General features: G+C 45.7%; 3 protein-coding genes and 1 non-coding gene across 15 annotated transcripts; 3 read left to right on the top strand and 1 right to left on the bottom strand.

The window, feature by feature from the left end:
* The first annotated feature begins 982 nt into the window (after window positions 1–982).
* Window positions 983–56,506, top strand: RHBDL3 (rhomboid like 3). 2 transcript variants are annotated; one of them, XM_070772701.1, is made up of 9 exons: window positions 983–1,393; window positions 2,975–2,998; window positions 21,543–21,701; window positions 25,808–26,032; window positions 29,792–29,940; window positions 31,767–31,879; window positions 37,917–38,017; window positions 48,846–48,906; window positions 52,652–56,506. In XM_070772701.1, exons 1-9 carry the CDS (start codon window positions 1,289–1,291, stop codon window positions 52,921–52,923), a joined length of 1,209 nt encoding a protein of 402 aa, XP_070628802.1. In that variant the 5' UTR covers window positions 983–1,288; the 3' UTR covers window positions 52,924–56,506. The 2 variants fall into 2 exon arrangements, with proteins under 2 accessions (XP_070628802.1, XP_070628803.1); XM_070772702.1 differs by lacking the exon at window positions 2,975–2,998.
* Window positions 56,507–58,722: 2,216 nt separating this feature from the next.
* Window positions 58,723–71,449, bottom strand: C19H17orf75 (chromosome 19 C17orf75 homolog). The gene is made up of 10 exons (XM_070772700.1): window positions 71,035–71,449; window positions 70,128–70,208; window positions 67,840–67,965; window positions 66,764–66,907; window positions 66,318–66,375; window positions 64,731–64,850; window positions 63,895–63,959; window positions 63,608–63,744; window positions 62,688–62,791; window positions 58,723–61,062 (listed from the first exon to the last, which is right to left on the bottom strand). Exons 1-10 carry the CDS (start codon window positions 71,172–71,174, stop codon window positions 60,847–60,849), a joined length of 1,191 nt encoding a protein of 396 aa, XP_070628801.1. The 5' UTR covers window positions 71,175–71,449; the 3' UTR covers window positions 58,723–60,846.
* TRNAQ-UUG (transfer RNA glutamine (anticodon UUG)) lies at window positions 64,373–64,444 on the top strand. Its single transcript has one exon. It is a non-coding gene; the product is annotated as a tRNA-Gln (tRNA).
* Window positions 71,450–74,421: 2,972 nt separating the features above from the next.
* On the top strand, window positions 74,422–99,392 carry ZNF207 (zinc finger protein 207). Of its 11 annotated transcripts, none has more exons than XR_011561929.1 (14): window positions 74,422–74,610; window positions 76,005–76,131; window positions 80,396–80,534; window positions 81,485–81,655; window positions 81,779–81,854; window positions 82,367–82,414; window positions 83,512–83,582; window positions 85,210–85,367; window positions 86,500–86,592; window positions 87,583–87,825; window positions 88,439–88,598; window positions 88,729–88,912; window positions 91,930–91,984; window positions 95,641–99,392. XR_011561929.1 is itself a non-coding variant. In XM_070772699.1 (13 exons), the coding sequence occupies exons 1-12, from the start codon at window positions 74,570–74,572 to the stop codon at window positions 88,887–88,889; spliced, it is 1,488 nt and encodes a 495-aa protein (XP_070628800.1). In that variant the 5' UTR covers window positions 74,422–74,569; the 3' UTR covers window positions 88,890–88,912; window positions 91,930–99,392. The 11 variants fall into 11 exon arrangements, 8 of the variants coding, with proteins under 8 accessions (XP_070628800.1, XP_070628799.1, XP_019836489.1 ...); XR_011561928.1 differs by having other exon boundaries at window positions 95,638–99,392; XR_011561927.1 differs by adding an exon at window positions 89,132–89,214 and having other exon boundaries at window positions 91,930–99,392.
* Window positions 99,393–101,413: the final 2,021 nt, after the last annotated feature.

The following is a 101,413-nucleotide window of genomic DNA, read 5'->3' as shown; positions in this document are numbered from 1 at the left end:
AAAAGAGCATCCACTTCTGAGAGGGAGAGAGAGGAGCAAAGGCCAGTGGGTGAGTGGGTGGTGGTAAGAGGAGTGGAAGGAGGCACCTTTAGTGTGGGCTGGGGGCTGACTGGGGAACATCACCAGAAATGAATCCCTGAGAGGGCACCTGTCCCAGCCAGCCATTGGCACCCTTGCCAGGCAGAGCCTCTGCTTAAGGGAGACTGCCTCTCCTGGGAGGTCTTTCCTGCAAGCAAACAGCACCAATTTTTTTTCTTTAGAAGATCCCCTACTCCTCTGTCTCTAACTCGATTCCTACTTGCTGTAGTTTCTTTACCTCCCATCTTGCCTGGTCCTACCTTTGTCAGCCTGGTTCCGTGAAGCCAGGACACTGTCCCATAGCTCTGGGTGTGCGGAGGGCAAGGTTTCAGGGTTTGGGGTCCGGGACTCCCCTGATTTCTCCCTACCTGAGCCTACCTGGACCTCCCAGGATCTGGGACCGAAGTGAGGGAAGGGTGGCGGTGGGGGCGGGGATCCTGTCTTCCTAGCGTCCTGCTCCCATTTCACTCCCAGTTAACCCCGACATTGCCAACTTAGTGAGAACCTCGCCCCTGCCACCTTCACGCGTCTGCTGCCTCCAAGTCATGTTAGCCCGGTGGGTCTCGGCAAGTAGACACTGCACCCCGCCATCCCTCACCCCACCCGGTCCCGCACGGAGAGACAAACCTGGGCCGGGGTGGAGGCAGGTGGTGATGGGGCCCGGGCCCGCGCAGCCCCACCCCCGCCAGGGCCATGCAGCCACTTCCCCGCCAAGCCCGCCGCAGCCCTCCTCCTCCCCGGGCCGCGGCGCTCTGACCGACTTGGCCCGGGCGGTGGCGCCCGGGGGTGGCGGGTGGGGGGCGGCGGTCCCGGGAGCAGCCCCGCCCCCGCCTGCGCACCGCCCCCGAGGAGTCCGCGGGGAGGAGGAGACTCGGGCGCAGAGCGGGGGCCGCGGGAAGCGAGGAGGGAGCGCGCGGGTAGCCGCGGGGCCGGGGCCGGCCCAAGGGCGCCCTCGCCTCGGAGCCGGGCGTTGGGGCCGGGGCGGAGGCGGAGGCCGGCGGGGCCGCGGGCGCCGAGAAGTTTGCGGCGGAGGGCCTGGCGTCCCGGGGTCGCGAGGCTGCGGCGCGGGGGCCGGGACCATGGGGGCGGAGGCGGAGGCGGCGCGGCGCGCACAGGCAGCCCAGAGCGGCGGGGCCGCTGCGGCGCAAAGTTAGCCAGGCGCCCCGGGACGAGCCCCGCAGCCGCGCCGGGCCCCGGACGCCGCCCCGGCATGGGCGAACACCCCAGCCCGGGCCCCGCGGTGGCCGCTTGCGCCGAGGCGGAGCGCATCGAGGAGCTGGAACCCGAGGCCGAGGAGCGGCCGCCGGCGGAGGACGTGAGTGCCCCCTCCCCAGCCCCGGCAAACTTTCTGGGGGGTGGGGGCCGCGGTGGGGACCGCTGCCCCCGACTTGCCCCCCGCGGGGTAACTGGGAGGTTTCAAGGTGACGCGGGAGAGCCCCGGATTGGCCGGGTCCCCGCGGGCTGGAGGGGGCGGAGGGAACCGGTCTCCCCGAAACGCGCGCGCGCCATCCCCTGCTCGGGCTCCCGGGGCTTCCCGGCGGAGCGCAGCGCCCGCCGCTGCGCCGGGGACCCGCCGGCCACCAAGCCCCCTCCCCGCGGCTGGTGCAGTGCCCGGGACACGGCGTTTTCCCGCAGAGGCGGCCGCGTCACAGCAGTGGCTCCCCTCCCCTCCCACTCGCGACCTGCGGGCTCTCGGAGCCGGGGAAGGAGCGGGCGCCGCAGAGTCCCCGGAAGCCGGCGGCGCAGACCGCCCTGGCGACCCCTTCTCCGCTCGCTGATGAGCCCCGGCCCGGCACCTGCCCTGTACAAGACCCTGATCGAAATTCTAGCTGGCCCCTGGCCCCGAGCCCGGCTGGAGGACCCACAGGAGGAGTGCCAGGGAGCTTTCGCTCCCAGAGGGGGGCTTAGGAGTCCCAGACCGCGTCGGAGCCAGCGACGATCCCCTGGGTGAGGATAGGGAGGGGCTGCCCCACAGGGCTTCCCTGCCATCTGCTGCTGGAGTCTCCCCACCTCCCTCCGGTCCTGGGAGCCATGGGCAAAGCCGGCACCGGGGAGTCCTGGGAACTGGAGTTTCTTAAGCTTCTCCCTCCCCAGGTTAACCTGCTCCGCAGAGGTGAAAAACTGGGCAGACGCTCTGCCCTGCCCCTGACCTCTCAGTGTGGGGACCGGGAAGTGAAGCCCGCCCCACCCCACCTCCCCCCACCAGCCCCGCCGGTCTACCCAGCCTCCGCGGGGAAGTCTGAATAGGGTTGTTTCCCCTCTGGCTCTTGTGCTTAAACCCCTTCTGTTGCTTCTGGTCCCATCGCTTTGGCTGACTCTTAGGGGCTCCTCACTTAGGCTCAGCCTGCAAAGAGACAGGGGTGGGTTTCAGAGCATGCGGGAATCCCCTCCTCCCAAAGTAGAGGCCAAACCTTAATGTTTATGCCCGGATGTGTTTTCCGGATAGGGGGTCTTTGACCCCCAGCAGGTGGAGACTGCTGCAGCGGGTCTGATGGAATTGCAGGAGATGCATCCGGGCATGCATTCCCAGGCCTGGGAGTAGACACCGAGATAGCTAAGCAGCAGAAGTTATTAGAGGCCCTTGGACAGAATGGCACACTTTTTTCTTTTTTTTTTAAGGAATGTTGAGAATCACCCTTGCTCTGCTCATGTCCCCTCCTGCGTGTCCCAGAATGAGGGATGCTCTCCCTCCCCATTCTGAGTTCTCCCACCTTTGCTAGGTGTAGACTCATTTGGGAAACTCTTCCCAGGGATCCCTGGCCTCGGGTCCCTGAGCCTGGGCCCGCAGCGGGAGGCTAGGTCAGAAACAGCAGGGGGCTGCAGAGGCCTTGGTGATAAGTGTGTTTCTTTCTTTCTCTCCTCTTCCTCCTCTCCTGCATGGCTCCTTCTCTACCAGCACTGGAAAGTCCTGTTTGATCAGGTAGGTGAGCAGTTAAATGCCCCCTCCCTTCCTGCCAGCCCTCCCCGCAGTCTCCCTGCCTGCGTGGGCTTCCCCAGCTCCGCACTCCTGAGACGGTGACGTGGGGGTGGGGGTGTGGCCTAAGGCAGCTCTGGGTCTGAATGGTACTGCTCTCCAGGTTTCAGGAGGAGGTTGGGGGGGCTCCCTTAAGAGATCCTTACCTGCCTCCTCCCAACGCCACTTCACGGGAACCAGCTTTATACCAGGGAGAAATCCGATAATACGCATTGAAAGCCCTGGATGTATGTTCTCTGTGTGCCAAGGAATTGGCCGTTTAGGCTGAGGAGGTGGGGGAAGGGCTTAGGTGAACATCCCCCCCCCCCCCCGCCCTTTTTTTTTTTCTCCCTCCACCGTCACAGATCCACGGCCATCTCTGAGGTCAGATCTCTGCCATCCTTGGTGGGTGACTCAAATATGAGCCCTATTTGAAAGCTGACCACTCTTGATTTTGCCTCAGGGATGGGGGAGCTATAGGGGGAAAACAGGATGTGACTGCAACACCTCAAGTCGAAGTGTGGGCGGTGGAGTTGTAAGTGCCCCATTGGCTTTGGAACAGGGAGACCAACTCTTGGCCTTCAGCAGGGAAATGGTCTTCTTTGCTGGGAACTGCTTTTGCGTGCTGTTGTCTGTTTCCTTCTCCCTCCCTGTTTCACAAGCTGCCCGGGTGTGGGGGAACAGTGAGCATGGTGCCCTGGGCTGAAGATGATTATGCCAGGAAGTGTGTGCGACTTTAAGACACCAGTCTGGTTGGGTCAGAGGGAAGGTGTTGGGTTCCAGAGGCAGATAAAGCTGAAAAAGTAGCCTGCACCAGACCTCATCCTGTTGAATGCAGGGGAAGCCTTTCAAAGTATTTTTGGCAAGTTTGTTACAAGATCCAGGGGTTACCTTGGGAAGATGCTGTGTGAGAGTTGGGTGGAGATGAGAAGCTGGCTAGGAGCCCGCAGCAGTGCATGGGGACAAGCACCGTGACTTGGAAAAGTGGGAAGAGAAAGGAAGAAGGACATGGTGATGGGCGAATTGGAAGATCTTATTAGACTGGAATAGACGAGGTGAACCCCATCTGTTACTTTGAGATTCTAAATGAAGATTTGGGACTTCCCTGGCGGTCCAGTGGCTAGGACTGTGCACTTCCGGTGGAGGGGGCCTGGGTTTGATCCCTGGTTTGGAAATTAGGTCCCACATGCCACAGCTAAGAGGTCCGTGCTGCAACTCAAGATGCTGCAGCTGCAGTGAAGATCGGAGACAGATCCGAATAGATGAGGCAGACCGCGTGTACAACATCGAGCTTCCGAACCTGATAGGAGAAGGAAATGTAAGGGTTCATAAAACTGACAACTTTGATTTCAGACCAGTTCAGTTTGAGTCAGCTAAATGCAGATGCCGAGTGGGACTGAAAACAGAATTCAGGGGACTTCCCTGGCGGGCCAGTGGTTAAGACTTCACCTTCCAGTGTTTGGGGGGAGTGGGTTCTATTCCTGATGAGGGAGCGAAGATCCCACATGCCTCTGGGCCCCCAAAAAATCAAAACATGAAACAGAAGCAACATTGTAACCAATTCAATAAAGACTTTAAAAATGGTCTGCATCAAAAAAATCTTAAAAGAAAAAACATGGAATTCAGCTTGAAAGACAGGGTGGGCCTGGAGTGGAGATTTGCGGGTGTCATCATCTTAACACAAGGCCTGACTGTGATGTGGGGAGCTTCCCACCGCTCCAGTCCCGCTGGGGTAGACCGACTCCCCCTCGGGCTCCTAAGAGCACAGCAGCTGCTGGCCTGATGCCCTGAGGCAGGAGGGAGCCGCCTGCTGCCACCGATGCCACGACCAGCAAGCTGCCAACCCTTCACACCTCCTGCCAGATTTAGAATCGAAACCTAGAACAAAGTGTATCGTTCGTTTTTCCCCTCTGTCTGTGTCTTTCTCATTTGATTAATTTCCTTCCCCAGTCCCTGCCTGTGTGTTTACACTGTGAAACGAACGATTTGGAGGGATGGAGGGAAATTTTTGGGAGGAAGGATTTGGAACTTGAGGGAGCAGAGAAAATGCATGGCACTGGAGAGCAGTGGGTGGTCCACGAAATCCAGTTTTTCCCACTGGAGGGAGATCCCGAGTGTCACAGAGTGCATCCCCCTGCTTCTGGGAAGGCCCACCCAGAAACCATTCTGGACAGACACACTTCTAGGAAAGAAACTCTCCAAGCTTACTCTGGACAGTTTTTTTTCTCTCACTATAAGTTCTGCCTTATGTTTGCTCCCCAGCCCTCATACGGCTTTAGGAGCCCGTTTCTGTTGTCTTCCTTCCTATCAGTGCTTTGTGTTTGAGGAGAGCTGCTTGTGAGCAGGGGGCCCAACCTCTGGCAGATACCCATCCCCCTGCACCTGCTCCCCTCCTTTGTGCAGCTCCCCTTGGACCATCCCCTATAGGGCTGAATGCAGAGCAGGTGTGAGGCTCCATAAATGGTCGTACAACTTCAGAAGGGCCCCAGGAGAGCTGGGGGGGTCTTATCCTCTCTGACTCTTCCTCTGGGCCTACTTGAAGGCAGGATTTGGTGATGGTGAACTTGTTGCACTCAGGAAGGAATATTTGTCTGGGGGTTACAGGCAGCCTCCCTACAATTTCTTACAGGAATAGACCTGATGGATCGACCTGTGCTGAATGGAGTAGGATTCTCCTGACACTTGTCAGAATCCCTGCTGGCTAATGTGGCCCTGGAATTCACCTTTCTGAGGTCATGGGATGGGGAGGCTGGCCCCAGTCAGTCCGCCTTCCTTTCCTGGGTCAAGGGGATACCAGCGATCACCTGGTTTCAAACTGGGATCTGCTGCGACCTTTTCCAGTGTTAGGGGTGGTTTTGGAGCAGTCTCTCTGTGCTCTCTGGTTCTTCAGCGTGTAGAGTGGCTTTGACCCAACATGATGCTGATTGGAGCCAAGGGCTAGAAACCATGACCTTGGCCTTTTGATCCTATATGGACACCCCCTCACCAGAATGCCTTCTGGGTAGTTGGAGGTGAAGAAAACAGGTGACTCCAGCCCCATGGAAATTCACCCAGCTGGTCCCCACTGGCATCCTGGGTGTTCGTCTGGTCTGTTCAAGCAGGAGTGCAACACGCCACCCAGCCTCATCCCTTCCCCTATATTTCCCTGTGGATCCCAGAAGTTATAACGGGTAGGAAGCCTGAAGATCATCACTTCAGCCCCCAGATATTCCAGGTGTTTGTTTCCTGTTTGAACTTCTCACTGAGGAAATGATCTTTTCATTGCCTTGGAATCAGAGTGGTTTTCCTAAATACTGGATCTTAAAGTTTAAATATTAACCTGTTGTTATGGTGTAAAATAATGGTAAAAATGTCTTCTTTTTCTGCAGTTCAGTCTATTGGGCTTTTCCTTCATGATTCCTTATGTTGCTTCAGAGCTGAGACACTTTCCATCCCTCTTCAGATCTCATAAATTGCTTTTGTTGTTCAGTTGCTCAGTTGTGTCTGACTCTTTGCAACTCCATGGACTGCAGCACACCAGGCTCCCCTGTCCTTCACTATCTCCTGGAGATTGCTCAAACTCACATCCGTTGAGTTGGTGATGCCATCCAACCATCTCATCTTCTGTTACCTCCTTCTCTTCCTGCCCTCAATCTTTCCTAGCATCAGGGTCTTTTCCAGTGAGTTGGCTCTTTACATCAGGTGGCCAAAATATTGGAGCTTTACCTTCAGCATCAGTCCTTCCAATGAATATTCAGGGTTGATTTCCTTAAGGATGACTGGTTTGATCTCCTTGCTCTCCAAGGGACTCTCAGAGTTTTCTCCAACACCACATTTTTTTTTTAAATTTATTTATTTATTTTAATTGGAGGCTAATTACTTTACAGTATTGTAGTGGTTTTTGCCATACATTGACATGAATCAGCCATGGGTATACATGTGTTCTTCATCCTGAACCCCCTCCCTCCCCATCCCATCCCTCAGGGTCATCCCAGTGCACCGGCCCTGAGCACCCTGTCTCACGCATCAAACCTGGACTGGCGATCTGTTTCACATATGATAATATACATGTTTTAATGCTATTCTCTCAAATCATCCCACCCTCGCCTTCTCCCACAGAGTCCAAAAGTCTGTTCCTTATATCTCTGTCTCTTTTGCTGTCTCACATATAGGGTCATCATTACTATCTTTCTAAATTTCGTATATATACGTCAATATACTGTATTGGTGTTTTTCTTTCTGACTTACTTCACTCTGTATAATAGGCTCCAGTTTCATCCACCTCATTAGAACTGATTCAAATAACACCACAGTTTGAAAGCATCATTTCTTTGGCACTCAGCCTTCATTATGGTTTAGCTTTCACATCCATACATGACTACTGGAAAAACCATAGCTTTGACTATATGGACCTTTGTCGGCAAAGTGACGTCTCTGCTTTTTAATATGCTGTCTAGGTTTGTCATAGCTTTTCTTCCATGGAGGAAGTGTCTTTTAATTTCATGGCTGCAGTCACCATCTGCAGTGATTTTGGAGCCCAAGAAAATAAAGTCTGTCACTGTTTCCATTTTTCCCCATCTATTTGCCATGGAGTGATGGGCTTGGATACTATGATCTTAGTTTTTTGAATGTTGAGTTTTAAGATAGCTTTTTCACTCTCCTCTTTCACCTTCATTAAGAGGCTCTTTAGTTCCTCTTTGCTTTCTGCCATTCAGTTCAGTTCAATTCAGTCGCTCATTCATGTCCGACTCTTTGCAACCCCATGAATTGCAGCACACCAGGCCTCCCTGTCCATCACCAACTCCCGGAGTTCACTCAAACTCACGTCCATCGAGTCGGTGATATCATCCAGCCATCTCATCCTCTGTTGTCCCCCTCTCCTCCTGCCCCATTAGGATCTCATAATAGGTGCTTCTATTTCCTACTTCTTTTTCTCTGATTAAAAAAAATCCTCTAACCCTTTACTCCCTCCAGATCTAATTCCTATCCAATTATACCAGCATCACTTATTAAGAAAGCCTTCCTTTACATAGTGAGAAATTTTATCATTTGGTAAGTTTTTATTAATATACGTGGTGAGGTTTATTTTTTATTTCTGATCTATTCCCCTGATATTTACAATTTTGTCCAGTTACCCTTTAGTTATTGCTTTACATTTCTTCCATAGGTTTCCTCCAAGCTTCTCTTTTTCAGGTTATGCTTTGATAGTCTCCCAGTCCTTCCTGGACTCCAGGGAGGTACCCTCAAGGACCTAAGGTCAAACAGCAGGTTGTGGCAGACATAGGACTGGAGTCTGCTAACTCATAAAAGGCTTTGGGGTTGGAAAACCATTGCCACATTCACACATCCAAGTGCCTCCAAGATCTCCAAATGTTTAATGAGCAAAACGGTTTGGAGCAGAGTTCTGTTAAGTCAACAGAGCACAATTGCTTTCCAAGCTCAAGCATGTGAGAAGGAAAAGGGAGAAATAGAAGGAAATTGATCATGTTTCCCGTTTTTCCCCTTCCCACTGGGAGCATGCATTTTTCAGTCTCCAAGAAGAGACCCCTAACTTTGCCAATCTCCCAGAAGGGAAGCAGGCAAATCTTGACTCTCCCTCCAAAATTATAAACATGTTACAACCACAGCAGGAGGCTGCTTGGGTGGGCTGCTGGAGAAAACCCTATATGTGGGGCAAATAGTCCTGGGTTCAAGCCCTACTGACTCTGTGATTGGGGTCAAGTGACCTTAGCTCTCTGAGCCTCAATTTCTTTATCTCTAAAATGGACAGGATAATCTTTAAGTCTAGGGATGATTGTGGGAGTTAAATGGAAGTGGAAACTCTCTTAATAATGTCTGATACCCAGTGGATATTGGTTGGTGTTTTTGTTTGTTTGGGTTTTCCTGTTTTGTTTTTGGCTATGCTGAGTAGCATGGGTGATCTTAGTTCCCGGACCAGCGATTGAATCCACGCCCCCTGCAGTGGAAGCATGAAGTCTTAAGCTGTAGTATACCTTTGACAGCTGTTTTTTGATGGGGAATCAGAATTTGCTAGAATAAGCCCAGAGTCATTTCTGAGATCCATTCCTCCATAGGGAAGGTCTCTGCCTCTAGACAACCTCCTTCCCAGCCCCAACTCCTGGAGACAGAGCCACTTGTATGCTCAGAGGAGTTTTCTGCTTGCTTTCCCCAAGTATCTCCTCTACTCAGTCCCCTTGCCCCCAGCCTGGGGTCCTTCCTGAGCCTGACCCTAAAGCCTACCTCATTTACTCTCCTGCTGGCTGGCTTAAGACGATTCTGGGAGCTGAAAAGAGGTACAGATGAGACTGCTGTATGGATTAGTGAGGAGCCGCAGAGAAAACACGTGCCCCAGACTCGGGGGCCTTGGCGGCGCCCCTGGGGACACAGGATTAACCAGCAGAGAGGGGTTGCCTTGCCTGGGCTCTGTGCCTCCAGCCCCTTATCAGGTGGTGTCCAGGTCCCTAGAGTCTGTGGACTCTCCTCCACCACAAAGGCCACTCCCCTCCCCTGCCCCCAGGGACCCCAGCAGTCATGCTGCATTAACACTTTTATGCCTGACTCCCAGAAAGGCACTGGGTAGCAGCTGAGCAGTGAGGCTGAGGGAGCTGAGGTGGTGTGCTGCCCGGCTGCCTGCCTGACACGGAACAGGCACACACATGTGGAAGCGAACAGGTCCAGCTACATCCCTGCCCACGCCGTCTCTGGCTCTGATGTCCTCTCCAGGCGCTGGCCCTGGCTGTGGGCCACCTTGCCCCGGTCGGCCCCTCTGGGGCTGCGGCCACCTCGAGGACCTCGGCTTATCAGGAGGTCGATGGAAGCAGCTTGTCCAGTCTGCTCATTTTGCAAATGAGGAAACAGAAGTCTGTGACCTTAGGAGGTCACTTGGTGCTGGAGTATCAGACTGAGACAAGAGCCCAGCTCTGCTTTCTCTCTGACCTGTGTTTCTGCCGCCGGGCCACGCAGACTTCTGGCCGCTTCCTCAGCACCCCGAGTGACTAAGGGACAGGCGAGGACACGGAGTCTGGCTTGAGTCCCAGTTCTGTTTCTCCTTGCTTGCTACGTGACAAGGGGCCAGCTGGGTGATGTCTCCAAGCCTCAGTTTTCTCATCTGTCAGCTGCCTGCCCTCAGGGCTCTTTCGGGGCCTGATGAGATGCTGGGTGCACAGCATGAGGTGGTGTGTAGTGAGCCCCTGGTAAACACACGTGGTTGTTACTGTGTTACTGGAATTTGAAGAAATTGACACCATTTTCAAAATTACCTCTGGGTAATAGTTCTAGGTCTTGAATCAAAGTGTCCAGATCCCCATGCTGGGGTTCCTTCCAGCTTATCAAGCTGATTTCTTCAGGGCAAGAGCTGGAAAACCATGTTCCCTCTGAACTTTGCACAGAGAGGAGAGAAGTTTTTGGATAGAGACTGCCGGGGGTAGGGGCCGGGGGGATGGACGTCCAAGCGTTTTTCCGTCCTCTCACTGGCTGTGGGAAAGTCTGTGGCGAGAACAAGGCTTCAGGCACCAGGTGATCAGAGCCCAGGGCAGGCCTCCTCTACCCAGGGTTCCCATTTGACAGTTCCTGGTGAGCCTGGGCACAGGGCCCTGGTTTGTGTTACGGAAATGAGCTGATGAGCGTCTCGAGCTGTGGACAACTTGGCCAGCCTTGTTCCACCGGCTTTTTAAATTTATTTTGAAAATGTATTTATTTATGGCTGCACTGGGTCTTCGTTGCTGTGCGCGGGCTTCTCACTGCAGTAGATTCTCTGGTTGCAGAACACGGACTCCAGAGCGGTCTCAGTAGTCGTGGCACATGGGCTTAGTTGCATCTCGGCATGTGGAATCTTCTCAGACCAGGGATCCAATCCATGTCCCCTGTGTTGGCAGGTGGATTCTCAGCCCCTGGACCACCAGGGAAGTCCTCCGCCAGCTTTTTAAGTTTATTTATATCTTCTATTATTTTTTGGCCACGCCACATGGCAGGCAAAATCTTAGTTCCCCAATCAGGGATCAAACCTGAGTGCCCTGCAGTGGAAGCCTGGTCTTAACCCCTGGAGCACCAGGGAAGTTTCCCATCACCTTTTTTAAAAGGACGGTACAGGTTTGAGTTGGAAAGTATTCCTCTGAGAGAGCAAACACTGAGCATCTGCTGTGTGCACACAGGTCATCTCATTTTGCTCTCTTAATAACCCTGGGAGGTGAGTGGTGCAATCCCCTCTTTACAGAGGAGGAAACTGAGGCCTGGGGGTGGGGCCCCAAACAAAAAGCAAATGAGGACCCTCTGCAGAGGGGTTTGTGTGAGTGCACAAGGCTCCTGGGTGGCTTCAGCATCGGGGCTGAGGGCCACAGGAGACGAAGGAGCCTGGTGACCCTGCATCCTGCCCACCCTGCTCCTGGTCAGAGGTCTGCATCCCACTTCCCTCCTCCCTGCATCCAGCGGGACCCGTTGGTAGTTTCCAAGAGAAACAGCAGGAGGAAATGGGTTTAGGCTGAAGCAGGTGGGGTGGGGAAGATGTAAGACCCCCTCCCCACTCGAACCCACTCCCACCTCTCCCTGCCAGCGGCCGCCCTGCCTTTACAGCTGTGACTTGGCCTCAGTCCCCCAGGAGCCGTGACGGCCGGGCCTGGATGAGTCAGCACAGGCGTTCCATCTGCCTCTGGGACCCAAGGGGCCAGCCTGAGTCCCAGCCCCCAGCTGCCCCTCAGGGCCTGTGCACCTCCAAGGCCTTCTTTGGGGAGGGGACTCCTGAAGGGGAGAAGCGGGGTCCTCCAGGAGGCTCTCTTTCAGAGTGGAGATGGGCAGGGCCTGGAGGGAAGAGGTGGCCCCTATGCCTGGGCACCCACCTGACCCCCGTTTCTGCACCCCGGAGGGGGAGTCTGGGAGTTCGTCTTCCCCTCACGGCCCAGGTATTGAGAGAGAGGGCCGGATGGTTTTCTGGAAATAGACCAGCTGCCCAGCAGCTCAGCCTGGATCCAGGCCAAGACATCCCCGGCTTCTCTGCTTGAGGGAATGTGTTCCAGCCTCTTAATCAGCCTGCCAGCCTCAGATCCGGGGGATCAGCTCTTCGACTAATGGGGAGTGATGTTCAGGAGTCTGGCCTAGAGCTTCTGGGAGAAGCCCCTTGGGAGGGATGGAGCCCTGGGCTGGCAGCTGGAAGGACAGAAATAATAAAACTGGGAATTCTAGAATTGTGGAAGGTTCACTCGCCGTCAGATGCCTGGCCAGACCTCAGGGGAGCTGAGCGCCCCTCATGCCTCCAGGTGGGGAGACTGGAGGGCAGAAGAGGTCGGAACCAGGCTTTTAAAAACTGGTCTCTCCTTCCCAGGGAGACTTGAGGTCTTCATAAATCCACTCCTAGCTTCAGCTGCTTTAAAGCAGGCCAGAGAGGTACCCTGTTCTACTCACTGAAGTGCCTCTGGGCAGATCATTCATCTTGGCGTGCCTCAGTTTCCATATCTGTTAAATGGGACTAATCACACTTATACTCTAGGATTGATGTGAGAATAAAAGTGGTCAGAGGAATTCCCTGATTAGGAATGGTTAGTGTGGTTAGGACTTCTCTTTCACTGCCTAGGGCCCAGGTTCAGTCCCTAGTCGGGGAACTAAAATCCCACAAGCTGTGTGGGGCAGCCAGGAAAAAAACAAAACTGTGAAATTATTGTGAAAATATGTATTTCAGGTCTGGGGGAAAAGACAGAGCGGATGGTGTGAGGTGGTTTTCTCTATGGGGCGAATTAGCATCCTCATTTGCAAGGCAGAAGTGCTAGGGAAAGCTGCTACTCCCATAACCTCACCTCCTGACCTCGGCAGCTGCAGGCCTGGACCTAATTTATGGGGCTGTAAATATCCATGAATGGACCAGAGTTCCCTGGTGGGCTGTAGCTGCTGAGTGGGGACAACTCTGCTGAGCCCGAAACCCTAGGGCAGCCTCATTAATTCTGCTTAGCCCAGAAGCCGGGTAATGGTGCAAGGAGCCAGCAGAGGAGCTGTGATAACCCCCTGAGTGGGGAGGGGTGGCTGTCTGCACCTTCCCCTGCCCCAGCATTCACACTATGTGGTCCTTTCCCAGGGATCTTTTTGTCTTGGTAAACAGGGGACAGTGGGGCCGAGATGGAAGCCTTCCTTAGACTCTAGGTCCTAACCTTCTGGGTCTGAGAGGTCTGTACCAGGATGGCTCTCTAGGTGGGGCTTCCTGGGTAATGCTAGTGGTAAAGAACCCTCCTGCCAGTGCAAGAGACATGAGAGATACCTGGGTCAGGAAGATTCCCTGGAGGAGGGCATGGCAACCGTCTCTGGCATTCTTGCCTGGAGAATCCCATGGACAGAGGAGCCTGGATCACACATATAAATGAGCCATCCAGTAGGCGTGTTCCTTCCTCTTTCTCCTGTGCCTTGCTGCTGCTGAAGCTTGGCTGGGCTCTCGGGCCTGCGGCAGGGAGGGAAGTGGCGCCGCTGTCCTGGGTGCTGAGCAGGCAGATCTCAGCTCAGCAGCTCATTAGGCCCATCACTTCCTCCTCTTTCTCTCCCAGGGTTTGGTACCCTCCTCAGCCCTCTGCCTGGGGCCAGGATCTGGGAGATTTCTAACTTTGCTGGAGGACACCGGACAACTGCCTCAAGGGCCTGCCATTCATGAGGTGGGGGTCAAAGGCTGGTTTGAAACCACGGACAAAGGGGCCTGGTTTCAAAGAAGGGAAAAGCACCTCTATTATGGATTCATGCATTTCCCCCAAAATTTGTTGCATGGAGTGTTGCTGTGAAAAAATATTATGATCAAAGATCCAATAAGTTTAGAAAATGCTGGGCTGAACAATTCAGACAGGTTTCTCCACTTTATAAGACCTTGAAGAACTGTTTATATGGTTTTATGCATCATGCCCTTCCAAAAGGGTTTCCCATAATTTTTTAATTTTATTTTTTGGCCACCTTGCCTGGCATGTGGCCTCTTCGTTCCCTGTGTGTGTGCGTGCCAAGTGGCTTCAGTCGTGTCCGACTCTTTACGACACTATGGACCGTAGCCTGCTAGGCTCCTCTGTCCATGGGATTCTCCAGGCAAGAATACTGGAGTGGGGTGCTGTGCCCTCCTCCAGGGATCTTCCCAACCCAGGAATCAGCCTGCGTCTCTTCCATCTCCTGCCTTGGCAGGCAAGTTCTTTACCACTAGCGCCACCTGGGAAGCCCCTTAGTTCCCTTACTGGAGCAAACCTGTGCCCCCCACCTTGAAAGCATGGACCATTGGACCATTAACCATTGGACTGCCAGGGAAGTCCCAAGCGTTTCCCAAATTTGCAGGACCACAACACCCTTATTACATGCACCACCTTGGGCCTGGTGCTTCATGAAACACACACTGGGAAGCACTGAGTCAGTTATATTTCAAATGCCAGAACAGGGCAGAGAAAAACAAGGAAGAGCAAAGCTGCACCAGCTAGCCCCCATGGAGGAACACTGAACTATTTCCATTTTGATCACTGACTTGCTCTGTGACCTTGAACTAGTTCCTTTTGCCCTCTGCACCTGTTTCCCTGTCCGTAATACAAGCATGATACCCGACACATAGTTGATCCTTGGCAAGTACTTGTTGAATGAATGGATGAGAAGACTGAGTTGGGGTCTCTCAAACCCTTCAGGATGCCACAGCATCTGAAACTGGGAGACTGTAGGCTCTGGCCCCTCCACCTGGATGTGAGTCCACCTGCCCAGTTACCAGCTCTTCAAACCTGGGCAGCTCTGTGCTGGATGCCTCGTCTTTCTCCCGTATAAAATAGCACCTCCCTCATAGGACTGTTGTAAGGTTTAAATGGGGGGATCATTTAGTGTCCACCCTGGGACTGTTTTGAGAGTGAAAGGGGGCACTGTTAATAAACATGCTGAGGGACTTCCCTGGGGGTCCAGTGGTTAAGAATCCACCTGCCAATGCAGGGGATGCAGGTTTGATCACTGGCCATGGAACTAAGATCCCACAGGCCTTGGGGCAACTAAGCCGGTGTGCAGCCCTACAACTGGGGAGCCAGCAGACAGCAGTGAGGTTCCCACGTGCCACAACGAAGATGGGACGCAGCCAGATGAATAAGCTGGAATAAACAAATAAATCATCCTGTCATCTCCAGTTCCTGCTCACCCAGTTCCTTCTGAAACATGCTGAGACGATAGGTGTAAACCAGGACTGTCACAGACAAACCAGGACGTAGGGTGACCTGAGGTTTCCACGAGGTAGCGCCTGATGCTTGGCTGCTAAGTTGCTTCAGTTGTGTCCGACTCTGTGTGACCCCATAGATGACAGCCCACCAGGCTCCCCCGTCCCTGGGATTCTCCAGGCAAGAACACTGAAGCGGGTTTCCATTTCCTTCTCCAGAGCATGCAAGTGAAAAGTGAAAGTGAAGTTGCTCAGTCCTGTCTTGACTCTGAGCGACCCCATGGACTGCAACCTACCAGGCTCCTCCGTCCATGGGATTTTCCAGGCAAGAGTACTGGAGTGGGGTGCCATCGCCTTCTCCTGATACTTGGCAGGCACTGCATATGCAGCTACTATTGCATCTCTGTTCAATCAGGGAGCCCTCAGGAGACCAACAGAGAAAACAACTCAGGAACGTCCCTGGTGGTCCAGTAGTGAAGACTCCAAGTTCCCGAGGCAGAGGGCATGGGTTTGATCCCTGGCTGGGGAACTAAGATCCCTCAAGCTGCACAGTGCAACTAATAAAAAGAAACAAAAAACTGGAAACAAACAAACTCAGATGGGACCTCTCTGGCTGAGGAGGCAGAGGGGGCTGTTCAGCAAACCCTTCCCCACCTCTCTGGGCCTCAGAGGTCCCCCCAACTCCTAGAACTCTGCAGAGCAGCTTGAAAACCACTGAGGTTCCTTTTCAGCTCCCGTGGACCGTGAGATAACAATCTCCTGATCTGCTGCCTGTCTCCCCAGTGTCACCAGGTCCCTCGTGCAACACAGACCTCAAGCCCCACCCCTCCACCCCTGCCCCTACCATGTAGCTGCCTCATCCTGAGTCCAAATTTCCCATCAGCCCTTTGACCGAGCAAGGATGCAGAACTGAAGATCAGCCGCTCCACGCACTGTATGGGTCGTGAATTTCTCTTTCCCCGGCCATCATCTGCATACGATGTGTTTATGTGTGCAGGGCTGGGGACAGACCCCCTTACTTCCATCCAAGAGGGGAGAGTTCCTCCCACATGATGGATAGAGAAATCCAGGCAGTGTGGCTAATGCTCTGCCCAAGATGGCACAGCAGCTAAGGGTGGGGTTCTTTCCAGAACTCTTCCCCAGCTCCTCGCCCCAGAGGAGGGGAGGAGCCCTCAGAGAGAATGTGGTGGGTCCTTTCCACAGTCGGCTTCCACAGTGGCTGAGATGATAAAGAATCGGCCCACAATGTGGGAGACGCAGGTTCAATCCTGGGTCAGGAAGATCCCCTATGGCAACCCACTCCAGTATTCTTGCCTGGAAAATTCCATGGACAGAGGAACCTGGAGGGCTACAGCCCATGGGGTCGCAAAGAGTCGGACAGGACTGAACTGCTAACACTTTGCACAGCTGAGGTTGTAAGTAAGCCAGGAGGGGGCCCAGGGCGGGAGACAGGGATATATATGTACAAACGGCCGAGCATGCGTGGGGCCCCAGGCAGGGGAGAAACCGGCAACCCAGAGGATTAAGGGGCCAGGGGGCTGGGCATTCTGGGATTAAGCGCCCACCACCCCAGTCTCGCAGCTCTTTTCAAGGTCCAGGCAGGTGGGCGGGGGCTGCTGGAGGATCACTCCTCATTCTGTGTTTTCCTCTCTTTCTGCCCCAGCAGCCCCCACACAGGCTGAATGTGGGTTTGGCTTCCCCTTCACCCACCTCCACAGTCGGGCCTATCCAGGAGGCAGCTGCGAGGGTGCTCCTGGCTTCTGACTCCCAGGGGGCCCTCTGCCTGGGGCCTGTTCACAGCCCCGCCACCCTCAGACCAGCCCCAGTCAGGCTGTCTCCAACCCACCCAGCCTGGACCTCACCCTGAGAGCGCCCCACCCAAAGTGGATGAATCTGGGCTTGGAGCACCCAGGACCTGCAGTTTCGGGGCCTTCGGTACATTGCGTGTGTGCTCAGTCACTCTGTCGTGTCTGACTCTTTCGTGACCGCATGGACCGTAGCCCCTCACGCTCCTCTGTCCATGGGATTTCCCAGAATTTGAATGAGGCAAGAATACTGGAGTGGGTTGCCATTTCCTCCTCCAGGGGATCTTCCCAACCCCCGGTTTGAACCTGCCTCTCCTGCATTGGCAGGCTGATTCTTTACCACTGAGCCACCAGGGAGCCCCATTCGGTACATTATTGATGAGGAAATGAAATTGCATTCGTTTGTTGGGGTGTTTGTTTTTGGCCATGCGTTCTGTGGGCTCTTAGTTTCCCGTTCAGGAATCCCCGCCCCTTGCATTGGCTGCGCGGAGTCATATTCACTGGACCACCGAGGAAGTCCCAGAAACTACATGTATAGGGTTTGTCTCTCCCAAAGCTCCAAACCACTGTGCTCGTATGATCCTGTCCCCATCGCTGCCCTTGAGGAGGCCCAGGGTGGGAGTCGTGTCCAGGAGGGTCGGCCAAGCCTCCGTAACACGGCTGCTCTCCCTTCCTTTGAATGAGGCAAGTGGAACTGGACACTGAGTCCGGACGACCCTGGACCCTGGAGAGCCCAGCCCTGCGTTTGCTTCAGCCCACTGCACCCTGCGGAGAGGCTCGCTCTGCTTGATAAGTGAGGCCGAGGCAATTATGGGTCGAGATCATTACCCGAAATTACACAAACTGCTCCATGGCCGAGGCAAGAATGGGATTCTGCCTTGTTCGTTGCAGCCTTCTTTAGAAGCTCTCAGCATCCTCCCGGGCAGTGGTGCCTACCTCTCTCCACCTTCTGCATGAGTCCTCTCTCTGTGTGTGTTTCTGTCTCCCCCTCCCTCGCTCCCTTTGTTCCCTGGCTCCCCCTGCCCCATCCATGCCCTCTGTCAGCCTGTGCTCTTGCCCTCTTCCGAGGTGTCAGGGGTGGTGGTTGGAAGGTGTCCTGTGTCCATTCCTGTGGGGCTCAGGCAGCTGGCCCCCTCCCTTCCTCTGCCTCCCCCCAGTCACCCTCCTTCATCCCTGAGGCCTCATTATTAGGGTAGCCATGACCTCGCATTGTCTGGCCTGTCTGGCCCTGGCATGAAAGGTAGAGTTTTGGCAGAGAAGGGGAAGCTCGGCCAGCTTCCAGCTCCTTCTCTGTAACATGCTGGGGGCAGACACGGCGGGGCGGGGTTGGGAGCTGGGGCAGGAGCCCCAGGGCAGCCCCTGTCACTAGGGCAACAGCAGGGAGCCCTGGGTTGTGGGGGGGGGGGGGGGAGGAGACCAGGGGAGCAGGTGGTTCTTTGTCTGGAGCCGGAATGAAGGAGAGGGGCCCTTGCCTGATCCCAGCCCCTTCACCCCATCCCTCGGGAGAGCCTTGGATGGGCCCCCCGGGGAGGGATTATCTTCCCCCCACCCCAGGCTGATGCAGGAGACGCTCCCTGTGGTGCTCACCAGGGGAGGGGCGGGGAAGGGTGAATGTTTCCAGGATTCAGGGCTGCTTCTGAACACCCCCTACTTGGAACCCACCCCCCCCCCGCCCCCCGCCCAACCCCCATCAGCCCACCCAGGACGAGGGTCACAGGGAACCAGGCAGGGCCAGGCTGGTGAGTCCCTGTTGCCGGAGGGGTAGGGGCCCAGGCAGAGCGGGAGACCCCCACCCAGCTGCTGCCGCTGCCACTTGGTCACCACAGGCATCATTTCCCGTCTGAGCTGTAAGGAGATCAGAGCTGTTGCTGTGTGAGCGCTTTCCTGCTTTAAAAATCTGTTTAGAGTGGACCCTGGAGGCTCCTGGAGCCCCTCCTTTCCGGGCTTTGCGCTCACCTCTTTGATGCTTACATTTGGCTTCTGAGCAGCAGAGCAGGCTCTGAAGGCTGACGGGCAGCGGCAGCCGGTGGTGATGGTAGGGCCGGGCTGTTCGGGCCTGGAATTCTGGGGTCTTTGGCTCCGTGGCTCGCAGGCCTGTCACTTAACCTCTCTGCGCTCATCTTCCTGAGTCTTCACTTCCTCATCTGTGAGACTGAAACCATGTAACTCGGACTGGGACTCGAACCCATGTCCCAGGACTTGAACCCACGTCCCTGGACTCAAACCGACCCAGGCTTTTAACTGAGATCGCACACCTGGTTTCAGGACTTAATGAAGCTCAGGCTCTTGATGTCTCATCACAGAAAGAATTCAGTGAGAGACCAGCTGATAGGTAAGAAGTGGATTTATTTAGAGAAAAACACAGTCCACAGAGTGTGGGCCATCTCAGAAGGCGAGAGTGGCATCGAAATGGGGTGGGGTTACTTTTTATGGGCTAGCTAATTTCACAGGCTAATGCGTGGGAGGATTAGTCCAGCTATTTGGGGGAAGGGGTGGAGATTTCCAGGAACTGGGCCACTGTCCGCTTTTCAGTCTTTGATAGTCAGCCTTGGAGCTGTCATGGTGCCTGTGGGTGTGTGACTTAGCTTGCTGATGTGTTACAGTGAGTATATACTGAGGCCCAAGGTCTAGTGGACGTCGACTCATCGGCCACCTCGCGGTCATTTAGTTCTAATAAGTTTATGTCATGTCGTTTGGCTATGTCGTTTGGCTATGTCGTTCTCTTAAAGGCTGTGCCCTGCCCCCTTCCCTCTGGTTTCAATATGAAGATAATTATATGACATACTCGTAAGGTTGTGGTAGGAGGTTAAATAAGTCATATATATGAGGTGCTTGGAATGGTATTTAGCCCCATAAAAACACTCAGCAAATAGTAGGTGTTTTTGCTCCTAGAGGTCTTTCTGGAGCAGGGTGGAGGTGAATTTCCTGCAATACTCCTTGTTGGGACCCAAAGAAGTGTCATTCCTGAAATCTGTTTTTTTGGGTGGAGGGTGGGGAACAAGTGCAGACTTTTCAATAGGCCTCCTTCGAGATGTCCCCTCTCACTGAGTTCTGGGGAGGATTGAAGGAGTCATATCTCCTGGGCTGTCTTAGAGAGGCTGCACACAGAATCAACCTTTCCAAAAATAGTCTTCACTGACCTTATCCAGGAAAGGCAGAAAAGTGGGCTTGATTTTCCCGGCTCCCTGTCGTGCACATGCAGATGTCCGAAATGTCTGTTCGCTCATTTTTTAAATGCCTTTTTAAAAAATATATATATTTTATTTATTTGGCTCTGCTGGGTCTAAGTTGCATTCTGTGGGTTCTTTAGTTGCAGCCTGTAGCATCTAGTTCCCTGGTCAGGGATTGAACCTGGGGCCCCCTGTATTGGGAGCACAGTCTTAGCCACTGGACCAGCAGTGAAGTTCCTATTTGCCTGTTAAAATCGAAGCAGCCCGCAGAAGCATCTCCAAGTGCAGTGAGTTCATGTGGGGAGGCAGTTTGTGATCAGGAACTGCTCTGGGTGTCTGTAAAGCCAGTTAGTGTGCGCTGACTGGGGACACTGGGTGCGTTCTGTGGGGAAAGAGATGGGGCAGTGAAAGGGGGACCTGAAGGTCACGGGCCTCTTTGGGGGAAATGAATAAGCCCCTTTTCTTTTCCTTTTCTTCTCTTTTGGCCACTCTGAGTGGCACGCGGGATATTAGTTCCCCTACCAGGGATTGAAGCTGCAACCCCTGCAGTGTAAGCACAGAGTCTTAAACCACTGGTCTGCCAGGGAGGTCCCAGTCCCTTTTCTAATGGAACCCCTGAGCCGTTCCTTGGAAAATGACTGCCCATCTTTTCACCCAAACATCCACTTATTCACCCAACAGATCTTCAGTGGGTGTCAAACTATGCCAGCCTCTGTGCTGAGCCCCAGGGATAAGTTGTGATGCCAACCTTCAAGGAACCAGTGTCCAGAGAGGAGTTGAAAATAGATAGTGGGGTGGAGGCTGGAGGGCTGTTGGAGATTCCAGGGAAGCAGATCGTGTGTTGGGGGAAGGCTGGCTGGACATGGGACATCTGAGGAGTTGGAAGGGTGAATCCGAGTCTCCCAGGGAGATGAGGGGCCAAAGGGCAGCAACCAGACGTTCAGAGCACGGGGTCTTTGGGGAGCCTTGTGTGTAGGGTGTGGGGTGCATGTGGCCTGGGCATGGGAGAGGGGCTGGCAGGCTGTGTTCCCCACTGCCCGGGGCCTCTTGCCTTCACCCACTCAGCCCCTCCAGCCCAGGGTCCAGATTTCTTCCTCCACTCATCACCTTTTCATTCCCACTTCCCACTTGTCCTGGGTCAGAAGTAGGGCAGAGAGTCACCTCTCTGAGCCTCCATTCCCCTTTTCTGTGCACCAGCTGGTTGGATTGGGCGATCTCAGAGGTCTCCAGGGCCTTCTAGGGTTGTTCATGGTTGTCTGCCCTATTTGGATGTTTCCCCTGGGGGCCTTGGGAGCAGTCCAGATGCCGTCTGGTCCTCTGTCAGCAGAGGGCTGAGGATGAAAGCCACAAGTGGTGGCAGTGATGGAGCGCCTGGGGCCTGCAGGTGGAGGGACGGAGCCCCACTGACCCCGCTGCTGTGTGTGCTTCTCCCTCAGTTTGACCCTGGAAACACAGGCTTCATCAGTACAGGCAAGTTCCGGAGCCTCCTGGACAGCCACAGTTCCAAGCTGGACCCGCACAAGAGGGAGGTACTCCTGGCTCTCGCCGACAGCCATGCCAACGGGCAGATATGCTATCAGGATTTTGTCAACCTGGTGAGCACTCTGGGTCCCTCACCACTGGGAGTGGCCTGTTTGGGGGCGTGGCTTAGAGGGCCCTTTTGGATAATTAATTACTGGGATTGGTGCGTCTTCATCATTGAAAAACTCCAGGACTATGGCAGCAGCAAAGTGGCTGCAGCTGTTCCAGCCCTCACACCCTCAGACCTCACCCCAAAGGAGAGGAGCTCTTTTTATGGGAGCTCCCACCTGAGGCCTGGGATTTCCTTCCTTCCATTGGCCTAGATTGGGTCAGTGGGATGTGCTGATTGACTCAAACTGATCAGTGCCCACCCTGGGGGCTCAGAGGAGAGTCACTTCCATAGAAATGAAGGGCCGGAAGTGGGAAGTCATGGTTGGCAGGAGAAGAGCTGGGGAGTGGATGTTGGGAGGATCGGGCCAGGCCTTTCAGGAGCAATGGGGCATGTGGGTGAAGGCTGAAGCTCTTCAGACCTGCTGGCAGTGGTCCTGGGTGATCGGAGGGGCTGGAGACAGGAGGCCCACGCATCCTGCTCGGTGGTCTGGTGTCTTGGAGTCAGGACATCCTCCTTACTGGGTACTGCTGTGATGTTTCGGGGCTACAGTGGCAGGACTGGAATGGGGTTCAGTGGGGTTGAGCAGGAAGCAACCCACCGTGGGTGAATGGGATGTGAGCAGAAGCCGCATGAACTAGCGGGATGAACACAAGGCTGGGAGATTCCACGCGGTTCCCTCTTGGTGGAATGGAAGAGTCGCCTCTCTTCTCGTCGCCCATTAACTAAATGACTGGTGTGAACAGTCAGTTCTTGAACATCCAGGCTCCTGGAATTCACAGGCGTCAGTGATGGGGGAGCCAGGACTTGCCATCGTGCCAAGTCCGTTCTCTGATGCGAAGGCTTTGGTGGTGTTTTAATTGCCTCTTAACTGAGGACCTGCCTTCATCCAGAGATTAACAGATGGCAGTGAGCAGCTGTGAGGCTTTTAGGGATGAAGTAATCTGCTGTTCAGATTGGACCCAGGGAGCAGACCTTTTAGAGGGTGGGAGGCAGAGCTCAATTAAGCAGGGAAGTTGGGATTCACGGGATGGGTCATGGAGGTGAGTTGTGTGGCTGGGAACCCAGCAGCGCCAGCAAAGATCAGGCCACAGGTTCGAGCTCGTGGCTCCTCCACAGCCCCAGCACTAGCATGTTTGACGCGTGCTCTGCTCAGCCCGGGGCAGAGCGAGGGCATGGCAGAGCCAGTGAGTGGCTTCTGTCCAGCTGGGGGTTCAGGAAATCTGCGTGAATTCGCAACAGCAGGTTGCTTGTTGCCATCAAGATTTCTCTGTTCAAGTTCTGAGCTGGAGTGGCCAACCAGAGCCTGGATTCCTGTGAACAAGGCTGCCCTGGAGGGCGGGACTAAGAAGGGGCTCACGGGGAGGGAGGATCTGGGAAGGGCAGAGAGCTCGGGGGCTGGAGTCAGGCGGACCTGGGTCCTGCTTAATGCGCTGCCTTTGCCACTCAGTGGGAAAGATTCTCTGAGCCCATGTGTAAAATGAAGCCAAAGTACACCTTCTTCAGAGTGGTGGTGGTGTTTAGTCACTAAGTCACGTCCGACTCTTTGCGACTTCATGGACTGTAGCCCGCCAGGCTTCTCTGTCCATGGGATTCCCCAGGCAAGAATACTGGAGTGGGTTGCCATTTCCTTCTCTGGTTGATCTTCTTGACTCAGGGGTCAAACCTGTATCTCCTGCATTGGCAGGCACGCTCTTTACCACCGAGCCACCTGGGAAGCCTCTTCAGGATGGTGGCAAGGATTAAATAAGATGAAATGTTTGAAAGTTTTTGTTGCCTCTTAATGTTCTTCCAGGTTAACTCCTCGGCATCTTTTGTGAGCCTTTTCCCACGCCCACCCAGGCAGAATGAACTAACCTTATCCTGAGCCCTCCAGTGCTTTGCGCAAGCCTCTCTTCTAACACAGACCACATTGCATTACAGCTGAGTGGTCAGGGTTGTCATGTATGGGTCTACAGGTTGTGGACTGTATAAGGATGCCAGGCAGAGAGACGAATGACTGAAATCTGCCCTGGGCTTTGTTCAGCAAGGCCTGGAAAGGGTGCATCCACCTGGAAGAAGAGGCTTCCTTATCTAACTGGCATGAAAGCACCATATGGGCCAGCATAGGCCCCAGAGTCAGGCAGATCTGAATCTGAATCCTGACTCCATGATTTACTAACTATGGGTCCTTGAGAAAATTACTTTCCAAGGAAAATTACTCTCCAAGCTCCCATCTCCACCTTTATATCACGGGGATAACACAGTGCACCAGGTAACAAAGGAGACATCATCTTTTGCTGCTGATTACACCTCTGTCTCTCCTATAAGCTCCGTGAGGCTGGAGACCATGGCCGCTGCTGTGCCTAGCACAGTTCTAGGCACATCAGGGCAAAGGTCAATGGTGAGTGTGTGTGTGCGCACACGCACTGCTTCTCCCATACTCATGCTGAGCGCCTCCCCCCATGAGTCTTGCAACTGTGTGTTTGTGAGTGCATGTACACACCTCGAGATTGGGGGAGAGGATGGCTATACACTAATCGGATCACATGATCTTGTCTTGGGCTTGCAGCGAATGCAGAGCCCTAAGCCCTGCCTAAATTTATAGAGCTGCCAAGCCACTGAGAACCAGGCCCAAGCTTTGCAGGCATGGAGGGGATGGGAATAAGGAATCATTGGAAGGGGTTCATCCGGGAAGGCCTGCTAGAGGGGGAAGGCTTCAGCCAGATTTTGCAGGTGTGTGCAGAACCCAGGAGAGGGGATGGGAACTGCTGATGGAGACTCATTCGTCCTGGCCTGGTCTGAACCCAGATCTTCCCCAGCTCTCTGCCCCCAACAGGGCTTCAAACCCCTATGCCTTTATCCGGCTGGCTCCCCTTTGCATCCCTGTCTGGACTCCTGCCTTCGGGTTTAGCCTGATGTCCACTTCTGGGCCCGCAGTCCCAGAAATGCATTGATAATCCTTACTCAGTGACCGTGGGGCAGCCCCTGGGCAGCACTGTGGACTCTGGTTGGGAGAGCTGTGTCTCTAGAATATTTCCCTGTATGGAGGGTCTAGAGTGTGGTCGGGGAGAGTGTGTGGGAGGTAGCAGAGGCCTCTGGAGGCTGAAAATCAGCAGGTCTGCCTCTGGGAGTCAGGTTGCCAGAGCTCTGTGGGGGAGAGGCCCAGCCTGGGGTCCTCGAGTATCACAGTTCCCTTGGGGTCCTTCAGGACTGATGACCTTCCACAAGCACAGCTTTGGGTTCTGGCTCTAGGGGCCAGGGATGCAGACTCCTACTTGTCCTGTAGTTCTCACTCATGCCACCTCCTCCCAGGAAGTCCTCCATGACCACCTTGGGACCAGGTTGGGTCTCCCTCCTGTGTGCTTCCCACAGCAGGCTTCACTGTGAACCATGATTGCTGGTTACTTAGGTGGCTCAGACAGTAAAGAATCTGCCTGCAGTGCAGGAGATCTGGGTTCCATCCCTGGTTGGGAAGATCCCCTGGAGAAGGGAATGGCTACCTACTCCAGTATTTTTGCCTGGAGAATTCCATGGACAGAGGAACCTGGTGGGTTCCAGTTCATGCAGTCCCAAAAAGTTGGACACGACTGAGTGACTAACACCTTCACACTTTCTTCACTTTCACTTATCGGCCTTCGACACCTCTGTATTCCAGTGTCTGGCAACACCTGATGCTTAATAGTTGCTCAGGAAATTGTGAGGGATGACAGGCTGGTGGGTGGGAGGAGATATCGTGGATATGAATCCAGGCTCTGGAGCCTTGCTGGGTTTGGACTTGATGGATTCTTAGAACTCTACGCTTTGGGCTCGTCATCTGGTGGGATGGGGATATTCATGGTCTTTATCTAGCAGGTAGACTAGATGCATCAAATGAGCTGAGCTGTGATGTGCTTAGAACAGCCCCTGACACAGAAGAGCTTGGTGAATATTGCTTGTTAACTTACATTTAACTCCTTGCAAACTATTACAGAAGAAAGAGGAAGGTGGCCTCAGGCCTGGGTGGTCTAAGGAACTGGCTGGCTGGGAAATGGGATGGGGCTCCCCTGAGACCCCGGTTCTGACCCCCTCCCCTCCCCTGTTCCCATGTAGATGAGCAACAAGCGGTCCAACAGTTTTCGCCAGGCCATCCTGCAGGGGAACCGCAGGCTCTGCAGCAAGGCCCTGCTGGAGGAGAAGGGGCTGAACCTCTCCCAGCGACTCATCCGTCACGTGGCCTACGAGACCCTGCCCCGGGAAATTGACCGGAAGTGGTACTACGACAGTTATACCTGCTGCCCCCCGCCCTGGTTCATGATCACGGTCACACTGCTAGAGGCAAGGATGGGGGTGGCGAAGGGGCTGCTGGAGGGTCAAAAAGATATAATTTTTTTTTTCCCTGCACCGTGTGACATGTGGGATCTTAGTTCCCCAGCCAGGGATTGAACCCACACCCCATGCAGTGGAAGCATAGAATCCTAGCAATTGGAACCACCAGGGAAGTTGCAGGAGGATATCTGAGATCACAAGGGGAGGGGCAGCACCTTCACCACCGAAAGGTGATGGTTGAGGATCAAATAGCAGTTGTCACGGCAGGTTAGGCCCTGGTACAGGGCATGCAGGTGTTGTTATAACCCCTCGGCCACAGAGGTATTACAAAGATCATGACTTGAAGTCACATGCACTGCAGCAAAACTCCTGTATGACCCTCCCCCCCGCCCAAATCAATGGCAACACGAACAGTGTCAGAAGGTCTTTGATTGGGGGCATTTCACCAAGCAAACTCATTAAAGCAACTTCTGTTAGTTCCTCCCAGAGTGAGTGGAGTGAGCCTCGTGGATGGGTCATTTGTTCCCCCCGGCCTCCATCTTCCACCTGGAAAGTGGGAATAACCAGACTTGCCCTCCTTCTCCCACGCGACTCCTCTGTTTAGAGCCAGAGAATTGCTGGTGGTGCTTTCTGAGCACAAAAGCATTATATCAATACGTATGGGAAGGAGTGTTTATGAACAGGTAAATGTGGGCTTCACATATTTTGCAGGAACATTCTCCCCTTAGGGAATCATCCTTACCTATTGTAATTCTAAAAGTCTCATCTTATGCAACATGATCCAAAGTACCACTTTCTGAATCAGCACTCCTGTATGAGGGACTCTGAATGCTTCCGGCTCTTCAGCCCCAGAACTTGCGGCCCACCCCCATCCCCAGCGCGGGCTCTCAAACGGATGCTTGGCTTCCTTTTGGCATTTTATAATCTCCACCGTTTCTCTTCCAGAGCTAGGGGCCTAATTACCGCCCCTGCGTACGTTCATATAAAATTCCTGCTGAATCAAACTGCAGGATCATTAAGCCTCATGGCGTCCTGCTTCTTCCTTTCTTTAATCAGAATATCTGGACTGCAGACCAGAGCTCCTCGGTTTGTTGTTCTGGCTTCCTCCAAGTACATGTTGAAGTTGCGATTTTTCCGAGATATTCTTGGACTTGTTCTCCAAGCGCTTACTGTGTTGGTCTATTTATTAACTTCTATTTGAGGACCAATAATAACGAGTTGGCTTGCAAGCTGTGTTTGCTGCCAGGCCACCCTCATGCATGGTGTTAGGTGAACAGATTCGGCTCCCAGGGAGTCCAGCTGCTGGGAGCCCTGAGCCATTCCCAGGCTTAGCCCAGGAGGGCTTAACCCCAAGCTAATTACAGCTGCCTTCCCTCAGCTGATGCTGCTCACAGGGCTGGCTCTTCGTGTACTTTATCTTTTAAAAAAAAAAATTATTTATTTTGACCACGTCGGGTCTTAGGGCTTCCCAGGTAGCACTAGTGGTAAAGAACCTGCCTGCCTATGCAGGAAACATGAGACGTGGGTTCGCTCCCTGAACAGAAAGCTCCCCTGGAGTAGGAAATGGCAACCCACAGTAGTATTCTAGCTTGGAGAATCTCATTCTAGCTTGGGGAATCCATGCTGAATCCCACGGACAGAGGAGCCTGGCAGGCTACAGTCCATGGGGTCACAAAGAGTTGGGCACGACTGAGCATGCAGAGAGAGATCGGGTCTCAGTTGCAGTGCACAGGCTTAGATGCCCACAGCGTGTGGGATCTTAATTCCCCAACCAGGGGTTGAACCAGGTCCCCTCCATTGCATGGTGGATTCTTAACCACTGGACCACCCGGGAAGCCCCTGGTGGGAAGCCCACCTTTAAAAAAACATTTTATAGTTTATCATTTTTAAGCCTCACAATCACCATGGAAATGTAGACATGAGTATTCCCATTTCCAAATGGGAAAACCACGTGTGTGCTCAGTCTGACTCTTTGCAACCCTATGGACTGTAGCCTGCCAGCCTCCTCTATCCATGGAATTTTCCAGGCAAGAATACTGGAGTGGGTTGCCATTTCCTACTTCAGGGGATTTTCCCAACCCAGGGATCAAACCCACATGTCCTGCATTACAGGGGGATCCTTTACCACTGTGCCACCTGTGAAGCCCCAGAGAAATGGACGACCAGTGAATTAAAATAATTTGCCCAAGGTTATCCAGAGGAGCTGGATCTTTTGTCCAGATTGGTTTCTGATTTTCCAAAACCTCAGCTGTGTAAACTCAAATCACCAATCTAGAAGAAACTGGAAAATGATGAAGTAACTGTTTCAGAGTCCTTATACCAAAGCCCAAGCCTTTTGTTTTATATCCTGTTCCAGTAACCTAACTTTCTGATTCCGTAACAGTGAGCATAATGGGAAGCTACTGGAAGAGGGCCTCCTCCCTGCCAACAAGAGGAAGTAAGAACCTGGTTGTGGTAACTGGTTAACAACTTGCTGACACCCCAGGCATGGCAAGAGAGGACAAGAGAAAATGTACAAGCAAACCTGAGTCACAAAGAAACAAGAATTTGGGATCATTTAGTACAGGAGCGAAACCCCCATCAGTTGCTGGACAAGACATTGCTCCTATAGCCCAGATCAATACCTGAGGCATCCTTAAAATTAAGAACCTAGGGACATGAATTATGCATTGTAGAGAGAGTTCCAGGGAGAAATAGTTAAAATAAACACCCTTTTCGGGCTTAAACAAGTATGCTTCAGTCATCTTCACAAATTCTTATGTGAGGTGTTGATGAGAATTCAGAGCAATTGAAATCCTTGTGTACTGTCGGTGGGAATGTAAAGTGGTATAGCCATTGTGGGAAACAGTATGTCAGTTCCTCAGAAAATTAAACCAGAATTATCACACGATCGTGCAACTCCACTTCTGAGTGTATACCCAAGAGAATTGAAAGCAGGGACTCAGATATCTATATATCCATGTTCACAGCAGCATTGTTCACAGTAGCTAAAAGGTGAGCGCAACCCGAGATCCATCAACAGATGAATGGATAAACAAAATTTGGTAGCTACATCCAGTGGAATATTGGGAAGGAGATTTTGACACATCTTACAACGTGGATGTATCTTGATGACATTATGCTGAGCGAAATAAACCAGTCACAAAAGACAAATGCCGTGTGATTCCACTTCCACACAGTCCCTGGAGTAGTCGCGTTCGTAGAGACAGAAAGCGGAATGGTGGTTGCCAGGGGCTGGGGGGCAGGGAATGGAAATTAATGTTTCATGGATATAGAGTTGCTTTCATCACTTGTACAAGATGAAAAGAATTCTGTGAATGGATAGTGGTGATGGTTGCCCATTATGAATGTATTTAACACCCCTGAACTCTACACTTAAAATGGTTAAGATGGTAAATTTTATGTTACTTGGCTTTTGCCACAGTTTTGTGTTTTTTTTTTGGAAATCAACTTATATGGCATTGCCTCAACCCCAAGTGGGTATGTGAGTTATTACTGGAATTAAAGTTTAAAATCCTCCAAACCCTTTCTGCTTAGCACCGAGGAAATGTGGGCAGAGACCTTGAGACCATTTTGTGAACCGTGAACACACAATGAACAGAAGTGGAGTGAGAGGTGGTAGAGAGCTAGCTTGGGTGCTGGTCACCGGGGTGTGAGAAGGACAGATGGCAACTTCCCTAGGGATTCCGCATGATAATAAGCTCAGGAGGGCTTCCGGGCAGTTTCCTGCCTAGTAACGGCCTCTCTGTACTCTCTGCTCTCCTCCAGGTTGCCTTTTTCCTTTACAATGGGGTGTCGCTGGGCCAGTTTGTACTGCAGGTGACCCACCCACGGTACCTGAAGAACCCACTGGTTTACCATCCACAGCTCCGAGCACAGGCTTGGCGTTACCTGACATACATATTCATGCATGCGGGGTGAGTACTGGTGTCCTTCACTCTATCAACAATCCCTGCAGAAAAATAACTGGTCCAGAGAGCCTGGATTGAAATTTTATTTTTTTTTAGTTTATTTTTGTCTACCTGGACACAGGATTTGAGATGGCTTCTTAAAACTTATCTAATACCAAACCGGTATGTGTAAATTATTTGGAGTATATGGGAGATGAAAATGTTTTACAGTTGGTGATGGTGATGTTTGTGCATGCCAGGCCATTAAAACTATACGGTTTAGGGGACTTCCCTAGGGGCGCAGTGGGTATGAATCCACCTGCCAGTGCAGGGAGTTTGATCTCTGGTGGCGAAGATTCCACATGCCATGGAGCAGCTAAGCCCGTGCACCACAGCTACTGAGCCCTGTGTGCTGCAGGTACTGAAGCCCATGTGCCCAGAGCCTGTGCTTTGCCGCAAGAGAAGCTACTGCAATGAGAAGCCTGCGCACCTCAACGGAGAGTAGCTCCCACTTGCTGAAAATAGAGAAAGCCTGTGCAAAGCAATGAGGACCAGTGCAGCCAAAAATAAATAAAATTATATATTTATTATATATATATATATAAATTGTACAGTTAAAAAAAAGAGTGTATGGGAAAGAGAAAGCAAAGTGAGATCAGCATACACAGCATGTGATTCTATATCTTTGCTGTAAGTAGGTTATAGATTTATTCTGAGCTTCCTGGTGGCCAAAGCAAAGAGGGAAATGTGGTCAACCACCAGGTTCATTGTCCATAAACTATGTGTGAGAGCTCCTATAAGTTGAAATAAAGCACTGATTTGTTGAAAGGAGGTCTACCTATATGGTGACATGAGTCTTCTGGAGGAACTCTGGAAATATTAGAGTTTCTGTTTACATAGCCATGTGACCTCTTTTGGGACCTGGAGTGCCACCAGTTCTCAGGGATGCATTTTACCCCATGATAAGGACCTCCTAGCTGGCCAGGTGACCACCCAGGTCCAAGTCTCTTGAATGCACGATCTTGGCTGGAGAGTTTTTACGTAGTGGGAGTGTGGAGTTGGAAAGTCAGAATCCCCGGACCCCAGACCTCTGCAGTGTCTTCTACAGACTCTAGAGAAGTGGAGAGAAAGCGTGGAAAAGCCCTGAGGGTGCCTGTCCCTCAGGCAGTGGGGATGCCAATGGGAAGAAGATCACCCGGGCCCTCATGGTTCTTTCCTTGGGAGAATGACCCACAGTGGCCACGAGGAAGCTCCACTGTGAACCTCTGCTCCTGCTGAGCTTCTAAAGGGGCCAGAGAGCCTCCCCCAGCTGGCTGCACCTGCTGGGGAGGCTGCTTTGGGGTGAAGAGACTTCTCTGGTGGTCACTGATGAATGTCTCTACTCTGAGCCTAAGGGGATGGCAGCCTGGCCTGCTATGTCTCAGCTTCGACTTCAGGGCTGAGGAGGAGAGTGGGGGAGGCCCTTCATGCTTGGGTATCCTCATGAGCCAAGATGTGGACACAACAGGAACTGGGGGAATAACTTTGACTTACTAAGTTGTTTTTTTTTAAGTATTTATTTATTGTTGCACTGGGTCCTCATTGCTTCATGTGGACTTCTCATTACAGTGGCTTCTCTTGTGACGGAGTGTGGACTTTGGGAGCGCAGGCTTCAGTAGTTATGACACGAGCTTAGCTGCCTGGCAGCATGTGGGGATCTTCCCAGACCAGGGATCAAACCCGTGTCCCCTGCATTGACAGGCGGATTCTTCGCTACTAGGCCACCAGGGAGCTCCCAGCTGTAGGGTCTGGTCCACTTCTGGATGCCCAGCCTCTTGACATGCTGACTGAATGACTGTGGTCTCTCTGTACAGGATAGAACACCTGGGACTCAACGTGGTGCTCCAGCTCCTGGTGGGGGTGCCTCTGGAGATGGTGCATGGAGCAACCCGCATTGGGCTTGTCTATGTGGCCGGTGTCGTGGCAGGTAGGCAGGTGGGCCCAGAGTCCATAGGGGTGAACCTCCCCAGGGCGGCTGATGAGACCCTGTGCCATCAGGCAGGCCCCAGGCTTCCAGCGGACGCTCATCACCCAGGCTCCCGACTGCTAGGGTTCTCCTCCGGGTACCTCTCCCCACCTCCCCAGGGAGACCGGACTGGGATGCCACCCAGAGGGGGAGGCGTGTGATGGCAAAGCGGGTGGAGGGGTGTGATTTGGAGCCGGCAGACTGACCGAGGTTTCAGTCTCTCACTGCCGTGTCGTAGCCGTGTGAACTTGGGGAAATTCCTTACCTTCTCTTGGCGCCTGTTAAGCTTTAAGAGGGAACTAATGAGATCTGCCACAGAGAGTCGGACACAACTTAGCGACTGAACAACGAAAAGGGAGATATGCGTGCAGGATGTGAGATGGGCGGGGCGAGGTGAAGAATGAAATAAAGCAAGCGTAGTGAGATCCCGGGGGTGGGGGGTGGGGGGGCACCTGTACCCGAAGGGCAGTCTAGCCTCTGCCTGGGCTGGCCCTTGATTGACCCACTGCAAGCAGGAGATAGTCTGGCCCAAGAAGTCGTGAGCACTTGTGCCAGCTGGAGGAGTCTGGGCCCTGGCTGACTCAGCCCACGTGGCAGGTGAGGCGTGTAATCACTGTGGCCTTGAGGACAGTGTCGCAGCTCCTGGGCCCCCGCCCCGGTGGGAGGGGAGGTGGACCGGGGCAAGGTGGGGAGAGCGGAGGAGATTTCTGCAGGAGTCTGCACCAACTGTGCTTCTGAACAGAGGAATCTCCCTGGTGATGTCTCCAACTTTATTGCTGGCTTTTTTTCTTTACAAGGTTTGCTGCTTCAGCTCTTCACCTTGACAGCGGTGCCCAAGGGAGCTTTGCGTGTGTGTTTAAGTAAGATCTTAATCCTTTCTGAGTGGCATTAAAGCTGTCATCAGGAGAGCAGGGCAGCGTCGGCCTTGTAAACAGAGGGCAGGCAGGGACCCCGGGAGTGAGTGGGAGGGCTTCCGGAATCAAAGAGGGAAGGCTCCCACCCCGCCCGCCCACCCGTCCATCCCAGGAGAGGCTGGTCTGCTAGTTTGTAAAGCCTCAGCCTGGGAGGTTGGCCCAGCGCTGTTCTCCTTCACTCCTGGGCTGAGGTTGAAAACTTGGCCACCTTGGACAGCGCCCACACCAGCCTCTCTTCTCCCAGAATCCAGCACCTTCTGCATCCTTGAACAAAGGTCTGAGGAGCGTCTCCGTGCGCCAGACTTCCTCAGTCACCCACACACCCGTGAGCGTCGGCATGTGGGGATTCAGAGCCACGTTTTCCATACCTACTCAGAGACCCAGATGGTTAATGGCGAGGAACAGGGAAGTGCTCGTAACACTTGCAGTTAGTAGTCAATTAAGTGGGCGTGCCGGAGTAACCTAGAAGACAACACAGATTCAAGATGACTCAGGTCTCGTCCAAACCAGATGATGCCCAGCGGGGAAACAGTGCAGATATTACTTCCCAGGGACACCAGTGCAGAAGGGGTTGGTGTACAGGCAGAAGGGGGCTTGCCAGCTGAACCTGAGGGTGTGGGTCTGTACTGCAAAGCAAACGATGTGCACTGTCCTATTTGAGTCATTGATTCAGAGCAGAGGGCATTCTGGTCACCACATGTCACGCCATTGATCTCCAGGATTGAGCTGATTGATCCGCCTGCACCCTTTCCTCCTCCTCGGCTCTGTGTGTGCATCGCTCTTCAGAGAGGGGGTGCCGGTTCAGACAGTCAGGCTCTGACCAGATAGCCAAGTGCGTGTCCTGTGCAGGCTGTATTTAATCCCCACAACAACCTCCTGAGGCAGGTACTATTACCCTTCACCTGTTACAGATACAGAAGTCAAGGCTTGGAGAAGGAAAGTGACTTGCCTAAGAAGATACAGTCATGAGTGGTGGAGCTGGGCTCCGATCAGGCTGTCTGACCCCAAAGGCTATGCTCTAACATGACCTTAGTGTTATGAGAACCAGAGGCAAGACTTATCCTTCATGCATGGAATTTATTGGAAACCAAGGGAGGTCATTGTTTTCATGTTAAAGATTTTTTGATGTGGGCCATTTTTAAAGTCTTCACTGAATTTGTTACAATATTGCTTCTGTTTTGGGTTTTGGTTTTTTGGTCGTGAGGCATATGGGATCTTAGCTCCCAGACCAGGGATCGAACCCACACCCCCTGCATTGGAAGGCGAAGTCTCAACCACTGGACCACCAGGGAAGTCCTCCAAGGCGGGGCAGTCTTCATAGACATTAAGCCCTGCTCTTTAATTCCTGCCCAATGAAAATATTCCAAATCCAAGGCCATCGCATTTTGTAACAATTATAACTAATCTCTGCTCAGCATGTCTGATGGTCCAGGCATGTGATAAAGGGTTCACGTGTATTATCTCATCACATTCGTCTGAAGTGGCTACTGACACCCCCATTTTATAGGCAGTTCAAAGAAGTGGAATCACCCTGTTTGCTCAGCCAAGAAATCCTAGAACTGTAGTAGAAACTTCCCCAAACCTGTGCTTCTAGCCAATGCTTGAAGCCAAGATGTATCTCACTTCTGCTAATGATTATAGGGCTGAATTTAAATACTTTAACATCCAGTCTTGGGACTTCCTTGGCAATCCAGTGGTTAGGACTCTCAGCTTCCACTGCAGGGGACATGGGTTGAATCCCTGCTCAGAGAACTTAGATCCTGTAAGCCATGTGGTTCGGCCAAAAAAATCAAAATAGCCCGATCTTTTCACTGTTTTGCCCAACTTTGATTATAAATTCTGTAGATCAGAAGCCATGGGCGCACCCCCCAGAGCCTAGCACAGGCTTTGGCACATGGCAAGCACTAAATGAGAGGGTACATACATAAATAAAGTTATACTGCTTAAAGGTAGGTGTTCTGGCAATTTTTATTTGGATTTGCTTTTCTTTAGCAACCAAGGGCGGAGAAGGCGATTGGCAACCCACTCCAGTACTCTTGCCTGGAAAATCCCAGGGCGGAGGAGCCTGGTAGGCTGCAGTCCATGGGGTCGCTAAGAGTTGGACATGACTGAGCGACTTCACTTTCACTTTTCACTTTCATGCATTGGAGAAGGAAATGGCAACCCACTCCAGTGTTCTTGCCTGGAGAATCCCAGGGACCGGGGAGCCTGGTGGGCTGCTGTCTATGGGGTCGCACAGAGTCGGACACGACTGAAGCGACTTAGCCGCAGCAGCAGCCGCAGCAACTAAGGGAGGTGCTGGAGGACACCTGCTTTAAATTTTCCAGGCTAAAATGATCCCAGCTGTGCGTTACGGCAAAGTCGCCAGTTCATCACTGTGCTGGCATGGACCCAGGGTTTCGGGGAGTGGAAATTCATAGCCCTGAATAGCACTGGTCCTCTGGTTTGCTGCTGTGCAGAGGTGTGGCTTGCTTCTCTGTCTTCTACCTTCCTGACCTCCGTGGGTTCACACTGCATCCCATAGGTTTGTCAGGAATCCTCCCTGGCCCTGGCTTCCTACCCCGGAATGGCTTTGCTCTGTTGATATGCAGAGCAGCCCACATTTCTACTTGACTTCTCCCAGTCCCTCTGAAAATGAAAGTGTTAGTCACGCAGTCCAGTGTGACTCTTTGTAACCCCATGGACTGTAGCCCGCCAGACTCCTCTGTCCATTGAATTCTCTCCCACCAGACTTCTCTAACCATGGAATTCTCTCCAGGCAGGAATACTGGAGTGAGTAGCTATTCCCTTCTCCAAGGGATCTTCCTGACCCAGGGATCGAACCCAGGCCTCCTGCATTGTAGGCAGATTCTTTACCATCTGAGCCACCAGGGAAGCCCATAGTCCACGACTAATTTGCAGTCATTTAAGGAAAGTCTTTCTGCCACAAATGGAGGGCAAGTGGGTCCAGATCATTTCCTTCTAGATTCTTATATCAGTATTCAAACCCCAGACCCTGGATCTTAGGCCAAGGCTTTCTGGAAGGAACCCTGGAGGTCCCCTCCAGTGAATGGCAAACTTTACTCCCCATGTCTCACCCCCATTCAGCCTGAGCAGCTGTCTGCCCTCTGCTCTGTGGGATAGGGGTATAGGTCAGGTTTCTTTGAAAAGAGAGTCTTACTGCTCAAACATTGGACAGCCTTAGAACTAACCTCCTCATTTCACAGACATGAAAACTGAAGCCCAGAGAATTCAGGGGCTGTGTCCAAGGTCACACAAGTAGCCAGTCTCGTCCCCAGTCGACCATCCTGCCACCATCCAGACTGACCTGTGGCCCTGCCTGGGGTCAGGACTCCCATCCCTGGATAGGGTGAGGGAAAGGTCAGTGCATGGAGGCTGGACCCTGCCGCCTCCCTGCCCTGGTGGATCCCACCGGTGAGGCCGAAGGAGCAGAAGCTGGGCCCATCTGCAGGGACTCACACGGAGGAAAGAGGCCAGCCTGGGAGCTTCCTCTGTCCAGACGGTAATTAAGAGGAGCCCAGCCCTGCAACGCAACCTCCTCCACCAGCCCCAGCCGGGAGCGTGGGAATCCTTTGTCATGCAGATCTCTGCCGGCCTGCAGGCCACCCTGAGATTTTTTTTTTTCCCCTCCTGTTATATAGGGTTGACCCCATGGCTCAGCAGTTAAAAAAAAAAAGTTATCTGACAATAGATCAATACCTAATTAAAGCTGAAGGGGAAGCTTGAAAGGAGAGAGGAAAGATTTATAGTTGCCCTGGGAGGGGAGAAGGACTCGGGTGTTCTTAGTTCATGACAGTTTATGTTTTCCTTGAGAGATGACATCCCCCTGGAGACGAAGAACCTGTTGTGGGGAATCTCTTCCTGGTAGGATCACAATGAGCTCAGAGACTTGAGAGCGATCTGGGGTGGCGGCAGCAAGCGATGGGGGGAGAAGGCAGATGACATTGCTGCTACCTCTCCAGGCCCAGGGTGTCAGGTACCCTGGTTCCCAGGCGGGCCCCAGCCTCTTCCTTAGGAGCTGACCCTCCACCCCCATAGGGCCTGCAGAACTTGGCCTTCTGCCTTGCCCTCCTCTCTCCACCCAGGCAGCGACTAATTGGCTCAGGAGCCTGCGGGCATTTTCCAGTGGTGATTTCTGCACACTCACCCTGCCAGCCACCTCTCATCCTCTGAGCCCTGAGTTCTAACTCCCAGTTATTTTTAGTCTCCTGTGTCCTTCCCTGGAAGCCAAAGCATTGATCACACTTAAATGAGACCAGAACAATGCATTGCCCATCTCCTCTCTGCCCAGCTTCCCTCCCAGGACCAAAGTTTCTCATCCTCCAGACCTAGAGTCTGTACCATTCCTTTCCCCCAGGGGGTATGACATCATCTTTCTTTCTTCCCTGGAACTTCTCAAGGACATTTTTCCTCCAAAGATGCTCAGCTCTAGAGATCCTGTTGGTCTGTTGCAGTTTCACTCAGTTGGAGGTGATGCATGGCAGGTTTCTGGGTGCTATTGAAAAAGAGTGAGGGTAGAGGGTGGGGATTGACAGGTTAGGGAGTGGCTGCTGGAGAGGCCAAGAGTACACGAGTTTTGTGTTAGGCAGGCCTGGACTCATGTCCTGGCTCCAGCCATTCCTACCAGGTGACTGAGGCCTCAGCCTCCTCATCTCTGCGATGAGGCTGTTAGCGCCCGCCTCAGCGAGTGGGCTTGAGGGTCACACAAAATGTTTGGCAGTTGTCTGACACATAGCACCCCATAAGGGTGGCAGTTTCGGCAAAACTACTGCTACCATTTTCTTGACATCGCTCAGAACCCTGAGATAGCACCTGGTGAGGCCAGATCACCAGGCAGATGATCTGGGTTGGAGCTCTACTGTGGACAAGTCACTTCCCTCCTTGAGACTTTGCTTCCCAGTTGTAAAAGGAGAGGTTTGAACCAAATGGTCCTTTCGGTCGTAGATGAATCTTTCAGGAAGCTCCAGGGTGATGGAGCTTTCGCTCTGGAGTCTCAGCCCTGAGGCTGCAGCATCCCAGCGCCTGGGACTCAGGGTGGGGAGCGACTCCAGCATCCTTGAATTCTCCGTCTCTCTCTGTACCAGGGTCCTTGGCAGTGTCTGTGGCTGACATGACCGCACCGGTGGTGGGCTCCTCTGGAGGGGTGTATGCGCTCGTCTCTGCCCATCTGGCCAACATCGTCATGGTGAGCACCCCTGTCCCTGAAGTCCTTTCTTGGCCCACCCCACCCCTTCCCCGCCGTCACTGGGCCTGGATGTTAATCTACCGGAGTTGGGTTTTAGATTCTTTTCTGTGCTCCAGCCTGGGCTCGGAAAGCCCCAGGTGGCCTTGGCCAGTAGCCAAATTCAAGGAAACTTCCTCACCCTCTGCCGGGCCATTTCCAATGGGTCCCTTCTGTATATGATTCCAGTTTTCTCCAGCCTGGCTTTGCCTGTCTCCCTATTCCAACTCTGCTACTCGGTGGCTTTAAAAAGTGAAAATTCTTGACCACTAGCACCCATCAAAATTGTAATTCATTGTTTCTCATAGTTTGGTAAAAGTAAAGGGCCTTAAGGGCTTCCCTGGTGGCTCAGTGGGTAAAGAATCTGCCTGCCAGTGCAGGAGACACAGGTTTGATCCCTGATCTGGGAAGATCCCAAATGTCACAGAGCAACTGAGCCCGTGTGCCACAACTACTGAGCCTGTGCTCCAGGGCCCAGGAGCCCCAACTACAGAGCCCTCATGCCCTGCAGCCCCCACAATGAGAAGCTGTCACACCGCAACTACACAGTAACCTCTGCTCACCACAACCAGACAAAAGCCCCTGAAGCAGTGAAGACCCAGCACAGCCAAAATAAATAAAATTACAAATAAAGAAGTAAAGGGACCTTAGAGATGATCTCACCAAAATTCTCAAATAGGAAAGAAGGCCCCGACAGGTTAAATGATTTGTGCAAAGTCATAATCAAATTGGTGACAAAAATACGGTCTTGAGCCCACATCTCCTGGCGACCATTTAAGTGCCACTGTCCTCCACCAGCCCGTCACAGTGTCTGGACACCGTCATCCCGTTTCTCATGTCCTTCCTTCCCTTTTCCTGAAAGGCAATCTAGTGAACTAGCTAACAGCAGGGGCTGTTATTCAGCTTAGATCTGAATGGCAGCCACCTACTTCCTGAAGAGTGACCTTGAGCAAATGACTTCAGTGCTTTGTGCCTCAGTTTCTACATCTGTGAAATGGGATGGGGTGGGACGAATGAGATACAGTGAAAAGAACCACTTGCTGTAGTGTTAGCTTCATGCTTGAGCCCTCACAGAAGAGGCTGGGGTGGACTCAGAGTAGAGACAGGACCTTCAAGGCAAGAAGTTGAAAGCCATCTGATAGTCTTAGAGGAGGCCAAAGGAAGACAGCTTCCTTGTTTTGGAAGCAGTCTGAAGTTTGGAGGCTGAAAGAGGAGTCGTTGGCAGTGCTTGGTTCACTCTGCCTGATGCCCCCCACACAGGCACAGCCCAGGTCTTACCTATCTTTTCCCCAGTGCCTGGAATAGGGCTGAACGCATGGCAGAGGGTACCCACTGAATCTGGGGGCAGGCGGGAAGGAAGAACCCGGGGTTAGGGGAGCAGGGACCATGTCCAGGAAAGGAATTTCTCTTTGGGAGCCTCTTGTTCTCACTTTCCTCCCCCATCACTGTCTTCACCCACGTGGCAGATATTCAGATGCTCAGTTACAACAGTTCATAGAGTTCCTCAATTCCCCCACGTCTTATTTATTTTGCCCGCGCTGCCAGGCATGTGGGCTGTTGGTTCCCGGACCAGGAATCAAATCCGCGCCCGCTGCAATGGAGTCTTAACCACTGGACCACCGGGGACTCTCCTCCATTTCTTCTTTATCACCGCTACTGTCAACTGTCCTGCTCCTCAACATGATTCCCTCTTTTTGCACCAAAGTCCCATTTGTACCCTGAGAGAGAAAGAGAGCTGCCGCAGAGGCTGGAAAGCCCATGTGAGGGCGTGGCGGGGCGGGGGGCGGTTGGGGGCGGTAAGTGTGTTTACACACAGGGTGCGTGCCGTGGTCTGCTGAGCACCTGGGAGCCCAGGGCCGCCTCACGTGGCCCTTTAAATGGGTCGTTCTGTATCAGCGCCACCGCTTTCCCCAGACACAGCTTTTCCTCTGAATTCTGCTTCCGCCACTCCCCCCTCCCCCTGCCCCAATTCCTTTCTGCAGGGGGAAGAAATGCCACCCTCCCCCAGCTGTTCCCCCCAGGATGTGTCTGTGTGGAAGGACATGAACCAGCACAGCTGAGAAGGGAGAGGCAAGCAGGACTTCATAACGATGCCCTGTTTCCACCCCTTGCCGCCACCTGGGAAGTAGCTCTGGTGTTCTCAGAAGTTCCCACTGTGAGAGCAGACCCAGGGCCCAGGGTGGGGCGTGGGGTTGAGGAGGGGGTATTTGAGAGCAGTTTTCTTCCAGTTTGTACTTCTTTCTGCAAGTAGCCAGTGGTGGTGCAGCTGAGCCCAGTGCTCTTCCAGAAGGACATGGCTTTCTCTGGCCAACGGGGAGCTTTGGGGTCCCCTGGAGCGTGACATTTGGTAGCCCTCCTTTAAAAAGCTGTGTGCTGTTTATTGGACAGTGAAGAATGCTCATTTCACTCGCTTCCTTCTTAGAAAGGTCAGTTTCTTTTCATCAAGAGGCTACCTTTACCCAAACTAGCTCTGTGCCCAGCGATTCGGAGATGCATTAGGACAAGCCAAATGAAATTGGTATTTCTGTGGGTCAGAAGCATTTCAACCTTGGCAGTTTGATGTGGCTCAGCCTAATAGATGACATATTTTTTCTCCCCAGAATGTTAGCAAACGTAAGAGGAGAGTTCTTTTTTTTTTCTTTATTTTTATTTTATATTGGTGCTTTCAAACTGTGGTGCTGGAGAAGACTCTTGAGAGTCCCTTGGACTGCAAGGAGATCAAACCAGTCAATCGTAAAGGAAGTCAACCTTGAATATTCATTGGAAGGACTGATGCTGAAGCTGAAGCGCTGATACTTTGGCCACGTGATGCGAAGAGCCGACTCCTTGGAAAAGACTCTGATGCTGGGAAAGATAGAAGGCAGGAGGAGGAGGAGACAACAGAGGATGAGATGGTGGATGGCATCGCTGACTCAATGGACATGAGTTTCAGCAAGCTCTGGGAGATGGTGAAGGACAGTGAAGCCTGGCGTGCTGCAGTCCATGGGGTCACAAAGAGTCGGACATAACTGAGTAACTGAGTAACAAATAGTTGATTTACAGTGTTGTATTAGTTTCAGGTGTACAGCAAAGTGATTTACTTATATATATCCTTATTCTTTTTCAGTTCTTTTCCCGTGTAAGTTATTACAGGATACTGAGTAGAGTTCCCTGCGCTGCACACCAGGCCCTTGCTGATTATTTTGTATACAGTGGTGTATATACGCTTAGTGGGCTTCCCAGATGGCACTAGTGGTAAACAATCTGCCTGCCAGTGCAGGAGACTCAGGAGACATGGGTTTGATCCCTGGGTCGGGAAGGTCCCCTGGAGTAGGAGATGGCAACCTGCTCCAGTAATCTTGCCTGGAGAGTCCCATGGACAGAGGAGTCTGGCAGGGTACTGTCAATGAGGCTGCAGAGTCAGACATGACTGAGCGGCTGAGCACATACATTTAGACTGTTGATCTTTAATTCCAAAATGAAGATTTGGTCTGTGTGTATATACCCAATAAAGCACCTCACTGGAGCAGAAGGAGAAAGAGCATGCACCTGTCAGGAAATGTGGATTTGAGGTCTGGTATTACCATCTATTATGCTGTGAGTTCCTTAACTCCTTAGGGATTCTGTTCTCTCATCGGTAATCCTTTCTTCACAAAGTAGTTGTGAGAAAGACATGAAAAAAAATGCATGCGAAAATGTCGTTTATATGGCAGATTGTCATCCTGGGAGATCCTGTAGGTATATGTGTGTTTATATTAGTCAGTTCAGTTGCTCAGTCGTGTCCGACTCTTTGTGACCCCATGGACTGCAGCACGCCAGGCTTCCCTGTCCATCAACAACTCCCGGAGTTCACCCAGACTCATGTCTGTTGAGTTAGTGATGCCATCCAATCATCTCATCCTCTGTCGTCCCCTTCTCCTCCTGCCCTCAATCTTTCCCAGTATCAGGGTCTTTTCAATGAGTTAGCTCTTCGCATGAGGTGGCCAAAGTGTTTGAGTATCAGCTTTAACATCAGTCCTTCCAATGAACACGTAGGACTGATCTTTAGGATGGGCTGGTTGGATCTCCTTGCTGTCCAAGGGACTCACAAGAGTCTTCTCCAACACCACAGTTCAAAAGTGTTTATATATATATATTTTTTCTTTCTAACAATTTGTTCCTTTATTTAGCCTGAAACTTTTTATAAAGGTAAAAAATAATTTTAAGGATGAATATCATCATCATTTTATTTGAGCTCTTTTGATTTAAATTTTATTATTTTTCTTTATTTTCTAATTGAAGGATAATTACTTTACAATATTATGTTAATTTCTGCCATACATCACCATGAATCAGCCATAGGTATACATATGTCCACTCCCTCTTGAACCTGCCTCCCTCCTCCCACTGTCCACTCCTCTAGGTTGTCACAGAGCCCTGGTTTGAGTTCCCCGAGTCATACAGCAAATTCCCAATGTCTGTTTTCGTATGGTAGTGTATATGTTTCCGTGCTTCTCTCTCGATTGGTCCCACCCCTACCCCGGTGTCCATAAATCTGTTCTCTGTGTCTGCATCTCCATTCAGTTCAGTTCAGCTCAGTCGCTCAGTCGATGCCCTGCGCACAGATTCACCAGTACCATCTTTCTAGATTCTATAGTGTGTCGTGTGCTTAGTCGCTCAGTCGTGTCCGAATCTTGCCACCCCATAGACTGTAGCCTGCTAGGCTCCTCTGTCCATGGGATCCTCCAGGCAAGAATACTGGAACGGGTTGCCATTTCCTTCTCCAGGGAATCTTCCAGACCCAGGAATGGAACCTGGGTCTCCTGCATTGCAGGCAGATTCTTTACCAACTGAGCTAGATCCTATGTGTATGCGTTAATATGCGATATTTGTTTTTCTCTTTCGGATTTATTTTACTCTGTGTAATAGGCTCTAGGTTCATCCACCTCATTAGCACTGACTCAAATGTGTTCCTTTTTATAGGTGAGTAATATTCCATTGTATGTATGTACCACAGCTTCTTTATCCGTTCATCTGTCAGTGGACATCCAGGTTACTTCCATGTCCTAGCTATTGTAAATAGCGCTTGAATGAACATTGGGGTAACATGTGTCTTTCTCAATTATGGTTTTCTCAGGGTGTATGCCCAGTAGTGGGATTGTTGGGTCATATGGTAGTTTTATTCCTATGTATATATTTTATATATATTCTTTAATTACAAATTCCACCGGATGTCTGCACAGGGAATAATCTGAAAATGTGTACTTTATGCTTCAGATACATAACAGAAAAATGTCGAACCCTCCTGTTCTCAGGACTGTACTTAAGTGAAAGAGTCTGCCTGAAATGAAAGCGTGTCCTATTTTTCATAAAAAAAAAAAAAGCACTTTGAGTTTCAAAAAGCTTGTTTACATCTGGGGATTAAATCTAGAAAATATTTCAACAAACGATCTGGATGGCATTAAAGACCTGCAATCAGGACTTCTTATTTGAAATTCTAGAAGTATAAAGACGCACATAATTGAATAATTTATTAATTGCTTTTTGCTGCGGCCCATAGAGCAGACTTTCATTTTTAAATATATAAGATATTTTCTTATACTTTGCCCCACTCAATAGATGTTTTTCTAAAACGTTTTGAGATCGAAATTTTCACAAATTGAACCGTACTGTCAAAGCACAGGAGAGATTGTTGTCTGAAAGTCGCAGAAGATTGCTGCGTTACAAGGTTCGGTTTATTAAGTAAAAAGCCTGCTGTAAGATTTTTACTTAATGACATCTAATTTTATCTGTGTCATGCTTTCTTGTTTCCTGTGTTGGGTTTTCTTGAAGTGATTTGACAAGAAGTTGTTTCCACTGGGGGTATGTAAAGCAGTCTGGGAACAGAACCTCCCGCCTGGGTTTCAGCCTGTGAGCTCTTAGCTGGTTGGATGAGCAAGATGCTGAGAGGCCTGGTTCCTGTCTTGTTTGCCGTTGGTGAGTTACCATCTCACCCTGCAAGGCTCTGGGAGAGAATGAAATTAAAGGGCCTGAAAAAAGTATATATTCCCCAGGGGCCTGCAGGCTTTTCAACATTTATAGCAGCAGCATGGCTGGCGTGTGTGAGGTTTTTCCCCTTCTCCTGTTGTTTCACTGTGCTTATTTTACTGGAGAGAATAATGGGGAGGGGGCTGGGAGATGAGGCAGCTGGTGCAAAGGAGTGACTTTCTAGTTTAACCCGTCAGCTGCTGGGAGGCTGGTCACTTACTGACTGTTCACTCAGCTTTGGGGGGCAGCTGGGGGCAGCCGGCAGGGACAGACAGCACAGACAGACAGAACATAACCTTGCCTCGGAAGTGTGGGCAAACAGAGCCCTGGACTGGGAACCTTGTCAAGCTCGACCTTAACTCACTGTGACCTTGCCCTAGCCCTCCTTGACCCTCAAGTGCAGATGAGAGGGTGTGACTGGATCAGCTTGGCAGACTCCAGTATCTTCCGGAGCCAGGTATGGTGTGGTGGATGAAGCTGGCCCGGCGGGGGTGCTGGGGGGGCAGGGCACCCATGTGGGAAAACTGGAGTACCCTGGCTTCATCGAGGGTCATTGAGATTCTGCAGAATTTTTTTTTTTAAGATTTTTTTTTTTTTTTTACCTTTTTATACAATTTTTACAATTAATTCATTTGTTTTGTTTGGGGCTGTGCTGGGTCTTTGTTGCTGCACACAGGCTTTCTCTAGTTGTGGTGCCAGGGCTTCTCTTACTGTGGATCTTGGGCTTTAGGGCCATGGGCTTCAGTAGTTACGGCACACGGGCTTAGTTTCCCCGTACCATGCGGGATCTTCCCAACCCAGGGATCGAGCTCTTGTCCACTGCGTTGGCAGGAGAATTCTTAACCCCTGGCTTCCAGGTTGTGCAGTGGTAAAGAATCTGCCTGCCAGTGCAAGAGATGCAGTTTCAATCCCTGGGTTGGGATGATCCCCTGGAGGAGGCTCCTGGAGTCAGATGGACTCCCTGCCTGTGGGAGTGGCAGCCCACTCTAGTATTCTTGCCTGGAGAATCCCATGGACAGAGGAGCCTGGTGGGTGAGCGTCCATGGAGTTGCAGAGTCAGACTTGACTCAGCACACAGATGTGACTTGCACACTCCTTAACCACTGGGAAGTCCATTTTTGTACAATTTTAAAAGGTTACTTTGCACTTACAGTTATTACAAAATATTGCCTGTATTGCCTGTGTGAAACAAATCATCCCTGAGCCTCTCTTACCCCCAGTCGTTTGCACCTTACGGTCTCCTACCCCAATCTTGCCCCTTGCACTGGTTACACTAGTTTGTTTTCTGTATCTGTGAGTCTACTTCTCTTATGTTCTATTCACTGCTGCTACTGCTGCTAAGTCACTTCAGTCGTGTCCGACTCTGTGCCACCCCAGAGACGGCAGCCCAGCAGGCTCCCCCGTCCCTGGGATTCTCCAGGCAAGAACACTGGAGTGGGTTGCCATTTCCTTCTCCAATGCATGAAAGTGAAAAGTGAAAGTGAAGTCGCTCAGTCGTGTCCGACTCTCAGTGACCCCATGGACTGCAGCCTACCAGGCCCCTCCGTCCATGGGATTTTCCAGGCAAGAGTGCTGGAGTGGGGTGCCATCGCCTTCTCCGGTTCTATTCACTAGTTTGTTGTATTTTTTAGATGCCACGTGTAAATGATATCATCCAGTATTGGTCTTTCTCTGACTTATTTCACTTCGCAGAGATTCTGAAGTTTTAAAACCGTTCTGCAAGGCAAGCTCACTATCTTTGCCGCAGGTCTAGATACTATCAGACATTTAGATGGATGACTCTTACTGTGTTCCAGTCTGTGTTCTTTACACATATTAATTCATTTCACCTTCGTAACAATGAGGTGGGCTATGAGATACGTACTATTACCTCAAATTTATAAACAAGGACCCTAGGAAAAAGGAATTCTGAGTCATCCCAGGGTGATCTTGCCAGACCAAAAATACAGACGGTACTTTTTAAGGCAAATCCCAGGTTGGACCCAGAGGGGTGAGGACCTCAGCTGAAGGAGAGCGTGACCAATACATTCTAAACTTACTTTGCCCCATAGTATCAGTCAGAACTCAGGGAAAGAGACATGAGGTAAAATATCCAGAGAGCTTTTATGAGGAAAAGGGATATTAGAAGTGTTCCATGTCACTTTTTTTTTTAAGAGTGTTCAGTACATTCATATCATAGTACGAGACGAATCACCATCTATCTACAGAACTCTTTCCATTTTGCAGAACTAAAACTCTATACCCTTTTAACAACAACTTCCATTCCTCTCCCCCCCACCTCCTGGACTCCTCTGTACCTCCTATAAGTGGAATCAAATGCTCTTTGTCTTTTTGGGAGTGGATTATTTCACTTAGCAGCATAATATCTTTAAGGTTGATTCCACTTTGGGATGAGTCTTAACATCTTTCCTTTTGAAGGCTGAGTAATATTCCACTGTGTGGCTAGCCCACCTTCTATTTCTCTGTTCATCTCTCCTTGGACCCTTGATTTGCTTCCACTTTTTTGGCTGTTGTGAATTACACTGCTGTGAATGTGGGTGTCACTTTTAAGAGAGAATGAAGAGCCGTGGGTGGACATCACAGGGAGGTAAAGCCTGGCTGGACAATGGCAGGAAGAAATTTTCTGTGATTGTAACCCCTTCCTGGGGCTGCCCCAGGAGCTGGGGAGCTCCCCGTCACGGGGGCTTCTTGGCAGGGGTGTCCCTTTGGGAGGAGATGGCCCACCAGGTGACTCCCAAGGTCCCTCCCATCCTAAGGCTTCCTCATGGAGAGGAGCTGAGGGCCTACCCGACTTCAGCCAACTGAGCCAGCTCGGACTGGGTTGCCAGATCCAATGGAAGGCACCAACTCCTGTTCTGTTCCCTGCCCCCAGCAAGAGTCCCCTGTGGGCAAACCCCAGCAGGGGACAACGTTGTCCTGCCATCTGCTTCTTAGTACAGAACATGTCAGCAAGCAGAGATCAGACTTTCCCACCTGAAGAGGGACCGTGTATCGCTCACCTCCCCCCCTTTTTTTTTTGGTTGCAGCATGTGGGATCTTTAGTTGTGGCACGTGGGATCTAGTTCCCTGACTAGGGATCAAACATGGGCCACCTACATTGGGAGCTCAGAGTCTTAGCCACTGGACTACCAGGGAAGACCCTCACTTAGCTTTTTGTGAGGAAGGACATGCTGATCATTGAGGAATAATGGGGAAGAGGGAGGCAAAGGGCAGAGAGCTGAATGTGGCAGGATTTCTGTCTTTGGGACAGCGTCCCTCCATTCCATTCGGTCCACTGAAGCTTCCATAGACATTGCTGTCCGTGCCAGTGTTCAGGAGCCCCGTCAGATTTCATGCATGGGTCCCCCTATTTCAGAGGAGTTCAAGATGTGCCCTTGAGCTGGGCCTGGGCCAGGGAGCAAAGGCAGGGGGAGGTGGGTGGGAGGAAACAGAAGCCGGGGCATCCCCACTTGCCTCCTCCCCCAAGACTGATGTTTTCCAGGGAGATTCCGGGCTCCTTTCTGCTTCTGGGTAAATGGAAGGGAGCTTTGAAAGCACTGCAGGAGTGGCCCTCAAAGGAGCCCTGTGGCGAAGTCTTTTGTAAAGTGAACAGTCCTTTTGTAAGGTGAATAATTGTGCTCTGATTATCTGCTTTGGAGGTTCAGAGTGTTCAGAGATTCTCAGGGGAAAGAGGGATTTGTCTGAAGGCCATCTGGCCCACCCCGCTTCCAATGCTTGATTCTCTCAAGCACCCGCTCTGAGTGATGCGAAGCCCCCATGTGGACCCCTCTGTGATGGGAAACTCACCATCCCATGGATCATTCCATCTTTGGACAGCTCAGCTGATTAGAAATGGAAGCGTATCCTGAGCTTAAAAAGAAAAGTCTGTCTCTGAAGTTTTATCCATTGTCTCTGCTTATAGGTTACACTAAATATACCTTTTGCTTATGTTGACTCACTTGATAGCTGACCACAGTGAACTTGACCTCCCCCAGATCTTCTCTTCATTTGTTTCTCGAATGCAGGATTTTGAGTTCTCCTATCGTCCTGATGGTTCTGTTTTGACTTGGCTTGCTTTGCTGGCCTGCATCGCTTTGTAACCATGAGACCTAGCAGCTGGGGCAACATTCAGATATCTATCTGTGTCGTGGAGACAGGGACTCGTGTCTCCCAGGATCTAGATTCTCTTCCTATGTTGGTGCAGCTCCAGAGCTTTTATGACAGTACCAACCCCTAAAATCTCCAGGCTGTGCTGGTGCGATCTGGGACTGCGCCACAATCACTTCATTCAGGATTTAATAGAGATGATTTCTTTTTAAACTCCATCTTTATTTTTATTGTACTCCAACTCTTTTAGCCTTTCCTTTGTTTACAAATTTTCTTTTTTTAATTTTTAAAACTATTTATTTTTACATTTATTTATTTGACTGTGCCAGGTCTTAGTTGAAGCATATAGGATCTTTAATTGTGGCATGCAGACTCTTAGTTGTACCATGCGGGATCTAGTTCCCTGAGCAGGGGGTGAACGCTGGCCCCCTGCATTGAGAGCATGGAGTCTTAACCACTGGGCCACCAGGAAAACCCCACTAATTTTATTTTTAAATTTATTTTTGGCCTCACTCTACAGCTTGTGGGATCTTAGTTTCCCGATCAGGGAACAAACCCAAGCCCTTGGCTGTGAAAGTGCGGAATCCTAAACACTGAACCACCAGGGAATTCCCAGAGATGACTTTTTTAAATGTCAGCTTTTCCTAGGCTGGCTACCTCTGCAGAGAAGTGGTCTGATCTGAAACTAATGAAACTCTCTCTCTTTTTTTTTTTTTCCTAGAACTGGTCAGGCATGAAGTGTCAGTTCAAGCTGCTGCGGATGGCTGTGGCCTTGATCTGTAGTAAGTTCTGATAGGGCTGGCTGGGGAAGGGGGGCCCTGTACCAGTCCTGGGGGATGTAGAGATGGCACAGTCCCTGCTCTTTAGGGACTTGTGGTCAAAAAGAGAAGGGAGACATGTTCACAATGTGCAAAGAAGTGGGGGTTACAGGAGGGTCTGACCTCCAGTGCTGCTCCCTGACCTCTACTTTTCACAGACATAGACTGTGCAGAGAGGAGAGTCCACATAGAGAGGAGAGTCCACGTAGAGAGGAGAGTCCACGTAGAGAGGAGAGTCCACATAGAGAGGAGAGTCCACATAGAGAGGAGAATCCACATAGAGAGGAGAGTCCACGTAGAGAGGAGAGTCCACGTAGAGAGGAGAGTCCACGTAGAGAGGAGAGTCCACATAGAGAGGAGAGTCCACGTAGAGAGGAGAGTCCACATAGAGAGGAGAGTCCACATAGAGAGGAGAGTCCACGTAGAGAGTGAGGAGAGTCCACGTAGAGAGGAGAGTCCACATAGAGAGGAGAGTCCACATAGAGAGGAGAGTCCACATAGAGAGGAGAGTCCACATAGAGAGGAGAGTCCACATGGGATAAGGCTGTAGCTCAGTGGTCAGATCAAGAAGAATAACCTTTGGGGGCTTTTATTCCTTTTGGTTTAAAAAAAATTCTGGTTTCAATATTTTTATTTAAAAATGTTTTTCCTTCCAGTTTTATTGAGATAAAATTGACACATGGCCCTGCATGAGTTACAGGTGTACAGCCTGATGATTTGACTTATATACATCACGAAATGGTTAGTACCATCAGCTTAGCAAACATCCGTCATCTCGTATAGATGCAGAATTAAAGAAATTGAAAAAAAAATTTTTTTCCTTGTGAGAGAAGTAATTTCTTAACCTTTTGGGTCACGGAGTCGATCCTTTGAGATCTCCTACTGGAAACTGAGGATTACTTTCCAGAAAAAGGCACATATGGGCAAGCTCACATGGGCGTGCACACACACACATACACACACTCTAAAACTTGCAGTTTAGCAGGCTCACGAGCTATAGCTAATCCACGAACCCTTGTGAACAGGTGTGATGAGGGCCTTCGTTGAGAGAAGCCAATCTACCCGCAAAGGACATTTTGAGTGTGAAAGACAAGACAGGTGTTCACCAGGTAGACAGGATGCAAGAGGCCACTTCAGGTGCCGCAGAAACAAAGATGCAGAAGAGTGAAGGGTAATGGCTGGCAAGTTGGTTAACAAAACTGACCCATGACGTTTAGGACTGTGTGTGATTGTGTAAGAGATCACTGGAGTCAGACCTTGGAGGGATTTAAATGCAAAGAGAAAAACTGGGCTTCATCCCCGGATGCACTAGGAGGCCAGTGAGGGGCTTTAAATGAGGGAGATGTTTACAATTTTGAGTTTTCAGTGACTCATCAGATTGCAGTGTGGAGGGGGAGGTATGTGCAGGGGATAAGACCAGAGGCCAAGAGGCTCATTCTGAGATGGAAAGAGATGAGTCTGAACAGAATAGAGAAGAGGGACACACAAACTCTCATTCAGTCCCCAGAAGAATAGTCCCCGCTATGAAGAGCGGATTGTTTTTAGGCTCAATTTACAGGCTCAGAACATGAAGGTCACCCCCCTACAGGTGGTAGAGGCAGAATTCAGAGTGAGCCTCTGCCGTCTCTAATGCCCTGCACTTTTGCCAGGCTGGGCAGGAGCTCCGGGACTATCTCTGTCTGGGTCAGCCACTTGGTTTGCGGGGAAGAGGAAAAACTGAGCCAGAACAGAAATGGAACGGATAAGGGGCCCAGGTGGGCTCCATTTAAATCCACTTCCACATCCTTTGTACCCCATGGCTTTCAGGATCCTCTGATCTCTGTTTCCTGGATGGCGTTGGAGGATTTCTAATCCCGGAAAGGACCTTCCAGCTCTAAAACTCACAGAATCTTTGAATCAGGGTCTGGGGGCGGCAGGGGGTTGGGAGAGGCTATGGGAGGCAGTGGGCTAGGAGCTAGGGGGAGCATAGCTTCCTCATCTGCTCAGCCTGAATTTGTCTGTTTGTAAGAAAGGGAGCAGAGTCATGAGTCTTACAGTTTAAAAGAATACAACCTGGGGACTTCCCTGGTGGACCAGTGGTTAAGACTTCTCCTTCCAGTGCAGGGGCTGCAGGTTAGATCCCTGGTTGGGGAGCTAAGATCCTACATGTCTCCTGGCAAAAAAAAAAAAAAAGAAAAAACAGAACATAAAACAGAATTGTAACAAATTCAATAAAGACTTTAAAAAATGGTCCACATAAAAAAATTTTTTAAATAAAATAATCTAACTACAAGCATTATAAAAACTAAAATGCAATTTTGGAACTGAGACCAATGTCACTCCAACCTCCCTTGTGGACTGCAGGGCCTGCAAGGGAAAGGGCAGGAAGATGCCTTGGCACCCGGGGAGGCAGGAGGAGGTAAGGATGTGTGTCCCTTGCCACTCCTTTTCTGCCATCTATTGGCCATCCCTGGGGTTGCAGGGCTCAGGCCTGGAAGCTTAGGCAATTCCCCGGGGAATGAACATCCTTGGAGGTGCTGGCATCTCTGGGGTGGTTAGGGTGGAGAGAGGCACCCTGGTTAATTAAATGGTAACCTAACAAGCTTCTTTGGGTGATAGGTAATAAAATGGCACTTAACCCTTCAAGAGAGCACATCCCCGTTGAATTGGCCAAGCTGAGTTTGCACAAGAAGGATGGATTGGAGAGCAAGATGGGGGCATTTTAGGTTCTGACATTCTAACACTTTGTTGAGATTATTTATTTCCGTTCCTTCTTTGCCCTTCTCTCCCTTCATCGCTTCCTTTCAACCACAAAAGCACCAGTTCTGAGGGTTCTCCAGGGTTTAGAGCTAGTACATGAAGACACTTAGTAGACTGTAAAGGTCTTACACATAATGAGATTCTTATTGATGTCCCAGCAGTGTAGCCTGGTATGTAGAGTCTGAGACTATACAGATGGGGAGACTGAGCCTCCAGCACTCATGACTGCAGGGGTGCAGGCCCTTTGGGCTTCTGCACAGAGCTGTCCCCTCGGCCTGAAGCGCTCTTCTTAAGGTCTTCTCTCTCTTTTTAAGATTTTTTTCTTGATACGGACTATTTCTAAAGTCTTTATTGAATTTGTTACAGTATTTTGTATTTTTGAATTTTTGGCCACGAGACCTGTGGGCTGTTAACTCCCTGCCTTGAAAGGTGAAGTTTTGACCCGTGGACCACCAGGAAGTTCTGAGTCTTCTCTTGATATGCAAGTGTCCCTCCTGTGGGAAGATTTGGCCTGATTCTCCAAACTGAACAATCCCCTTCCTGAAACACAGCCTTGATTTTAAATCACCTATTTTTTTCTTCCCATAGGGTTTCTTTTGGGCTTCCCTGATAGCTCAGTTGGTAAAGCATCCGCCTGCAATGTAGGAGACCCCAGTTGGATTCCTGGGTTGGGAAGATCCGCTGGAGAAGGGAAAGGCTACCCACTCCAGTATTCTGGCCTTTTACCGGATTATCTTACTATGTAATTATATGCTGGTTGGTCGCCAGATTCTGTAAGCCCTGGGAGAACAGTAGTGTCTGCCGTCTTCATGATTGTATGTCCAGTGCACACAGCAAACCCTGCCTGGCCTGTTGGGTAGTGAAAGAATTAGTGGCTGGATGACTGGGTGGCTGGCTGGAGTGCAAGACCTCTCGTTCAGCTCCCGCCCCGTGCCCTCTGGTGACCTGTCTGTGCTTCCTCCCCTTGCAGTGAGCATGGAGTTTGGACGGGCCGTGTGGCTGCGCTTCCACCCGTCAGCTTACCCTCCCTGCCCTCACCCGAGCTTCGTGGCGCACTTGGGTGGCGTGGCTGTGGGCATCACCCTGGGTGTGGTGGTCCTGAGGAACTACGAGCAGAGGCTGCAAGACCAGTCGCTGTGGTGGATTTTTGTGGCCATGTACACCGTCTTCGTGCTGTTCGCTGTCTTCTGGAACATCTTTGCCTACACCCTGCTGGACTTGAAGCTGCCGCCGCCCCCCTAAAGGCCTGAAGGACCGTGGTCCAGGAGAGGAGGGAGAAGCAGCATCAGCCAGGAGCAGCCGTATTCTTTTTCTCATCACCAGCTCAGTGAGGCCAGAGAGGAGAGGACAAGAGATGCTGGGCTGCTGTAACATTTGTGTTCAGATCTGAACAGACAGTGGAGGCCTTTTTCTGAAGGCACCCGTTGGAGGAATTGGATGTGGCTTCTGTAGTTTTTCTAGATTGTTCTGAGGACCTCGGGCCAGGGCGAAGGCCTGGGGTGACGTGAGAGTGGCTGTCCCCCTCGGGCTGGGCATGTCCCATGTGTTCAGGGACACAGACTGGGTAGCAGCCTTCTCCTTCATCCGCCACCCAGAGGTGCCTAAGAGTGTAAGGAAGGCCCTCGGCTTCTAGTCATCCAGTAGCCAGGCAGGCCGTGTCCAGCCCAGAGGTCACTATGGGGCCAGGATGTGTTCCCTCCATAGCTATTGTTATGGAGCTCTGGAGTGGAAGGGGGCCTGGTGGTGGAGGATGGTCAACTTTGGTCTCGGCTGGGGGGACCCAAGACGCCCTCCCATGCCTGTTGGTGGGCACTGGGGTGCCCACCAGTGGGGCTCTCTCTCAGGCCTGGAGAGCGCAGAGGGAGATCCTATAGCTCCAGGCTCCCCCTTCCCTGCTCCCTTGCCCTCGGGGTACCTGTGAGAGGAGCCTGAGAGGGAGGCAATAACTTTGTTCAGGGCTTCCCTAGTGGCTTGGGTGATAAAGAATCTGCCTCCTGTGCGGGAGACCCAGGTTCGATCCCTGGGTCGGGAAGATCCCCTGGAGAAAGGAATGGCTACCTACTCCAGTATTCTTGCCTGGAGAATCCCATGGACAGGGGAGCCTGGTGGGCTACAGTCCGTGGGATCACAAAGAGTCGAACAGGACTGAGCAACTTTCACTTTCACTCCCCTCCACCCCACCCTTGCCCTCCCCACCCCCAGTGCCAGTGGGGAAGGGAAGGGTATCAGCTTCGGACTTCTCCCGGGTGCTGACGTCTCACACCAGTGTCTGGACATCCAACCCCTTTTGTTCAGGGTCTTTTCCTCCCCTTCCACTGCCCACAGCCCCCAGTGTGCCTGTCCTCTGCTTACAGAGCCAATGTTCTGGTACACGTGTACGTGTGTGTGTGTGCATGTGTGTGTGTGCACATATATGGTTTGGTGGGCAGATGCACATGTGATGGGAAAGATGATGTGAGGCCAGCTGGAGGCTGCAGAGGAAACCTGCAGAGGGCAGGGGCTGTGGGGGAGTCCGCCTGAGAGGAAGGGGACACTGAGAGATAGGAAACTCCCACCCCCTTCTTCCCCATCCCCGTTCCTCTCTGGTGCCTCCCTGAGACTCCCTGACCAGTGGGAGACATGCTGTGGTGGAGGGAGACCTCCGCCCTTCCAGGGACCTTGAGGATGCTGAGGTTTCCCTCCCCTTTGCCACGTTCTGCTCTGACTCCTGTCTAGAGGAGCCTTCCTGTCTGAAAAGATTCTGTTGTGTCTCCCTTAGGAGGGAGGGAGCTTTGGGGGTGCAGGAAAGGCTGGAGCAGGAATGTTGGGGCCTTTTGAAGTTGGGGGCACAGGGATTCCAATTCAGACAGGAAACTGCTCCTGGAGAAGAATTAGTGGGTGCTTGAGGGAATATCGCAGGCAAGGAGGACAGCCCATGGATGCTCAGAGCCGGGAGGACACATGGAGATGGTCAAATCTGCGCCCCCACCCCAAAACAAGTGGCAGAACAGGGCTGAGGCAACAATCCCCTGCAGGAGCTGGTGCCCACCCCGTGGGGAGGGTGTGGGGAGGATGGCCTTTGATGAACTGTGTCTCTTTATGCTGCCCTGGGAACTCCCTACACTGACAACCCAGAGGGCTGTGTTCCTGCAGGAATGGGGCCGCCACAAGCCTGTCAGAGCCCTTACATATGCTAAGGTCCAGAGTCAGCCAGGCCAGGTATTCACGGGTCTTGGGCCACTGTGATCACCCATAAATGGGCAGGGTCTTCCTACCCCACTACACCCCTACTCACCCCCGGGCTATGCCAAGCCCTTCCCTGTCTTGGCCCAACGATAGATTGTTCTGGTCCCCACATAGGGCTCCCGAGGTCATGCTGCACTTGTGTCAATGCTGTGCTAAGGACACCCTGGCAGGATGGCCCCGGGTGTTTGGCTGAGCCGTGCCAGTCTGTCCCTGCCAGCCATCCTCCACCCTCCTGAGGGCCAGGTGTGGTTGAAAGAGTGAGCTTCTTAGGAGAGGAGACTCTGAGCTGGAAAGGAGGCCAAGAAGACGTGGGCAAAGATGGGGGTGGGAGGGGCTCCGCTGTGGACTGCCACCCCTGCTAACCCTGAGTGATGCTGTCCCTTCTGGGAGCGACAGAGGCTGCTTGTGCTCTGCTGGGAGGCAGGGCATCGCCTCTGTCCTGGCACCTGAGCACTCTGGGATGTGGTGGAGGAAGTGGAGACACTTCTACCTTTATCTGGTGTGGTCTGGAGCGGGGGGCTTCTGCTCTCAGACGTGGGAAGACTGTGAACTGGAAGAGTCTAGAAAGCCCATCAGGGAAGCACCCAGTTCCTTCAGGGCTTAGATGGAAGCTTGTTACTGAGGACTGCATAAGGCAGAGGTGTGGAGTCTTGCCCTGCGAGGCCTGGGATACACTAAGGGCTCCTTCTCTACACCCCGCACCGCCGGCCCCAGCTGCTCCTGGTCCACAAGCAACCTCGAAGTTCTTTGTTGTGCTCAACGCCCACCTCCGCCGCCTCTCCCGACCACCACGTCCAAGCAGGACCACGCAGTGGTGGCAGGAGTCACTTCAGACGCTCCAGATCTCCAGCCCAGGGCCGGCAGACAGCTGTCCGGTAAGGTTTACTTCTGGGGGTCTGGCTTCCTCCCGGGCAGGTCCCTCTGTTCCCACATTCCCTCCTCATCCAGTATGGCCACCTGACCGGGTGCTGAGAAGCAGAGGGTGGAGAGAATCTTCAGGCTGTGGAAGCCAGTCAGCCTTTTATCCACAGGCTTCAGAGGCTGAAAACTGAAGGTTCCCCTAACAGCAGCCCCAGACTCACCCTCTCCTTACATGGAAGAGGAATCACAGAAACTCGGGAAAGGAAAACGACCTTCCAAGGAGAAATTTCATTTTAGTGACACCACTCATCATTAGTTTTTTAATTAGGAAAAGCTCCTGGATGAGACGCTTTTGCCAGCTCACAGGGTTCTCAATTTCCATGAGAACCATTCTTGCCCAGAGGATTAGGGGAGTCCATGCTCACCAAGCCTGGATCTCCCTGCAGTGTCCAGTTTCGTTTGCAAATAATGCTGATTCCCAGGTGCAGTGGAAAACCCTTTCCTGGCATCATTCATGTTCCCAGTGCTGGCCGGAAAGCTCCAATATTCCTCTGCCTTAAAAAACTGCCCAGCCCAACACCTGTCTCCCTGCCCCCAGGACTGGAGTAGGTGGAAAAAAAAAAAAACCACAAGCTGCAGTGTTTGTTTCTAAATATTTTTGTATCGTGTACATTCTGTATATTTTTGTTGTAACATATTATTTGAGCACAGATTCCATTAAAGATTTTTTTTTCTTTAAGTCATTGGTTATACAGTTATTCTCACCAGTTTCACCAGTTACTCGGGAAGGGCTGGCATTGGAGCCTGTTTCATCTCGGTCTGGGTTAGGGTTGGGGAGGCAGAGAGGGTGGCCAACAGTGGGGGTGGGTCTGTGATGTATGCTGTACGGATGGGGCATCCGTGCTCAGCACTGGTCTTTCCGGCTTGGTAGTTCTTAGCCTTTCTTGAATACAGTTCTTTTGAGTGGTTGATGGAAGCTATGATTATTCTTCCCATAAAAATGCACAGATAGACAATTCTATGTATAATTTAGAGGGAAAGGGCTATGAATAAGGAAACTCATCTAGGGTTTCAGGTCATGAACCTCTGTGCCAGCTGTCCTGGTGGGTGCCTGGCCTTCCCCTTCCACTCTTACACTGTACCCCAGAGAGAGCTTAATATTCTATTATTATTGGATGAGTCTTCTTCAAAATATCCTAGATACTTCCTTCATTACCCCAATAGCCTAGTCTTTAGGTCTTTTCTTTCTTGTCATGCAGGATCTTAGTTCCCTGACTAGGGATTGAACCCATACCCTCTGCATTGGGAGCATGGAGTCTTAACCGCTGGACCACCTGGCAAGTCCCTAGGTCTTTCTAGGGGCTGTCAGCACCCTGATCCTAAAAAAGAAATAGGAATGTCCTTGGGGTAAAAGAGCATGGACAGTTCACTTACAGAAGGGGAAAAATAAGAGGAGAGCAAATGTTAAAGGTAGTCTGGTGCTTGGTATGTTTAATAATCAAGTGGGCTTTGAGTGGGTGAAGCCTGAGAAACCATTCTCACCAGTTTCTCTAAGCTAATGGCAGTGTATGTGGTTTGGCCATTCACAGCTTTCAGTGGAGGATTAAACTACCCTGTTAAAATTCAGGGTATGGGAGTTGTTTCTGATCATGTTTTCACATCAGTTTCTTGTGTATCATTTAGAAATATTTCTACATGCTTTCTGGGATGGCAGAAGTCATCCCAGAGCAAATTTTAGGGCATGGTTCAGGCTCAAGATCTAGGATCTGTTTGGAGTGTGGGGAACAGAGTCCTGTCAGCAGCCGTGGTCCTGGGACTCGGTTCCCAAAGGTAAGCTCCCTGGCAGCCGGCAGTCGTTAAACCAGCTTTGCCTCTGACCTCCTACCACTCTGCTCTTCACTCTTGCTTCCTCCCTTCCACCAGCTTCTCATTCTTCCTATAACTTAAAACTGATAATAGGGTAATTATACAGACCACTTAGTGGGTACCTACTCTGTGCCTGGGCACTGGGCGAGGCACTTTCAGTCTTATTTAATTGCACAGCTACTTGAAGTGGGTATAAGTACACCCATATCTACCCACGAAGGGACAGCCTAGAGAAGTTCAGTAACTTGCCAGTAGGATCGCAGCCAAGATGGCCTGGTTCCAAAGTTCCTGTGCTCAGCCCTCGGGTGTTTGTATAGAACTTTAAGGACACTTCAGTTTGTAGAAGTGTCAGGGCGTTTGTTTAAAGATCCAGTCTTGTTGCCCTTGACCTGGGGCCATCTGGTCACAGTCCTGAACCTTGGCGTATTTGCTTGGTGTTCACTTAACAGGATCTCCACTTTGTCAGCCCTCCCAGAAGTAGTTCACAAGAAAACTCACAGCTATCAATTCATTACTGCTCCCTATCACTGCCCCACCAACCCTGACTTCTGAAATCTAGCATTTCCGCCAACTTAGAGAGATATGAAGTCTGTGAGGCACATTTCAGAAGTTTAGCAGGTATAGGACTGGAGCTGCCCTCTTAGGCCTCCAAGTGGAAAGACTTCGTTGAAGCCAGTGGGGTTTCCATGACAGAGAAGACTCATGGTTAGGAGAAAGGTAGTCCTGGTAACTGAATCTTATTTCTGAGACGCTTGCAGGCTTTCCTGGCATTTGGTGTAAGTACTCCTCTGGTAAAGGACAGGCATTCTGTCATGGTTAATAATGAATGAGAGTGAAAAGAATTGAGTCGGGCCATTGAATTAGACAGGTGTAAGCGTACTGGACGATGAATAAAACACTGTGATGGAAAGTGCTCATATAGTCTGCCTAATGCCTCCTGCAGGTTGCAGAAAGATGTCTCCTAGCAGGCAATTTGATTTTTTTCAACAAATTCCTTAGCCAAACAAGTATAATTTCCCTCAAAACTTGCTGTGAATTAATAAAAATGTCAGACTGGAGAATTGAGCTCACTGAATAAAAATGACTGTGTTGCTGAGAAGCTAAGTTTTATTGTTATTATAATAAATATAATTACAGGTAAATTGAGACCATTTTTGATCCATGACAAACATACATTTCCTGTGTGTATAGCACACAAATAATACACAATGTATTCCACACTTAACAAATGCTTTTTAAAACTTTGAAAGTTAATATATTAGCTTATTAAAATTTGAATATAATACATGTTTTTGGTCACAAACTCTGAGTTTCTTCTCACGGCCCACAAGACAGTCAGCTCCATATCACTATTTTCCTTGTCTACAGCAGTGATATACACACACTTTAAAATAAGACTGTATTGTATATAACTGTGTGATGTCATGAGCCTACATTACCAAAAATATATATAAAAGTACATATAAAGAATATGTAATTATGCCTTGACTCTATCCATAAATGACTTGAAGCAGGTAATATATTTGCTTTTAAATGCTATTTACAACATGGACTCTTGAATGATATGTGAATTTGAAAATGAAAAACATATTTTCCAGACTCAAAATGTTGATGTCCTAATGTTATTTATTTAAAAAACTGATTTCCAAGTGGGCAACCCTACCTTAGAAAAAGTCAGATTCAAGGGTTGTACCATAAAATTTCCCATAGTCATTGTGAATGCTATAAAAAAGATGGTACTTGGATTTTTTTCTACACTGACTACAATCCAAGTTATTAAAGTTTAAAACTATATGAAAGCCTTTATGAGGATCCTGAATTGTATTTCCCATTAAAGAAAAGAAATGGCTCAGTGAGTCATGTCTCTAGGTTTCTGTAGAAGAAAAAGCAGAAGGCCGTTGTCAGTTATCTTGAAAGTTAAAACTCAGCACTTAATGTGAATTTAGATGAGTTTAGGAGAGGAGTTTTACGGGCTTCTGTTCCTCTGAGCATCCTGAGGGCAGTGAGAACAGAAGACTTCTGATCTTCCAAACAAAAATCATTATCAAATGGATTTATTAAAGAGCTATGCAGAACAAACTGCAGTCATATGTGTGTAGCTATAGTTGGCTTCCACGGGAATTATCAGTGGCTCTAACGCAGGGCACTTTCAGTTGATTCAGAGTAAAACAATATAAGGCTTGTAACACATGTACAGAAAACTAAAATCAATGTGAAGAATCTCTGTGCGAGTTCTTTATTTTGTTTGCTTGTAAAATTGATGTACTTTGTTTTTTTTTTAACACTCCATTTAAAAACTCCAGCATTTTCATATAAAAGAAAAAGAGAAATTATAGGCTCTTGGCAAATACCTGTGAACAAAAGAATGAAGAAAAGTGATGGGGCCACTTCTGCAGTAGCTTTCCATCAGAGATAATATCTTATCTTGAAGCTAGTGCACCTATTTTTAAAGTTCATTTAATTCCTTACACACTCATGATTTATTTGCATATTGACATAAAAGCTGCCTTCATCATCCATGCCATTATCAATCAGACAAAAAAAATCCATCAAGCACCCACAGGATGCAGAGATCTGTCTTTGAAATGGTGGCATGGTGTTAATCTGTCCTAAAACTAGGAATAAGTTTTTTGAAAGAAGCTATAGTACATTGAGGGATTCCCTGTGGCTCAGTGCTAAAGAATCTGCCTGCCAACACAGGAGACGAGGGTTTGATCCCTGGGTCAAGAAGATCCCCTGGAGAAGGAAATGGCAACCCACTTCAATATCCATGGACAGAGGAGTCTGGCGGGTTGCAGTCCATGGGGTCACCAAAAGAGTCAGACATGAGTTAGCGACTAAACAACAACAGTACCTTGGGAAAGAAGTATTATGATTTTTCTGGGAGGGAAAGTTGCTAAATACTGCAAACTCCTCAGAGAAGCCACAAAATCACCTCTGAAGGTTTTAAGCAACAATTCCCTGAAGCTAGAAGTTATGGGACCAGCAATGTAAAAATTTCACAGTTCTAACATACATCTATGTATGACTGTGAAGACGTGCCTCAGATTTATACATCTAATTGGGTTTAATCTTGAAGATACAAAATGAGAAAATCTATAATGTGTTTTCAAATAATCTGAAATAGCAATCCTATGACAGTTACCAAACTACCACAGTTTTAAACACCACGGCTTGCAGGACTTCACAATACAATCATCTCCAAATACGTCATCAAAAACTCTGGGCAGCAGCTTCTTTCATAAATTCCTCGAGGACAGCTACCACATTTTTGGCTTCAGGCATTTCTTCGTGTTCCACTTTAACAATCTTCAAAAGGATATCTCCACTACCACAGTTCTTTAGGAACATGTAACATTTAAACAAAGCATAATGATTCATTTCTGCCTGCCGGATAAATCTCTTCAAATTATTTGTGTCTTGTATGGCCTAGAAAAAGATTACCCAGTTAACTATGTGTTCAGTGAGATAATAATGAAGCTTGAAAAAGATCTCCTATCCAGCTGAGAACTCAACTATATGTGAATGAAATGTTTGCCTTTTATTTCAAATATTTTAATTGCTAATATGCTTTGCCCTTGATACAACAAAATCTTTGACATAAAGTAAAAATACAAATCTCCTAAATAAGGTGACAACATGCCTCCCCAACAAAATTCTGAACTTTTAGGCATGGAACTACGTTTTTTGTGCTTCCCAACTAAGATATGCCGTAAATTATAAGACGGATGTCCCTAAAATATAAGCAAGCATTCAATTCAATTTATTGGAAATGCAATGATACATACACAGAGGCCACTGAAAACTATAAATGCCTTTGGAAGATTCTAGCTCTTGTTTGTTTTTCAAAAATTAGAACATCATTTTAATTATTATGAATAAGGCTTACAGTGCAAAAACACAGAATAAGCAAATTTGTGGTTAAAACTTGGACTTTACTTGACAATTCATCAAAAAATATAAATATAGTGTTTATATATAAAGAATGACAGGTAATACCTTTCATTAGTATTGCCTTTACTATTTCTAATGTCACTATATCATAGTGGATACATCTGCTCCATCAAAATGTCTTTCTGTTTATTTGCTAATACTAAACGAACATGAAAAAATGTTCAGCCTGAATAATAATTAAAGACAGATTTGAATAGCTATGGAGTGCCAACATTAAAGTAATAAAAATAAATAAGACTGATAAAAAACGTTATATTAGGTTCTGCATAGAAAACCCATACACATTGCTGAACATTCTGTAATTTGTTCCTATTTTTTTTGAACTGCAAGCTGGCAATTTGTAATAGAAACCAAAACATTAAAACCCTTGACTTGGTAATCCCACTTTTGGGAATATACATTAAGGTAATAATCCAAATGAAAAAAATACCATCCAGCAATGCTCCTTCTGGACATCTCTCTGAAGAAAACCAAAGCACCTACTCAGAAAGATATCTGCAGTGCCATGTTCCCTGAAGCATCACCAACAACAGCCAAGACATGGAAACAACCCAAGTGTCAACTGATGGGTGAATGGACAAACTGTGGTATATACACACAATGGAATACCACTCAGCCAGTAAACAGAAGAATGAGATCTGCCAACAAGGGCTTCATGCTAAGCGAAACAGGTTCTACAGAGAAAGACATCTACATGTGGAATCCAAATATATATATATTTTTATATAAATATATAAAAAACAACTCATGGACTCAGAGTACAGAGGCAGCAGATAGGGAGTGGGAGAAATGGGTGGACTGTTTTGGTTTTGGTTGAAACAAATTGAAATTTTTACATACAAATAAAAATAGTGATATACCAGTGTCACCTGTCAGGCTGGCAAAGACGAAAAGTTTAGATACCCGGTGGTGTCTGGGTTTGGGGAAACTGGCACTTTCAATGCTATTGGTATAAATGGAAATTGAGGATTATAGTTTTGAAAGTGTTCTAGTTAACAGACATTATAGCTGTGAAGCAGATTTGTTTCCTGGTCACTGATACTAACTAAACTTTGTGACAAAGATTATATGTGGCACTTGGCATGCAGCCAATTAGTTACCTTTAGTTTAAAGTTCTCCAGGACTTGTCGAAAAAGAAAAGGGTTACCTCCTTCAGCACCATTCATAAAAGCCTGCATCCAATCCTCACAAAACCGGTTGCTCCCTATAAAATATTTTAGAAAAATGAATAAAAGTAACATCACAAGACATTTATTCTTCCTTTCTTTTTATTTTCTTTTTTAATTGAACCATGTAACATTATATAAATTTCAAGTGCACAGCACAAGGATTCAATATTCGTATACATCACAATATTCTTTCCTCATTTATAAAAACACTTATAATGAATTATTTAAGGCTTCTATATTGGTCTAAAAAAACCTTAACTCACCACCTGGCTAAGAAATACCAAACTGGTCGAAGCTCCCACATGCATCTTCCTAGCTGCATCCCCCTATTTTCCCATCAGAAAGGATTATCATGCCCATGTCTTTCTTTAAACCTTTGCCACATACTTTATCTCTAAGCCCTATATAGTGTAAAAAAATTTGCATGTTAAAACTGTACTTTTCTTTAACAGCTCTTTCACTATATAGTATGTTTGGATGCTATACGGAGAGATATAGCTCTACTTCACTCGCTGTCACGGCTGTATAGTATTCTACTGTATGAGTATAACAGCTTAGCAGTTCTCCTGTTGACAGACACTTGAGTTGCTTTCAGTTCTTTCCTTGCAAACAGTGCCCTTATGAACGTCTTGTATTTGTCTCCTTGTGTACATACATAAGAGTTTCTCTATATACCTAGGAGTAGAATTGCTAGGCATGTCATGATTTCCATGTTTCTAGAAATGCTCTTGTTTTTGGCGATTTGGGGATAAACATGTAAAACTGCACAGGGCAGGGAGGATAACTTTGCGTCATTTGTTGTCCGTGTGAAAACAGTGATTGACAAGGCTGTTCCCAGGGTTGTGGCTCACCTGCATTGTGGAACTGAGGCTGGGAGCTGCTGCAGTCGATGATCACAGACTTCTGCTGCTCCTCCGTCATGGCCATGCACAAGGATGTCATGGTGCCTTCGTGAATAAGGCCTTGGAGACTAGCCACGCTCAGAAACCTGCCACACATACAATCTTTTTCCACAAAGTATATTACAGGATGGGAGGGAGAAAGCAAATTCATTCTGCATTGCGTGGTGGGGGAGTTCAAAACAGAAATATCAGACTGGCTGAGGAAAAGGTGCTCTCTTTGCAAAACTGTTCTTTACCTGTGAATGTCTCTCTTTGTTTTTTCATCTGATCCTTTAACCTCAACAGGAGTATAACTCAGAGCCTATGAGAGAAAAATAACGCCCAGTTGATACACGTATGCCAATTTTCCTTGCAGAGCAGCTAGTGACTAAACGTGGCCTCCCCCAACAACCACCGCACCAGACCATGTTTGCTGGACACCGCCCCGGAGCTCTCCAGAGCTGTGTTCAGCTGCTCACTGAGGGTCGGGAACCTAGCCTTACTACCTGGGCTTGAGGGGCTGTCCAGGCTCAGCTGCATCCACCCACCACATGAAAAATGAAAAACCTGGCCACTTACTCAAGCCTTCCCCACTGTCCAGATATTCTATTAAATATTTTATTTGGGCATTTTTATATAGTTAAAAATTACTTTGGATTTCCATTTTCCTCTTCAAATTGTTTTAGAAATCACATGTCTCCCACATCACTTCAAAAAGTAATTATTTTAGAGAATTCCCTGGTAGTCTAGTGGTTAGGATTCAACACTTTGACTGCTGTGGCCCGGGTTCAATACCTGGTTAGGGAACTGAGTTTCTATAAGCCGTATGGCACAGCCAAAAAGAAAAAGTGATTAAAATGTTTTATTGTATTAGAAGATAGTATTCGCAACTCTACCTTCGTAGTGTAACTTTCTGGATCTGTGTAAACAGAGTGCGGTGTATCCTTATTGCAAGCATAGTCTGAATGAATATTCAGAGGGCAGGTGGAAGTAATAAGTAATGTTCAGAGAAAATAAGTATGTCTTTAAGTAAACCAAACTACGCCAAAGTGATCCTCAATGAAGGAAATACTTTCGTTTGGGCAATACTTACAGCATGTAGCAGAAAGGTGAGCTTCTCCTGAAAGAGATGGACCACCCTTTGGATGGGGCAAACAACATCTGCAAACCAGCTGCTCAGGTAAGACTGGATGTGGTTCTCCCCACCACTTTCCTAGATTAAGAGAGAATGTCATTTGCTTTGATCTAAGCCTTCACCTTAATTAATACACTTAACATTTTCTTCATGATACTCTTGGCAGTGAAAAGAAATGGGGACCAACACCTCCTTCTTTTTTAAGCTAATGCCACCAATTAAAACAAAAGGAATTGTAGGAATTTCCTGGCAGTTCAGTGGTTAGGACTCTGCCCTTCATTGCCAGGCACCTGGGTTCAATCCCTGGTTGGGGAACTAAGATCCCACAAGCAGAGAGGTACAGCCAAAAAACAAAAAAAGGAATTGTGATATAACTTTGCTGGGCTTGTTAGGCAGAGAGGGTATTAATTCAGTACTGCATTAAAAAAAAAAAACACACTAAAACATGCATTATATAAAATGAAGAAACTAAAAAAATAAAAAATAAAATGAAGAAACTGACTTAATAGGGTTCTATGCTATTTCTTCACTGAAAGGAGTTAGGGCATTTACATGTCCATCTCCTCCCACTGTGCTGTGAACTCCCAGAGATACTCTCTTAATAATCCTTATCTCCAAAAATTAATGAATAAAACTCTTTAAGGGGAGGAAAAAAAATCCTCATCTCCCCAAGCATCTGGTACAGTTTCCGAAACATCCATGGAGGAGCTTATAAAGGGCCTGTTGAATGACTGAAGGAACGCAGACAGCTCACTAACATTTGAAAGCGAACAGGGAAGGACAGAGGTCAACACATCAAAGCGCTCAAGCCCACTCCGGTGTGGTCGGACACACTGCCAGGAGCTCATCCAGCTTCCCTGGCTCTGCTGCTCCCTAGGGACTGGTGGGAGCACCCCATCCTGGGAGAGCAGCTACCCTAGACTTGCTTGTATCCCTGGCTCACTCCGATGCTGTCATTCCCCTCTGTACTGCCTTGTAAGCACAGGCATGACAAGGAAAAGGAATTATTACCACCTGTAATGGGTAGAAAATTTATGAGTTATACTTAACTCCAACAAACCAAACGCACAGTATTTAAAAGGTATGGGTAAAGGAATCAATATGGATGTATCTAATTCACAAAAGATCGATTAATGAATAACGGGATGTTTCTAAACATCTTTGAGGTTGAGTTCAAGGACAGTCATCCCGTTGCACAGCATGTCTCTGGTGCCAGCGGCTTCATAAGCCATTAGTTCTGTCCAGAGTATAAATCCTATGTCTAGAAATCAGGAAAGCAGCATCTTCTTCCTTGATTGGCATGTGACCGTATACCTTTGAACTTAATGGATTGAATTTTTCATAGATACAAAACATCACAAGCAGTCTTGTGAAACTTAGAGCACTGTGTCCCTTGCTCCTCTTAACAGCACTTTCCTACTAGCCCACAAAGTAGCACATTTTCAGAATTTAAGTGTCTGTGCCCACCTGGATGCTTTGATAAGAACCGCAGTCACATAATGTTAGTCATTTGGGTCTTTAAAAATATTAATGCAATTGTCTTACCTCACAGTTCATGTTATTTTTCAGCCCTTGAATGTATTTGTCCAATTCAAGCCTGAAAGTATGTTCTTAAGGAAGTGATAAAGGATGAATCAAGACAGGGTTTTATCTCTCAATGGATAATAGGAAAATCTCTTAAATATCTGTTGGTTAAAACAAGCCACGATATGGGAATTTCTTGGCAGACCAGTGGTTAGTACTCCATGCTCTCAGCACCTAAGAGCTCAGTTTCAATCCCTGGTTGGGGAACCAAGATCACACAAGCCGAGTGGCCAAAAATAAATAAATTCATGATAAAAACAAGTGAAGACAAACTGGTTGTATGAAGGTATGAGATTGAAGTTAATGCATAAGAGGTAGAAAGGCTTTTCGGGGGTTGGTAGTGATAATCCTCCACTTGCCTGCCAGCATTTCCTTCCTGATATCCTCAGAGACCAAAGAAAGGATATAGCTCAAGTCCTTTTTCAGACCCTCCTAAAAAACAGACCACATACTCTGAAGACTTCTGCTCAGAGTCCGTTGATGCTGTTTGGGGAAGCAGTTTTTCTTGCTGGAAAAGGCAGTAATAACAACCGACTCGGTAACCTGGAATTCTAGAAAAGAAAGAAAAAGCTAAAATGCATTCTTTTGACAACTCATGTATGTTGTTTTGTAGGCTTCTCTGAGTGCTGGTCATCCTGATCTGGCAATATCGTTAGACTGCTCTGTAATTTAGAGCTTCCCAGGCTTCTCCTTGGTTTACTGGTAACAACAGACGAAAGTGAACCTTCATCGTAATGGGCTTTAGCTAAAGCAGCACCTAACAAACACAGAATTTCTTTGAATTCTTCTGTCTTATGTGAAAAATTCATACAAATTCCACTCTTGTTCACGGTTTACCCATGTTTACATGGTTTATCTGTGTTTTCCCTCCCATAAACATACACGAATCACTGAAGCTCCAGGAGGATGTGAAGTGTTGACCCTGTGGTCTTACCTTTGGGATGTGGCCTCATACTCCTGAAGGGACTCAATGCCAATATCATGGTCTGAAGTGAACTACAATCAAGGGGTGTAATGGAAAGATGGCTGGAATTCAACCAAGGACACCTATATTTAAGCCTGAATTCCATCAATGTGACTGGCCTTAGGAACTTAACTTCTCTGAGTTTATTTCCTCATCTGAAATAGGAAGTAAGAGTATATGCTTTATCACCCCTTTGTAAGGAGAATGGCATTGAAGCTTGTGAAAGCCCTTTACAACTGTACAGTGTACAATTTCAGTTTTGGTAATGAGCTCATTTCTCCCAAGTACAAGACTAAATATGTACCCTTAGGAGGAAGGGTCTCTGCCATTCAGTTAATTTCATTCCTCAAAAGTGTGTGTGTGTGTGTGTGTGTGTGTGTGTGAGGCCCACGGCTCAGCTGCCAGGAAACAAAGATGAACTTTGCAGGTCTAGCCAGAGTTGATCTTTTGGAGTTTCTCATCGCTTCCCATATTTAGCTCAGAAATAAAACCTCAGGACACAGCACATTTTACACTTACCTCAGCTCTACAGCTGCAACATTACCCAGCCCTTCAAAGACTGCTCCCTTAGAAAGACGCTTCGCGATGAAACTGCGTAGCTCTGGCTCCACTTCAGATGGTAGATTAGTATCCACTAAGGAGAGGCTTGACAAATGAAAGACACATGTTCCTTAGCAGTGGACTCTGCATTTATACCCAGTAAGTCAGACAGGACATTGCTAAAAGCCCTCACTAAGGACTCGGCAGAGCTTTCTGTTTGGGTCCTGTTGGTGAGGCTTCTAGGGATGTATGTCACCAAGTACGATCTGCCTCATCTGTTTAAAGTAGTCCTACCTTTCTAGCTCATTTTCTTTAGTATTATGACTCCACTGGGACCCCTCAAACCCACTGACCTTACCTCTTTTTCACAGTAACCTCAAGTTTCTCATCCTCACCTCCCTTCTCCTTACCCAGCTTAAATTCCATGGCCAGTCATTACGATCACCGCCCCGCATACATTCTCATTCAACCCCTTTGTTTTCGCCTCCTGGTATTTGCTTAGCAAAGCTTCAGCCCTGCTTAGTCCAGTTCTCTACCTAGTCTGCACCTGCCCCTGTGCAGCTGAATGTGGCTGGACAAAAGCCCACCACCACAGTGGCTAGTCTCATTTGAAATCAATGACCACCAGCCACCAGCGGGCCCTGACCGCTGCCCAGCTCTCATGCCATCTCCTGGTCCACTCACATCTTCTACTATTTCATGCCTCCTCTTCTTCCCTCAAACCTCCAACTACCCACTGCCCATGAATAAACACACCAGCTCAGTGATTTTTTATGACCTAGACACACACATTTCAGTTTGGTTGAGATTAGAATATAAACAGAAACTATAATTTGAATATGTAAGAAGATTTTCCATCACCAAACTTCCCAACAGAGAATATGAACCCAATATGCCTCACATCTTTGGTTCCACATTAAGGAAAATTTCAAACACTGAAAAGTAGAAAGAATAATATAACGAACCTACATGTACCAACCAACCTACATGACCAACGTAGGTATAGGACCTACGTATAGCACTGGGAACTCAATACTCTGTAATGGCCTATATGGGAAAAGAATCTAAAACAGAGTGGATGTACGTATATGCAAAACTGAGTCACTTCGCTGTACACCTGAAACCAACACAACATTGTAAGTCAATTATATTCCAATAAAAATTATAAAACATTTTATTTTCATCTGTACTCCCATGTTGTCCATACCCTCCACCTCCCAGACTTATTTTGGACTTTTTTGTTTTTACACTTTTGATTTTGTATTGGGGTATAGCCGATTAACAAACAACACTGTGATAGCTTCAGGTCAATAGCAAAGGGACTCAGCCATACACACACATGTATCCATTCTCCCCCAAACTCCCTTCCTGTCCAGGCTGCCACATAACATTAAGCAGAGTTCCATGTCCTCTACAGTAGGTCCTTGTCGGTTAAACATTTTAAATATAGCAGTGATTACATGTCCATCCCAAACTCCCTAATTATCCCTTCCCCCAGTCCTTCCCTTCTGGCGAACCATAAGTTTGTTCTCTTAAGTCCCATACTTATTTTGAAGCAAGTTCCAGGCATCATATTATTTCATCCCTAAACTTCTCATTACATATCTCTAAAAAATGAGGATTTAAAAAATATATATGTATGTATCTATAACCACAATACTGTTACAGCACCTGAAAAATTTCTTAAATCATCCATCATCCAGCCTCTCGGTGAACATAATATTTTTGTACTATATCCTACTTTGCATCAAGTGTTGAGGTTCATTCATTCCTTCCCTCAGTAAATATATATTAAACATCGACCCTATGCCAAGTACCTACCACTCAAGGTTCTAGGCACGGAGACATCAATGAACAAAAGAGACAGCAATCACTGCTGGCTTGGAGTTGACACTGCAGTATGCAGCAGCAGAGCTATGAAAGGGTATTCAATGGGGGGGGGGGGTAGGGAGAGGAGGACTTAAAAAAATTTTTTTTTAATTTTTTGATACTCATATGATATTGAATATTTACTGGAGTTCCAATCAAGAAGCTCAGAATAACTGTCTGCCTAATCAACATGGTGCTAATCACCACGGTATGTGGCTCTGCCCCAGCCTTGAATAAATGAATAAAGGACAATAAGATGAGGTTCCTAGGGGTGAAGGGGGCTTGATGGTTTCATTCAGGGAAAGCTGAGGGCAGATAAGGTACCCATTGACATCTGCATGCCAGAGATGCCCTTAGGAGAAAAGCACATACACGGCTTAAGGCCAAGCTGTTTTTACCTGAAATCATCACCAGAGGGAGTTTCTGCATTTGTGCCACCTGGGCTTCCATCATCGCTGTCCGCTCGCTGCTGTGCCAATCTGCTCGCCACAAAACCAATTCAGTTATGAACTATGGGCTCTAAGTCAAGTGGAGTATGCCCTCCCTCCCCCAGCAAGCAAGGAAGGGGGCAAACAGACCACTAAAACTGCTGCAAGGTAGAAATACTTGAACCCCGTCCTCCTCCGCCTAGCTTCAATGACAGGGAAACCCCACAAAACAGCGCTGACAGGAGCCCCTTCTCTCTCCAGGCCACTTAAAGGGTAGAGGAAAGCCTAAATTAAATATCCAGAAATGTCAAGGAAATTTTCTCTTAAATGCACACTTTACAGGGAATTCCCGGGTGGTCCAAGTAGGACTCGGCACTTCCACTGCGGGGGGAACCAAGATCCCACAAGCAGCCCCAACAAAAACAAAAAGACTTTACAGGGCCAAAAGAGCCCCAGGAAGTCGGCTCTGGAGGAGGGAGAAGAGGCAGCAAGGACAGACGGTAACCAGAAGGTGGGGGGAGGGAAGAGGGGTGGGGACGGAGGAAAGCGGGGAGACAATGACAGGAAGTAAAGGGGGGATGGGGATTGACTTTATTGAGCGTGCAAGGCACTGCGCTAAACAAAAGCAGAGGTGACAGGAAGGGGCTAAGAAGATGTCAAGGACACAGCGCTGAGGCATGGGAGGACCAGGCGCAAAAGTCCAGGATTGGGGGCCGGGAAGTATGGCGTGAGGCGAGGAGGGCCCTGAGGGCCAGAGACCTTGGCTGGGAGGGGAGAAGACTGCGTTTGGGAGCCGCCAAGCTGCGGAACCCGGAGTGGGCTGCGGGGCCGGGCGGCGGGGCCGGGGCGGGGCCACAAGGGCGGCCGGGCGCTGCACCTGCTTCCGCGGTAGCTGTAGAGACAGTAGTGGCTGCTGGGCGGCGGGTCGAGTCTCCGCTCCTCGGCGGAGCCGCCCTCTTCGCTGCTCTCTAGCTCCTTTTCATCCCCATCCAGCGATTCCTGCAAGGAGGGGAGCATCGCGGCGGCCTCTGAGCGGCCCTGCGTCCCCGCCAAACCGCTCCCCCGGTACCGTACAGTCCTCTATGGCCGGGCTCGTCCGGCTCCCGGCCCTCGCGCATCTGCGTTCCGCTGGTTTCCCGGGCTCTCAGTCGAGAAAGCTGGAATGCCCCGTGATTTTTCTGTCTTCTTTTTCTCACATCATTCAGGTCTGTGCAGAAACGTCACTTCCTCAGAGACAACTTCTTAACCGCCCTATGCAAAACATCCCCCTGGCACCTCCACTGCTGTCGCATCAGTCTCTAACCTATCCCCTTATATTGCTTAATTCTTCATCCCAGTTATCACCCCGACAAGATGTGTTTACTGTCTCTGCTACTAGAATGCCATCTTGTTCACTGCTATACCCTCTGTCCTAGCCCGTGCCCTATGCGGCTCAAAAACTGCCGAATTAGTTTTAAGATTTTGTCACGTCAGAAAAAAGAAAAGATTTTTGTAACGCCTAGGCATCTTTTTCTTGCACGTTTTACCTTATCACCGTATTAAAGATAATAAAGTACACCTACATCCCATAACTTTATATAGAAAAATGGTAGTTAACATTTATTAAGCATTTTCTGTGTGAGGACTTTTCTAAGTGCTTTACAAATACTTATTCATTTAATTCTCACAACCCCATGAGGTAGATATTATTATTATCCCATTTGACAGAAGAGTAAGCCAAGGCTAGAATTACTTGACTTGTCCACTGGAAAATAAGGTTGTACGTGGCAGTGCTCAGTCATATCCCACGCTTTGTCACCCTGTGGACTGTTGCCCACCAGGCTCCTCTGTCCATGGAGTTTTCTAGGCAAGAACACTGGAGTAGTTGTCATTTTCTACTCCAGGGGGATCTTCCTGACCCAGGGATGGAACTCGCATCTCTTGCATCTCCTATATTGGCAGGCAGATTCTTTACTACTGGAACACTTGGGAAGCCCTAATAAGTGGCAGAGTGGCTTTCAAACCCACTGACTCAAGAACTCAAGACCACAAAATTAAAGATGACTTGACCTAAATTTATATCTTAAAGCCATTTATTTGGACAGTTAATCTCAGGGTTTTTTTGTTGTTTTCACTTCTTTAGATCTTTAATTTCTTACAACAATATTTTGGTTTTTCAGAGTATAAGTTCTGAATGTTTGTTAAATTTTTATTCTTTTTGATGCTATTATAAATGAAATTTTCTTAAATTCTCTTTCAGATTGCTGTTGCTTGTGTATAGAAGTACAATTGATTCTTGTATATTGACCTTTGTTTTAAAATTTTATTTTTTAATTGAAGGATAATTGCCTTACAATATTATATTGTATATTGATTTTGTATTGTGAACTTTGCTGAACTCTTATTAGCTCTAGGTTTTTAAAAAATGTATTCCTTAGAATTTTCTGTATATAAGTGTTTCAGTTTTCTAGGGTTCCTGTTAAAGTACCAAAGGCTGAGTGGTTTAAATAACAAAATTTATTTTTTTGGAGGGCTGTGCACCTTGGGGTCCCAACAGTAAAAGTGCTGAGCCCTAACCACTGGACCACCAAGGAATTCCCTAAACAACAGAATTTATCGTCCCACAGTTCTACAATTTTAAGTCCAAAGTCAAGCTGTCAGCCGGGTGGGTTCCTTTGGAGAGCTGTGGGGAAAGAGTCTGTTCCAAGTTTCTCTCCCTGACTTACGGAGGTTGTCTTCTATATCTCTTCATATTGTTTTCCTTCTATTCCTAACTCTCTTACAAAAAAATTCCCTTTTTGTGGTTAGCGGTTCATGCTTTCACTCCAAGAGGCATGGTGCAGCCAGAAAAAAATGTGGGTGGGGTGGGGGAGTTGAAGTAATTTACACAGTCACAGAGTAAGTATGGAGCTGAGTTAGAGTTGAGTTTTGTAAAACATTTTGGCTCAATAGTGAGAACAGTGGATTGGAGTCTGAGAGGCATGTCAGAGAATGTGACAGTAACCTGGATAAGAGATCAAACTGGTCTGCAGTAGGACATTAGTTGCAGAAAAGCATTTTATTCATTCTTCCTAAAACAAAAAATAAGATAATTCTATTTATTTATTTATGCCATGTAGGATCTTAAGGGTCCACTAACCACTGGACGACGAAGGAATTCCCTACAACTCCCTTAAGCTCTCCCTTTTTTTCATCTGTATTAACCGGGTGTTAACAATGGCACCTACATCACAGGTTTGTTGGGACAAGTAATGTAAAACTTACACCTTGTCTGGCACACAAATGCTTCATGGATACCCGCTATTATTTTTTCCTTTTAATAGGAACATGTAATTTACCTTACTAGTTATTTCTCTATGACAAACTGTGCTTTAAATGAAGGCAGAGAAAGTTTAAGTGGCTTGCCCAAAGTCATGCAAATAGGCGGTAGAAAGCGATCCCAAGCACCTGGACTCTAAAGCAACTACACTCTTAACTTGTGTTATTCTCTAACTGTCCTCTTAAAACTCTTAGGTTGCTACCCAGGGACTTCAGCATAAAACGCAACTTCTCAGACTGCTCGAGAATCTCAAGAAGTCATCTTTGCCAGCCTCCTCAGCATCATCTGTTGCCATCAGCCCCTTCACTACCAGCTCCAACCTTACTACCTCTAAACTTTTTTTCAGGTGCTCAGGCTCAAAGACTTGCACTTTTTGCACCCTTAGGGAGATACCCTCTCCTCCACCTCGCCTGCTCCCATTCACCCTTCCGGCAACCTTCTTTGATACCCTGATGACCGCCAAGGCTCTATAAACCCCGCAACACCTCGTATTTCCATCACCTCGGTGACCATGCTGCCGTAATTTACGCACCCATCACCAATGTGTGAGTTACAAGACTGAGACTTCGACTTCTTTGATTCGGTAGTAGAAAAACGTCCACCGCTTACTGCAGAGTAATCAGGGCAATGAAACAAAACGAAAAACTGGGCGCTGTCTCAGTTATCCTTTATTTGTAATTTACCCTGAATTACGCTGGGTAATCTTTTCAGCTTTTCCACCCCCTCCTCTCCCCTCCAATTCGCGAGCGTCTCGGCGTACCTAGGTCACCATATCCTTTACAAAGAAAAATGAGCTCTGAGGAACTCGCTCGCCCACGAAAGCCGAGATGGCAAGTACTGACAAGATGGCCGGCAGCCCAACGGGGCCGCGAGTCTCCATCCACTTAGGACGGAGGCCTGCGTCACGTCACCCCCCCCCCCACCCCCGCCCCTGCTTGGCACCTCCTCCGGCCGCAGAGCCTGACGGGAGACAGAGCAGCGGGCGAAGGCGTCGGCCATTTTGTGGATGTTTCCTGTGGGACGCGGTGGTGGCGGTTGGGTTGGAAGAGTGAGCTGTTCTTCACGTCGTTCTTTACTGTTTGTTTTTTCCTCTTTTTGTCGATAGAGCGCAGTTATGGGTCGCAAGAAGAAGAAGCAGTTGAAGCCGTGGTGCTGGTATCCTTTGTCGGTTTGAAGTCGAGGCCAAGCGGGGGCGCCGGTTAGTGGTGACTGGCTAGGAGAGGCCTGGCTTCGGCCTATGGCGGAGAGTGGGATGTAGGCCTCGAGGTCGGTGGTTTGGTGGTTGGACTGGGATTTGGGAAGACTTGTCAGAAAGTAGGGGCCCTGGGGCGAGAGGCTCTGGCAGCTGTGGGTCGTGGGCCTTCGTGACTCAGGAGGTTCTTGCTTTGGTGCGAGCGTTGACCCCCTGAGGCGACTTGGACCCCATCACCAAGGACAGAGTCCCTTGAGGACTCTGCTGCCACACTACGTTGTTTTGGTGACGATTCAACAAAGGGACTTTCTTCGAGTATAATACGCTCATTGACTCTGGAGGATTAGGAGAGAGCTTCCGGAGTCTGTCACCCACTTTCTTTTTTTGGTAGAATCTGGTTTCGTAAAGGCTTCTGTTAGTCAACCCTGATTTCGACCCCCCCCTTCCCCCCTTTTTATTGCGGGGGTGGGGCGGGGGAGCTAGTTTCCGCGTCTCGCCCTCTGGCGCGTTAATCTTCGGGAAGTAACAGGGTGGGGTTACTTATCTTTCTACCTAGCTTTCTAGGAGTGAAAAAATACGTTTTAGGAATAAAACGTGGCGGTTTATTTTTTTCCCGAGAACGTTAATAAACTACGTTCCAATTGTTTTTATTTATTGTCTTGTACCTGAAAAAGCTTTGCTACAGAACTGAATTTATTTTTGTAATAGTTGAAAAATGGTTACAAGTTTTGTTAAAGTCCTTTTAGGAAAATCTGATTAGTGAGTTAATTCTCGGTAACAACTCTTCTGTGAGTTTAAATGAAACCTTTGGCAACATAAATTCGGAATTGCAGGCAACTTTATGGGTTTTTATAGGAAATGGTTACTTTTACTCGCAGTGAACTTATTTTCAGATTCCAAATTAGTGTTAAATTCTAAATCTGATTATTTTTATGTTCTACTTAATTGAAGTTCTGTCAATATAAATTGTTTTTTTTCTTTTTTTAATAAACATTGATCCCTTGCAGTTAACATCGTGCGTTTGTAAATGTTGAGAGATTGAACAGAAGTTAATTTCGCATAAATCTGGTGGTAAACGCTGAAATTTGACGAAGCTGTATTGCCTACGGAGATGTGTTTTTTTAGGGTTGGTGAAGAGAGATTGTGGGCTTCCGGGACATTGAAAATTCCAAAATTAGTGGCAGGTTTATTTCTAGTTATATAATACCAAAAGCAGAGTTTGTACAAAGTACTTTTGGTTTTAGCTGTTCCCCGTTTTTAATGTTAAGTAGTGAATAGTGTTCTCTTTAATTGCATATTTATTTTCTATAAGTAATGTTATTGTGCTATATTTTTGTACCTTAACAATAGTGACCAGGTATTGTAATAGAGATTTTGATGATGAGAAGATCCTTATACAGCACCAAAAAGCAAAGCATTTTAAATGCCATATATGTCATAAGAAATTGTATACAGGACCTGGCTTAGCTATTCATTGCATGCAGGTAAGGAGTTTTTTCCTCTTATTTAATATTACTCTATTGTAGTTTGCAAACAGCATGGAGGGAAAACCTTGAATTTCTTTTTGAAACCCAAGGGTGTTTTTTTGTTGTTCATTGCAAAAGATTGGATAAGATGACCAGTTAATTAAAAAAAAAAAAAAGGTTGTTTAGCCATGGAGAAGATAAACTATTGATTTTCTATGTTTCAAGAATTTTTATTAGTATTTACCTTTAAGTTATTGATATCTTCATCCTAGGTTAGATATGTGACAGGCTGAAATCACAAAATATTTCCTCAATACTTGGGCAAGAAAACAAAGATCAGAGATTTAAATTTTGTAGGCAATCTGACCAGTTCTACTCCTGTAAGAATTAGTACATAATTAACTGCCATTACTCTGCCATTGAAGGATTTTACAATCTGTTGCCTGCCTGGGGCTAGGTTTAGTTCCACCATTTATTCCATGGGAGGGTAGTATTGTGTTTTCATTTAAAACTTAGGTTTTTTTTCATTTCTAAGTAGGGGGAGCTTTGTAATGTATATTTCTGAAGATCCAGTAAGTTTTATTTTTGAAGATGTTTTATTAAACATTTCTTCTACTTTGTCAGTCCAGAATTGCCTGAATTTTTGCGTAATTGGACCCTAGAGAGGCGTGAGATGAAGGAATCCCCATTGGAAATTACTGTTGGTAGGAGGCAGGGAGGTAAATTAAAACAAGATTATTGTTTCCCCAAGCTTAAAAATAAGTTTTTGTAGATCTTTCTCACTTCTCTCAAGCCAATCAGTAATTTAAAATCCATTCAGAAATGTCAGTGCCTGCTACATCCACAATTTTCCATTGTGGCAATCACTGGTTCTTAGTTGTTAAATCCTGTCTGACTCTCTTTGACTCCGTGAACTGTAGCCTGCCAGGTTCCTCTGTCCTTGCAATTTCTCAGGCAGAAATACTGGAGCAGGTACCTTGAACTCAGGTGTCCTTCATTGCAGGCAGATTCTTTACCGCTGAGCCTTGAGGGAAACCCAGTCACTAGTTACCTGTGACTATTGAAAAAGAAATTTAAAAATGAAAAGTTAAATTCCTCAGTCGCATTATAGCCACATTTCCATTGCTTAGTCACATGTGACTGGTGGATGACTTGTATAGTACAGATATAGAACTTTACCATTTATGTGAGACAGCATTGTACAATATTTGAAGCACCATATATATAGCAGTGAATAAAATAGTCATTTTTGTGAAGTTTAGATTAACATTGTGGAGGAAAACCTATAAATGTTTACTTAGTCTTATGCTGATACATCGGAGAAGGCGATGGCACCCCACTCCAGTACTCTTGCCTGGAAAATCCCACAGATGGAGGAGACTGGTGGGCTGCAGTCCATGGGGTTGCTAAGAGTCGGACATGACTGAGTGACTTCACTTTTCATTTTCATGCATTGGAGAAGGAAATGGCAACCCACTCCAGTGTTCTTGCCTGGAGAATCCCAGGGACGGGGAGCCTGATGGGCTGCCGTCTACGGGTCGCACAGTCGGACACAACTGAAGTGAAGTGACTTAGCAGTAGCATGCTGATACATGATACAGAACTAAAACTAGGTAGAGGGGAATAGGGGCGGGCCATAAGATAGTAAAGGCCTGAATGACAAGCTGACATCTAAACAGAGATCGAAGAGGATGAGGGAGAGATTCCAGGGAACAGCAAATGAAGAACTGTTACATGAGGAATATTATCCTATATTGAGGGAAGAGCAGCAATGTGCTACTTTATATAGGAGGTCTTGTCGGCTGCTGTGTTTCTTTAAGTCGGAATGAAATGGGAGGTTTTAATTGAAGTGTAACATGCTTTGGTGTACTTTGGGTCATTTTGGCTGTAAGGGTGAGAATAGACTATAGAGTGCAGTAAGTCCGTTTTAGGAGTATTCGAGGCAAGAGGTGATGGTGACAGAGGTAAGACTTTGTTGATGAGGTTAGATGTGGAACGTGAGAAAGTGAGGGGTGGAGGATGATCTGAAGGTTTTTGGCTTGAGCAGTGTGAAAAGTGAGTTGAATACAGTGGTAGTCAATTGGCCCTTGGTATTTTGGTATCACTGTGGGTTCAGCCAACCACAGTTGGGAGTCAGTTGATTGAACCCACTATCAACTGAGTGCAGAAATACACAGATAATGGAGGGTGCCATTTTATATAAGGGACTTGAGCATCCTTGGTATGAGGTGGGTAGTCCTGGAACCAGTTCCTCCTCGATACCAAGGGATGACCCCTGATGTGTAGAAAGCTGCGGGAAGAATAGGCTTAGAGGTGAGAATACTATATCATCTTAAGTTAATTTTGAATATTTTAATGTTGAGAAGGTCTTGAATATCCAAATGGAGATAGCATATAAACAGTTGAATCTACGGGTCTATAGTTTAGAGAAGTTGGAGCTGGAGATAGAAGTTTGGGAGGATACAGTAAAAGGATGGCTATTTTAAGCCATGATACTAGATGTCCTTAGACAGTATAGATAGAAAAGAGGTGCAAGGACTCCACCTTGGGTATCTCCCAGCATATAGAGGTCAGATGATTAAAATAAACCAATCAAGATTGAAAAGGTAGGAAAACTAAGAGATTAGTGCCCTGGAAGCCAAATGAGGTGTTTTAAGGAGAGAGTTAAATCAAAGCTAGTGGTAGATCAAGAAAGCACAGGACAAAGATTGGTTTGATCAAAGTAGAGGTCATTGATTACTTGGCAGGAGTGCTTTCCTAGGATGAAGAAGATGAAAGGCTGATTGGAGTGCTGGCAAGAGAATGAGAGGGAAAGGAGAGGCACTATTTCAGGGATTTGTACTGTAAGAGAAGAGCAAAGAAATGTCATGAAAGCTGGAAGGAGATTAGTTGATAAACTATTAGTAATGTCTTTAATTGAAATTTTCTATTTATATATTCTTATAGCAGCCTGTGACATAGGCATGGCAGTTAAATCAGACACATGCTCCAGTTTTTATAGTAAAAGATGTTTTTCCCCCTCATTACTTAGAAGCATAATGAAAACTAGTTACTGTGTCTGTGGATGTAGCTATATTTCTTTAAAGAACATAGAGATGACTTCATGTACATCATCAAGAAAAGTAACATTCTAAAAAACCTGGGGGGAAGTGATTACATCATTTATTGAGTAGCTTTATTCATGGATCTTTTAATCATAATTTCTAAATTTCATTTGTGTTTCAGTTTTTTAAAGATACTCCTCTAAAGAGAAAAAACAAGTTTTCTTTACCTTTCTTCTGTTCTGTGAAAGAGTCTTAAAGGAAAAGAAAAATGTATTACTTGGACAACTGTATCAAAGTCATTACCCTTACCCTATAAAAGTGATTCTCAAACTTGAACATGCAAAGGAATCACCTTGAAGACTTAGATTCATAGTTGTACTAAGAGTTTCTGATTCAGTAGGACTCAGGTGTGCCCTGAGAATTTGCATTTTTGTTAAGCTTCCAGTTGAAGCCAATGGTCTAGACAAACTACTTTGACATCCTTTAACCTAAGTTAAAACATTTTGCTGAAGGAACCAAGACTGATCAGGGTTTTACCATATTGGCAGAAGTTACTCACTGAGGGTTAGAAATGTTTGATCTAGGAAAGACTATACAGTGAAAAAAGGTCCTGAATTCTCAGTGTTATACAATAATACATCTTAAGAACTTCTTTTTGTGATCAACCAAATACCTTCAGAGATAGTGACAGGTTCTCTGCTATGGCAGTGTTAAGCTCCTTAGGTGACTCATTAGTTGTGGGTAATGCTAATTGTAAATGTCACTTTTGTGGTTTGTAATTACTAGCTTGTCAAGTACATCATTGGAAATTTCAGTTTATTCTGATACTTAATATAATAAGGCTTCATAAGCATTACTTAATTCAGACTTCAGACTTCCCTGATTTGAGTAGTACTGTTACTTTATTGCTAATAATTCAAACAAGATTATAAGCTACACATTGCCAAGTGGTTTTTATATACAGTTTTTTTTTTTTAATCTTAAAAATAACCTGAGAAATTAGGTACTAAATTAGATGAAGTAAACTGAGGCTTAGGTCAAATGATTTGCCCAAACTCTCGAAAGTTGGAGGGTTGAATTCAGTCTCACTGTAGCACCAGTTACTCTTAACCTTTATACTAGATGGTCTATGAGTAATTTAAAATTCCTTTTTAAAAAAGACTTTCATGAGGCACTTCTGTCTATCTAATGGAAGGCTTGTGTTTTGTTTATATGGATTTGTTTGTTTTTTAATTTAGGTGCATAAAGAGACAATAGATGCAGTACCAAATGCAATACCTGGGAGAACAGACATAGAGTTGGAAATATACGGTATGGAAGGTATTCCGGAAAAAGATATGGATGAAAGAAGACGACTTCTTGAACAAAAAACACAAGGTAAGTACTAAGATAAATGCTTAGTAAGTAAATTTCTTAATAAAGCTTCACTAATGAGAGTATTATTACTGTTTTCAAGTATAAATTTAATGGTCGGTATTAGATCTATTTGGCCTTCCCTGGTGGCTCAGACAGTAAAGAATCTGCCTGTGATGCAGAAGACCTGGGTTTGATCCCTGGGTTGGAAAGATCCCCTGGAGGTGGGCATGGCAACTCACTCCAGTATTCTTATGTGGAGAATCCCCATGGAGACAGGAGCCTAGCAGGCTGCAGTCCATGGAGTCGCAAAGAGTCAGACACGCTGAGCGACTAAACATAGCACAGTACATTAGACCTATTCAGAATTCCACAATTTTGAGGGGTTTTTTGGTCTTATATTTGAAATAGATTTTATTTTGTATACATGGTATTGTTTGGATAATTTTATACGTTATTTTTTTTGCTCATAACTGAATTCCAGGTAGATTTAGCAAGTGTTAAGGCCTTTAAAAATGAAGGTGCCTTGTTTAGATTTATGAAATCACTAGTTGTAAATTTTTAGTACTGTATTTGACTTGGTATTTGCAGCCCTCTCCTATCCAAATGATAGAATCTTCTTAATAACCTAAGAAATATTTTATTTTGAAAAGCGTTACAGGGAGGTCAGACTGCTTTGTCATAATTTACCTTTTGGAGTGAAATAGGAAGCTTGTTTGGTAAAGTATAGCTGATTTAGGAAAATGATTTTTGCCTGCCATAGAATAGGGAGAACATGTTAACCCTTCTTGCTTAATACAGATTGAAAAACCATTCGAAGAGTAAAGAACAGTGTTGGCTGAATTTTTTTTTGCAAAAAAAATTCTCAAGAGCTAGTTGCATTGAAACAAAGTTTTTAAATGTTGAATGTCTTAAACTTGATTTGTTTTTCTTTTCTTTTACTCTATGGGGAAAATTAATTGAGTCTTTTTTAGCAGAGAGTCAAAAAAAGAAGCAGCAAGATGATTCTGATGAGTATGATGATGATGACTCTGCGGCTTCGACTTCATTTCAACCACAGCCTGTTCAGCCTCAGCAAGGTTATATCCCCCCAATGGCACAACCAGGACTACCACCGGTTCCAGGAGCACCAGGAATGCCTCCAGGTAGCACCTAAGGCCTCTTACAATTTAACATTCTCAAGTCTTCATTGATACAGATTAGAAGTATTAATTCTTCCCTCTTAACTTTTTGTATGTTTTCTTCTTGGTGAAAATTCTTATTTATAGGCATACCTCCATTAATGCCAGGTGTTCCTCCTCTGATGCCAGGAATGCCACCAGTTATGCCAGGAATGCCACCTGGGTAAGAAAACTCTTTTAATTGACTTGTGAGCTGGTGCCTAGTAGTGATCTTTCTCAGCTTGGGTGTTTACATCAATTAAATGTTATTTTGTGGGGTTTTTTTGTGTTTTTTGCTTCTAAAAGGTATGGGCTCTATTAATTACTAAACTTATCTAATAAAGAAATCTACTAATAAATTTAAGGAATATAAATTTGCCTCTGGAGAGAATAGATTTTTGGGTTTTAGGATAAATGTAGGCAGCCATCTGCTTCAATTGCATCTGATGTAATTAAAGTAGTTGGTTGTAGATTTGAGTTTTTGAGATTCAGAACTGTCCATGACACTTTGTAGTTGTGACAGAAGCAAATTCTGTAAATGATTGGTCAAATCTTCAAGAACTAAAATGAATTTGAGGTGCCCGTGCTCATCACTTTACTTAAAAATATTGTTGGATGTGAAAGGTATACAATACACTTTCCCACTGTATTTTGAAAATCACAGTTAGATTTTGATTTTGTCATACATTTTCACAGATTGCATCATCAGAGAAAATACACCCAGTCATTTTGCGGTGAAAACATGTAAGCATCTCATTCATAATGTAATTCAGGAGGTATAATCATAATGTCATTTTTTTGTGTGTTTAATGGTATCTATTCAGTTGACTTCAAAACTTTTCTAACCTTCCTCACTAAAACTTCTAAAATTTGCAAACTGACACAGATCTCTTAAAGGAGGGAACTAAAAAACATCTGAGGAAATAGTAATAGACCCACATAAATCCTTTTCTAACTGTGCAGCTGTTTTCCCCAAACTGCTAAAAGTTATGAGACTTAGTAGAAGGGGTTGATATTTAAGAAAGAGTATATTCTTAGGTGAAATTACATGCTCTATTATGGAAAGTAATTGAATTTTCTTTAATAAAACCTGTATATAGAAGTTATTCTGTTTGAGTCCTAAATCAAAAATTCACAAAACTTGTAACTTTTAAAGTGAATTGGACACTGATATTTGAAGGTGAGCTCTTCTAAGGAAAGGAAGATAAATATGGGTTATGCTTTTAAGTCCTGGTTTAGTGTTAGGAACTTTCTACATAAAAAGTAGAGACTGAGTTTAGTTTTGGTTATCTTTGGTTATCTTAACTACAGATTGATGGTAGTTTATGTTTGTGCATCCCCAGAAAAAGAAATCTTCACTCCATAGAATACACTTACTATTTTTTCTTTTTGAAAAAAAATCTGACAGCTCTAAAATGGAGGGTTCTTTTTAAGGGGGGAGGTTTTTGGTTTTGTTTTCATTTTTTAATTTATATTCTGTGGATATATTCCAAGTGAGACAAAAAATGATTTTGTTTTCCAGTTACACATTTTAGATAAGGCCTCTTGTTTTTAGGAAGAGTAAAATATTTGTTCTCAATAACTTCAAATGTATTAAAATATTCTTTTAACAGACACTGAATTTTTTCACCCCTATTCTACTGGTAAACCAGAGAGTTTGCTGGGTTTTAGGGGATTTATTTTGATAGGATTGTTTTAGTGTGTTGTATGTTCTTTTCACTTCAATATTAGAGGTCAAATTCAAGTCTTTATTGTTGTTTCAGGCTTTTAGCTAGAATATTTTCTAATGTTTTATGCTGTTAATTAACTTTAGTTGTCTCTTGAAATTTGCTTTCTAATAGAATGATGCCAATGGGTGGAATGATGCCACCTGGACCGGGAATACCACCTCTGATGCCTGGTATGCCACCAGGTATGAAATGTTAGTTTCCTTTTTAATATGACATATAAAAATACGACATGTTTTATTCTTAAGTATTTTGAATAACAGATTTATGAGCGTTGGTACAATGTGATTTTAAATTTTCTATGGGTTAATAACTTCTTTTAAAATTACTGTGAGAAATGTATTTTTTTGTTTTGTTTTTTTTTTTGAAATAGATAGTAAAAGTATGAGTTACTGAGCTTGTGACTTAAGAGTGGTTATATAAGGACTATTTTAGACAAGTAATGGAGACCCTTAGCAAGTAACAGAAAAATCCAACCCTAAGTGGTAGATTTGGCGACTATGGCGATAACAAGAACCCATACTTTCTTAAATTTGCCGCTTTGCCAGCCTTAGCTTTTGTTCCTCAGACATGTTACTCAGTAGTTCGAAGATGACTCAGGCAAGAAAGGGTGCTTTTATTTCTTTTACTTTATGGCAAAGTAACTTTCTAGCCTCTTAGATATCATTTGCCAGAAAAAGTCTAATGGACCCCCTAGGTACAAGGAAGCCTGCAAATTAATTAAAATATCTTGACTTCTTAGTCTATAATGTGAGGGGATGGGATTTGGTTAGCCCAGGAAATAAGTGTGGCACAGAAGTTTTCATGAGATTCTCTCGATCTGTTGCCTAGTTTTTTAATCCTAGCACGTTTGATTTGCAATCCATAACAGATTCACATGTACTCAAGTGATAGTATAAAAGGAACAGGAAAAATAAAGCAGCAGCAAAATTTGAATCATAGCTAGTGCAACCATTAATTTTGAGATGGCAACTTCACATACATTATGATCTGAGACAACTTAAGACCTTTAAGGAATAAAGAAAAATAATCTGTATTCATTTGGTAATGGGAAGTCAGTAAGTTTTAAATTATTTTGAGGCACTTGGAAGAACAGCTAGTGGTGCATTTAGGAAAATGTATGTACTTTGGCCACCTCATGCGAAGAGTTGATTCATTGGAAAAGACCCTGATGCTGGGAGGGATTGGGGGCAGGAGGAGAAGAGGACGAGATGGCTGGATGGCATCACTGACTCGATGGACGTGAGTCTCAGTGAACTCCGGGAGTTGGTGATGGACAGGGAAGCCTGGTGTGCTGCAATTCATGGGGTCGCAGAGTCGGACACGACTGAGCGACTGATCCGATCTGATGTATTATTTAAAGGAGTAACTTCGTTTCTGGAATAATTTTTATTACTAATAGTAATTAATAGTAAATTAATAGTTTTAATAGTAAAACTTATTAATAGTTTTTATTGCAGTTTGCATTAGAGTTCTGGAAACATCTGTCTATTAGATGATTGAAATAATTTCTATTAAAAAAAAAAAGAAATAATTTCTATATGTTTGAAAATTTTATTGCATTAGTAATAGGCCTAATTGTTGATCTGCCCATATACAGGTTTTCTCGTGGTTATCTTTAACGTCTAAAAATTTTAAAGAGGAACAAAGTCATATAGAAAGTTGGAGGCAGAATTGTTCCAAGTGGCAAATGCCTAGGTTCTCTGAGCCTCTTTGAGTTCAGCAGTCAAGAGTTAGTAATTTTACAGTATAGGGTTTTTTGTTTTCTTTTTTTTAATTTAATTGGCTACAAGTTTTTTTAATTCTCTGCAGGTATGCCCCCTCCTGTTCCACGTCCTGGAATTCCTCCAATGACTCAAGCACAGGCTGTTTCAGCTCCAGGTATTCTTAACAGACCACCTGCACCAACAGCAACAGTTCCGGCTCCGCAGCCTCCAGTTACTAAGCCTCTTTTCCCCAGTGCGGGACAGGTAAGGTGAAACTCTTGAAAAAGGAGTGCATTAATATTTAAAGGTAAAGTGCAGTTTACTGAAATCCTTCAGTTTGTCATAGGTTATTTAAGTATTTCCTAATCTTTTTAATATAATTTATTAACTATACTAAAGAGTGGCCTATTCTCTCCCATGTTTGCACACATTGATTTCCTCTACTCAAAAAAGATTAACTGAAACCAGAGAATAGTGTTGTATGTTGTTTTTTCATAGTAATTAATGCTGGTTACTCTTCACTTTATTAGAAATGGAAATTTAATTTCTGAGAGCTTAAATAAAAATGTTCCTCTTTTACATAATGATCTCTGGGTAGAATGAAACCAAAGACAAAAATGTAAAATCCTATAGCAAATTATTTTGGGGTTCTTACTTTAATCTAGAATTGTTAAACAATGTTGCACTGTTGTAGGAAGGGCATCATTTAATGGATTTTGACCTAGTTATACTGGTATTTCCTATTCGTCTTTTTTTACCCCTCACCAGAACTCAGAAGCAAAAGATTATTTTATATGTAGTATGTATGTAATGGTTGGTAACCCAGTTTCATTCTGAATTAGGCAGGTGTGTTTAATTCATTCAGAATTCAAAAGATCAGGATGTATGTTCTTTATTGTTCACCTTAAAATGATCCATTAGATGTTTTCTTTTTTCAACTCTTTCCTATTTGTAGTTAAAAGGCACTTTTTAAGTGCTTTTTAAGGCATATTACCTTATGTTTTTGAGGTTGGGGTGATCTCTTTTTTTTGAGAGATGTTATTAAACTTTTGGCAAATATTGTTACTGAGAAAATTGAAGTAATACGTCATAATTCTCAGTTTAAGGTATCAGTTTTGAAATACCATAGTGCAGAACACCTTAGGTTTAGGTGGAAGAAAAAACTGGTTAATTAGATTTATTGATATAGAATTAAAGTTTTTTTGAAGCTCATACTGTCACTCTGTTTATTGCAAATGCATTAACTGCCTACCTCTATATATAAAACAGCTTTGATGGCATTGTATTTTGCATTTACAGAAATGCAATCTATACTGGAAAAAAAAGTCTACCACGTGGCTTATTTTCACCCATTTGTTTGGAGACTTTTCATTGTTTCCTTTCTTTTATGCTACAGATGGGGACACCTGTAACAAGCTCAAGTACAGCTTCATCCAATTCAGAAAGTCTGTCTGCATCTTCTAAAGCTCTGTTTCCTAGCACAGCACAAGTACGCAGGAAGTTGCAGTTTAAAATTGTTAAAATGGCTTTATAACTTAACCCTTTGGACCCTACTTTAAAACTAAATCTTATCCCAAAAATATATTATTTAATTTTTTAAAAATAAAATTAATGGCTTATAAATCAATGGTATTTGAAAATTTGAACTACATAATAATAGAAAAAAATGTACCCCAAACTCCTATGGCTCTAAAGGGTTAAAAGCATGTAAGCAGTAAGTGCATTATAGTGGCCAATGATTAGCTTGATGCATGAGTAAGCTATTCTGTTTTATGCTGTTTAATGCATCACATATAACGTAAGGAAATTTAGTACTCTGCATTTGGTTCTAAAAATTGGCCTAATTTACATGTTTCAGATGCATAGTGTTACAGAAAGTAACATTTATTACTGGTAACTTTATGCTTAAAAGCTCTACTGAATCCTTTTGTCCATCATAATCATACAGACATTGTTAATTGAGCGGACATTGTATTACTATATAAAGAATACTTCTGAAGGCCATATCTTTAATGTGTCACCATTGATAATTGTTTATGGTAGACTTGGTAACTGAAATTTATGCCAACATTTTTTTGTATTCTATAATTTGACTTTTTGTTTGGTAGATCAATTTTTAAAAAATAATTTAGAGTAATGAAAATTGAACATGTTATTTCATGATACAATACAGTATTTCATCAATTAGGAATAATACAAAGCTTTATAAATTAAGTAATTTTTGGTGAGGAGACATGCTGTCTGAGAAATTACATAAGCAGTCTTGTTTCTTGTTTCCCCTGCTGTGTTTTAGATGTGCTTTGATTCAGCATCTTTCAATATTATATGTTATCTTAAATTTTGTGGATTGATCATGATGTTAACTTAGTTTTCATTTAAAATTTTGTCCCTTATTGAATGTTAGTGTATTGTTTTTAAGTTAAATTGGTAGTAAATAAATTCAGTTTTGAGGTTTTATTGATGAAAGATTGTTTTACAGGCTCAGGCAGCTGTCCAGGGACCTGTTGGTACAGATTTCAAGCCCTTAAATAGTACCCCTGCAACAACTACAGAACCACCAAAGCCTACATTCCCTGCATATACACAGTCTACAGCTTCAACCACTAGTACAACAAATAGCACTGCAGCTAAGCCAGCAGCTTCCATAACAAGTAAGCCTGCTACACTTACCACAACCAGTGCAACCAGTAAGTTGATCCATCCAGATGAGGATATATCACTGGTAAGTTGTTTACAATTTTTTACTAGCAGAGTTTGATTGAGTACTATTGTAGCAACTTGTTCATTTGAAAAAATTTTAATTTGTGTACCAATGGTCTTACAGTCTGATTGGATGCCAAGTAATTTTTGCCATTAGAATTTTTTATTTTTACCATACTAACTTCACAAAACGAGGTGAATATTGCATATTTTGATCTTAGATCCAGTCCCCATCCCCTAACACTATATCTAAAAGAAGGTAGTGAGTTGGGTTCTTACTCTTAAAAATTAGTTTAGTTGGACATAAACTGGTAAATGAATTGAAGAAGCAGTTAAGTGTGCGATAGAATCTGCAGATTGCTTACTCTACATACACCTTCTTGATTACGGTATCTTGCTGAAGCAATTTATAATTCCTGGATAGCTGTTCAAACATAACATACTTCAAATATAAAAATAGGTGATGTTTTCTTAAGGCATCAAGGTTTTAAGTAGTTGGATTGATTTGTGTTGTGAAAGTAACTGGAATGTAAGAGTACATTTAAAAATGACTATAAAGACTTGAGATTCTTGCCTTCATGCTTAACAACTCTCTGTGTTCATATGTTTCACATCTCACACATTTTTATTCCTAGGAAGAGAGAAGAGCACAGTTACCTAAATATCAACGTAATCTTCCTCGACCAGGACAGGCTCCCATGGGTAATCCACCTGTTGGACCAATTGGAGGTATGATGCCACCGCAGCCAGGCATCCCACAGCAACAAGGAATGAGACCCCCAATGCCACCTCATGGTATTCCTCTTTTTTATGTTTTTTTTATTCAGTATACACACAAAACAAATTTATATGCAAAATACATTACATTTAAAAGTACTGTGCATAGACTGAATCTATCTTTTTGTGTTTTAAATGTGTTTTTTAGGTCAGTATGGTGGTCATCATCAAGGCATGCCAGGTTACCTTCCTGGTGCTATGCCACCATATGGGCAGGGACCGCCAATGGTGCCCCCTTACCAAGGTGGGCCTCCTCGACCTCCGATGGGAATGAGACCTCCTGTAATGTCGCAAGGTGGCCGTTACTGATCTTACTTCATCCAGTCTAATAGGTTTGGAGATTAAACCTTTTCTCAACTTGTGCTGTTTATATAGCCAAGCTTCCGTCAATAAGGCGTCATTGTGACTTTAACAAAAACATTATCTTCCCACATACCAGGAACTATTGGACATTTATTTTACATGGGAAAATTTATTTGGAATAATAAAGCAGGAACTTTTCCTGAAGTTGCAATTTATACTGTATGGCTTCTTTTTCATGTTTCATCTAGGTTTTTAGAAGTGAAGTATAGTAAATTTGGTTCGTTATATTGTGAAGGCGCTGGAATTACATGAACATACCACCTTAATAAAGGCAAGTTCTGTAAGCTTACATTGCTATTTGTAAAGTTATGCCTTCACAGCATTTCAGATGCTGTTGGACTTCATGTCCCCAACCTAGCTTGGTGAGGGCTGTAACTGTCTCCAAGTACCTGTACATTGGAAGTCTGAATGTGTAACAATATTTAATGTATTTAGAGTTCCTCATGTTGCAGGGTTTAAGAAATCTGACCCTCCAAGGTCATGTGACTTTTCTGTACTGTTAAACTTCATTGTAATAAAATGAGAGAAAAATTTATGCCTTTTTATTCATAACCCAGCTGTGGACCACTGCCTGAAAGGTTTGTACAAATGCATGCCAGAGTAGATGTCCACATAATAAAATTCGTAGTTATCAATGCAATTTTGATATATCATTGGATTCTGTCATTGAATTGTAGGTTGTTCGTTAGCTGCATGTTTTTAACTGGATAGTGTATGTGGAATTGTATGTTAATCCTTCAGTTGACAAAAAACTTAGAGATATATACATATATATATATATATATGGGTCAGAGTATGAAATCTTTATATTGTGTCACCCTTCTACCCCCTTGGTGTCAGTACATGTTAGATATCATAGAGACTTAAAATGTAAATCCTGATATTCCCTTCTTCCTGCTGCTGATGTTTAGAGCCTAGTGCCAGACCCATTCATTTCCTTTTGATTATATTTGAAACTGCAGTACTGAATGGACCTCAGAAGCTTTTCAGGTGCAAAATTCTAGAAGCTTAGGTGCATGCAGTAATAGCCTTTTGTGCTGTTAATGGCTGGTATGTATTCTAAGTATAATTATGAGAATCTAAATGTGCCTCTGTTAAGATGGTTAACAGATGGATTTGAAATTTTTTACTATGTTTCTGGAAGATTTCATTATTTCTTTGATTAAATGGCTGCCTTCTGTTATTAAGCCTAAATGGCTTTTTGCTGTTAACCTTTTCATCCTTGGAAATTTGAATGTTAAAACTGTTCTATGGAGAACTTTTCTGTAGAGATGACTGCTATTATTCAGTATCTTGTGTTGCAAGTCTCATAATAATAGCTTGTTGACCACTTTTTGGCATCTATTTTAAAATCTTTTATAGAATACTTTTATGATTATTTAAGTATCAAATGACTTGTACAAAGTATAATTATTATGAACTCAAGTTTAGTTTTCCTCGATATAAAGTTAAAAGACAGCTAAGAAAAGAACATTTCTCTATAACCTTATGTGGAGGTGTAGGTATCAGACAGAATCTGAAGTTTTGTTTAAAAAAAAAGTTTAACCATGTAACAAAATACTAAAGGATGTTTTAATTATCATAAAAGAGTCTGTATATAAGTGACAAGTAAAGTCATTGATTTAAAGAAAACACTGAGTATTACAAAGCTGAGTGCCATTTGTTTTGTTCCAGTGGTGTTACAGCTCCTGTGCTATGTATCACCAGGAAAGCATTTCTTTCTCTACCCCTTTTCTTAACCAGCGCCTACCTACCAAGATAGTTTTGGAATTATCGTATATGTCTTAGATTTGGAAGTACGTATATCATACTGCCAAAGACCTGTGTTGAGAATCTTTAAGGTCAAGATGGCACAATTTAGAATTATTAAATAGGAAATGTTTTCTCAAACCAAATATCTCCCAAGCATTTCATGTATAGGATTATCAATAAACCAGGAATGGATGATAGCAATGGGGCAAAGGGGGCAGGAAGAGGGTAAAAATGGGTTAGTAATGTTTCAAAAAATTTGCAAAGCCTCATTTGCATTTAATGCAAAGAAAACCAATATATTGAGGTTGCTTTCTGAGATCCATGAAGAGAAAACACTAGCACTTTTGAATAAGGGGTAGAATTCTAATTAGAAGTTATTGTAAAATGTTATGCATAGCACATAGGCACATCATCTCTTGTGTTTGTATGTATATGGCTCAGATGGTGCCCATTTGGTATATTTAATGTGTAATTTGTGCATGCATCAGAGCGTAATAAGCTTCTAGAACATACTTTTTACCTAACTGCTTCTGGGGTCCATATTATGGTTCAGTAATGAGTGGAACAACTTACGTTGAAGTAATTTTAACTCTTTGACTTAACTTTCTTAAATAATGGATGGAGTTCAGTTTAAGTAAACTTCATCTGCCCTCAGAGAAGACAGCTTTGGGGACCCAGTTATATACAAGCAGGCATTGTGATTAACATAATTTAGGAGGTTGTCAGATTAATGAGACTGCCATCTTTGGCTCTAGCATACATCCATTGTCACCACTTGAAAAAAAAAAAAGAACCACTATTTTTGTCTGGCACTAGTTTCTATTGTGTAGCTTTTACTACTGTATGACAGTAACAAGGCCAGCAGGTGAGGATCAACTTTTGAGGGACTGCTGGAATATCATTTGACTTGAATTCTTACTGTCTTAGCAATCTCTCACACATTTACCAATTAGAAATGGGGTAAATATTCTTTGAGCCCTCCTATTCCACTGATCAAGTTGCATAATTGAACTTAAACTTAGTTTAATTAAATTTAGTTATTTGTGGGGGTGGGGGAGAGTCCCAATAAAAGTATGGACTCAGAATGGAATTACAGTGGACAATAGATTTTTTTTTTTAAAGAGCTACTCCTTTTTTCCTATGCTTGCTTGATCATTGGGATTTTTTTTAATGCATGTCTTTTAAATTAATTGGGTAATGTTTTTCTAAAATTAAAATTTTCTTCTTCCTATAGCCCTGCCATAGGACAGGCTGAGGCTGAGTCTCAGTGTTGCCCTGTTCAGTCTGAGGCAAGTGGGATTTATTTTATTCCTTATAGGGGCTTTCACAGCTTTATGGCTGTTGGATATTCATGTCCCCAAACTTGCAGCAAGTTTGGTGAAGGCCCCTAAATTTAATTAAATTTAGGGTTTTTATACTCTTTTGGCAGAGAAGGCTCTATATTAATATTCACGTTTGACTGTGGTGTTAATAAACAAAATATTTGACATGTAATTTGTGTTACATAATACTTAACAGCCTCAGTAAAGCTGGTATTACTTACATTGAACTTTAGGAAATTGACAAAATTTGACATTCTTGATTTGGAGGCCTGATATGTTTCATTCAAATTTTCCCTTTCACTTTTTAGGAAAATCTGGTTATTTTCTTCTCAAACTATTAAATTTAACCTCAAGGATAAGTTTAATCATTAGATGTGCCACTGGATAGTGAAATCTACTTTTTTTAATCCCAAAGTTATTCATTGAAGGTTGAAAGGCCATCTGGAAATGCTTGTGATTTTTAATATATATAAATCTCACCACATTAGAGCAAATGTTAATGTAGAGCCCTGTGAAAAGTGGGAAGATGGTGTGTATGTGTGGTATGTATGCGTATACACTACACATTTGGTATAAAAAACGTTTGGGTATTACGACTTACAGTATGGGTGGATTATTTTCAAGCAGTCAAACTGAAATTGTATCACATAGTAAAGTTAGTATATTGAACTGTGGTTTTGGAATGATTATTTTGAGTTTCATTTTTATCTTTACTGAGCAATATTTGATGCAATATGCACACATGAAAAGCATCTATGTATGTTTCCAACCAAAAATTGCTTTTATTTGGTAAAGAAAAGTATGTGTATATGTTGTAGGGGGCAAGTAAATGGGGAACTGGAAGAGAGGCCAAATCATTAACTTGGATTACTCTTGTTCCTTCCTGTGTTAAAGCCATCATTCTATGCAGATAGCATTTTCCTCTGAACAGTAACAGTTAACGTAGTAGCAAACTCAGGCTTGTGTTTCTTTGTGGTTTTAATTCTTGGAAGCGTAAAGAAATACACATTCAATGAATTCCAAATTTTCATGTCTGTAACTAGAACATATGCTTTTCTCTGTAACTGAATCATGGAAAGAAGATAACAATGTTTGAAAAAAGAATATGTCACCACAAAAAAATTCCGTTGGAATATTTTACTCCCTGCTCAATAATTGCACCTTTTAAGACTCCTTAGTTGGAGGTGCTTTCTGTTATAGCCACCATTGCCCCAATATATTGAAATATTCAAGAGTGAAGTTGCTTGTCCCAATTCTGATAGTGATCATTGAAATAATTATAATTGGAATATACTCTTAAACATTTGAGTGCTGGGGTGGGAGGGATTTTCTAAGGGTGACATAATTTATTGAAGGTGATAAGATGTAGGTTCCTTGAACTCTGTAGTTCTGTGATTCAGACAAATAACAATTTTAAGAATTACTTAACTTTCAGGTGTCTATCATGTCCACTGGTAAAACTTGGTAAATTATAGAAAGGAAATGTTGAAGTCACTTACTTTCTGAGATAAAATTTTGTTTAAACTGACACTTGCGTTGGTTATGAGATTTTTTTAAAGTAGGAAATATGTAACCTAAAATTTGTATAAATCAGGTATGTCTTTAAGGTGGTATTTATCTACCATATTGAATAACTTTTGTATGTTATTCCAAAATGAAACTGGTTCTCTCTTACTCTTTTATGGAAGTCTTCTAAAAGAAAGGATTCATTATGAGACTATTGACTATAAGGCAGAGTTTTGTAAGTAAACATTCTCCCAATTATACTTCTGCTTGCAATCCTCATGATTTGAATATTAGTGTAGGTTACTCCTCTCTTAACCTTCTTTCTCAATATTTTATTTTCTGTTATCTGAATCATTTTAATAAATAACCATTTGTTTTTATAGCATATAAATCATCTAACATTTCTGTGTGATTTCTTGGCAAAATAAGCAGCTACATATAGTGTTATGCACATACTGGATATTCACAATTTTGTGGTTAAATATCTCCAATATTTCCAAGTGTTTTCGTGTTTTTACTTGGCATTGTGTTGGAAAATACAGTTTTTAAAAGAAACTAGATTCTTCATTAAGGCTTGGAGAAGAACTGCTTTTTTATAAGCATTGTTTTTCCTGACCTTTTGCATAGTATTTTGGCCATAAAAGGAAAAGCCTTTCATTTTCATCCGAACTCAAAAAAGAATAGTTTGAAACTCTTACTAGTTTGAAATTATTGAACCTTCTCTCTTTAAACTTAATTAATCTCATGTAGTCTCAGGGGAAATTATACTAGTCAGGATATAGAAGTCATTTTAAGGTAGAAATTGGAGACCCAAAGTCAATCTTCACTGAAGCTAGTTTGAGCTATTTATTTCTATTTGACGCAAATTGAACATAGTATTGTAAATGAAGACTGATATAGTTAGGTTATTTAGGAGGCAAATAATGACCAACTTTCTTAAGAAAATATGTTTGTATAATTGTAGTTTTTGTCAAATTAACTGCAGAGAAAATACATGTGAGTAAACTGTTTGAACAATTGATTACTTGGATCCCAGCCATTAATTCCAAATATTGTAGTGCTATGTAAAGTTGTGATACAGCACAGCTTCAGTAATGTGCTGTGTTGGGTCAGGAGTTTTTGTAATGCTTTGTGTGTAAAAAGGGGGAAGTCCTTTATTGGAATTTTCCAGGCCTTTTGGCATTCTTACTGTGTCTGGGTTTTGTTTTTTAACCATTATTATAGTTAAGAATTGTATGTTTTGTTTTGGTTTAATTGTATGTTCAGTTTTGGTTTAAATATAAGGAACTGGCAATGAAATTCATTGATGCCCAACTTGGATAAAAATGAAGAATGTTGTTTACCCAGCTTACTACACACAAACCAGTAGTGATTATTTGGGAGAAGCCATTGTATAGTGTTGTTGACTTTTTTAAGAACCATAAATACAACGAAAAGTGACAGCATTCTGGCCTTGGTTTACATTCATTATGAAAGGTTTCACCAAATCATTTATTGCAATGTAGCTTGTCAACATTTTATTCATAAATAGTTTGGTGGTCAGTCAAAGATGAAAATAAACAAGATTTGCTGCACCATTTCCCAGTTTCTATTAATAAAACAAGGCTGCTTAAGTACCCAAGTGGACCAAGGAAAGTGTTACTAAAGTTTCTGGAAGTTTGAGTTAGAAAAGTGAGACATTTTAGTTATTGAACAGAGCCTTCCCTTTTAGTTACTAGCTTGTTACTATACTTGTAGGAGAAGCGATAGAATTTACTTTTTTGCCCGGGTTCTTAAAATTGAAAATCTTTAGTATAAGGAAATGAAGTCAAGTATTTTAAAAGTTGAATCTTAAAATATTCAAGTTTACCCTTAGAGTAACTTGTGTTTTCATAGTAAACATACCAAAATAGTTTATTAAAATTGAGATGTATCCAAGAGATATACAGTATTAGTAACTCAGTCTCGTAAGATCACTCTAAATTTAATAGCCAAAATAAGGTAATTTTTTAAGACTTAGGGAAAAAAATTTTTAACTGTATTAATGTCAGACTCTGAGGAAATTTTATGCGCATTGACTTTTTAAACTGAATTGAACTCCTCAGTTTAATACAATTTGTGTTTTTGTTAACTAGCAGCAGAATTTCAGCATTTGCTACTTACTGGTAGAGAAGAAAAATCCCACAGCCCTGCCAGTACAGGTTAGTTTAATCTGTAAGTACCTGATGTTCCTATTTTTTTCAAACATATCCATATAACCCACACAAGGAAGAAAGCTGTGCAGTTATTAAATGTGAGTATGACTAATAGAGATCCATTGGACACTTTCAGACACACAATTTTTGGGCCAAAGTAGCTCTAGGTTTGATCACCTTAGTTGTAATAAAGGTGTAATACTGCTCCTTTATCTGGTTATGATTGAACCTAAATACATAAATTGTACACAGGAGGAAGACAGTGGCAGTTTCAATTGGCTGTACGCTCATGTTGGTATATAGAGTGCAGGTGTTTGGCTTCAGGGTATCCTACTTAAGCCACTCCTGTGGTGGAACTCATAGTTTTTTAACTTTTTACAATGTGAATCAACAAAAAGTCACGTTTCCTCACCTCTAGCAGTGATAAATGGCGTGCAATCATAAGCTAGAAATTTTTTTTTTATACCTTTTTTGATCTTACATGTTTTTAGCAACTTTTGCTGTAATTAAGTACTGATTTAGTTCATCTTTTTTGTATACTATAACCTATTCTGTTGGTGCACCACCATTGTGGGTTCGTTTTATTTTGAACTAAGCAATATTTTAATTACCAATGAATGCTGACTATCAAGAAATCTAGACAGGTTTCTTTGTGTATTCCTCTTGAGGGGCAATGAGGACATATACATTAAAGTTTTTGTTAGTTTCATTAGTTCTACCAGGATTCATTGTCGACTTGAACCATCCTTCAAAGATTTCCTTTAAGCTGTAAATATTATGCTTTTATGTTGATAAAAATTTTAAATACTGAGGAGAGAAGAAGAAAGTGTACAATTTAGTTTACACAAGCCTGAACCATTCTTCAGTCTGTATGGCTTCCTCTTCACCTTAAGTGTAAAGTTGTATAATATGGGACAGTCTTTTCATAAAACTAGCTGATCTTTTATTCATATTAAACTGGGATGGTGATGAGCCACTGAAAACAGATCATCTCAATGTTAATATGAAAGTCATGTTTTCAGTTAAGTGTTCTAATGACCTTGATTTATCAACTGATAATATTTTTTATAAGATACTAGCTTGGTTTTTTTAAATATAAAATTGCCTAAGGGCTTAAGTTTCATTGCCTTTCACAGTTTAATCTGTATAAGAAATGGTGTACATACAGTGGAAATGGTTTTCCTTAAAACCATCTCTTTAAAGCTGCTTTGCTGGTGAGTACTTACTATTTTATACTTCATATAATTACTATTTCTCTAAAGTTGGACACTTTGATGGCAGTGTCTTGAGTTTCTGTGTTCCTCAACTATTATCTGAATCAAGAATGTTAAGGTGATTATTTGACTTCCTCACAGTTCCTGATAATTGGGGCTCACTTTTTTCCTAACCTTCACTTACTAGACTCTAACTGCAGAAACTTTTAACATGTAAATTATTTCCTTTTGGTGAGATAGGAAAAATGTTTTTGCTCAAAACTAACATTTAAGGAAAATCTTTTACAGATTTTTTTGTAGTTGACAGAAAATTTTTTTCTCAGTGCTTTTGATTGCCATTTTACATAAGTATAAAATTTAAAGACCACAATTTCTGTCTGTCCAGCAATTCCTGAGCAGTTAACTGAGAGTAGAGTAAAGGAAAGTTTGCCCAAAATGGTCATGCAGACTAATTGCTTACACAGAAGCCTCTGAGTGAAGCTTGAAAATTTCAAATGTACTCTTAAATCATTCTAACCTTGCATGAAAAGCTTTGGTTGGAATACTGATTTCTAGGACTGTGTATACCAGTGGAAATTAGCCTGAGTATATTTCTAATTACTTGATCCCTGTTTAATCATTGTATCACATAGATTCCGCCCGCCCCCGCTTTAGCATTTAGTCACATCCTAGCTAATGTCAATATACGCTAAGGATGTTTTCAGATTGTTTCTCCTGCTGTGATCTTTGTCAGTCAGTAATAAAGAGGCAACTCTTTGCTTTTTAGTATGAAGAGTGATCGTCTTCTAAAACCTGAAAATTGATATCTGAGTATGTGATAATGGTGATGTATTGTTCTAGATAAGCACTAAACAAAGTGTGGACCCTCAATTGATGTCTTTAAGATTTAAAGTGAAGTATATTTCTAAGGAACTCTGTCCTTTCCTAGCAAGGATAAGCAGACGCTGAAAATTTGGTAAGTATGTAACTTTAAATGCATGTAATATTTGAATAAATAGCTAAATTTCCATGGTTTAAGGTAGTATCTAGACATAAACAAGAATTCTTGAATATCCTTTGTGACTTAATGTGTCTAGCATTTTTACAAATTTGTGTGCACACTGATTAAATTGAAAGGTACCTTACTCCTTTGTCTCGTTTGTTTTTATTTTTATAGTGCATTACTAATTTCATATTTCAAACTTTTTTCAGAGTAGAAATAAGTGGCGGGTAAAGAATATCTTCAAGGAAGAATTATTTAAATGTCCCCATCTTAAAACCCAATGATCTTCTGTTTACCTTAAGGCTTCTGTTCTTACAGCTCCAGTTAGATCTGACAGATAATAGGCAACTGATCAAAAATGGGAATGAAATCTTTCTGCTCTTTCTGGAGTGTTGTGGGAATCATTGTATAATAGTAAAATATAACTTAAGGCAACAGTGGATTTTCAGGGAAGCAGTGTTTTTTAAATTAAGAGAGAAAGGTGGTGAGATTTTGGAATCTCTGCTCCCTGGTACACCATTGCTCTTAGTAAAAAGAGGGTAAACGGAGGTTCAAGTGAAAACATTTAATTGTTACAGCAGGGAAGGTGGTTTACATCTGAACACTATGTCTGCTTCTTTCCAAAGTGATACAGCATTTTGTGAGATGGTACAAGATCTCAAAGGGGTGGGGAGAACAGGTGGGTTCCCTCCATTCTGTCTCCAGGCTTCACTCCAGCATTGTACTGGCAAGGAGGGAAGTGAAGAAGAGCAAGTCATACAAGGGATATGATGGTAAGAAGACCCTAAACAAAACAAACAAAGGAGGATAAATGCTAGTCCATGTATATATGTATATGATTAAATGGTCTGGCTAAACAACTTTTGACTGGTAGCTTTTGAATGTAAGTAAATGAACTTACTGATTTAAAAGTTGTAATTAAATACTAGCTTAGAATTTTTACTGACTTTTAAAACTAATCAAAAAAGAAAGATGCTAGCAATTAACACTAGGATTTGCGGGGCAGGGGGGAGGTGGGTGGGTATTTTTAAATTAAAGCTTTCTTGCATAAGTAATAGTGTGTTTTGTCACCTTGACATACCACTTGGAAGCTAGAGCATAAGAAAAATGAAATGGATGACCATATTTATAGTGTTTATATTAAATTTTAGCCTAATGATAGGGTTTGGATGGAAGAGGTGTTCCCAGATGTTCGTTCGTGTGTGGAACCATATAATTGGAGCTCACAAAAAGCCTTTTTCTTTTTTCTCCCCTCTTGAGTTTGTTTGGAAGTGTTTGCAAGGCTTTGAAAAAGGCCAGAACTACCATTTGAAAAATGGTGCTTTATTTTCATATCTGAAACAAGTTTTGGGTTGGATCTTCATTTAAAGGTGGAAGGATTTTTGTTTCTGCATATTAAAAGCAAATGTCTTTTTATTCCAAGGTAATGATTGACCATTAACATTTGAGTGTCTGTTGTTTACAAAGATTAATAAAATTTTTCATTTCTTAATTAATAATACTTGTCTGAGCCCTATTTATTAAGTTGTATCCAGAACAGATTATACTGAGGATGAATTACACACATCAGTTGTCCTGAACAGGTTTTGGTGTGCCTTGGGAAATGGAATCCACAGTTACTAAATATGGAATGTTTATTGGAAGAAAATGGTAAATAAATTTTAACACTGTGGGTATGGAGTAATTGGTGGTGGTTAGGTTGAACAAGTAGATGAAGCCAGAAGTAACACTGTGGTTTAGGCTATAAGCATAAAATTAAACCTTGCAGTCCCATCCATCTCCATCATTTAGTAGTAGCTGACTTGACCATGAGCAAGTTAGCTTCTCGAAAGTGATGGTAATAATTTGCCTAGGCTTGTGAGAAAAAGTTACTGTAACATAACTTAGCCATGTCTACCAGACCAGTGGAAATGGCAGAGTTAGGGTCTAGGTACAGGCAGTTACTGAAAACCTAAAATTTCAGTAAATGTTTATGAATGCCTATTATATGCTTGGCTACTCGCCTATATACAGGTGGACAGAGGAGATACATCCCAAAAGGGACCTTGGAGCTTAGGGTTTAGGAAGCCAGCCCTTGCAAAAAAGTTTTGGGTGAGTGTTACAGGCAAAAGGAACAATAGGTGCAGAAACAGATGGGAAAAAGCCTCTTGGAGGAACAAAAAATCAAGTGCGAGTAGTGGGTTGGGAGGGTGTTTGTGGAGACTGGAGAAGTAGGTAGGCCAATCACAGATCATAGTTTGAATTTTAGTTTAGTGGAAGTCATTGAAAGACTTTGAGCTGGTGAGTAGTATGTATGACTTTTAAAAGCCCATTCTAAGGTGTGTGAAGGTGGGCGGTGGGGTCGACATTATAGGGACTAGGTAGAAGGCAAGAACCTGGCTCTAAAGACAACTCTAAAGGTAACTGAAGTTATGAACTGCTATGGCTGGATAATCACAGAAGAAGTTAGATTATGCTGAGCCTAAGCACAGAAGAATTAAGGTTTGATGGTTAACATGGTTTAGCCCGCACCTGACTTCATTTAGGAAATACTGAGGATCTATATAAGGAATTGAGAAAACTTCCGTTGTCTTGGTTTTAAGGATAAATGCTAATACAAGAAAGTGAAAATGCCCTCTGAGGAAGTTTGGAGGATGGTAATTCCACCTGCCTTGTGTCTGGGAAAGAGGTAGCATTTGAACTAGGTCTTGAAGAATTGTTAGGGTTTGGGCAAATTAAGAGTATTAGGGGAATGCCTTTAAAATATATATCAATATAGAGAGGAATATGAGTAAAAGTTGTAGAGAATGAGATAAAGTAATTTGAGATAAAGGTCGCTGAATGCCATGTTAGAGATATGCATTCTCCTAGGAATTAAAGTGCCTTTGTTCATTACTGATGAGAGCTGTGGTTGTGGACTACTCTTTAGAAGCAACTTCTATTCCCAGATCATCAGACGCTGCCACCATTTTTCCATTGCTGCTCTTGTCATGTGGAGTAGTAGGGCTCAAGAACCATAATTGGGCCGGACCACTGTTGATTGAGTTAAAAACTAGAATTCCTTCTTTTCCCCAGGGCTAGCTTAAAATGTCTGGACAACACACTGTCTTGGACCTTTACTGGGTCATCTTCCTGTAAATACCTTGATTTTTTTTTCTAGCACTTTTAAGTAGTAAGGCATTGATCTCTCACTTCAAAAGCTGTTGAATGTGTGAAGTCACTCAGTTGTGTCTGACTCTCTGCTACTCTGTGGACTGTAGCCCACCAGGCTTCTCTGTCCATGGGATTCTCCAGGCAAGAATACTGGAGTGGGTTGCCATTTCCTTCTCCAGGGGATCTTTCCAAACCAGCGATTGAACCTGGGTCTCCTGCTTTGCAGGCAGATGCTTTATCCTCTGAGCCACCAGGGAAGCCTTCCAAAGCTGTTAACACCCATGTAAATCCTATTTCATATAACTGAATTCTTAGTCTGAACTTTAACTTTTCTGAAAACTGGTTTTTTGTAAAGGTACAGAATTGAGTGTGCTCTTCTTCCAGATTA

Source organism: Bos indicus, chromosome 19 (assembly GCF_029378745.1).
Source record: "Bos indicus isolate NIAB-ARS_2022 breed Sahiwal x Tharparkar chromosome 19, NIAB-ARS_B.indTharparkar_mat_pri_1.0, whole genome shotgun sequence".
In the NCBI taxonomy this organism is placed as follows: domain Eukaryota; kingdom Metazoa; phylum Chordata; class Mammalia; order Artiodactyla; family Bovidae; genus Bos; species Bos indicus.
Note: the sequence above shows the minus strand (reverse complement) of the source record. Positions and strands in the feature narration are given on the sequence as shown.

Coding starts and splice junctions, on each gene's coding strand:
- RHBDL3 (XM_070772701.1), top strand. CDS start 1,289: ATGGGCGAACACCCCAGCCCGGGCCCCGCGGTGGCCGCTTGCGCCGAG. Junction 1,394..2,974: donor AGCGGCCGCCGGCGGAGGAC/GTGAGTGCCCCC, acceptor CTTCTCTACCAG/CACTGGAAAGTCCTGTTTGA. Junction 38,018..48,845: donor ATCTGGCCAACATCGTCATG/GTGAGCACCCCT, acceptor TTTTTTTCCTAG/AACTGGTCAGGCATGAAGTG.
- C19H17orf75 (XM_070772700.1), bottom strand. CDS start 71,174: ATGCTCCCCTCCTTGCAGGAATCGCTGGATGGGGATGAAAAGGAGCTA. Junction 70,209..71,034: donor TACAGCTACCGCGGAAGCAG/GTGCAGCGCCCG, acceptor TGTGGCGAGCAG/ATTGGCACAGCAGCGAGCGG. Junction 63,960..64,730: donor TCACCTTTCTGCTACATGCT/GTAAGTATTGCC, acceptor TTTCTCTCATAG/GCTCTGAGTTATACTCCTGT.
- ZNF207 (XM_070772699.1), top strand. CDS start 74,570: ATGGGTCGCAAGAAGAAGAAGCAGTTGAAGCCGTGGTGCTG. Junction 87,826..88,438: donor CAGATGAGGATATATCACTG/GTAAGTTGTTTA, acceptor TTTTATTCCTAG/GAAGAGAGAAGAGCACAGTT. Junction 88,599..88,728: donor ACCCCCAATGCCACCTCATG/GTATTCCTCTTT, acceptor TGTGTTTTTTAG/GTCAGTATGGTGGTCATCAT.